We start from the raw sequence: 122893 nt of genomic DNA, 5'->3' as shown, positions 1-122893 counted from the left end.
AAATGCTAGGTGCATGTGAGTTTGCCTATTATATGTGCAAGTTCTTAAAATATGCGAGTTTTGTAAAAAAAATCTCACCTTTTCAGAACTCGCACTCTATTACATTCCACTCAGCATGTTCACTGAAGCATAAATGTAATATTCATTGATTCTGCAAATGTGCAGGTACAAGTGTCCAGTATAAAGTGTTCTGTTAAATGCTGCCTCTATTCAATTAGTGTGCTCAATTGCTCTTACTAGCTCTATGTAACTAGAAGGCATATTTCAGTATCTTATCTCTGATGTGACTTTACTGTATAAATATTACACTATTTTCATTTTTGTCTTGTTTTTTTTTATGATTATGGATAAGGAAATACGACAGTGAGAAGAGATTTGGAAAGCACTACACCCATCAAAAAAGTAATGAATTCAATATTTGTTTGTTTAACTTAATTGCGGCTTTAAATCTAATGACTATCTCACTAGAATCGTGCCGCCTCCCTCAAATCGATAGCTATTTGGCCCCATGTGGCCTGTCAAGTCTAAATTTTGCTTGTACAATTGTTATGCTGCGAGCCACTTATTGATTATGGATAGTGGGGACTACTGGTGGTGTATGTAAAGTTCCAGGTATTTGCAAACTATTTGAACTCTCTACTCATGAATTTCATGGCATTGTCTCTGATGAGTTGTTGTGGGATGCCATGTGTAGCAAAGTCTCTCTTGATTTTGGCAATAACAGTAGCACTAGTGAGATTGGGCAAGTATTCGATCTCAAACCATCCTGAATAGGAGTCCACCAAAACTAGATGTTCCTTTCCTCTCCATTCAAAGACGTCTGCAGCAGTGACAAACCAGAGAAAGTCAGGAACTTGTGTAGGTGCAGAGGCCCTTTGGCTGATGTGCTTTGAAAGCATTGCAGGGACCACATATGGAGACTTCTCTCTCAATATCGCTGAACATGGTGGACCAATATAATAATACTCTGGCCCTGCGCTTGGTAGTTTCAAGGTCTGGGTGCCCCTGGTGAAGTTGCTTTGTATAGTACTTCTGCAGGGTGTACGGTATTATGAATCTTTAACCTATCAGACAGTGTGAGCTCATCTCTCATGGCAAAAAAAGGGGAGCAAATGGAACTTGTGACAGGCAAACACCAACGCTGAAAGTTATTTTTCAGTCTGTGTGATTCAGTCTCAGGGCCTGATTCAGCAAGGGTCGCTATTCCGATCGCAGCTGCGATTACCCACTCAGACCCACTGTGAAAATATGCTAATCTTTGCAATCGCAATGCCACTGCAGCCCAACATAAAATGCACACTTCCTCTGCTTTGCAAGTCTGCGAAACAATCGGTAACATCGAGTACCATCAGAGCCTCACGCACAATTACAACAGGTCTGACCTTACTCAGAATTTGCTAACCTCGACGCACACAGTGAGAGCTCAAGCACTGACACACCTGCTTTCTTCCTACTACTCCCCTGTCATCACCCCCAAACGCTCACTTCCTGTCAATCACTCTGTGATGAGACTGCGTGGTCTCTACGATTGCAGTGCCATCGCAGTGGAGCCTTCACGCATTGCGATGCATGCGCAGTACGCAACAATTGGCCATCTGCGTGTGTAATCACAACTGCGGTTCTTGCTGAATCAGGCCCTCTGGAGTAGAAGGCAATGTGCCTGTTCTTTTGGAGGCATACTGCACCCAGACTGTGTTGCGAGGCATCTGCAGAAATCACCACCATTAATTCCTGAGGGCTTGTTAGCATTTGTTTTAAGTTTGTCACTGCAAAATGATGTTGCGCTCCAGCACCATTCTGTATCTTGATGTAGGAGCTGTATTAGTGGTCAGTTGTCTTCCTGTAGTTGGGAGGAAATTTTGACAGGTAGTTTGTCATTCTCAGGAAGTGCTGAAGAGCGAGTTCGTCCTCAGGGGATGGCATTTGCTGAATAGCCGCCTTTTTTCAGGATCTGGCTTGAATCCCTTATCAGTGAGGTGACCCAAATATGAAACTCTCGACACCTGAAACCTGCATAATGGCACATATCCTTTCTAGCGCCTGACAGATATGCCCATCATGTTCTGGCATGTTGCGCCCCCAGATGGGGTGTCATCGACAATGATTTCACACAAATATCCTGCAAACAGCTGTTCCATGCGTCATGGTTGACTTCACTGCCAATTGTCAGGCCATAAGGCATAAATAAAAAGCATATCGCCCAGTGGGTGTCATTAATGCGGTGAGCTTGGATGACTCTTTGTCCAGAGGTATCTGCCAAAATCTGCATTTAACATCTAGGGTACTGAAGAATTTTGCCTTAGACATGTCAGCAATAACTTGTTTGACCGTTCTCAATGGATGTCAAGGGCTTAACAGTGCTTTGTTGTAGTTTCCGGGGTCTATTCTGACTGACTCCTCTTTTTTTACTGCAGCTACCAGCACTTTGTCCTTCATGACAACTGGGATGCGTCGGAGTGCCTCGACTGTGGGGACGATTGACTCATCCAGTCACATGTGGTAAATGACTTGGGGGTCTATTTACTAAGCAGTGTTAGGAGACAGAGTGAAAAGTGATAAGGTGCCAGCCAATCAGCTCCTAACTGCCATTTCACAGGCTGTGTTTGAAAAATGACAGTTGGGAGCTGATTGGCTGGCACCTTATCACTTATCACTCTGTCTCCTAACACTGCTTAGTAAATAGACCCCTTGGAGTTTACCAATGGCATCACAGTCAAACAGATCTTTGAATTCCTTGCGCTCTGGAGTTTCTTGCTGTACCACATGAACTTCAGCTCCCAAGTGTATCAAGCACAGTTTAATGTAGTGGTCTGACGTTACAATTACAATCAATGATGTGAAACTGTAATGAAGCACAAGTGAACTCTAGTGTGGCTGTGCCCATGGTTTTGATGATTTGACCTCCATACGCCACAAGGTTTACAGCAGCTGTCTGGTCAATTAGTACCTGTGGGTTCTGTGCAGGAGAGTCTTTGACATGACATTGCACTTGGCACCAGTATTGATTTGCATTTTCAGTATGTCTGACACAGAGGCTAGCAAAGATTTCTTCATTTTCGGCGACCAGATTTACACTTTCACAATTTATCACATTGGCAGAGAAGTGGCTGTGCAACACTGTACAACTGCTCTCTTCACAAATTTTCCTTTGCATGTAGAATGGACTGGGTGGAAGTTTACTTTCACAGAGAGGTGTGTCATGACACAATTTGATATCTGGGAAAGCTATATTGACTCCCTTTTGGATACAATTACTTATCCATATTTTTGTAGTACTACATGGTATGAGATGTGGACATAAAGAATCCAGTGTATCCTGGGGAGAATCAATAGCCCCTTTAATCTCAGTTTCCTACCTACTGTCCCTTATTTATGCCTTTTCCTATTTCTCATTTGCCCACCCACTTTTCTTGCATGTACATTGACCTGGGTGTGGGTAATGATTGTTGACCACACCTATTGCAACTCTTTTACATGCTATGACTATTAGGGGTATATTTACTAAAGGTGGATTTTAATTGATTTAAAATCAATGTTTCTGGGGCTAAATCACACAGTTACTAATAGACAACTTTTGATTTTGTTTTTTTAAGTATTAGTAAATGTGTGATTTAGCCCCAGAAACAAAACATCGATGTTGTTCGATTTTGATTGACTTTAAATCGATTAAAATCGACATTTAGTAAATATACCCCTTTCATTTAATTTTGTGTTTTATTGTTGGTTGCCTTTTTCATTTCCTACTTGAATATTATTTATGTAAGCCAGGCTTGCCGACTTTCTGTCTGCCCCTTCCGAGAGAGAGCAGCTAGATCGGCATGACACGGGAGGGTGGCCAGCACAAGGAGGTGGTGCCGGCCAGACTACGAGTATTTGTGGGTGGGACAGGGGCGGGGCCACGTGATCGCGTCATTTTGGCCCCGCCTCTGCTACACAATGCTGATATTACAGGCATTGTGAAGCATGGGGCAGGGCCAAAATGATGCGATTCAGCGTGAATCGCTTCACCGACCCACCCGCTGCGAGGGTTTCAAAGGTAATTGCGGGGGGATAGGAGGGGTGGGTGGCAGCCGGGAGGATTGCCCGCCTTCGTGGGAGGTCGGGAGCAGCACCCGATTTTCGGGAGCCCCCCGACCAAATCGGGAGGGTAGGCAAGTATGATGTAAACACTTTGTTCATTTCATTTGCTTTTTTTGTCATTGTTATTGCAGGACTATACATTATCTGCAATATTCTGATGTACATTGTTATACATAGTTCATTGCTGTGTAACATATTTTGAAATGGGGGCACAGATGTGCAGAATATTTTGAATTGGGGGCATTACTGTATGGCATATCAACTGGGGAATTATGGGGTGGCATATAAACTGAGGCATTACTGTGTGGCATATTGTCAAATGGGGGAATTACTGTGTGTCATTCCAACTGTCGTATTACTGTGTGTCATAATATCAACTGGGGTATTGTGATGTGGCATATAATTATCAATTGAGTAATTAAGGTGTGGCATATTATCAATCATAAAGCAAATTAGTTTCCTATTTTTTATATTGCGAGGCGTTAATCCTTGCATGCCAACTGCCATGTTTAGGACAAGGAAAGAAAATGATGGTAACTCTGATTAAAATTTTCCTCTATTTCTGTAGTAATATTATGGGACTGCATATAGACTGGTGTGGTATGACTTAATGACAGTTATAAGGTCGACACTCATCAGGTCGAGATGAGAATGTCGATATGCTGGAACTGTTGACATGTCACATGTCGACATGACCAAACTATTGATAGTGACCATGTTGACATTTATTATGTCTACACAGATATGTCCAGACTATTAACTGTTGACACAAGGTCCATGCGGGCCCAGTGGTCACTTACCCTCTCCCAGCTGCAGCAGCAGCTACAGCGTCTTCTTCCGGGTCCCAGCAGCCATGTGACAGTTTCATTAGGTGTGGATCTGTGAGGCTCTAGTGTCCCAGTAAGTATTTCTCTCCCCTCTTCCAAGTGCTTAACCCTAACACCCTGCCTCCATGCGCAACCTAACCCTAACCTCCCTCCGCCGCTGCCTACCCATCTTGGCAGTGTCTATCCATCGGCATCCTCAGCATGTTGACATTTCACATAAGACAGCTTTTATGATGACATTGTGAACGTTTGTATTCTGAGAATGTCAACATTTCGTCTGTAGATAGTTTGAACCATGCAGACATTGTTATGTCAACATTATGGATGTAGACATGGGGGTCTATTCATGAAGCAGAGAAGAGCCCTGTTTTGCTGAAATCAGGGCTCTTCCCTGCTTCGTGCAATTCATGGAGCAAGTTACCGTGGAGAAGGTTATTCCTTCTCCAGCAGCACCCCTGCTCCATACAGGAATCGCATCACCATTTGTGTGTGAGTGTGAACAGTGGTTGAAATGTGCCGGTATGCAGCGCTATGACATACCGGCATTTCGATGTGCACTGACCAGGAATTTGCAAATTGTAGTTAAACTGCGTCTGTACAAAGAGCAGCTGTACAGCGGAGGAGTGGTTTGAACACTGCATGTGTGACTCACACAGTCACACACCCTGGAGCCCTATATAATGCCGCTTCCCGCCGGAAGGTCTGCTACTCTCAGGGTCAGTTCTTGGACAGCCCTTGACTACCATTGCTGCTTCTGAGTTGCGTTTACCACTGGATGGAACTCCGGTCCCTGCTCCCCTCCTCATCTCAACTACCTCTATGCTTAGCCTCCCCTCATCCTCATTTGACTGCTGCTGCTCCTGGCTCCCGCAGGGTTATGGGTTACCGATGGTCTGCTCACCACTCCCCTCCTCGTCTCTATTCCTTCTGGGACTTCCCTACACAGCTCTGAATCCCTCTTTACCTCTGCCACCCACAGATGGCATCTTAGCAAACAGCCTGCCTGCCTGGAGCATGTCTCCTTAGCGCTGCTACAGAAGCAACTGGTGAGTAATGCCATCCAGGGTGCCTATGTGAGCATTTTTTTCCTGTGGGGGCCTATGTGTGTGTGTTTTTCCTGTGTAGGCCTATGTGTTTGTTTATTTTTATTTCTTATCAGTGCCAATGTGCGTGTGTTTTTTTTCATGTGAAGCTTATGGGGTCAATCCAATTAGCCGCAAAGGGTGCGAGTTGCTGTTGCCACGGCGTTAGAACGCCGACAATTGCACCTCATCTCGCATCCCTCGCTATGTGTTTTATTTTTTAATATTCGTTTATTGAACAGAGTTGACAATACAATACAATAACAGAGTGCAAAACACTGATCTATAAAACAGCAAAATTAAATGGTTACATATAGATAGTAGCAACTATTTCTACAATACAAAACAATTGGTCGTTAGGGGAGATCAATCGTGAATGAGTTCTGGATAAGGTTACGAGAGGGGTGAGGTGGGACTGGGGGGGGGGGTAAAAAAAAAAGGGGGGGAGGGGGGGATCTAATGATAGAAAAACAGAAAATAATTTGGGGGGAGGCGAACCGGGGTGGGAGATGGTGATCATGAAAAAGAGAGAGATAAGGAAAAGAAGAAGAGGAGGGAAGAAAGGAAGAGAGATTTTAGGTGGAGCTAACCAAGACCTGGGAGAGGGGAGTTTTGATAGGAATACCAGGGACACCAAATCAAATGGAACTTCCGAACGTTGTTATCCCTTAAACTGGTAATATATTCCATTTTTGCTATGAACCAATTCTGTTCATGAGTTCCTGTCGGGGAGGGGTGCTAGGTTGTTTCCAGGTGTGGGCAATTTGATATTTTGCCGCACAGGTTATATGTAGTACCAATTTATTAGTGGTATTGGGAAAACCGTCGACCAGGGTGCACAGCAAAAAATTTGCTGGGGTGTAAGAGAGCGGGAAAGAAATAATTTGGGTTAGTAGAGTACGGACTATATTCCAGAACAGGATGATTAAAGGGCATGTCCACCAAATATGGAAGAAAGATCCCAGTTGGCCACAGCCTCTCCACCAAAGGGCCGAAGAGCTAGGGTAGATTTGCTGCACCTAGTATACACCTTGTAGGAATTTTCGCGGAGGACTATGCTAATAGAGCATTTAGAAGTAGCCAGGCTTATGCCTTCCCATGTGTCTTCTCCCAGAGATAGGCCTAGGTCTAGTTCCCAAGTCTGTTTGTGTGGTTCAAGCGGGGGAGATTCTGGTGTTAATATAGAATGGTATAGGTGCGAAAAAGTTCCCCTATCATTAGGTCTATAATCTATATATACATAATCTCTCTATTGGAGTGGGTTTGCAATGAGAGCCACTGGAGAGGGACGAGATAACAAATTGGCAAATTTGCAGGTACTGGTAATGAGGTTTATGAGAGAGTCCATGTTTAGCTTGGATATTTGCGAAAGACATTGGGGAGGAAGCCCCGACGATATGATGGAACTTGGTGATGCCTGCGGATACAGCAGCAAGTAAGAAAAAAATAAGGCTATTTGTTGAGGCACACTTAGATGAAAATTCATGAATATTAAATTAAAATATAACTTTTATTAAATACTATACATATAAAAATTGATAAGCGGTATCTATACAAAAAGGATTATACAGTATATGGCAAAAATATTTAGACAATTTCTGCATTCCACCGAACACACTTAGGAATAGGTATCAGTGACTCTATATTGGTGAAATATTCTGTAATTATTACCATAGATATTGGTATTACACCATGTGCATGCCTATATTCCACATCAGTCAGTACAGGTTTAGCCTACAGCACCTGGTCTTCCTGGAAGAGCTAAAGTAGTTTGGGGAGAATATTAATTTTTACAGCCTTAATGCGGCATACCCAGGAGAGAAAGTATGTCTGCCACTGTTGCAAGTCTCTGTGGATTGAGTTGATGAGGGGAGGGTAGTTAGTTTTATATAGGGAATCATAAGTTTTAGTAATTGATACCCCTAAATATTTGAGGGAGTCTCGTTTCCAAATAAGTTAAAATTTGATTTTAATAGAGATTTCATATTTTTGGTAAGGTGGAGGGGGGAGCTTCTTAATTGGTGTGGTTAACCTTGTATCCGGACAGCTCGCCATATATAGAAAGCTCGCAAAGTAGGTTAGGGAGGGATGTGAGTGATGGGAGGTCAGCGTGAAAAGTATATCGTCTGCGAATAGAGAGAGGGCGTATTGGAAGTGTTTGACCTTTACGCCACATATGTCAGGATTGGCCCGTACCCTCGTGGCAAGTTGTTCTATAATTAGGGCAAATATTAGGGGCGACAAAGGACATCCCTGTCGGGTCCCATTTGAAATTGAAAATGAGTTAGAAAGCAGGCCTCCTGCTGAGACTGCTACGGAAGGGTTTAAATATAGGGCTTGTATAGTTTGGAAGAATTTAACGCAGAATCCATATTGGCATAATGTGTGAAACATAGAGGACCAAAAGACCCTGTTGAAGGCTTTCTCTGCATCCAGAGCAAGCACCAGAGAGGGAAGTTTGTGAGTATTAACATAGTGAATTATATTGATTGTACGTCTATTGTTATTTAGGGTCTTTGTCGGGTTTGGGGATGACAGTGATAGCGGCTTTGGTCGTGTTTGGGTGGAAAAAAGAGCCGTCTAATATGCAGTTGAAGGCCTTGGTAAGGTGTGGTATTAGGGAAATCTGAAATGTTTTATAATATGACATCGGTAGACCATCAGGTCCAGGTGTTTTTGAAGGTTTTTGTGTCTTGAGTGCCGCTGTAATTTCCTCCTCGGAGATGAGACCATTTAAGGAACGCTATGTGTTTTATTTTTTAAGACTTGTGGGGGCCAATGTGTTTTTTCTTTCCCCATTGGGGTCAATGTGTGTGTTTTTTTCACATGAAACCTATGCGCCTGATTCAGAGCCGGACGCAATTGCCGCTCGCTCGTCCAGAAAATAGGTGTGGCTATTCAAATCAACTGTTCGCTCTTTGCGGTCTGTTCACGCCTCTAGGTCTGAACGAGCGAACAAAACTTGCGGTCGTTTTTTGAAAAAATACGCCCCCTGGCCGCTCGCATCCTACGTCATGTCCGCTATTTATTAGATTAATCGCGTACATCGACCAGCGTATGAACTGCTCGCTATTCTTGGGGTTGGTTTTAGCTACCACAATTTTGCGAGCAGTTCTGGCTATAAAATAACCCAGTGACGTGGTCAATGACGCTGCTGTATTAATTATGCACACCCATAAAACGCCCGTTTTGACCTTTAAGCACGCCTGCGTTCGGATCTCCACTCCCCGTTTTCAAGCACCTTCCCCCGTTACCACCCACATACGCCTACTCCTGTCACTCAAATTATCAGGAATTCGCTATTTTGCGAGCACATGAATTTCGACCACACTGACTGGTTCGCGCATGCGTATAACGATCCGTACGCATGCGCAGTTGGGCAAACATCGCTCGGAGCGAACGAGCGGCCGCTTACGAGCGGCTCTGAATCAGGCCCTATGCGTGGTATCCAATTAGCCCCGAACACTGTTCAGACACTAATGGATCCCCCAGACACCCGCGCACGCAGGGGGGGTTTCCGAGTCCCTTGAAACCCCCCCTGTTCGACCCGGCGAGCAGCGCTGCTTAAAACATTTTTTTTTTTTTTTTTCAGGAAGACTGTGACAATGCCTGGGCTGGCTGTAGGGGGAGCTGCAGCGCGCAAGCCCCTCCCAGCCAGTTCCCAGGCAGGCATCGTGACTCCACTCAGCGCCGCTGTGGACTGTCTGCCGCGCCTCCGTACCTGCAGAGTTCGGCGCCGGGTGGCGGCCGTAAGATGTAAGTGGCCCGGCCGCCGAATTGTTGATCCTGCGGCCAGTATGTGTCGGGGGAGCGCCGGGGATCTTGCGGGCGGGCCAGCGGCGGGGGCTGGGAGTCCGAGTATTAATCGGACTCCCAGCCCCCGCCGCCCGCCCGCTCCCCCCCCCTGGCACTGCCATATAATTACACTGCCAGACTGTCTGCTATACTGCTGCTGTGGGGGGTGGGGGGCGGGCTGGGAGTCCCAGTATTTTTTTTTTTTGTGACTGCAGCCGCTGCCAGGTGCCATCTATTGCTGGGGGGGGGGGTAGGGTAGGCACTGCCATATTCCACTGCCGGTCTGCTATACTGCTGCTGTGGGGGGGTGGGGGACGGGCTGGGAGTCCCAGTTTTTTTTTGTGACTGCAGCCAGGTGCCATATTATTCTACTGCTGGGGGGGGGGTAGGTAGGGTGACGGGGGCTGGGAGTCCCAGTATTTTTTTTTTTTTAATGCAGCCAGGTGCCATTTTATTCTACTGCTGGGGGGGGGGGGGCGGGCGGGCGATTATTTGGAAACCCCCCTTTCAAAATCCTGCGTTTGCCACTGCCCCCAGAGCTATCCAATTAGCAGCAAAATCCAACACTTATTGAGTATTTTTTTGCCCTGAAAAGAGCAGTTTTTTTTGCTAGCGCAAAGGCGAAAACACATAGGCTTGCCTGCCTTTCCGGGGGGCCGGGAGCTGCAACCGATATTTGGGAGGCTCCCAGCCAAATCGGGAGGGTAGGCAAGCCTGGCCTATGTGTTTTATTTTTTTTCCAGTGGGGGCCTATGTGTTTGTTTTTTTCATACCCCCACTTCAAAATTTACACTTTGACCACTGACTGCGATTCATAAAGGAACGGAAAGCTCTGCTTTCCCTTCCTCTCCTGCGGTACAGATTCGCCATCTCAGGATGGAGTAATCTGTACCGCAAGCCGAACAAAGCAGGCAAGTTACACACTTCCCTGCTGTCTACCCGGCACCCTTTTCTCAGCGTCCTTTGCAGCAGTTCTGATGTGACCTGATGCTCTTGAACGCCGGGGCATGCGCAGTGAGAAGCAGGCATAACGGGCTCCCGATATGTCTGTATTCTCACTGCATACGGGAATCGCAGAGGGGCCGGACAGTGCCCGAAGACGCCAGAGAGGTAAGTATACATGAATGGCTACTAAACATCACTATATATCGCATTGATGTGATGCAGCAGTTCTAGGGGGGAGAAGACACCTCCCCTGGCTGGGACTGACAGTCCGGCTTGTGATTAGCAGAAGGTCTTCCAATGTGAAGCCAGTGCCAGTGCATGACTGGGGACTTTCTAGGAGTGGTGGATTTTACTGGGGAGGCTGATAAAATATATATTTTTTTTCAATTTAGTATTTTTATTACATTTTTGTTAAGAAGAACAAAAGCATGGGTGCACAACAAGGCGTGGATAGGCATCTCAAAAATAACCGGTATGGTACCTCTCCACTGAGCATAGAGAGCATGTCGGAGCTGCAAGTATCTATAAAACATATTGTTCAGAAGACCTAAATCCTACCTAAACTGAGAAAATTAACAGAGCACATCATCCTTACACTGGCCCACAGTTCCCACTCCACAGAACAACCAGAAGGACTGACACTCAAGAGTAAAAGGTTCAGTATAAAGGTGCGTACACACGGGACCAGGGGCATTTCTAGAGAGGAGGGGGCCCATGTGCAATCTCCGACACGGGCCCCCTCCTCTCTGTCCGGCGGCCGGCAGCGTACTGAACTGTGCGTGGCCAGCACCGGAGCTATAGACTCTGGGAACTAGAGTGTGCCCAGAGTCTATAGTGTATGCACAGATCACCGGGAAAATGGACGCGGCGGACATTTTCCCTGAACTGCGCATGTGCAAATGACAGGAAAATGGCCGCGGCGGACATTTTCCAGTCGTTTTTAGAGCACCGGACCTCCGCTCCGACGTGGGACTCCGGAGAGGAAAGTATGCTATGGGTACAGCGTGTGCGGTGCGGGGCCCCCCTGGACCCAGGGGCCAATGTGCCCCGCACACCCTGCACCCATTATAGATACGCCCCTGCACGGGACGATGCTCCCTGAATGAACATCGTCCCGTGTGTCCCCGGCAGTTTGTGCTCAGTGTCATTAACGACACTGAGCACAAAACACTGAACGATTTCATGAACTAAATCATTCAATGCTGGGCTCCCTCCCTCATCCCCGAACATGTCCAATCTGACAATATTGTCAGATTGGACAGGACGTTCTAACGATGACAGAAAACAACAAACGAGAGGGCACTTTTGTGATTTTCGTTCATCGTTATACCTCTGAACTGTACGATTTTTTTAACGATTTGTCGTTAACGAGAAATCGTTCAAAAAAATTGTCCCGTGTGTACGCACCATAACAAAGTTTACCGCAGAGAGAACAGGGCTTAATAACCGAATCGTCCAAAATCCTAGCCGCTGATTGCCACACACACCCTACGAACGCGCACTAAAATAGGGGAACAATACCATAAGGAGGGTGTAGCATGTAAAAATTGAAGCGGATTAAACTGACTACCAACCCAGTGTGCATCCTCATGTTCAGAGTCAGCAACCCAGTCCTGAAGGCAGCACTTTGTCATGCGTTTCACCAGTGAGGGTTGACTGTGCTCTGAAATTTGCATTTATTTTCAAGTGACTGACATGAAAAATGTGGTATAGTAGGAATAAATATAAAAGCATTTGGTGATTACCCTCTGGGAGTGACATAAACATTTTTGTTTATGTATATATTGAGCGGTCTGAATTATGCTTTTTAGTGATGGTGAGTGAATATAGTACTGTTTATAAAATGTATTCTAATAAAGATTGTTAGAATAAAAAAAAAAAAGCTCTACGCGTCCGCACCCACTGCAGCAAAGCGTGAGGAGACCCCGCCTCCCGGACCCAGCCCATACGACCCTCCCCTCACACACCCAGCAGGCGGGAAGGCGTCAGCCAGACAGCGCCTCACACAGCCACCGACTGACCGAACGGGAGACAGCCAGCCTCGGCCAGTCACCACCGCCCAGCAGGACAGTGACACCACTGACAGCGAGGAAGAGACAGCCCTGCCGGGGACAGCGCCAGCAAATACTCTCCTTTGACAGCAAATATGGCGGCTGCGGCTGGGGCCTCGGCTAACCCCGGAGGAGGACCAGAGATGGTGCGAGGACAGGCGTTTGACGTGGGCCCGCGATATACCAACCTCTCCTACATCGGGGAGGGGGCCTATGGCATGGTGTGGTAAGTACGTGGTCCCGGATGTGCACCCACCACTCCCCGTCCCCCACCTCCTCTCCCTCAGACTCCGGGGCGAGCTGGGAAGTGTCCACACTGGGCCGGCACCCACCTCTCCCCACAGCACCCCATCCCTCCCCTACCCCTCGGGGCTGTCACCTCCCCTCCCTGAGCACACAGCGAGCCTGGCAGCGCAGCCTTGTACACGGTGCTTGCTACGTACAGCGCCGCCTCGTTATCCTGATGATCTGCCATTCTCCCAGCAGCCTGTCTCCACACGTCCCGGGCGCGCTAGTGTGCCCGCAGGCTGCTGAGTGGGAATCGTTCAGCAGGGTATGACACAGGCAGCAGCTGCCACCTTCCCCTGGTATCAGCCCAGCCCTGCTACCTTTTGACCGTCAGGAAATGTTATGTCTGTTCCCTTTACGAATTATTCTCTCTTATATATCTCGTCCATTGCAGCACGAGCAAATATTGCAGTGATTCTGGCATTATGCCAAGTTTTAATTGTTTAATGTTACTGGGGAACACTAGCACTGGGGGGGGGGTTTCAGCTAAAGCCATTTTAAAATCGAGTAAAGTAAATCACCACATAATTTACAATGAAATCTTTAAGAGTACAGTAATCACTGTGTCCAGTATGTGGGGATGTATTGTCATTTTAAAGCTGCTGTCTTTTGGCAAGTTGAAGCAACTAGGGAGAGAAGGAATGCTCAAATGTAACATTGCACAATGTCAGAGATTCTCATGATATACTGGTGAAGTGCTGTCAAGAATGTCTTATTTGTTAGCACCAGATTTTCAACTAGTGTGTTCTAAAAAGAAAAAAAAAGTGCTTGTCATAAGTATATTTAAATATGATTTTCTTCATTTGGCAAATCCTCATTTATTTATTTTCCCTACTTCAAATATAGTACACTATTTAGACTTTGGGGGGGAATTCTATTTTATGTCTTAAGGCACGTACACTCTAGATATTTTGCATGATTTTTCCCATTTCGACGCATCGGAACGACATATCCAAATTGTGAGTGTCCCCGCGGGTCGTACATCGCATCTTCAGTTCTTGCCTACAGCAGGCAAGATCTGTCAATCTCGTTAACATGATTCAGGTCGTTGGTCAGATTGTGTCAGATTGGACAGTTTATGCAAGTTATCGTTTGTCTGAGTGCGTATCCACTAGGCTATTAAAATGAGCGTGTGAATGATTACGACTTCGTCATCGTTAATAAATCTGGCACAAAAATGTTGAAAATGACCAGCGATGCACGCTCCTGCTGGTTGTTTTTTACATCTATCATCGCCTGAACATGCAGGCCGACCTGCCGATAACGACAGGTTGGGCATGTTTGGGGATGAGAGAGAATGCCTGCACTGAATGACATCGTTCAGTGTGGGCACATTATCCACCGCGCAAGATTAAGAACGATTGCTATTGTAATCGTACAGTCGTTCCACTCTCATCTAGTGGATACGCATCTTCAAAGTGCAGGGGAGTTCAGTTGAAATCGTTGACAACATCGCATCTTTTGTGAGTCGTCTAGTGTGTAGGCAGCTTTAAGCCTGCAGCGCCTGTCTAAAGTGTTGGGTGATATTCATTTGTTGGTGCCGCTGGGTGGGAGTGTTGTGGGCACCCATTACTTATCACGCATGTTGCATTTAAACTCATGCTATCAACTGGGTGCATTGCCTTCCCAGGAGGGTGGGAGCAAACTAGTCTGAGCTCTCTGCGCAGGAGGGTACGAGCAGAAATAATGGGCGTCTGCTCCCAACAATTGAATATAGCCAGTCAGTTTAGACAGGAGCTTTGGGTGTGACAATTAAATTTTTCCCCATTGAGTGAGATTTGCTAGTAAGAGTACAGTACCTGAAAATATCAGTTAGGTAATTAACATTTACAACTTTCCCTTAATTTTCGCAACATTGGGCCTGACTCAGATTTTGGAATAGAGGAAAAACTGGGTACACATTTAACAATGTGTACCCAGCCGACCTATCGTGCGACGGGAGTCCCAGCATCGGCAAGTGCGTACACACTTGCTGATGTCTGTAAGCGGCAGCGTGTGGCCATGTTACATTCGGCAGCATGGTACTCGTTGACTTTGTTGATACAGGTCCGACGGGCGATGTCGCTGACTATGCGTGGGAACGTGCATTGTCAGTTACTTTGAGGGTACACACTAGACGATGTTGCAGACATCGGACGACATATCGTCTAGTGCAGAGGTTCTCAAACACGGTCCTCAAGGCTCCCCAACAGTTCAGGTTTTAGAGATATATTCATGGTTGAGCACAGGTGACATAATTAGTATCTCAGTCAATTTGATTTAACCACCTGTGCTCAACCATGGATATCGCTAAAACCTGACCTGTTGGGGAGCCTTGAGGACTGTTTGGGAACCTCTGGTCTAGTGTGTACTTGGCATAAGAGAGAGCAAGTAACTCCATGCTACACGGCAGATGTGAAATGTGCAGAGAGATTTAGATTTTGGAGGGGTGTCTCCAAACTGAATCTGAATTGCATTGTAAAAATAAAGCTGTCCAGCATTTTTGGGCTACATGCATTAGCAGCCAGTGTATACCCCATATGGGAAAAAAAACTGTATTTGCACCCCTTGCATTGCAACATGGTTTTTCCAGGTACACAGCTACTTGCTCTGTCCGACTCTGTTCCCAAATCTGAATCGGGTCCATAGTAACTCAGTTAATCTGAGGTATTTTATTGCAAATATTGGTTGATCATTTGAGTTGGTATGAAACGTGATATGTTTTTGACTGTTGTTCAATATATATATATATATATATATATATATATATATTTTTATTTTTTTTTTCTTTGGACAGTTATGCGATAGTATCCATATTTTAATTCCGGATAGTGTCAATGGATCTATATATAAATGTAAACATAGATCTCTTTATGCCTTAAGCGATTTGCTAGTTTTTTTTTCTAGTGTAAATGATAACCCTTGGTACAGCAAAGATGCCGTTAAAACTAAAGGGCAAGTGAAGTTACTATTTGCCATTTTATATCAAAGGCTCTGTTACTTAGCTGAATAATGCATGTAACGATTGATGTGTTTTTGCTGATCACTCTTCAGGAGGTTGCCATGTTGGGAGGGAAGTGTTTGTCAAGGAGCGTTCAGGCCTGTACGTTTGCTCAGCTGAAATGCACTGTGTGGATCTGTGTATTTATGCCCAAGAACTGTTGGTTGTGTCATAGGAGCCCTTATGACTAGTCACTGCTTTTTCATCTCTATTGGGTACTATTAAGATGCTATCTTAAAGATGCAGTAGACACTTCAAAATTTAACAGCTGCAGTGGAATGCTGGGTTTTCTTTGTTCATATATGAAATGTAATTTTTTTTTTTTTTGTGCTTAGTTGTCCTTAAAGGTGTTTCAACAGCAGACAGAATTGATTTGGAAAACAAGTTACTATTGGTCAATGCAGTTTTGTTTTTGGTTGGTCATTTGTGTCATTAAGCACAATACAAGGAAAAATATTATGGTTTTGTTCAAATGTCATTCAATCAAAATGTCCCTTCTATTCCTGTACCCTTTTTTTTTTTTTTTTTTTTTTTATATATATCACAATATTAACCAATTATAAAGCCAGTTACCGCAGTTATGCAGCATATATATCTTAAAGCAGCGGTAGACAATTTCTTTTAATTCTAGTAGCCAGCTTAAACCTTTTAAGAGACAGACCAATGTCCCTTACTAAAAATATATATAAACTTTTATATGAAAAACAGAACAAGCCTAAAAACTAACCCATTTGTGCTACTTTTGTCAATGGATGTGACATGTTTAGTTGTAGCTGAAGTGCTACTTGTCTACAGACCTTTTAAGATAATTTGTAATTTTGCAGACTGGGACAAAGCTAGGCTTTCTTTCACCCAGGGCAAAAACTCACCTTGGCGCCAAACACAGTTTTGTCTACATACATGTTACTTCCTTGCGTGTTAAACAGCACTTCTAGTTGCGCCATGCCGTGGTGTGACTCTGTAGCACCGAGCGTCTTTTCGTGCTACCTTTTTACCTTCAAATGTCTTCGTAAAGCGATAAGCTAATTCTACTGATTAAAATGATTTGCTGACACTGTAACGTAGCACTTCGCATGCAGTTGCACACAGAATATAATTTTAATCAGCAGAAGCTGCTTGTGTGCCCTATTCGCATCACTTTGCAAATACGACACGTTTGAAGGTAAAAAGTTGCACAAAAAGACATATGTTTAATGCGACTTGTAGTTCACGGAGGTAAGATGTATGTGGACGCCTGTACCTCTTAACATTTGGTATTCTAATGTATAGTATGCCCCAGTGGCCAAATCATGAAAAAACTATCCTATACGATTCCGCAAATGTCATCAAACCTCACATCTAACTATACGCCAATCGGATTGCTCCACGTGCTCATCTAATTATCTGGAGGAGGGAGCTTCGCCACAGCTGGGTACACACCAGAAATATATATCTGCAGATTGACTGGATTGACTGATCTGCAGATGATGGTTGTTCATACACACCTGACCACCATCACTGCCACCTCACCATCTCATTCCACCCCCTCCCCCCAGCGGCAAGTATACGACAGGCTGTCTGATTTTAGCACTTGCCTTTCCTTCTCCGGACAAGCGTTTTTCCAGATGCCGCAAACAATCTGAAAGGGGATTAATCAGACAAAGTAACTTTACCTCAGTACTCAGCAGTCCAATCCCTGTACCTGTTGAAGAAAATCAGGCTGTCCCTGATGTTTTTCCTGGAGAGAAGTGGCTTCTTTGCTGCCCTTCTTGACACCAGGCCATCCTCCAAAAGTAGTCATCTTGTATCATGCCAGCAGTAAAGCATCCTGAGACCATTCATGGGTTGCTTCTCAGCCAAGGGAGTGGGCTCACTCACAATTTTGCCTAAGAACACAGCCATAAATAAAGAATGGTACCAAAACATCCTCCAAGAGCAATTTCTCCAGACCATCCAAGAACATTTTGGTGACTAACAATGCCTTTTCCACCATGATGGAGCACCTTGCCATAAGGCAAAAGTGATAACTAAGTGGCTCGGGGAACAAAACATCGAAATTTTGGGTCCATGGCCAGGAAACTCCCATTAGTCAGTATGTGGCCCAGAAGTTGATTGACAGCACGCCAGGGCAAATTGCAGAGGTCTTGAAAAAGAAGGGTCAACTCTGCAAATATTCACTTTTTGTATAAACTAATAACTGTAATTGTCAATAAAAGCATTTGACACATTTATGAAATGCTTGTAATGTTACTTCAGTATACCATAGTAACATATGACAAAAAGGTCTAAAAACACTGAAGCAGCAAACTTTGTGAAAAACAATACTTGTGTAATTCTCAAAAACTTTTGGCCATGGCTGTAGACAGCATGGGGAAAAAGATGTCTGTGGACAGATACCACCTGCAGAATGCAGCACCAAATCTAGAGATTAGACCGCATTGTGATGCTAACCTGCCAGTAGCTGTCACTTGGTGTCATTAATGTGAAGCTGTGGATTTCATCTGGTGGAAATGTTGGCAAATAGGAGATTGGAAAAACATACGAAAGCGGCTTCTGAAGAAAATGTTACCTTTTTTGAGTAACTTTTTATTTTAATTAAATTATATTTTACCCATAAGTAGTATTTGACTAGATGCTGCATAAGAAAATAAAGTATTTACATATATATCATTAAAAGAGACATGCTGATTTTGTTGTGGGTGTTTATAACAGGTTTTAATTGCAATGTTCATTACTTTGTATGTAAAATTATGCCAAAAGAGTTCTGATCCGTGGAATGCGCTATCATGTCTACACCAGTTTTTTCTTTCTAGATTCATTTCATGGCATGCTGTCCATCCAGTTACATACTACAGCATGGGTGGCCAACCAGTTGTAGGTAAAGAGCTCAAAAATATCTGTAGTAAAGTTAAAAGCCAACAGCATGCACGTGCCGAAGGTGCTTGTGCAAATATGGTGCCTAGCTGTTGCAAGGCCACGCCTTTGTGCGCATGTATGACATTTGCAAGAGCATGACTGTGTCACACCCTCGTTTTTAGTTGCGATAGGGGCGAGCCCAGCACATTGATGATGCAATTATTTTTTTTTACCTTTTTACTTTGCTGTAATTTTTTATTAATGGGACTTTGATAACAAGGATTGTCAAATCATTTATGAATGCCCCTTATGCAGGGCCCCCTGTAGTTGTGCCCCTTGTGCAGGGCCCCCTGTAGTTGTGCCCCTTGTGCAGGGCCCCCTGTAGTTGTGCCCCTTGTGCAGGGCCCCCTGTAGTTGTGCCCCTTGTGCAGGGCCCCTTGTAGTTGTGCCCCTTGTGCAGGGCCCCTTGTAGTTGTGCCCCTTGTGCAGGGCCCCTTGTAGTTGTGCCCCTTGTGCAGGGCCCCTTGTAGTTGTGCCCCTTGTGCAGGGCCCCTTGTAGTTGTGCCCCTTGTGCAGGGCCCCCTGTAGTTGGGCCCCTTGTGCAGGGCCCCCTGTAGTTGGGCCCCTTGTGCAGGGCCCCCTGTAGTTGGGCCCCTTGTGCAGGGCCCCCTGTAGTTGGGCCCCTTGTGCAGGGCCCCCTGTAGTTGGGCCCCTTGTGCAGGGCCCCCTGTAGTTGGGCCCCTTGTGCAGGGCCCCCTGTAGTTGGGCCCCCTGTAGTTGGGCCCCTTGTGCAGGGCCCCCTGTAGTTGGGCCCCTTGTGCAGGGCCCCCTGTAGTTGGGCCCCTTGTGCAGGGCCCCCTGTAGTTGGGCCCCTTGTGCAGGGCCCCCTGTAGTTGGGCCCCTTGTGCAGGGCCCCCTGTAGTTGGGCCCCCTAAAGTAATGCCCCCAGTACTTTTCTTATCGCATCGCTGTCAGGGCTTCCGCTGTTGCTGCCTAGATCTAAGTAGATCCAGCAGGCTCCACACATCGCGGGTGACGTCACCCGTGCACTGAATAACTGGGAACGCTTGCCTCTGAAGTGATCAGAGGCTTCTTTAGTCTCTGAATGCTTCAGAGGCCAGCGTTCACAGTTGCAGTGGGGGGTCTGTGGGGGCCGTTGTACTGCCAAACCGCATCACACCAACAACAGCCAGCATGGCCTCCGCTATACTACAGCTTTCTCTTGGAATTCTTTCAAAATAAATTAATGTTCTTTTCATAATAACAGTGTATATTCAGATATATTTACCCATGTTTGACTAGTCTTAAATTGACATGTTTTGAAACGTGCAGTATTTCTTTTCAATGTGCCATATTTTACATTGAATAGAAGCTGTTTTGTGGATAAGATTTGCCACCAAACTAGATTTAAACCCAGTGTCATGTTCCTTGTCCTAGAAAGCGCTATGGGGGTGATTCAGTTTTTTCTAGCTCACATCTAAACTGCACTGGAGTTATTTGCGGGACCAGTCCCATGCTGCTTGTGACGACCTTGTTCCTTCACAAGACTAGTCCGTCTAGCGGCTTCTCCCATGCTAAGGCACACATGACCAGCCCCTTCTTCCAGAAGAAGTTGGTCTGCATACTGAAGGTACAGATTCGGTTACAACCACCCTTTGTTCCTCCTACGGCTACATGGGATTTGGATCTCGTACTTTCTTTCTTACAGTCTCTTCTGTTCGAACTTTTGCAGTCGGTGGAGTTAAAATACCTTTCATGGAAGGGTTGTCAGAATAGAGCTCCTAGATCCGTCGTCCTCCATAATTGGTATTTCACGAGGATAAAACGGAACTCCGAACAGGAATGGACTTTCTTCCTAAGGTGTTTTCGGTATTCCACATAAACCAACCTATTGTGGTACCGGTTCTTCCACAACACTCACCTTAGTCAGGATCCTTGGATGTTGTTAGGGCTCTTCATATTTTATGTGGAAAGAACTGCAGCCATGTGTAAAACAAACTATTTGTTTTGTATGATGCTGCTTGTACGTGTCGGCCAGCTTCAATAGTCACTAGCCCACTGTATCCGTCTGACCATCAGACAGGCGTAAATGGATCCTCTGTTTTCTATTGGCGCATTCCACTCGCTTTGTGGGTTCTTCGTGGGAGGCTGCTCACAGGGTTTTCCATGGAGCTACTTTGCCGAGCGGTTATTTGGACTGGCCAGCATTCCTTTATTCCTTTTTTATAGATTTGACATGTTTGCGGCCTCTGCGGCGCAGTATGGCCATTCTTTTTGCAGGGTTCTCGGCGCTTTCCTGCCTGTAATGAGAGCTCTGGGACGTCCCCACTGTCTTTGGTCTCCAGTGTCTTAGTGGATGAAGGAGAAAACGGGATTTTGGTGCTTACAATTACATCCCTTTCTCCTTCATCTAGTGTTCACTCTAGCTCCGGCGGCAGGCAGGGTGCCGGAGCTAGAGAGGGCAACTTTGTGCGCGCGGGTTAAAAGGGGGCGTGCCTATAAGACGTGTCCCCTTTTTCATCATACTTGGGGGCGTGCCCGGCACTTACGGACATGCCGCGCAGCCCCCAAGCGCTGCAAACAGGGAGAATAGATGCCGGGCGCATGCGCCCGGCGTCTATTCTCCGGCGGTGACCGGGTCACCGCACAATTCTCCACCCGCGGGACACTGCATCCCGCGGGTGAAGACTGCACCCGCAGCCTGTGAGGGCAGGGTGCTTTTTGCCCTCCTTCTGGAGGGCAGGGTGCTTTTTGCCCTCCAGAAGGAGGGCAGGGTGCCGCACCCTGCTAAAACAGCCTAGCGGGAACGCTATTCATCCACCAGGGGACACTGGAGCCTCAGTACAATGGGGTATAGGAGTGTGTTAACCGGGAGCTGGCACCTTTAAATAAAAAACTGGTAGCTAGCTTCTCCCCCTCTATACCCCCCCCAGGCCAGTCTAAAAAATGTTCCCTGGTAGCTGGACGTAAGCCTCCTTAGGGCTCCGGAAATATACTCTACGGCATGAGGACAGACAGGCAGCCTACTGCCCCTGCCTGTCTGTGCCGAGGGAGCTGCCGGGGAGATCCTCAACGCTGCTGCATGCGGTTTGCGCTGAGGTCTCCTGCTACAGAGACCTCAGTCTCTGGGGTACCCAAAGACGCTGCATGCAGTGCACGTCGCGGGACCCAGTAGCATATGCCCGCCGCCGGCAGCACAGGCAGGGTTAAGGTTAGTGTTCCCTGGTAAGCAGAGGAGCCAGGACATGTATTTAGGCGGGCATTCACAGTGCTCTCCGCTAGCACTGAGAGCGCCATAGAGGGGGGGGGGGGGGCGAGCCTAAGTTTCCCTTCTGCTCCTGCCTCCCAGCAGCCTCAGCGCTTCCAGAAGGACGCTGGTGGCCATTTTACATGCACTACAGGGTGGAGAGAGCTGTGCAGGAGTCAGGCTAGTACTCTGTGTATCAGCACTTGCATTTTTTATTGTTATCAGCACTGTTCTGTTAGCGCTGCAAGCATTATAGTTTATCTCCCTCTGTGCCCCTTTCAGGTCTGTGTGGTGTGATTGAAAAATCTATTATTGCATTACTGTCCTTTTCTCTGTGGGGGTCTAAAGCTGCACAAAAGTCTTTTTCTCTTTCATCCACTAGGGGACACTGGAGGTTCTTACGCTGGGGTATAGAGGCGTGGATAACTGGAGCTGGCACTTTAAATAATTTAAAGCTGTGAAGCTCCTCCCCCTCTATTCCCCATCAGCCCTCAGTTTACAAAATGTGCCTCTAGGAGCTGGTCACATTATGCTGTGCTCCAGCAAAGACATTTATTTTTATTTTAAAGCATCTTTTACATTCCTATAGATGCCCTTCGCCACCTATGTAAAAGGTGGGGTCCGAGTACCTGGTGCCCTGGTGTTTTAGCAAACGCCAGGAAGGAGTGCACAGGGCTCATTACAAGAGCTCCTGACAGCTCCTTATCGCCACAGCAGGTCTTCACACAAGAAGAGAAGACTGCTGACCAGCCGAGAGAAGCCTCTACGGGGACACGCTTTGAGTAACAAGCTGCGCATCCCCCGGCTCCTGCCCCCGCTGCCCGGCGCTGACACAGCATGCTGCGCTGTTAGTGTGCATAGCGCTGTTAGACAGCGCTACAAATGTCCCGCTGTCAGCGCTGCCCTGCGCTGTGTTAGGGAAACACAGCGCTACACGCGGCTGCTTGTTTCTTCCCTCTCCCCGTTGAACACGCGGGTAGCGCGGAGGGGAGGGGGGGGATAGACATAGCAGCCATAATGGAGCCCTTAGGGCATGAGGAAGGGGGCGGGGCCTAATTAGCGCGGACTCTCTTCTATATGCGGCAAGCGGCTGTAGTAACAGCTGTTAAATGCCTGCATCTCTCCTTTATGCAGGAAGAGTGCAGCAGAACTGAAGGCTGGATTCTTTGGCTCCCCATTCCTGGCTACAGCAGCTACAAGTTAAGCAGAGGCTGTGCATAATACACTGGGGGTGCAGGGAAACTGATCTGTGGGAGGGAATTGTGTGTGTCTCCTCCTCTGTGTCCCAAGCCAGCCTTCTGTTTTTTTCTTTACTTCTGTATATACTCTGTTCCTCTGTGTGTGGTGACTGTGTGTATCCATGTCAAACAACAAAAGCGTCTCAAAAGATGTTTGTTTGTTCTAGGTGTAACAACAAACTATCCAAGCCGCATGCTGCTGGGTCCACGTTATTTGATGCTTGTATAGCAATTGATCCACCTGTGGCTAATACTGCCTCACCTGCGCCTACATGGGCCGCTGACATGGTAGGAGTAATGACGGATTTAACGTCTGAGTTAGCTGAGGCACAGAAGTCTCAGCCTCCCTGGGTTGCCGGGCTAACCAAGTCTCTTGACACCCTGGTACAGGTTATGGGTACAGCTGTGTCCGCACCCTCCACTTCCTTACAGGGACCGACACAAAAGCGTCCTTTATCGACTATTCTCCAGTCAGAAGAGTCTGACGAGGAATTCCTCGCTACGGAGGATACTGAGAAAGGGGTATTGGAGGAAGCATTACAGGACGATACCCCTCTAGAGTTAGAGTCCACCTCTCCCGGGGTGGAACCTTTAATTTTGGCAGTCAGAAAAATCCTTAACTTACCTGAGGATATTATTCCTGCACCCAGGAGTGTGAATTATTTCATGAACAACCAAAGAGCTCGGCGGTTTTTCCGTTCTCACTGCATCTTCAACAGCAGCTCTCAGTGGCCTGGAAGCAACCGGATAAACTTCCAAATTCCGCGCCGGTTTCCTTCTAGCTACCCCTTTCTATCATCCATGATGAAGTGGGAAACACCCCCTCCAGTAGATGCGTCCGTCTCCCGTCTTTCTAAAAAAACAGCACTCCCAGTACCGGGAGCTACAGTACTAAAAGATCCTTTGGATCGTAAATTGGAGACACCGCTAAGATCTATTTATACCGCAGCGGGTGCTCAACTTAGGCCCACCCTTGTTACTGCTTGGGTTAACAAGGCGGTGATTTGCTGGGCTGACCAGTTGATTACAGGTTTGGACTCTGGTACTTCTAGAGCAGAGTTACGCTTACTAGCAGAACACATCCGAGAGAGTGCAGTTTTCCTGGGAGAAACGTCAAAGGATATCAGTCAGATTAGTGCTCGTATATCTGCTTCTGCTATATGTGTCAAGAACTCGAGATCCGCAGGCAGTGGCAGTAGACGCTCTGACAGTTCCATGGAACTACGACTTGGTTTACCTCTTTCCTCCGATTCCACTTCTTCCTCGACTGCTAAAAAGGATCAAACACGAGTCAGCCTCTGTCATTCTCATGGCTCCGAACTGGCCTCGGAGGAGTTGGTTCGCGGACCTTTGGTCCCTATTGTCAGACGATCCGTGGCCCCTTCCTCTGCGCCCGGATCTGCTACAGCAAGGTCCTTTAGCACACCCCAACCTAGCACAACTGCGTTTAACTGGGTGGCTCTTGAAACCGATATCCTAAGATGCAGAGGAATCCCAGACTCTGTCATTCCCACCATGCTACGCGCCAGGAAACCAGTTTCTGCTGCGCATTATCACCGCATCTGGCGTTCTTATCTCGTGGTGTTCCAGTCGGGATCTTCCATCTAGGACTTTTCGGTTGTCCCGGTTTCTGCTTTTTCTTCAGACGGGGCTGGATTCTGGCCCTCGTCTTGGAACTTTAAAGGTGCAGGTTTCTGCCCTTTCCATTTTCTTTCAACGGAAATTGGCCCACATTCCTGAGGTGCAGACGTTTCTTCAGGGGGTCTTGCGGGTGCAGCCTCCTTTTGTACCTCAAATTGCTCCCTGGGACTTGAACTTAGTGCTTTTGTTTCTTCAGTCGTCCATGTTTGAACCTTTGGAAGAGGTTGATATTAAGTACTTGTCTTGGAAGACGGTCCTTATCTTGGCTCTAGCTTCGGCTCGTAGAGTTTCGGAATTGGGTGCTCTGTCCTATAAGCCACCTTACCTTGTGTTTCATACTGATAGGGTGGAACTCCGGACGGTAGCCGCCTTCCTTCCCAAGGTAGTGTCGGCTTTTCATATTAACCAGCCTATTGTGGTACCGTCTTTAGTGGAGGACTCTAGTGGTGGTTCTACCTTGGATGTGGTTAGAGCTCTCCGCATCTATGTTGATAGGACTGCTTCCCTCCGTAAGTCTGAGTCACTTTTTGTCCTCTATGATGCGGTTCTGAGGGGTTGGCCAGCGTCTAAGCAGACTTTGGCACATTGGATCCGACTGACTATTCATCAGGCTTATGTTGGCGCTGAACGCCGGCCTCCTTCGTCCATTTCGGCTCATTCCACACGTTCTGTGGGTGCGTCCTGGGCGGCCGGTAGGGGAGCCTCCACGTCACAATTGTGCCGTGCGGCCACTTGGTCTTCTGTGCACACGTTTGTCAAGTTTTACAAATTTGACACGTTCGTGGTTTCGGCATCCCGTTTTGGCCGTCTTGTTCTGTAGGCCCCGCAGAGCACTCCCACCCGTGGGGAAAACTTTGGGACGTCCCCAGCGTAAGCACCTCCAGTGTTCCCTAGTGGATGAAAGAGAAAATGGGATTTTGGTACCTACCGGTAAATCCATTTCTCTGATTCCACAGAGGACACTGGACGCCCACCTCTGCGCTCTTAGCCTGCCTGTTCGGTTTGTTCCATATGTTGTATGTTTTGATTATTGTGTTCTCTCCCTTTTTACTCTGCTTGTTCTCCATCTGCTCTCAGTCTTCATTTTCTAAACTGAGGGCTGATGGGGCATAGTGGCGGCTCCAGTTATCCACGCCTCTATACCCCAGCGTAAGCACCTCCAGTGTCCCCTGTGGAATCAGAGAAAAGTATTTACCGGTAGGTACCAAAATCCCATTTTCATGCAAGACTTGTGGTGAAAAATTAACACAGGGACAATCTAATGCTTCCTTACTGTGTGATAAATGTGTCTCTTTACCTCAAGATACTAATCTTGAAGTCCAGCCTAGGTGGTCTGAACAATTGACTGCAGTTATATCAAATCTGTCATCAGAGCTGGAATCAGCTTGTAAGGACAGGGAGAGGCTGAGACAAACAGCAGCTGAACCAGATTGGGCTCGCTCTCTGGCCAGATCTGTTGAGGGACTTAAATGCAATGTCCCAGGCCCCACCTGCTTCTTCTCCTGCTCAAGTCCTTGGTAAGAGATTGATTCATAATCCCTTACACTGGGATGAGTCAGATGAGTTGCAGGACACTGAAGAGGGCGAGGTTCAGGAAGAGGAAACTTACATTCCTGAAGACCCCGAACCTGCATCTCAGGGCGTGGATGCTTTAATTTCAGCAGTACGCCAGGTGTTGCATGTAGAGGATTTAGAGGTTACTGAAAAACCATCTATTTTCTGTAAAAAGTCTGTTACCTTTCCAGCATCAGAAGAGCTGGATGTGATTAATTTTTCCGCATGGAAACACCCAGACAAAAAAATTTCACATTTCTAAGAAATATCTATCGTCTTACCCTTTCCCACCTGACAGTAGGAGATTATGCAAAACTCCTCCAGCAGTGGACCCGTCAGTAGCCCGTCTTTCCAAGAAAATGGTGCTTCCGGTGCCTGGCGCGGTTTCCCTAAAGGAAACCTCGGATAGGAAGATGGAACACACATTGAAATCCTTGTATACAGTTACAGGGGTTTTGATGCGTCCAGCACTAGTTGTTGGGTAAATAAGGCCATTGAAGCCTGGGCGCTGCAGCTGGCTGAGGGGATTAAGACAGGTACGCAAACTGACGACTTAATTCAGTTAGCCGAACAGATCGCAGAGTCTGCTGCTTTCCTCGGAGAAGCGTCTAAGGACATTTGTAATCTATCTGCCAGATCTTCAGCATTAGCTATATCTGCTAGAAGGGCTCTGTGGCTGCGTCAATGGCAGGCAGATGCAGAGTCCAAGAGAGCGGTAGAGGCCCTTCCCTTTACTGGGGAGGTACTTTTCGGATCGGAATTAGATAAGTGGATCTCACAAGCTACAGGTGGGAAATCCACTTACCTACCATCTGCAGCTCCTCCTCCTACTAGAAGATCTTTGGCAGGTCCCTCCTTTCGATCCTTTTGTGCCTCTGGAAGATTTAGAGGGCGTTCCAGAGGAGGTCCGGCCTTCTCCAGAGGCCGAGGTAGAGCTTCAGCATCAGCCGCCTCTAACACTCAGCAGGACAAGGCAGCTGCCAAGCCTGCCGCATGACGTCCTTCCTTCTCATTTGGGGGATCCCAGGGTTGGGGCGCGCCTTTTACGTTTCAAGGACATTTGGATCCAGTCTTGCCAGAATGCCTGGGTCAGGGACATCATTATTCACGGCCTGAAATTGGACTTCAGGGCCCATCCTCCTTCTCGGTTTTTTCAAAACCGGTTTACCTCTGGTTGCATAAAAACGAGGAGAAATTCAAGGGGCAATACAAAAACTGTTATTGTCTCAGGTAATAGTGAATGTTCCGACCCATCAGAGCGGTCAAGGGTTTTATTCCAGCCTGTTTGTGGTGCCCAAGCCGGACGGCTCCATGAGACCCATACTCAATCTCAAGGATTTAAACCCTCATCTTCGAGTTTTCAAATTCAAGATGAAACCTCTCCAATCCGTTGTAGCGGGTCTCGACAGGAACGAGTTTCTGGTGTCCTTAGACATAAAGGACGCTTATCTCCACATCCCCATCTGGCCCCCCCATCAGGCCTTTCTTCGTTTTGCGGTCCTAGAGTCGCATTTTCAATTCCAGGCCCTACCTTTCGGACTTTCGTCAGCTCCAAGAGTCTTCACAAATGTTATGGCGGCAATGATGGCCCTACTGCATGGTCAGGGGGTCGTCATTGTTCCATACTTAGACGATCTATTGATAAAGGCCTCTTCGGAAGCTCGGCTGTTAAGGGACATTCGCTTAACTCAGAGCATCCTCCTGCAACACGGTTGGATACTAAATTTCAAAAAGTCCTCCCTGTTACCCACACAGCGTTTACTATTCCTGGGAATGATACTGGACACAGTGCAGCAAAGAGTTTTCCTGCCTCAAGACAAAGCTGCCTCTATTCAGCATATGGTGCGCCTGGTCTTACAACATCGCCGAGTGTCTGTGCATCTCTGTATCCGCCTTCTGGGGAAGATGGTGGCGGCCTTCGAGGCGATTCAGTATGCAAGATTTCATGCCCATCCTTTTCAACTGGATCTCCTCTCCCAGTGGTCAGGATCCCACCCTTTTCTCCATCAGAGAGTTCTCTTGGAGCCTCAGACTCGAACATCTCTCATTTGGTGGCTGAACCCTTTCCACCTGCTGGCGGGGAAAAGGTTTGCGGTGTGGGATTGGACCCTCCTCACCAATGACGCAAGTCTGAGGTGCTGGGGAGCAGTGACTCTGGGAAAGCACTTTCTGGGGCACTGGATGCAGCAGGAAGTCAGATTGCCCATAAATATCCTAGACTTGAGAGCAGTATTTTATGCTCTCCAGCTGGCGCATCTGCTGTTGGAGGGGCAGGCAATCGGAGTCCAGTCGGACAACGCCACTGCAGTGGCGTATATAAACAGGCAGGGCGGCACAAAAAGCAGAGCCGCCATGAGGGAGGTAACCAGGATTCTGCTTTGGGCAGAGTAATTTGCAGTAGCGATTTCTGCGATCTTCATCCCAGGAGTAGAAAACTGGGAGGCTGACTACCTCAGTCGGCAGGACGTTCATCAAGGGGAATGGTCACTCAATCCTCAGGTGTTCCAGCAACTAACTCTGAGGTGGGGCTGTCCTCAAGCCGACCTTATGGCGTCAAGCTTAAACCACCAACTACCAGTTTACTACTCCAGAACAAGGGATCCACGGGCAGCTGCAGTGGACGCACTGACGGCTCCGTGGAAGTTTCATTACATTTTACCTATTCCCTCCATTCCGCGCCTGCTTCAAAGAATCAAGCGGGAAGGGATCAAGGTGCTTCTGATAGCACCAGCTTGGCCTAGACGAGTGTGGTACTCCCAGGTACAGAATCTGTTAATAGACTAGCCGTGGCCACTGCCTCTTCAGGGCGACCTCCTTCGCCAGGGCCCATTTGTTTATCGCGACTTAAAGCTGCTTCGTTTGACGGCCTGGCTAATCAAAGGGCCGTCCTCAGAAAGAAGGGTATTCTGTCTAGTGTCATTCCCACAATGATTCGGGCTAGGAATGAAGTCACTTCTCAACATTACTACCGCATATGGAAGACATATGTGGATTGGTGTGAGAGACGTAATTCTCCTCCTTCAGTCGTAAAGGTATCACGTCTCCTTCTTTTTCTTCAGGCTGGTCTCACAGCAGGCCTTCGTCTGGGTTCATTAAAAGTACAGGTATCCGCATTGTCCATTTTCTTTCAGAGGAAATTGGCTTTGCTTCCGGATATACAGACTTTTCTCCAGAGTGTTGAGGATTCAACCCCCCTTTGTGCCTCCCACCGCACCATGGGATTTGGATTTGGTGTTGGTCTTCCTCCAGTCTGATACTTTTGAGCCATTACAGAGAGTGGAGATAAAGTACTTAACCTGGAAGGTGGTTCTGTTGTTGGCTCTCGCTTTGGCAAGGCGTGTGTCAGAACTCAGTGCTTTATCCTGCCGCCCTCATCTTATTTTCCATGAGGATAGGGCGGAGCTGCGTACTCAAAGGGCTTTTCTTCCCAAAGTGGTGACAGCTTTTCATATAAACCAGCATATCGTGGTTCCGGTGTTTAAGGATGACTCTTCCAATTCAAAATCCTTGGATGCAGTCGGAGCACTCCTGGATTTACGTTGACAGGACTGCCTCCCTCCGTAAATCGGATGCTTTGTTTATTCGGTTTGATGTGTCCTGTCCAGGTTGGTTGGCCTCCAAACAGACCATTTCTAGATGGATTCGCTTCACTATCAGGCAAGCATACGTGGTGGCTTCCAAACAACCACCGGGTCCTATTACGGCGCATTCTACACGCTCGGTAGGTCCTTCATGGGTGGCTGCTCGCGGGGTTTCCTTAAACCAGCTTTGTAGAGCAGCCACTTGGTCAGGCACGCATACCTTCCTACGATTCTATCGTTTTGATACATTTGCTGCCTCTGCTTCAGAGTTTGGCCGTGCGGTCTTGCAGCGCACTCAGCGCTCTCCCACCCGGGATGTAAGCTCTGGGACGTCCCCATTGTACTGAGGCTCCAGTGCTCCCTGGTGGATGAAGGAGAAAATAGAATTTTGGTACTTACCGATAAATCCCTTTCTCCGATTCCACAGGGGACACTGGACACCCACCCAACGCTGTTCTGCCTGCATTGTTACTGTTTTTACAGACGCTAGTTTGCGTTTAATGTTTGACTGACCTGTTCTTGTTTTCATGTATATGTGGTTTTCTTATGTATATGTGATTAATGTAGCTTTTCTGTCTCCTTCTCCTTACTTTCCAGCTCCCCTCGGGCACAGTTGTTTTTAGACTGACCTGGGGGGGTATAGATGGGGAGGAGCTAGATACCAGCAGTTTTTTATTTAAAGGTGCCAGCTCCCGGTTAACACACTCCTATACCCCATTGTACTGAGGCTCCAGTGTCCCCTGTGGAATCGGAGAAAGGGATTTATCGGTAAGTACCAAAATCCTATTTTCTCCGATTCCATAGGGGACAATAGATGCCCACCCTGCACTGTTCCTTTCTGTAAGGGTTATTGTCATGTTTAGTTTTAACTGTTCGAGAACTGTTTCTCTGGTTGTGTTACTGTTTTTTTTCAACCTTTTCATTTGTTCAGTTTCTTTTTCCCAGCTCCCCTCGGGCCCAGTTTCCTAAGACTGGGCTTGTAGGGGGGTATAGAGGGGGAGGAGCTAGTCACACATTAAAATTTAAAGTGCCTGCTCCCACTTAGCACCGTCTATACCCCACTGTCTTTGACCTCCAGTGTCCCCTATGGAATCGGAGAAAGGGATTAATCGGGAAGTACCAAAATCCTATTTTTCACAGGCTCACAAAGATGAGGTCATAAAAAGTAGGTGTTGACTGCTCACTGCAGCTCCAATCAGCAGCTTGTTTGCATGATCCGGATCACGCTATTTACACTACACGGTTACACGGGTCCGACCCTGATGGCTTCCCTGGTCGACCTAGGTTATTTTTCAAGGACCCTTGACCCGGGCCGACTGGCCAATAACTCTGGTTATTGCGGATGTGGAAAAGGTGTATTCGATTTATACTGCTTATCAGGTGTGCATATGATGTTAATGCTGATGTAGTACATAACCTTTTCTGCTCTGATGCTTTCCTCTAAAATTCAGTTTCCTATCAGCAAAATACTTTCCTTTTAAAGCTGCTGTAACATTTTCTTTTATGGAATCTTATGTTTGCAGGTTAATTATGTTTAGATTTTGCCAGTGTTTACTTGTTAAGTACATGTTCCAGTAGATAATAGAGCAAGAATGTGAGTCTTTTAACCTCTGATAACCTTGTATGATGGAGTATATAAACACACCGGACAAAATAATACGGAATGCTCACATTAGATGTTAATATGGCTTTACATCACCACCTGCTTTTAATGACAGCACGGATTTTACGAGACCTGCTTTCAATCTGACTCTGGATCACATTCATATCGTATTGTGCCCATTCATGACCTAGTAGTCCTTCAATGCAGCCAAATTCGGAGGGTGTTTTTTCTTCACAGCCTGTTCCAACAGGCTGTGAAGAACACAGTCAGTCTGGTGCTCTGCAAATCAATCCTGCATAATCCTAGCGTGATGGACAGTAGTTATCCTGAAACAGTGGATCCACGAGATGGTTTTACCATTTGTCCAGTTTCTGAAAGACGAAAACTGCATGATCCAACAATGTCATAGTACACCGCTTGCGATTGGACACTTCGACCAAGGGTCCAGCTCCAGCACTTGTAGTACACCACCCAAAACATGACACTTATACCTCATTTTTGCACAGCTTGTTGGGCAGAGTCTGGTTGGAACACTTCCCCAGCCCTCCTCATGACTCTGGAGCGGCCGTCTTTGGAATATAAGCAAAATCTGGATCCATGTGAAGCCTCTCCACTGTTCAATGGTCCAGTGACGATGCTGTTTGGCCCATGGCAGATGCTGTTCCTTTCGATGGTTGTTAACCTGGGACGCACCCGGGCTGTACTACTGAATATTTGTAACCCATGCAGTTCGCGCCAAAGTGTTGGTTCTGATACTGTTTGGCTGGGTCCGGCATTGCACTGTCGTAGCAGTTCCTCACGCGTGTGGAACAATTTGGTAGTTGCTAGGTGCCCTAAATGCCTGCGGTGCCGATTTGTCAAGAATGACTTTCGCCCACTCTTCTGCCGCTGAGATTCTTGGTGTCCATGCTTCTTCCACTGTAGATGCATGCTGCTCACTGTCTTCAAGGGCACACCAACAAACGCCGCCACCTCCAGGCTATGGCCATCTCGGCCAAAAACAATGGCTCCCTTTTGCCACTCAGTCACGTCACATGTACGACCCATGGTTCCACATGAAAAACACAAACTCAACAAATTCACATTTTATCAATACCTCAGATGTTCACAATGATCATTCAATAGTTTGTCACCATCTACATGCATGTACACGTCCCGCTTCGTTGAACTTATACCACCTCGTCTTTCTGCATTTGATATTTTGTCTGGTGTGCTTATGATGGATAACATTTTGTTTTCACTATAGCTATGAGCTATGTCTGCTACCACTTTTCCCTTTTCTCCTTCATCAACCGGGGACACTGGAGATCAATGCACTGGTTTTAGATGGGTGGATGAATGGAGCAGGCACTTTAAATTTATAAGTGTGACTCCTCCCCCTCTATCCCCCAGAAGCCCCAGTTTAAGAATTGTGCCCGAGGGAGCCGGTCACTTTGGGCTGAGCTCAGCCCACACTTTAGTAATTTTTTTTTTTTATAGCTTCCCACATGCATTGAGGACAGGCTGACAGTGAGCTTCATCTGTCAGCCTGCTACATGGACCCGCCGGCCCTCTTCTAGAGTGAGTGTCCAGGTTCCAGGCACCCTGCCACAACCTATTATAGAGGTTGTGTCCATGTCACCTTAAACAACCGCATCCTGTTGCAAGCAGCAGGTAGGTTTACCTCTTCTAATTAGCACGAGACCGAGAGAAGAATCTAGCCTGTGTTTTTTCTCTACTTTGCCCCCCCTCTACCCCTTCCCTCCTCTTCTGCAGAGAGCTTGGTGAAGAGCCCCCGGTATACATACAGTGGGTGTCACACTGCTGCAGCAGACACCACATGGACCGGGGGGTTGGCTGTTAGCTGCGCTGATCATTCTGACAGCCCTTATCAACCAGTAGGGAAGTAAGCTTCGACGTGTGTTATGAAGGGGAAGCCAGATACTGCAGCCAGCGGGGGATGAGTCTCGGCGGCAGTTCAAGTTGTGCGGAGCCTCCACAGCGCGCACCTTGGCAGTGTCAGACACAGAGGCAACGCAATAATTGGCTTCATCTGGCGGGGGAAGGCCAGAACAGACCCTCTGCTCTCTTCGACACCATCTTGCAGGATATTAGGCACTTATAGGAGAGACGACAGCCTGTTGCTAACAGCATCTTGTAAGAGGCTGTGGCAGGATTGCTCCAACAATCTCCCTGTTCAGGTTGTGAGTACACTGGGGTGAGGAGGTTTATACATAAGGGAGGGATATAGTGACTCCTCCCTCTGTAACCAGCTCCTCTCTTCCTCTGAGTTTCCTCTGCTATGCCTGTGTGCATATCTGTCCACTACATGATGACCGGTAAATGGACAACTGCAAAAGCATCTCAAAAAGCTTTTGCTTGCTCTAAGTGTACTTCAAAGCTAAGTCAGGCAAGTGCTGATGGAACTACCCTGTGTGATGCTTGTCATTGCGGGGCGACTGCTGTTGGAGGGTTCTTCTCAGATTTAGCCTCTGCGCCACCTTCTATATCTAATTTGGCGTGGGTTATATAATGTGTGTAGGTACAAAGCAGAGCCAGCAAATCCAAATAAGTCAGCAAATCCAAATACGTCAAAAATAGAAAATTTTGAAGAATTACATCCATCAGGTGCATAGGCATATGAAATGCATCATAGCAGGAAAATAGGGAGGCATTCAGCATAAAAATCGGCAGTTTAAGGCACAAAATCAATCGGAAGTAAACAAGGTACTCATCCGCCATCCCATAAGCAGCCAACCCAAGGCTGTTTTGGGGGTTAACAACCACCTTCGTCAGGAGCACGGCTAACAATGGGACTGCATCATATCTAAATACCCTTAACCCCAATGAAGCTCACCTGAAACAAATTAGCTTGACAAGCAACCTTCAGCATTACACATCCCGCACTGGGCACCGGGAGTGACGCGACTGCAACTCTGAAAAAACGAAAGTTGTCGCACGTCACCATGGATACAGAGGGCACGATTCGGCCAACGTGTGCAGACCATGTGAAACCACGGGGTTGCCGCCAATCAGCGGCAAGCCCGCGTCTCCACGGCAACCAAACACAGGAAGGTCGGAAAGGGCTGAGAATAAAGATCATAAATTAATCTGTACTCTAGAATAACGCAGCACTGGGACCAATGTTGGCATATAACTAGGAGAGAATAGTATAATCAACCCTATGATAAATCGAGCTAAATAGAAAACAGTACTGAAAAATAATAAAGACTTTAAGTTGGGTCTAGTATATCCAAACCCCAAAGTAAAAAAATAATAGAACAAAATAATGACCAATAAAGATTTAGTAGCAAAGATATAATCAAGCTATCAGACTCTCAGTTCCACAAAAAACTAATCATTTATAGAAAACAAGAGAGCTCCTCATTAAGTCCATTCGGAGCTACAGTGTTCAAATGATGTATCCAATAACATTCCTTCTGTAGGAGCAGTTCCCACGATCACCGCCCCTACTAAGTGGTGGAATATGGTCTATTGGAAAGAAACAAGTCTCTGATATGTTTGTGATACAAAATGTCTTGCAACTGGAGGAGTATTGGAATCAATAGTAGACCATGCTTTTTTTATGGATGATCGATGTAGAGCGATTCGCTCCTTTAGGGGGCGTTTGGTCTTGCCCACATACAAAATAAGCTGGCATGGACATATGACAATCCACAAATCGACTGTCACAATTTAAACGGTGCTTAATCGCATATTTAAATCCACTTTTCGGCTGTATAAAATTTAGAGCCTCTTATCAAGTATTGACAATTGATCCATCCATGGCACTTAGATATCCAATTTTGTTGGTTTCAACCAACGAGAGAAACTGATCGATCCAATATCCGATTTAGCTACCAAATCTATTATGTTACAAAAAATGTAGTAGCAAAATATTGGTTTCTCCTGAGATGATGATCCAATATTCTCATCTGATTGAATAGTGTGCCAGGGCCTCAATATCACGTCCCTGATTTGTTTGGATGCAATAGAATAAGTAGATATTAAGGTGAGTCGTTTGGACTGACTACTACGATTCCTGGCAGTTAGTGCTTGAGATTGTGTCAAATTTAGACAATGTCTTTATAGACTCATTGATTTCCTTAGGGGGATACCCCTTATCCAAAAATTTGTCGCCCATTTCCTTAAGGGCCAACGGAACCAGACGAATTATCAGAGGAATCAGATGAAATGCAGGGTTCTTCTCAAGGGTCTAGCCCGCGTGAGGAAGACCATCCGTCCACAGTGGATGTTCCTTCTTTGGTGAGGGCAGTTAAATCAATCCTAGATATTCAAGATGATGATCCAGCTCAAAGTAAGAAGGATCCAATATTTAATCACCAGCGGAAGGTGGTCAAGACAGAAACATAGAGATAAGAACCACTTGGCCCATCTAGTCTGCCCCTTAAAGAGTTTCCTGTATCTGAGTGGGAAGTAACTCCTACTGTGGATGCTCATGTAACGCATTTAATCAGAAATGCTACATTGCCTATTCCGTCAGCATCTTCTCTGAAGGATTCCACAGATAAGAAATTTGAAGCATGTCTTAAGGCAATATTTTCATCATCTGGAGCTGTTACTCATCCAGCTATGGCTGGAGCCTGGGTAGCCAAAGCTGTTGAAGAATGAATGGAGCATTGGAAAACTCTATACCAGATGCTACCAGAAAACAGAGGATGTATATCCCACATACGCCTATTTGGGAGGAGCTGCAGTAGATGCTGGAATTTAAGCTACTAAAGCATCAGCAGCTTCAATAGTGGCACGCAGGGCCCTTTGGTGAAGATCCTGGAAAGCTGATACAGGATAAAAGAGGGCGCTAGAAGTCTTACCTTTCTATGGAAAGGTACTTTTTGGAGCAGAGTTGAATAAAGTTGTAGCTACTCTGGGAGCTTCAAAATCAGCATGTCTGCCATCTTCAGCGGCTATAAAGTCTAGACAGGTTTATTTTCGGTCCTTCCATCCTCAGGGACGAGCAAGGGAACAGTCTTCCTCTAGATCGCTAGTTTTCGCAAGACAACAAGGCGACAAATTAAGACGTCTGGCCCGCCAAGACGTCCAGCTTCTAAAACTGGACAAATCTTCTGCCTGATGGGATGGGCCTCCTCCTGGGGGATCCCAGGGTGGAGGCCGGCTTCTTCAGTTTGCGGATTATTGGTATCAAACAGATGGCTGGGTTCGAGAAGTGGTCTCTCTGGGGAGAGGCATTCTCCCTAGAAGTTCTTTTGCACAGATCCTCCATCAGATGTGGTCAAGGCCTTGACCTTTCAGGAAGCAATTCACTCCCTGCTACAGGCGGGGGTAATAATCCCGATTCCTGTGTTGCAACTCGGACGGGGTGGTTATTCTAATCTATTTCTGGTTCAGAAACCGAATGGGGCTTATCGCCCTATACTAAATCTAAAAACCCTCAAGTTTATCCATATACCCAAGTTTCGGATGGAAACTCGCCGGTCAATTATTTTGGCAATGGAGCCAGGGGATTACATGGTTTCCCTTGACATTCAGGATGCATATATGCATGTTCCTATTATACCATCTCACTAACAATTTTTATGGTTTGCTGTCCTTCAGCAGCATTACCAATTTCAGGCTCTACCCTTTGACCTCTACAGCTCCCCGGTTATTTACCAAAATAATGGCAGCCATGACGACCTCTCAGGTGTCAGGGAGTCAGAATTTTGCCATATCTGGACGACCTTCTGATATTGGCGGACACCAGTTGTTTTTTACGAAGCCATCTTCAACTGACCATAGCTTGTCTACAAAAGCACTGCTGGTTAATCAATTGGAAGAAATCGTCACTTACCCCAACACAGCAGATAGATGGCACATCTGGGAGCATTGCTGGATTCTCGGGCACAAACTTTCTGCCAGAGGACAAGATTGTGGTGCTTTTATTAAGAATATGCAAGCGAAGGGTATCCATTCTGTTAGCAATGCAGGTCCTGGGATCAATTATATCCACCTTCGACATGATGGGGTATGTTCCGTTCCATTCAAGGCCTCTGCAAAAGTTGATTCTCTCCAAATGGAATGGACAGTATCCTCTAATAAGGTCTCAGAGGATCATTCTCACTCCAGAGGTTCGTCACGCCTGTGGTGGCTGAGAGAGGTTCATCTGAACAAAGGGTGCCCACTCTGGACTACAAATTGGGTGCTTCTCACCACAGACGCCAGTCTTCATAGATGGGGGACAGTGACAGGTCATCACACCTTTCACGGAAGATGGACAAATCGGGAAAGTCATCTGCCAATAAACATTATGGAACTGCGAGCAGTGTACAAGGCACTTATCATGGCACAGGACCTGCTCCAGGGCAGGCCGGTCCAGATTCAGTCTGACATTGCAACCACAGTGGCCTACCTCAATCATCAGGGAGGCACAAAAAGTTACACAGCCATGAAAGAGGTGACAAAGGTTCTGTTTTGGGCAGAACGTCACCTTCCGGCCATTTCAGCAATATTCATACCGGGAGTACTCAGTTGGTGAGCAGACTTCCTAAGTCGCCAGGACATACACGCCGTAGAGTAGTCTCTCCATCCGGGAGTGTTTCAGCTTCTGGTAAACAAATGGGGTCTACCAGAGAGATCTCACGGCGTCGTGTCACAACCACAAGGTCCTCAGTTAAAGGTCCAGAGACCCATCAGCAGCCTTCGTGGACGCACTGGCAGTAAGATGGAACTTCAAGCTGGCTTATCTCTTTCCGCCAATTTCTGTACTTCGAAGAGTTTTCTGGAAATTCAAGCAGGAAGGCTGGTGGCACCGGCTTGGCCCAGACGTCATTGGTTCACCGACCTACAGAATCTGTCCGTAGACAGTCCATATCCTCTTCTTCTATGGCAGGATCTGATGACACAGGGTCCCTACCGGCATCTGGACTTGCTTTGACGACGTGGCTCTTGAATCTTCCATCCTAAGAGCAAAAGGTTTTTCTAGTAATTCAAACGCTGCTTAGGACACGGAAACCTGCCTCTGCCCACATCTGTTACAGAGTTTTGCATTCTTTTGGTGAATGGTGTTATGGTTAAGGCAGGGTTAGACAGCGGTCTCCGTCTTGTCACTTTCAGAGTGCAGAAACTGTCAGTCTGGTTCCAGAGGAAGATTGCCTCATTACCAGGTGTTAGAATTTTTTTCCAAGGAGTTCTGCGAGTTCAGGCTCCTTTTGTTCCACTGGTAGCACTGTGGGATTTGTTTTTATGTTCTTAAGGGACTATAAGCTTTCCCATTTGAACCTCTAGACTCTGTAGATTTGAAGTGGTTGACTTCAAAGACACTCTTTCTTGCTAACTCTTCTGCTCGCAAAGTCTCTGATTTGGCAGTGCTTTCTTGTCGCTTTCCATTTTTGATTTTTTCACCAGGATAAAGCTGTTCATACAAAGGAGGGTTACCCTCCTTAGGTAGTGTCACGTTTTCATGTAAATAAATTGTAGTTCCAGCTTTTCAGGCTACAGAATCTTCTGTAGGTGAATCCTCCCTGGAAGTAGTTTGTGCTCTCCACATCGATACGGAGAGCACAAACTCTGTTAGAAAATCAGATGCTCTTTTTGTATTACATGGTTTTCACAAACAAGGATGGCCAGCTAATAAGCAGACTCTGGTGAGATGGCTACGCATGACTATCTCTCAGGTGTACACACAGGCTGATCTCCCAGTCCCAAGCACGGTGACAGCACATTCTACTCGGTCTGTAGGGCCATCGTGGGCATTTAGTTGTGGTGCCTCTGCTGAACAATTGTGCAAGGCAGTCACGTGGTCTTCATTCCACACTTTTCTATGCCTTTGATACTTTTGCCTCTCAGGATGCTTCCTTTGAGCGATGAGTTCTCCTTTCTGCTCAGGGGCATCCCTCACTCTAGGGGAACTGCTTTAGGACATCCCCATGGAACCCTATGGGCCGTGAAGAAGAATATTAGCGTTATGGTAGACTTGCCTAGATAACTCCTTTTCTTCGAGGTCCACAGGGCACCCACCCTGACACACCTGGCTGCATGGGTATTTTTTTTTTTCTTTCGGTCACAGATTCCTTCATTTTGTGTGTTTCTTATGTACGATTGCTCTTCCTTCTGCCTTGAAGCTTGTTAACTAAACTGAAGTCCTATGGCTAGGGGTGGGGTATATATGGAGGAGGACCCGAGGCATCCTGGGAGCTGAAGCTTGTAACTGTTTGGTGCCTGGATCTATCCAACCATGGTATCCCTGTGGACCCTATAGACTTCAAAGAAAAGGAGTTATCTAGGTCAATCTACCATAACTCAAGTTTTTAAAATCTGATCAATTTTGGGCTTACGTTTTAGTCATAAGGAAGTGAGGTAGGGAAATGGTTATATGATAAAAAAAATGTAGCTTGAAATGTGCTGAAAATAATTGTTCTCATCCCAGCTGTCTGAATTTTGTGAGCCGAGATTGCATCTACCCCAAATATCTGCAACCGTGAGAAATGTTATACGCCATGATACAAAAATGGCTGCCATCTTCATATGAAGGGAAGTTTAAAAAAAATGGTGGTTTCTGGCTACTAACTTACAGCACATACAAAAAAAAAATATATATATTTTTTTTTAACATGGTCAAGCAACCAGGGCTGGACCACTCCACATGGATTGACAGTTGTCCTTGGTCGATGTTTTGCAGGGACCTTTATCAAGTCCCACAACTTGCGCCACGGTCAGACATAATGTAGAAAGAACCTAACTTAACCACCTGAACAAACTTATATACCCATATAAATTAGATAAATGCCAGCCATGTGTGCTGCGACCGGAAATGTCATTGTCACACCGCGGTCAGTGTATTGCTTCATTTAGTGTGGTATAATTTCTAACATTATCAGCAGCACATCAAAAGGTATTAGCACAATACATACCATATATCAATGCGGCATAGTGGTTAAATCGTCCCCTCATGTAGTGCCCGTGGCAGCCACACCCGGAAGTAACAATCCAAGTTTCGCATACGGATAGCAGGGAAGAGTTGGAACGCATTGCCTAGCAACCAAACGCTGGCATGCTTTCCACGCTCAGAATCTAACAAATAAAGAAGCCCATCAGGGCCAATCTAAAGCAAACCTACAGTCAGGTGCATAAATATTGGGACATTGACAGAATGTTCATATTTTGGCCTCTATTCACCACCACAATGGCTTTGAAATGAAGCAAACAAGATGTGCTTTATCTGCAGACTTTTCATTTGCATTTGAGGGTAATTACATCCAAATCAGGTGAACGGTGTAGGAATTACAACGGTTTCTATATGTGCCTCCCACTTTTTATGGGGCCAAAAGTAATGGGACAAACTAAACAATCCTAAATCTAACTTTCACTTTTTAATACTTTGTTGCAAATCCTTTGCAGGCAATTACAGCCTGAAGTCTGGAACACATAGACATCACCAGACGCTGGGTTTCATCCCTGGTGATGCTCTGCCAGGCCTCTACTGCAAATGTCTTCAGTTCCTGCTTGTTCTTGGGGCATTTTCCCTTCAGTTTTGTCTTCATCAAGTGAAATGCATGCTCAATCGGATTCAGGTCAGGGGATTGACTTGGCCATTGCATAACATTCCACTTTTTAGCCTTAAAAAAAACTCTTTGGTTGCTTTTGCAGTATGCTTCGGGTAATTGTCCATCTGCACTGTGAAGCGCCGTCAAATGAGTTCTGAAGCATTTGACTGAATATGAGCATATAATATTGCCCGAAACACTTCAGAATTAATTCTGCTGCTTTTGTCAGCAGTCACATCAATAAATACAAGGGAACCGGTTTCATTGGCAGCCATACATGCCCACGCCATGACACTACCACCACCATGCTTCATTGATGAGGTGGTATGTTTTGGATCATGAGCAGTTCCTTTCCTTCTCCATACTCTTCTCTTCCCATCACTCTGGTACAAGTTGATCTTTGTCTCATCTGTCCATAGGATTTGTTCCAGAACTGTAATGGCTTTTTTCGATGTTGTTTGGCAAACTCTAATCTGGTCTTCCTGTTTTTTGTGGCTCAACAATAGTTTACATCTTGTGGTGAACCCTCTATATTCACTCTTGTGAAGTCTTCTCTTGATTGTTGACTTTGACACATATACACCTACCTCCTGGAGAATGTTCTTGATTTGGCCAACTGTTGTGAAGGAGTTTTTCTTCACCAGGGAAATAATTCTTCTGTCATCCACAACAGTTGTTTTCCATGTTCTTCCGGGTCTTTTGGTGTTGCTGAGCTCTCCGGTGCGTTCTTTCTTTTTAAGAATGTTCCAAACAGTTGATTTGGCCACACCTAATGTTTCTGCTATCTCTCTGATGGGTTTGTTTTGATTTTTCAGCCTAATGATGGCTTGCTTCACTGATAGTGACAGCTCTTTGGATCTCATATTGAGAGTCGACAGCAACTGATTCCAAATGCAAATGTCACACCTAGAATCAACTCCAGACCTTTTACCTGCTTAATTGATAATGAAATAACGAGGGAATAGCCCACACCTGTCCATGAAATAGCTTTTGAGTTGATAGTACCATTACTTTTGGCCCCTTAAAAAGTGGGAGGCACATATAGAAACCTTTGTAATTCCTACAGCGTTCACCTGATTTGGATGTAATTACCCTCAATTTAAATCTGAAAGTCTGCAGTTAAAGCACATCTTGTTTGTTTCATTTCAAAGCCATTGTGGTGGTGAATAGAGGCCAAAATCTGAAAATGTTGTCAATGTCCAAATATTTATGCACCTGACTGTATTACTTATCATAGTGGTAAAGTTAAATAGTCAGGAATAGCGATTAGAACAAACAGGTTCCTGGGATCACACCAGTATTAATGCCTCAATAAGCACATAAAATATATCATTGTGAGATATATATATATATATATATATATATATATATATATATTATACACACACACACAACAAAGTTAAACATACACCAGAAAGAAAAAAAATAGAACATTGATTTATATTGTGCCCGATCACCAGCATCTTGGAAAATTATCTAATCCAGGATCAAAAATCTTATTGCTTTTAGAGTGCCGATTATAAACACTAATGGTCATAGTTGACCGTAAGATCCTTATACAAAAATAGAAAGTGAATTCATTTCATTGAGTACTTTCGGGGCCACAGTGTCAAGGTGGTGTATCCACCATGCCTCTTTTTTTCAGTAATTTCAGGCTACGATCAGCCCCTCTCTGAAGAGGTGGTATCCAGTCAATCATACAACAAAGTGTTGAAAGCTGGCGATTTTGTTTTTAAAGAATGTGTGGCCACAGGTTTGTCGGAAGAGTCAATATTATAAGCCAAACGTATTGAAGACTTGTGTTGGTTCAGTCTCTCCTGGAAAGTGCGAATGAGATGAGACCACAAGGACAGGTGAGTAGATAAATTACATGGTCCATAAGGGAAGTCAAGCGTTACCGAAGATGAATCTTCCTTCCAGTATGTGGATGACTGAAGTTTTTACCAATTACCATTGCACAGCAAGTAGTACTTCCAAGGCATCTATAACAGCCTTTCTTTTGGGATAACCAGTTTCCCTAGATTGGTGGTGTTGGTTGCATATTGGGTCCCAATAGGGTATACTTTAGATTGGGTCCCCTTTTTGCACTTAACAAAACCTTTCTGAGAGTGGTCTCTAACCTTGTAGCTTCTTAAATGCAGAGTCACTGGTTACCGAAGGCCAATGTTTCTTAACATCCTTTATACTGTTTTCAGGCTGGTGTGTCAGCGCGTGCTCAGAATCATCCTGTAAGGTATATTGTCAGCAGGCTTCGCATCCTTTGGCCTATAGTGAATTCTCTTAGCTCTTGTGAGACAATACTTAACCACTTTAGGTTGGTATCCCCTCTCAAATTGCTGTTTGCATTCCTGTAACTGAATCCCTGCTCTAGTGTTATCAGTTAATTTCTCAATATATGAGAGAAATTGGTAAGTTAGTTAAGTGAGTCAGGGTGGTAACTCGAAGCCCGCAAAAAAACGCATTTCTGTTTGGTTTCCTATATAATTTATATTCAAGTGTCTTCCCTCTTTATTACTGTTACAGAAACAATGATTTTTTTGGACCTATCTATTGATGCTGTAACTCATATAGGACTATTTACAGTGTTCAAATGGTTGACCATAGTGTTGAATGAATCAGCATCACTCGCCCATATCAAAAAAATAGTCTCTAAATCTCCTGCAATATAGTATATTCTCAAAGTGCTTTTGCAAAATACAATATTTGTTCATATCTGTTCATGAAAATATTTGCATAAGCGACCCCATTGCTATCTCTGCAATTTGGATGTAGTACTTACCCTGTTACATAAAGTGATTGCACATCAACACCTTGGTTAAAAATTCTCAAATGAATTCAACAGGTGGACCTTCGTAGGGGCCTTGTATAAGAGCTTCCCTAACTGCTGCAATCCCGTCAATATGCGTAATTGTAGTATACAGGGATACAGCATCTATTGTGGCCAAATAACTTTTAGTAGCTTTCACAAAGGGTTGCAAATAGAAATCAAGAAATTGTGCTGTTGGTTGTAAGAGTCCTGGCAGACCCATAATCTCTGCCAGGGGTTCTATCAGCAGCTTATGTTTCTTTGGGAGGGTGTGTATCATGGGACACATTATGGTATCTACTGTCAAGAATTCAGCAATGTTCTCATCAATCCATCCCTGATTACGAGCCATATCGATGAGATCAACCTCCTTCTTGATATGGATTATTGGATTAAATTCAACTCTGCAATCAGTTGAGGTATCAGACAATAGTCTTCTAATCTCAGCATCGTACATCTCAAAATCCTGCAAGACAATGGCCCCTCCCTTGTCGGCATTCCTAATTATAACAAGTATTATTGTGCAAACATTTTAAGGCCTGTCTTTCGTCTGATGTTAAATTGTCAAAACCATTTTTGTTTTTTACAAAATCAACTTTGAAAACTTTTCTAAGAATTGTGGAGCATGATGTCAAACTAGAGTTTGTAGAAGGTGGATCAAAGGTAGTTTACTAAATGCCTTTGTAGCCCTACTATCAATTACAGTCTCGGTCTTATCAAAGAATTCTCTGCGTCTGAGTTTACGGCCTATTTTAAACAAATCAACAGACCATTGAAATTAATCAAATAAATGAGTGAGGACAAATGAACAGCCTTTAGGACTTAAAGTATGTTTGTTTAGATAAATTGAAGATGTCTTTGCCCCTTTTTTTTCCTCTGCCTCTTCCAACCCACTGTTCTTGTATGCGGTCTCTTCCGCCTAACTCTTGGCCACCCCTCTTCGACCTGGCCTAAAAAAAGAGTAACCAGTTGGGGGAAGGCCATCAGTCTTAGGCTCTGAAGATTTCTTTGCGTAATTGTCAAAAACAGTCTACTTATTAAAACTTCTAAACCTCCTATTCTGTGTGAAGCGTGTGTGTCTATGACACTAGATCAGCTTTAAATTTTATCAAGTTGTCTGTATATGTTCAAGCCAATTCTGATTTATCAGCAGTAAGTACCGGGAAGTTATCTCCCTCAAGTTCTTTGATATGAACCCTGACTTTATGCAACTCCTGGACCACTTTGTCAATCACCAATGCTATCTGATCTAGAGAACATTTATTCAAAATACCACATTACTTCACACAAAACCCAGGATTCCTACGAACGATGGTGTGGCACCCCAGCTTGTGTGACAAACCAAGCGAGTGTTACTCTGCTCCTTTTATATATAGAATATCTTCTGTTCCAGCTATTATACTAAATACATTAAAGCAAATAAAAGGTGGAAAAGGCTTATAAATGTAAGACTGGGGTACTGAAAACCCTTTTCTATCTTTGATCATGCTCCCTTGCTATCTGAGAGATTCTCAGCTCCCCACCATACTGAAGCATGTTAGTATTAACCTTTGTGGCAACAACAATCACTAGAGTTCTTGGTGTCTAAGATTTCTCTGGCTTGACAGCATGAAAATATAATTGTGACCCCCATAGTAATAGAGTTCGAACAGACGAAAGTAATTGTGATCTTGTTTGAGGCTATTATTGCCATATGTTGATGAATCTGTACTTTATGTTACAGCACTGTATCCAGAGACCTCTTCCATTTGCAAAGTTACTTTTTGTATGGTATTTAATTTACTATTTACATTCAGCTTGATCTGCCTAGATCTTTGAGAATACCCAGAACTTTTCATGCTTCATTATTTAAAAAAAATGTATGTCTGAATGTATGTATGAAAATATTTTCTAGCGCAAACAACTTCACCTCCACCAGTGGTTGTCATAAAGACCAGTGTTGAGAGGAAAAAAAATCTACATTTCTCTTTCATCCACAAGGGGACACTGAAAGCTATGACACTGGGATATAGAGGCGTGTTTAGTTAGAGCTAGCACTTTAAATAATTAAGAAGTGTGAAGCTCCTACCCCTCTATGCCCCACCAGCCCTCCGTTTAGAAAAATGTGCCATGAGAACTGGTCACTCAGGACAGAGTTCCAGCATTTTGCTTTAATTTTATTTTATCTTTAACTTTTACATAGGCAGACTGCCTACAGGGACCCTTCACCACCTATCCAAAGGTTGGAGTCCCTGGCGCCCTGACTCTCGTCAGGCGGGAGTGCACAGGGCTTCTATTAAAAGCCTCTGACAGATCCCCCTCCGCCGCTGCCCCATGAGAGCCACTGGGAGTGCACAGGGCTTCTCCTAAAAGCATCTGACAGCTCCCCTCCGCAGTTGATAAGATGCAGTGAGAAAGGTGTTCCGGTATTATGCAGTCTCTGTTTCAGACACACCAGCACTCTGGCTGTAGAAATCAGCTGGTAACATGGGATTGGAGGGTTAAGAAAGCCGTGTCTATGCAGTGAGCCTATGCTGATATAGCACTCCTATTGTAAATGTATGGCCAGAGAGCAGCCACACTTTACAGCCGCTGCTGCTCCCACAGACACGAAAGCAGTGGGAGTGTAGACCGGTAAAACATTGTACAATTATAATCAGAGCGCCAGGATGTAAAAGGATTGGGGGCGAAGCTTCATAGCGTGGACACTCCCTGCACACAGGCTTTACAAACAACGCTGCTGCTGCCCTCACTGGATCTTACTTCCTTATATGTCTTTTTCTGTTGGGAAAGATGGTGGCTGCCTTCACAGCACTACAATTCGGAGTTACAGCTGTACCTCCTAACACAGGGGTCAGGGTCTCCCCTACTCCTACATTGGATGATGCAATTGGCCTCAACAACCATGGTGTCTGTCCACCTGGTGGATCCAACCTAACAACCTCTTGGTGGGTCGAAGATTCGGGATGTGGGCTTTTAAATCGTGACGATAGACTCCTATCTAAAGTGGTAATGTGGAGGAAGATGATACAATAGGGACAGTGCAATTATTTGATGTAAATGTTACTATCTCTGTGAAAGTTGCTAAATTTAGGAATAAATCTTAATTCTATCCTGTCCAACACGCAATTAGTGCAATAGATACTTTTTTTATTATACTACATTAGAAAGTTTTCGCACACTGTGATAAAAAAATCTACATGTCGATCTAACTTAAATAATGACAAGCACTTAAGAGACTCTCCGATGATCCCCTCATCATAATAAAACCAGATGATAAGGGGGGAGGAGTTGTAGTGCAAGATACTCCAATATATATTCAGGAAGCTTATAGACAGTTGTCGGATATCCAATTTTATAAAGTCTTTGATAAAGATCCCACTATTTATCAGAGCTTAAAAATATATTGTTGGCATCTGCGGATGGTGTATTGACTAAAGAAGAATTTAATTTCCTGTACCCCCTCCACCCTATCACTCCTTTATATTATCACCTCCCTAAAATTCACAAGTCTCTTCACAATCCACCAGGGCGTCCAATTATTTCTGGGATAGGGGGGTCTCACGTCCAATCTTCCTCTTATGTTGATTTCTTTTTACAACCGCACGCTGTATCTCTCAATTCCTACATTCGTGATACTACACATATTATTGATTGATTGAAGGTTTTCACTGGAAATCCAATTATTTACTGGTTACATGTGGTGATCAATCACTGTATACTAATATTTCACATACGAAAGGTATAAAGACAGTTGATTTGTTTCTACGGGAAGATAGTGGGATTTCTGAGAGACGACTTTTATTTTGTCTTCTATTAATTTTATTCTCACTCACAACTTTTTGTTCACGTACACTATTTACAGGTCCTCGGTACCGCGATGGGGACTAGATTCGCACCGAGCTTCACAAACTTGTATACGGGCCGCCTGGAACAACAGCTCATATGGGACGGCCCATACGATGCAAATCTGGTCGCTATATCAATGACCTGTTTTTCATTTGGGAAGGGAATGATATTTCTGTCACTGAATGTGTTAGTTATTTAAACTTAAACACATTTGGGTTATCCTTCACTTGCACTCACAGCCCCTCTTACATAAATTTTTTAGATATTCAGTTGAGGTGGTACAGGAAATTATTTGCGCATCTTCCTATAAAAAACAGGTTGATGTTTGCAAGTCTAGTGTTCCCGCTAGGCTGTTTTAGCGGGGCGCGGCGCCCTGCCCTCCTTCTGGAGGGCAAAAAGCACCCTGCCCTCCAGGAGGAGGGCAAAAAGCGCCCTGCCCTAACAGCCTGCGGGAGCCGTTCTCACCCGCGGGACGCAGTGTCCCGCGGGTGGACAAACATGCGGTGACCCGGTCACCGCCGGGGAATAGACGCCGGGCGCATGCGCCCGGCGTCTATTCTCCCTTTCTGCAGCGCTTGGGGGCTGCCCGGCATGTCCGTAAGCGCCGGGCACGCCCCCAAGTATGACGAAAAGGGGGACGTGTCTCATAGACACGCCCCCTTTTCGTAACCACGCCCCTTTTCAGACGCGCGTGCACGCCAAAGGCGCGCGCACAACATTGCCCTCTCTAGCTCCGGCGCCCTGCCTGCCGCCGGAGCTAGAGGGAACACTATGCAACTATATACCTTATTGAAGTAACCACAAGAAAAAGTGGTTGAACAATGTTCCTAAAAGTCAACTACACCATATCCGCAGAAATTGCTCTTTAGATGTAACTTTTCGAACACAAGCCCTAGATATGATCACAGTTTAAAGTCAAAGATTATCCACAATCCATTCCTGATGAGGCATTAAGCTATGCATCTACTTATGAATGATGGGGATGTTACCGGGAGTGAGAACTTAGGATGTCCTTATTCATTTCCAAATCTAATGTAGTGGCTAATAAAATTGTTGACATTCTAAAAAGGAATACTAAATTGCTCATGACCCCATCTTATGCAATGCCTACAGCTGGGTACACACTGACATATATTGGCCAATCAATTGATCGGCCAATGTATCTGCTGCCCGTCGGGCAATATGTACCCACGATATGTCTGTACGTCGGCGTTCACCGACATATCGCATTGGCTGTGCTGCACAGCCGATGGATGTATATTTCTGCAGACATATCTGTCCATCGGCAGGTGTGCACGACCGCAGGTGTGCGGGACACACCCCACCTCCTCGTTTATAGATATATGATTTACAGATAGATCTGCAGATATATCTGTATAGTGTGTACCCACCTTTTAGATGAAAAACCTTTAGTCCTCTTTAGAAAAGCTCGTAATCTTAAGAATATACTAGCCACTAGCTTTTTTGTGAATTCTAGTAACCAAACTACATCTATTCAGAAAACCCTAACCGGAAAGGAAATTGTTGTTTTTTTATAAATTTAATCATAATGCACCACATGTTCACATGTGATAAACAAAACTAAATCTGTATTTTCATCTGAATTTAAGATTCAATCATTCATTAACTGTAATTCTTGTTTTATTTATTTTTTGTATTGTTCCTGTCATGTAATACGTAGGACGCACTACACGTAGCTTGAAATGTAGATATATGGAACACAGAAGGAACATCATTAACAAATGTGTTAAACAGTGTCCCTCGTCACTTTCAGGAACATCATGAAGGGGAATCCCTCTATCCTTAGTTATGGGGATTGAACATATTTCAGTTACAAGTAGAGGAGTAGACAGATTCAGAACTTTGTGCAGACAAGAAGCAGCAAGGATATTAAAACTACAATCACTTAAACCTTTGGGATTAAATGAAACGATAGATTTGGAGTTTATATATAATTTTATACAGACATATGTATGGCATATTTTTATATGCTTTGCCTCAATATAATATAATAGTGCTAAAATGCGGTTAGTACTATTGATTTAAATAGCTGTTCTTAGCAGCATTAGCATTGCTTCTGTTTTCTCATTTTGGATATTTTTTCTTTTGATATGTAAATCTGATTCTCTCTTCATTGTGCAACTCTTATTTATTTCATCAAACACCTCCCTATTAGTAGGATTCTCGTGATTGCATAGATATGGAGGTTTATTGGCCTCTATTAGAACTTAGTATTTAATTCCTGTTCTCTTTGCATTTGTATATAGATGTATTGTCTTGATATAAAAATTGTTGTTGGCATTTAGTATATCTTGTCATTTAGCAACAATGCTGGACACATCAGATTCATTTTTATACAAGCAGATTCGTTTATAGATATGATTTACTTTATTTTTGCAAACATGCACACATGCATGGATTATTTGTGTGCAGTTTTACACATACTGATGTTTTTTATACACTGTGTGTGTGTATATGTGTGTATGTGTATATATGTGTGTATATATATATATATGCGAATACAATCATTTTCTGTATAGATTATCGATCTATATTTTAAGATGTGTTAACTTGGAGTGGATGTCTTTAATTGCCGCAGAAGCATATCATTGTAGCTGTTCCAATCAATGGAGAATGGATTAAACCTGTTATCACTGATTGTTAGTCGTATTTAAACAGTCAATTAGCCCACAAGCTACCTCCCTTTTTGAGAGAGCCTCCACGTGAGGAGAAACGTGTTAAGGATACAGAAGAAATTTCTCTAAAGGCCCCCATACATCAGCAATTGATTGCAGCAATCGTGCAATTTGCAATAGCTTGTGTATAAAAATCTCTCCCTTTTTCAATCGATTGTGGCAATTCTGCAAATCGATTTGAAAAAGGAAAAGATTTTTATACACAATCAATTGCTGATGTATGGGGGCTTTAAGATAAACTCACTGGACCTGAGAATCAACCTATTTCTTATTGGACCTTGGATTTAAACCACAAAATGCGGACATTCCATTTAAGGGTGAGTATACAGATGCCAGACTTGAGACTCCGCTGCTCTGTTTGCCCCTCACCTGATTACAATTATTATGGAAGCTGGTATTAGAGGGTGCATGCTGCTTTAACTGAGAGTGAATACCCAGTCGCTGTATTAAGTACATTCTTGTTCCACTGCAATTTATTGTGAAGACTGACCCTGCTCTCATTACTTTGTTGGAGACGCTGGGCAACTGCTGGAATACGCTGGGTCTCCTGATAAACTGTGCGGCTCTATCTGGTGCATACGGATGATCTGGACACTCTCACACTCTCACATACAGCCTAATTAGTGAGGAGCTAGATCATTTCCTACATTATACTAATCCAGGATTGTGAGTATATGAAATCCACTCAGGACATTCTATAAAAAGGATCTTCTAGGAGTGTCACTAGAACTTTAATACAGTAACGTATTAATTTTCCTGCATCATTGTCTGCTACATTATAGAATCATTGTGGCTACATAAATATCAATAATTTTAAACATCGGCACCTATTTATTTAGTACTGTGTGGAATCAGGATATATAGGCTATCTTTTAGGCCCCTGCTGAGATTCATTGTACTGTTTGGATATTTAATTATGTACATGTGAATGAATGTTTTTTTTTTTTTTTTTTTTTTATAAAGGATGAGTATTTTGCATGTTTATTGTGATTAAAATTATTAATCTTTATTGCTTTGTCTGATAAGCGCCACCTCACACCATTTATTAGGGCTTTGCACTACTACTGCATTTGGCGGTCTTATGTAGGTGTCCATTTAGGGCCCTTTAAAGTGCAGATATCTGCCCTCGATTCTCTTTCAACGCAAATTGGCCCTCATACCTGAGGTGCAGATTTTTTTTCTTCTGGGAGTGTTACGGGTGTAGCCACATTTTGGTTCCACCTACAATTCCCTGGGACTTAAATTTGGTATAATATGTTCCTTCGGTCTTCCATGTTTGAACTGCTTGCTGGGGTAACTATAAAGTATTTTGTCTTGGCAGACTGTTCTCCTGGCATTGGCTTCAGCCCGTCGGGTTTTCGTAGTTGGGGGGGGCTCTGTCTTGAAAGCCCCCATACCTTCTCTTTCATGATCATAGGGCGGATTTTGAATATAGTTCTTTCTGTGTTTGAAAGCCAGATTGAAACTGATTAAAGATGATTGTTTTGTGAATGCTGCTAATGTAGTTAATTAATTCCAAGAAAATATTGACAGTATTAATTTTAAACAGGTCTGAAGTTTTAAATAAAACTTCTGTTTTCACTATGTTTGATTAGGATGACTCCAAGGGGGGAATTCAATAGTTTTTTGGAGCGCCTTAACTAATGGGCGTCTATCGGAGCAAATCAATTGTTTCTTCGATAGACGTCCATTAGTGTTTAACGCGCCCAGAAGCACCAGGTTTAGACACTCAAAACTTCTAATCCCAACTAAACTCCTGGTTTGGGCGCCCAAACTATGGACTTTGCACGCATTTTTTCTCGCACATCAGGAGGCTGTGAGAAAAATGTCTGTTGCAGCTAATGGACATCTACCAGACAAATAATTGAATTGCTCTGATAGACGCCCATTAGTTAAGACGCACAAAAAACAATTGAATTCCCCCCTAACTATTGTCCATTAATTTGAAAATTTGTCCAAATGATATAGAATGTATTAAGGAGGAGGCAGTAGGTTTAGCAATGAATATGGCACTACGGTGTGCAAATTTTATTGCAACTTGTGAATTCTACATTGATTTTGAACAGTAAAATTATCACTCAACATCTTCATTACATACTGCAAGAAATAGGCATTGGTTCATCTGTGTTGGTTTTTTTAGAATGTACTCAAGCAAGGTATCTGAATTATGTTTAGCTGTGTTTTACCAGTAAAGATTTGGCACACCAAGCAGTGTTCATTGTCTGCACTAAAAATCTGTTTTAAGGCAGCATTGTCTTTCAATGATACATTTGGGTTGCTGATGGCAAGAGGGCTCCAATAAATGACTTATAAAATGGGGCAGAATCAATTCAGTGCGCTGTTGATTGTGCCAGGAGGGAGCTCCCAAAGCTATTCAATTCAATGTGCTGTTAGGGTGACTAAATTATTTCTTCTTGCACCCTCCTAAGGATACGAGGAGAAATCTGACTAAAGTGCCGTCCGTAAGGCTGATCGCCGGTCTAGAGCTGGCTGCAAGCTAGCAAACAGCCTCGCTGCCGGCACTTTAGTCTTAGAATGGCGATTCTCGCGATTAAACACCCAAGTTAAGTTCGTGAACCGGCATTCTCCGACTTAAGTGATTTGTAGTCGGACTAAACTGCGTGGTGAATTGAATACCTCTGGGACCAACTTCCTGCCGCTGTTCACCTCGTTCCTAATTGAATCACCCAAAAATAGTGGAGAATTCCGTAGCCATTGGCATTTTACAAAAAGTCAGGGAAGATGTGCCTCCAATAAAAAATAATCCTAAAAGTCATATGCCTAAAGTCATGTTCTAGGAACATTAGCTACTGGTTTCCAAGAATTTCACCAGCCTCGTATCTGTGGAGTGTGTGAAGTAAGCTTTCCATCTCTTCCACAGCCTCTGTGGTGGTTTATGTAAAGAAGTGCAAACAAAGGCAAGATGTGTCCCCCACTCCCTAATGCTTCAGAATGGAGTATTGCAGATTTATAGAAATACTGAGGGGGTGGGGTGCACTGACATGCAGGATCGGTGTCTGGTTTCAATTTGATTTTAAAAAAGGAGAGTTAGGTCACCAAAGAAATGTTCAAGAGTAAAATAGTATGGACTGTTAGGATATGAATTTAGAAGTTTTTACAGACAAATAACTTCTGCATGATTACTAAAAACTTCAAATAGAATATAGTGGGTGGGATAGAATTCAATCAGTTGTTTTGAGCGGTGGCTCTGACTGATGGGCGCTTAACAAAGCAATTTAATTGTTCCTCCATTCAGGTGTGATGGCTACTGGCACTGACAGCCTCCTGAGGCGGCGAGCAGAAATGTGCGATGAGTCCGTGGTTTGGGTGCCCTAACCAGGACTTTAGACTAGTTTAACCATTTTACGTTGCTAACCCCAGTCTAATTGGGCACGACAAGCGCTATAAATAATTGCCCATCAAAACTGGTAAATTGCTACATTGAGCACCCATTAAGTAGCAAGGCTAAAAAAATAATTTTTAATCGCCTTCAAAGTAAATGATTGAACGATCATCGTTCTAACTCAGAAACTAAACTGTTTTTTTCAACGAACGATAACGACGTCGCTATAGTTAAACCTTTCAAAAAATCGTTACGTGTTTATGCACCTTTAGATAGAATAGGTTGCTTTGCTCTTTCTCTGTACATTGAGAAATGTCTTTATTAATTTCAGTTGGCAGTTTCATGCCACGTGTCATGGTGTGCCATGCCTTTACAGGTAAAGAATTAATTGTATTATATAAACCTTTTTTTACCCAAGTTTATTTGTAATGTAGAATATTTTACCTCTCAATGTGAAGACTTCAGTGCATCTTTATTTTTTCTCTTTAGTTCTGCATATGACAACGTGAACAAAGTGCGGGTTGCTATCAAGAAAATCAGCCCCTTTGAGCATCAAACGTACTGCCAGAGAACACTGAGGGAGATCAAAATCTTATTGCGCTTTAAACATGAGAATATTATTGGAATAAATGACATTATTCGAGCTTCAACCATCGAGCAAATGAAAGATGTGTATCCTTTGTTATAATGACTGCTGCTGCTGATTTATTTATTTTTTTTTAACCTTTTTTCCACTTTTATAAATGCACAGTGGTAACTATGGAGGCAGTTGCCTCAATTAATTATGAGGCAAGAACTATTGTGGCAGTGTTCTCCCCAGAAAATGTTAACTGCCAAGAGGCATTAACTACTTAACTGGCATGGTCGCATAGGATGCAGCCACAACCTGCCCGCTGCGTCCCCTGCCTTGTAAAGAGAAAATCCATTCTGCATATGCGGAGAACTGATATCATCTTGACCCCCCAGGCAGTGATGCAGCAGTCTGAGACTGCAGAAATCGCACACCAGAATGCTGTGCGAACGACATTCTGGAGCACATTTGCTGTGGACAAAAGTGCGAGATGGGGATCTGTAGTCCCCCCCCCCCCTCCTCCCCCACGAGCATCAGTCCCCCCTGACACACACTCTACTGTGCCCTGGAGGTGGGGAGGGGTGATACCCCATGGTAGGAGGTAGTTAAACTCCTTCGGTGGAATCCCGTGGTTGGGTTTTAAAACATTGCCTCTTGTAAAGGGGTGTGGTGTGTGGGAGGGTTCTGTTAATAGGAACTGAGACGGATGGGCAATAAGCGTCCCTCCAGCTGTTGCTGAACTACACATCCCAGCATGCCTTTCAACAGTTTTAGCATGGCTAAATATCAAAACTGTGCCCAAAGAGTTCTGGCTCATTTCCCCACATTTGCACCCCAATATAGCAATTTTGCACTTGCAATTCGCCTGCCTATATGTGGTTAACCTTTTTTGCCTTTTTTTCCATGTAAAGTTTTCGCGTGGGCGAAAAAACATCCTTGGATTGAATACGGAGAAAAGTAGAAAACGGGCAAAAAGCGCTCTCTGCAAACTTTTCTCCAAATGGCACTTTTTGTGGCTACTTGAATCCGGCCCTATGTCGGAGAATGCCATTTCTGGCGACTTGACATGGGTGAACCGGCATTCTCCAACTAAAGTGCCGTCCGCGAGACTGTTAGCCATGCCAAGCAGGAAAACGGGCGCGAGGCCAGCACTTTTGTCGAATTTCTCCTCGCACCATCAGGGGTGCGAGAAGAAATCCTTTAGTCGGACCAAACAGCGCAGTGAGTTGAATAGCTCCGGGAGCTCCCTCCCAGGGCTATTCAGCATCTCGTTGAATTGAATCGAGCCCAAAGAAGGGATCTCAGTTACTGTGTGTCACAGTAATGTAAGAGCAACTCTGATTTTGGCCATCTGACCCGTGGAGCAGGATAGTGCCGGGTAGCATGTAAAAAAAAAAATCCGACTGGAGCGCCTGTGGAATTGATCCTGGGGAGAACATTGTGTGGTGATCAGTCTCACAATATGACGATAGCTTAAAGCGTTTTAGGAAGTCTGAATATGTAAATATTAACTTAAATGAGGAATTTAAACAATAGTTGTGAAGTCAGAAAAAATGTATAGAAAGACTTCGATTTTACATTGTTACAAAACAAAATATATATTTGTATTTGACCATATAGTAAATGCAATGTCATTATACTGCAGACTCTTCTTGAAGTGCTTATTCATCAACATCACATGTAGTTCCCTAATGCTATTTAATTGTTGTGGGCGGCCAGCCCCGAGGCTACACTTATCGTAGATTTCTGCTCACATCCTCCTGAGGTGCAAGCAGAAATTCATGTAAAGTAGACCTTTGGGGCTGGTTGTGACTGCTGGGCGCACCTTAACTTGTTTCTCCTTCATCCACTAGGGGACACTGGAGCATATAAGAGTGGGGTATAGACTGGTGTGAGTGGAGCCTGGCACTTTAAATTTCTTCAGAAGTGTAGTTGGCTCCTCCCCCTCTATACCCAACCCGACTTCAGTCTATGTGCCTGAGAGGAGCGGTTGCACAGATGGCTGTCTCCAGCCCTTTCTATTTTTTACTTTATTTTTATTCTATTCTACAGGCAGACTGTATGACCACAGTCTGCCTGCAACGTGGGAAGTCGCTGGACTCTGAGGACCCGCCAAAGTTCACGCGCTCGTGTCCGTAACCCTGGCCACACACACTGGCCACTATCAGAGAGGGACCCGCCATAGCGCGCATTCTTGTGTCCGGGACCATGGGTAATAGCCTGGCCACTGGACACAATCAGAGGGGAGACACGCCACAGCGGACGCGCTAGTGTCCGGGTCTCCATTACCACCCACGCATCGGCGTCAGGACTGGTAAGTATGCCCCAGTCCCCTTGTTAGAAAGGGGGATGGGTAATGTAGCGTGGGTACCACAAGGAATTCACTACACCTGGGGCTTTACAGCACATCTGCCCGGGCTCCCGACTTATCCTGTGAACCGGGAGTCCGTCTCACAGGGAGCTGACTATAGCAGCTGACATGTGGCGCTGCTCTGTGTGGGTCCCTGTCCCAGCACATGACAGGGAGAGAGGCTGGTTTATTATTACCCGGCTAGGCAGAGTTTCACTCTGCGCAGGCACACACTTGTTGGCTGCCAGTCATCAGAAGGGAGCTTCTCCCCTGGCAGGGACACTTTGTACTTCAGAATGCTCGACTTAACTGCGTGTGCTGGGAGACCCGCCACTTGCGGTCGGTTCTGGGTCCCCGAGGTACGCCACGCTTACTCCACATAGCGTGCTACTCAGGATACATGGGGGAGTTCCCGTGCTCAGTTCCTGCTCTAGTTGCCGGCGGTAAGGTGGAGGTAAGTAGAGGTTTCCCCGTGAGGTCAGAGCGCTACAGCCCCTAAACCGGACATAGCCATACGGTGTCCATCTGAGCACCTCATTCCCCGCCAATAGCAGGTAACAGCCGCGTCTGTTAATAACATGGTGAAGGATGGCCGGGGCATGCATCAGCGCGGCAAAAGGACAGCCGTCCACGTGCTGTACATGAGAGAGGGAGACATTCCCAATGGTAGTCGCTGGTGCTCTAGTACATCCTCATATACAGAAGATGTACAGAGCATATAGCTTTATATAATTCTGAGTTCCTCAGAGCTACAAGCAGCTATTTCAGCTCAGTTTGCCTGCTGGGACTCATGTTCCTTTACAGTAAGCCGCCTTATTCTGGGGACAAGAATAACTAAGAAAATAAAGCCTGACGGGATCTGCAGTCCAACAACTGAGTACGATCTGAAAAATTCTGATTGGCCTTTTCACATCACGTAATCGGAAATTCAGGATTGAGACTTGAATGGACTAGATAATCATGTGACCATGGAGAAAGGGATTATGGGATTTTTTTTAGTCTTTTTGATGGTTTAGAAGGTGATAACAAAAAATTACTAAAATGAGTCTTAATGGCCTTTTATAAATTAACTTGATAGGACATTGAATGTATGTAGAGTACTTCCTTTCACAAAATGAGTTTTACTTCTAAATAGCATCTGAAAACAATGTTTATTAAGGGCTGAAATGGTCCAACCAGAGAAGGTGGGGGGTGGGGGGGGGGCTTAAAAATTTGACCCGACACACACTTGTTTGTGTCTTAAGGTTCATTTGAACCGAAACGCGTTGACAAGGAGGTGTTTGCCGTGTCTATCTGCAGACGGTGATTCATGTGAGGATTGTTGTGGACCATGCTAAGGTCATATATATCCTCCAAATCCTCACCATTTAGTTATACGACGATATGTGCATGTACTGTTTTTTATCTGGAATTTTTTTTATTGGGACTTTGTTTTTATTCATTAAATATTTTTTCTATTTGGATTCATATATAAGCCTCCTACATTTTATCGAAAGGATCATATATTAAAGAAACCCTGATACGCATGAACCAAGAGGAGACTAATGTAAGTACTACTCATAAATGAAGTGTATGATGGGGGATAAGAACTATTAAAGATACCTTTTACGTGCATGATGCAAGATAGCATTAATGTAAGTGGGACATTTTGAAATAAGAAGAAACGTGCTGACAAACTACATTGAAAAGATACCTTTTATGTGTAAGAAACAAGACACATTTGATGTGAGTGTGTTCCATATGGGAACCCCAGAAAAAGGAACCATTGGTTACGAGGATTACAGCTTCCCCTTTTTTATTTCTTCTGAATAACCAATATGATTGTTTGTTGTCTGGCTAATTATTGTTATACATACTCTATTCACAAATTGGTAATACATTGTAGCGTTCACATATGCTCTTCTTAAGAACCTTTTCAATTCTGATGTATTGTATAATTTACTGTAGCTGCAATTACAAACTCCGACAAAAAGTAGTTTGGTTGAAGCACAGTGGGTTTATTTACTTTTTGTTGGTTATTTGTACTTTTCAACCATGGGTTCCTTTGGTACCTCTTATGTGCTGTTCTCTGTGCTGCCACAGTTTTTCAGACAGGCAGTTATTTTACCACAAAGACGAGTGCGTGTCTGGGTGTTAGATGCAGGCTCTTTAGTGTGAATAATGTGGTTTATCCATTATTCTGGTATCTATCCCTTTTTATTTGTACCCCAATGCAATTCAAATAAATTGAATGTTTGACAGCACTGCTTTCCTTACATAAACACTTACAGGTACATTGTTCAGGACCTTATGGAGACTGACCTGTACAAACTCCTAAAGACCCAGCACCTTAGCAATGACCACATTTGTTACTTCCTCTATCAAATCCTGAGAGGACTGAAATACATTCATTCAGCCAATGTTTTACATCGTGATCTTAAACCGTCAAATTTGCTGCTTAACACTACCTGTGATCTCAAGGTATGTAGTTTTTCTTATTACTAGATTAAATGGTTTTCTCATGTTGTATAAATGAAATGTAGTTATTAGACCTGCGTCCAGGATGCCGCTGGTCTAAATCCCGACACAGGACTTAAGATATGCGTCAAAATACCAACCCGATGGCAGAATGCAGGAGGACGCCATCCCGGACAAGGTAAGTCCTCGGCGTCTTGGCAGTTAGCCGCAGGGAGGGAGGTTAGATCTAGGCACCCACCTAGGAAGGTTTAGGGTTAGGCTAGGGGAAGGGGGGGGGGGGTTGGGTGGTTAGGCGCCATTAGAGCAAGGTTAGGGTTAGGCACCCCCTGAGAGAGGGTTAGGGTGCAGGAAGGTAGAGTTAGGCAACACCAAGGGAGGGTTAGGGGAGGGAGTGGGGAGAGTTGGGATACTTGCCAGTCGGGATCTCCTCCTGTCGGGCTTCCGCAGCCAATCCCATTCCGTGTAAATGATTGATATTAATACTAACGTGAGAAACTTTTTTATTAGTGTTGTAATTTGTTGCATTTTAAATCTCCTGTGCACTTATGAGGATAAGTCATGTAAATGTAAGAAGGAATAACACCTCCCTAAGCAGATGTAGTTATGTGATTTCCATTAGATGCCCGATATACAGTAAAACAAAAAGCAACAATAGTGTGATGGTCATAATAACAAATGAAATTAATAAAGATCAACAAAAGAACAATGTGAAGATGGATTTTTCAGGATTTCAATGTGACCCTTTAGAATGACAGTTTGACACTAAAAAATTACATTGAAACCCTGAAAAATCTTCATTGAATATAATTGTATCACAGTGATGACCAGTTTCCCTAATTGGTCATTAAGGGTAGTGTCCAAGGGGTTCTGCACTAAGTTCATACAGTGTTACCTTAAAATAGAGATTTTGCACAACTTTTCACCTTTTGGCTATGGAGTATCTGCAGATGCGAAAAACTGAAGTATAATTTCGCACGATAAGACTTTTTTTTTTTTTTTGCCAAAAAGCGGCTTATCACAGTTAGAACAATTGAATTTGGCCCTTGGTAGTGACTCAGGGAGGAGGATAAAATGAGTTTTATTTTGGACAAGATGAGCTTTATGTAGCTTTGTAACATCCATGAGGAGATTGTAGTATGTTTGGTTCGAAACAAACAGACACACGTTATAAATTATACACAGACACACGCTATAAATTATACACAGACACACGCTATAAATTATACACAGACACACGCTATAAATTATACACAGACACACGCTATAAATTATACACAGACACACGCTATAAATTATACACAGACACACGCTATAAATTATACACATACACACGCTATAAATTATACACATACACACGCTATAAATTATACACATACACACGCTATAAATTATACACATACACACGCTATAAATTATACACATACACACGCTATAAATTATACACATACACACGCTATAAATTATACACATACACACGCTATAAATTATACACATACACACGCTATAAATTATACACATACACCCGTTATATAATTTATTATATGAGCCTTGGGTTCTGTGGTGTGCCTAAAAACTCCCCTGTGTACAGAGCCCAGGTGAAGCTGAGGCACCCAAGGAGGCCAGGCTAGGAAGCCAGTGTCCATACCTTTTTTTTTTTTTATTTTTTATTTTTTTTATTCTTGCTGTATTGCATTTTGCTTTCAAAAGTATTCTCAAAACTGCAAACCACATTACTTGACATTGTAGGTGTAGCACTACAACTACCCGCATGTATCACAGTAACTGACTGCCCTTTAATTGTCTTTGATTAGGTCTCAAAGTTGGGTGTGGTGCAGAATGGAGATACCTTTTGCAAACACTTTTTCTTCATCAGGAATAAACTTGGGTTTTCTTCTATTAACCCCTTCAGCTGCAAACTGTTGTTTCACTTCACAAACACTTGCTTTTGTTTGCAGCAACACTCGAACAACTTTTGTAGACCTATTTTTAACTTTCATCTGCTCCAAAGATAAAATGTTTCCACTTAACATTTGCGATTCAACACAAATTTTGCATCTCTTCTTTTTGGACATGCACTTTTCTGTTCAAACAACAATTAACTACAGGCTTTGTTTCACTAGCCAACATTCACTTGAGTCCTGTCTGCTGCTGATCTGCTATAATCTACATTTTCCTGCATAGATCTCATGTAAGCCAATTGTCCACCATTATGTGACAATTTGTTGATTAGCTCGGCAGAAGGGTCAGTGATGCGGTGTCTAGGTGCTTGATTAAGGGCAGCACACGCCATTGGAGCAGATATGAACCAAATAATATTAGTTGTTTTACTGTTGGCAGCATGCAGAATCCTAAAACAAAAAAAGCCTACCCCTCACTCAGTGCACTACCTCACTTCTTGATATCTCTCTCTCTCTCTGTCCTCACCAGAGCAAGTATCAGCAACAAATTGTTTTAATGCTTACATATCCATTCATGTGTCAGAACCTTTCCTCCTCTACACACCTTTGTCTCTCACCTATCCACGCTGCTGTGTCTCCTCCCCCACCCACACCACTTTTATCCCATCTGCAGAGTTCTATTTTCTGATTTGACCTCAGTTGCATAGATTGCATGTGTGTATTCCAATGAGCACACAATTCTGTGAATTGGCAGCTCCACCATTTTGTGACAGCAATCTCATTCTGTGAGAATGCCGAATCTGCAGTTAACTACATGGTGTGATGGCATACATATCTGTATTGCGCAAGGAACACTTCCATTAAGGCGTCAGCCTTAATGATCGTAATTTCATTGCTTTTTGAAGTTTGAGTGGCAGAAAATCAATAGGTTTTCTGAATTTTCAGATCATGTCTAAGCTGCCTTAATGGGACATGTGAAACTGTAAGGTTTTTTTGTCTATGGAATTTCATAGCTTTTTTAAAATTTATTAACTATCAGGGTTTGGATGAGCAAACCTGGCCACCTGCAGGAGAGAAGGGCAACAAAATGGTACACTAACGCCGGTGGATGAGGGGTCAGCACACAGGAGGTTGGTCAGGGAGGTGCAGAGTGCAAGACTGCTGTAGGCGTGTGGGGTAGTGGCAGCAGCAGCGGTGGTGCAGAGCAGTGGCAGATGTGCAGTGCAAAGGGGGCATCAGTGGGTGACAGTGGGCTCACTGGTAGTGCGTATGCACGTGAGAAATTCAAATCAATAAGTCACAGATGCACGAATGCAGCAGTGAGATCCATCTATGCATCTGTTTAAAAATTGAATGTGTAAAAAAATAAAAAGGCGTAGCCCCGCCCCCTAGAAGACAACCAGCACAGTACTGGTTGTGCTACATACAGGGGACAAGCGACGTAGGGGTTCCCCGTTTGAAGCACAACCAGCACAAGGCTTTTGAGAACCAGTCCTGGTTGCCAAAATATGGGGGAGCAAATGACGTAGGGGTCCCCTGTATTTAGCGCACCTAGCACTGGGCTCTGAGTCGGTCCTGGTTCTGGAAATACAGGGGGGGGAAAAATGTATAGGGTCCCCCTGTATTTCCCAGAACAAGCGCCGGACCCTTTCTAGCAGGGGGGTGATGCCACAGCCAGGGGAGCCCTTTCACTGGGCCCCCAGCCGAAACATCACCCGTGACTGCTAGTCAGCCCAGGCCGGGGATCCCAGGAGAGTTGGGGACCCCACCAATAAAGGGGCCCCTCCTCTCCAGGGCACCCCAGGCTGATGGCTCGGGGCTATCTCCAGCACCCCTGGGCGCTGGGTTGATTTGTGTTGTGTGGTGCATATGAATATTTAAATAGTCTTTTGCAGTAGTGCTATAGGTCCCAGCAGGCATCCCCCCGCATACTGTTACTTGGAGAACCACAAGTACCTTCAGGCGGGCACTAAGGGCCTACTGGTACCTATTGTACCCCTACAAAAGAAATATTAAAGTAAAACAGTCAGACACCGTTTTTTTTTATATTTTATTTAACGGGATCTTCAACTGGGGGGCAGCAGCCTTAAGCTCTTTTACATGGCTGCCGCTCCCCCAGGACTTCTATGGCGTCTTCACCTGGAGGGCGATGGCCTTTAAGCTCTTTTTCCTGGCCATCGCCCATCCAGGGCTTCCGCGGCGTCTTCGGCAGCTCTTCTCTGCTGCCTCCCTGCTGCCGACTGAGTGCATGGCAACTCGCGCTGGCAGTATTTAAGCCATTCGAGGGGGCGGGGCGTTTATGTCGTGAGCTGTGATTGGCTCACGGTGGCCATTTTATGAATTTAAAAAATGGCGCTGAGGCGCCATTTTTGAAAAGGGCACGCTCGGTTCTCACCGTTGAATTCAATGGTGAGAACCACTCATTGGGTAAGAGGCAGAAGGCTCGCCTCTCAGCCAATGAGCGCTCTGCCCCGGGATTTCTGGACTGAAACGGGTAGTAGTAGTGTCCTTAGAGGAGCCCTTAGAGGACACTACTAATGTCCGTCAGCTCGGGTAATTCGTGTTTGTTTTTTTTTGCCAAGACCCAGGATTTGCCTATTTTGGAACGAAGAGGACAGTTCCACGCATAGGAGGAGGTGAGTATGAAATTTTTTATTACAGGTACACCATTGGATTACCTACTGGAGAAGAGGACAGAATGGCTTCAGGGATGCATAGGTGAGTATGTGAGTGTGTGTGCATGCATGTTTTAATAAAATTATACTTTTCTACAGTGTGTTGTGTTTTTTTTAATATTGCTTTTGTTGTGGAACTACAGCTACCACCACGCCTGTAATGCCCCGCATGCTGATAATTGTGGTTCTCCAAGTATCCACATGCGGGGGAGACTTGCTGGGGAACACTAGTTCCACAGCAAAAGACAATATTTAAAATTTAATTGCACCATACTTTATATAATCAACCCGGCACCCACCGCCCAGGGGTGTCGGGGATAGCCCCGGGCTATCATTCTGGGCCTGGGGTGCCCTGGAGAGGGGTACCCTTTATTGGGGGGGGGTCTTCAACTCCCCAGGGAACCCCAACCTGGGCTGACTAGTGGTCAGGGGTGATGCTGCGGCTGGGGGCCGGTGCAAGGGCTCTCCCCTGGCTGTGGCATCGCCTCCCCGCTAGAAAGAGTCCGGTGCTGGTTCTGGAAAATACAGGGTGGGCCCTATGCATTTTTTGCCCCTGTATTTCCAGAACCAGAACCGGCTCAGAGCACCGTGTTGGTTGTGCTAAATACGGGTGACACCTACGTCATTTGTCCCCCATATTTTGGCAACCAGGACTGGTTCTGATAAGCCTGGTGCTGGTTGTGCTTCATAGGGGGAACCCCTACGTCGTTTGTCCCTTGTATTTAGCACAACCAATACTGGGGCTCCAAAGCTCGGGGCTGGTTGGTTTTTTGGGGAGGGGGCCACGCCATTTTTTTTTTTTTTTTTTTTATTTTTACACTTTTTTATTTTTAAACACAGAAGCACAGACTGGTCTCACTGACCCGTCCGTGCTTCTGTGTGTGTTTGTTTTTTAAACACAGATGCAGGTATCGCGGAATTTTCAGATCCAAGCCTGCATCTGTGTGCTGCTACCTCCCCCGGGTCCTAACGCCTGCACCGCTAACGCCGGCTTCCTGCCCCCCGGTCCCGGCCGCAAACGACTGCCATCTTGCTGCACCCAAGTGAAGCCACTATGACTACACCTGCTGGAGGCTCCTACTGAGGCTGCGCAGCAAGTTGAAAAGTCCTATCTGTACAATGGCGTATAATAGGTAATAGTTTAAAAACTGTAACTTTCTAATTTACCTGAACCCCAAAAGCATGTACCCTGGCACAATAGCTACCTAATAAAACAAACCCCAAGTCTAAATTCACCCCCTACCCTGAGTTATGCCTTTCCAAAAACCCCCATTGACTATATCATAAAAGTGGTCCTAACTGAGTGTCTGAAAAATGTGACAGTTGGAGCTTTAGATTACTCCCAAATCCTCATTTTTTTTTTTTTTTGTTTATGGCCTGAAATTTGGCATGCAGTGCCGTGCGACAGTTTTACCCGGCCCCACCAAATTTCAACTCTGTACCTCCTATAGCTTTCGAGGTGTAGCCCCTTAAACACGGAATTCTCTCTATGGAAAAATCCATTTTTTTTAGATGCAGCCTTAATATAAGGGCATGACTGTGCCCTTATAATATATATTCCCAGAATCCCTGGCACTCCTCACATCCTGCTGAATAGTAACTTGCACCGGTGCCATCCATGGGGTATGATCCCCCTACATAGCCAAAGAATTCCAAGGCGGCATTCAGCGTCTGGATAACAAGTGATATTCTTTATTCCAACATTTCGAGCTACACGCTCGTCATCAGGGGACGAGCATGTAGCTGATGACCCTGATGTCGAGTGTGTAGCTTGAAACGTTGGAATAAAGAATATCACTTGTTACCCAGACGCTGAGTGCCACCTTGGAATTCTTTGGCTATATGTTATATCAATGTAATAGTCTCTCTCTGCCTCTCGTGATATACCAAGTACAAATGATGGCGGCACTCAAGTCTTGTGAAAAAAATTTGTATTCGAAGTGTCACAAATAGACCGACGTTTCAGAGCTCTTAGCCCCTTTATAAAGGTGTGAACTAAGCTAAGAGCTCAAACGTCGGTCTATTTGTTACAATTTGAATACAAATTTTTTTTCACAAGAATTTTTCATTTGTTCTTGGAGTGAGTGTGTTTATATACTGGTGTGTGTATGTATGATAGATATATATATATATATCTATGTGTGTGTGTGTGTATGTGTGTGTGTATATATATATATATATATATATATGTATGTATAATTTCAGTTGAGTGATCGCCATCGTTGAACAGTTTCCACACTGCATTGCTGCATGAACTTTGCAGGCAGACCTGTTTTGCAGTGGCATCTCCATAACTCAAAGCAGCTTTGTTTTTAAATTAAGAGGCGATTGGATGGTGGTATGTTACGTTTAGAAGAAATTGAGATATTTACAGTTAAAGATAAGTTATTTGAACTTAATTGGACATGGCGCTTTTATCCACAGAAAATATCAGTAAATAGACTATGAACCTTTAAAATAACGTTGTTACAATACCTAGTTCATAATACCTTCATCCATTAAGAAGTTATTTTTTGGAAAATTGTTACATAACACCTTTATCCACTCGCCTTTTCAAAACACAGCCTGACTTATGACTGCCATGTTTGATGCCATGCCAAAGAAATAGTTTCTTCTGTAACTTTCCAAGCTGTATCCTCATTGTTAATGATTGGTAATTGGTTCCTACCTCCCAAATGTAGCACGCAGTCTTTTAATTCCAGATTACATTAGTACTGAAATTAAGGCAACCTTTTGTGTCCTATGTTATGCCTGGCAAAACACACTACAGTGTGAATATGGGTGTGATCTGTAAGGTGCCAATAATACAGGTTGTCTCCCATATTCAAAATGTTTGGGACCAGGGGTATTTTGGATATCGGAATATTCCGTATTTTGGAATATTTACATACCATAATGGGACCCATATCTAAACACAGAATGCATTTGTTTTATATACACCTTTTACACACAGCCTGAAGGTAATTTTATACAATCTTTCTTCAGGGTCCATCGGGATCTACAGGGATACCATGGGGATTTTCTGGTTGAAGACCAGGCACCAAATAGTTAAAGCTTCAGCTCCCAGTAAGCCTTGGGTGGTCCTTCATATTTACCCCACCCTTAGCCATAGGACTTCAGATGTTTGGTGTGGCAGGATCAAGACACACTATTGTAACGGGACTGCTCTGGCAGTCCTAAGCTTTTATTTTATGTTATGTTTTTTTCTGGGTTGGTAGTACCAAGCATCTGAATTAAGACTCTCATACTTCGACTCCATCTACTTCTGCCGGGCCACAACACGGGTATCCGGGCTGGTGACTTCGGCGGGTCGCGGCTAAGCTTTCTAGCCGCTATGCTGCTATCTGGACTGCAACCAGATGTATGGAGATGTCCGCTATGGCGATTCCCCGCTGAAGCCGCAGCTGTTTAAGCCCGGGATTGTCCGCGCCCTAACTACACCACCGGGGCATTATCGCCTGATGCCGGGTAGTGGCTTCTGCTGCCACGAGGCCAGTGTACACTGCTGGTTAACGCACCCTAGGTTAGGTAGGCGCTCCACCCCGACACAGACGCAGTCCCTACGAAGGGTTTTGCACGTCTGGGTTTCTCCGCCAACCCTCCACGCTGTATGAGACGCTCAGTGCGCCCTGTAGCTGTTGGTCTCAGGAGGCTTTTGGACAGTCTCCCTGTATACCTCTCCCTTGGTTAAAGTGCTCTATATCCTACCATTCATTTGTGACTGTGTAGGTGATTTACAGTCTATTGTAATTTTATTACATATGTATTATATGTGACTGTTTGCTAGCTGCTGTATTGATACTTTTATTCTGTCTGTCAATTATAACTATCACTGTTTTTTTCCAGCCTTTTGGGGTGGAGGTAGTTTTCAGAGTAAGTCACATTCATTAAGATTTTGTGAAGGCTGTCGCATAACTTATTGATTATTGCCTTTATTTTGAACATGTCAAAAGATAAATGTATACAGGAGGGGGAGCACTCTGTGCTGGTTTCATGTAAATTATGTACGGCTTAATTGTCCCCTCGGGACATTAAAGATGGTTTGAGTGTTGTCTGTCATAAAGAGCCACCTCACCCCTCCTGTTTACGTGACCCTGGACAAGAGCCTTCTTAGGTGTTCTTTGTCCCAGGTAATAAAGCGATTTGTGGATCGTATGGCTGCTCCCACAATGCCTCCTTGGATGGGGGTGTCCACAGCATGCTATGTTTGCACCTCCTATGCATCCTTCCTGGAAGGATGTTTATGGCCATTCTAGTCAGTATGACACCGTCTAATGTTGATAGCAGACTGGTAGTTACTAAGGCGTCTAAGCGCAAGTTATGTTTTTATCAGTCTGCTCTACATATGGATTCAGATGCATCATCAGAGGATTCAGATGATGCGCAAGGTTACTCTCCAGGGTCTAGCTCAGGACAAGATGACCATCCATCCACAGTGGATGTTCCTCTTTTGGGCGGTTAAATCAATCTTCGACATTCAGGATGATGATGAACCAGCTCACAGTAATAAGGCTCCAATGTTTAAACACCATCGGAAGGTGGTCAAAACTGAGTTCCCTGAATCTGAACAGGTCACTGATCTTATGGATGAGGAATGGGGTAACCCTGACAAACGTTTTTTATGTGAATAAGAGAATAACATAGTTGTATCCTTTCCCGGCTTCTGTATGTGCTAAGCGGGAGGTACCTGATACTGTGGATGCTCATGTAACGCACCTAATAAATCCTACGTTGTCTATTCCGTCGACATCTTCCCTGAAGGATTCCAAGGATAAAAAGATTGAGGCGTGTCTCAAAATGTTTTTTTTTTTTTTTTTTTCTTTCATCTGGAGCTTTTACTCTTCCAGCTTATTGCTGGAGCCTCGGTAGCCAAATCGGTTGAAGAATGGATGGGTGCATTGGAAAATTCTTTACCAAATGCTACCAGAGAACAGATGATGTATATCTCTCATATACGGGAAGTGCCTTCCTATCTGGAGAAGCTGCTGTAGATGCTGGAATTTTAGCTTCTAAAGCATCAGCAGCTTCAATAGTGGCACTCGGGGCCCTTTGATCCTGTATCTGCTTTCCAGGATCTTCAAAGAGGGCGTTAGAGGTTTTACCTTTCTATGGAAAAGTACTTTTTGGAGCAGAGTTGGATAATATAATGGCTACTCTGGCGGCTTCAAAGTCAGCAGGTCTGCTATCTACAGCAACTATATAATCTGGACAGGTTTCTTTTCGGTCCTTCAGTTCTCAGGGATGAGCAAGGGAACAGCCTTCCTCTAAGGCATCTGGTTTTTCGCAAAATTTCAAGGCGACAAACTAAGCAATCTGGGCCGGCAAGACGTCCAGTTTGTAAGCCGGATAACAAACCCTCTGCCTGATGGTACGGGCCTCCTCCTGGGGGATCCCAGGGTGGAAGGCCAACTTCTGTTTACTTATTATTGGCATCAAACAACAAAGTATGCCTGGGTCCGAGAAGTGGTCTCTCAGGGTAATGCCCTCACTTTCAAGAGGCATCCTCCAGAGTTTCAAGCTCTACCCTTTGACCTAACTACGGCTCCCCGGGTATTTTACCAAAATAAAGGCAGTCATGACTGCCTATCTCAGGCGTCAGGGAGTCAAAATTTTGCCATATCTGGACGACGACCCGATAATGGCACAGACTCCAGTTGCTTTACAAAACCATCTTCAACTGACCATAACTTGCTTACAAAAGCACGACTGGGTCATCAATTGGAAGAAAACATCACTTTCTCCAACACAGCAGATCTGGGAGTACTTCTGGATTCTCAGGCACAAATGGTGCCTGAGATAAGATTGTGGTTCTATCGTTGCGAATACGTAAGCTGCTTCGGAAGCAAATGGTATCCATTCTGATAGCAATGCAGGTCCTGGGATCAACATGGTGGTGTATGCACATTTCCATTCCAGGCCTCTGCAAAGATTGATTCTCTCCAAGTGGAACGTACAGTATCATCTAATAACATTCCAGAGGATCCTTCTTACTCCAGAGGTTCGTCCCACCCTCCTGTGGTGGCTGAGAAAGCATCATCTGAACATTCTGGATTCCAAGTGGGGTACTGCTCACCACAGATGAGTCTTGACGGATGGGGAGCAATGACAGGTCATCACAACTTTCAGGGAAGATGGACAAATCAGGAAAGCCATCTGCCAATTAACATTCTAGAACTGCGAGCAGTATACAAAGCACTTATCAGAGCACAGAACCTACTTCAGGGCAAGTCTGTCCAGATTCAGTCCGACAATGTGACAACAGTGGTCTACCTCAATCATCAGGGAGGCACAAGAAGTTACGCAGCCATGAAAGAGGTGACAAAGGTTCTGATTTGGACAGAACGTCATTTTCTGGCCATTTCGCCAATATTCATACCGGGAGTACTCAATTGGGAAGCAGACTTCCGAAGTCGTCAGGACATACACACCGGAGAGTGTTCTCTCTGGGAGTGTTTCAGCTGCTGGTAAACAAATGGGGTCTACCAGAAATAGATCTCATGGCATCACCTCACAACCACAAGGTACCCAGGTACAAGTCCAGGTCCAGAGACCCATCAGCAGCCTTTGTGGACGCAATGGCAGTAAGATGGGACTTTAAGCCGGCGTATCTCTTTCCTCAAATTTCCCTCCTCTCAAGGGTTCTCAGGAAATTCAAACAGTAAGGTGGAATAATACTGGTAGCCACGGCTTGGCCCAGACATCATTGGTTCACCGACCAACAGAATCTGTCAATAGGCAGTCTGTATCCTCTTCCTCTATGGCAGGTTCTGCTAACGCCCTGCCTACCGGCACCTGGACTTTCCTCGTCTGGCTTTGACGGCGTGGCTCTTGAATCTTCATTAAGACCAAAAAGGTTTTTCCAGTTCTGTAATTCAGACAATGCTTGGGGCACGAAAACCTGCTTCTGCCCTCATCTATTAGTGTTTGGCATTCTTTTGGTCAGTGGTGTGCCCATAGAAAGTATGATCCTAAGGTGTTCCGGATTTCCAGGATACTAGCTTTTCTCCAGGCGGATTTAGACTGTCGTCTCCGTCTGGCCACTTTGAAAGTGCTGGTTTCTGCATGGTCAGTCTGGTTCCAAAGGAAGATTGCCTCATTGCCAGATATTTAGAATTTTTTTTCAGGGCGTTCTGCGAGTTCAGCCTCCTTTTTGTTCCACCGTGGGATTTGTCATTGGTTCTTAAGGGGCTACAAGCTCCCCCATTTGAACCCTTGAACTCTGTAGATTTGAAATGGTTGACAGCAAAGACACTTTCTCCTTGTTATCTCTTCTGCATTTAGTCTCTGATTTGGCAGCGCTTTCTTGTCGCACTCCATTTGATTTTTCACCAGGATAAAGCTGTTCATCGTACCTTCCTAAGGTAGTGTCCCATTTTCATGAAAATGAAGAAATTGTAGTTACAGCTTTTCAGGCTCCAGACCTTTCTGTAGGTGAACTCTACCTGGACGTAGCGCATGATCTCCATATCTATGTGGAGGAGCGTACAAACTTAGAAAATCAGATGCTCTTTATGTATTATATGGTTTTCACAAGAGTATGGCCAGCTAATAAGCAGACTCTGGCGAGATGGCTACACATGACTATCTCTCAGGTGTACACACAGGCTATCTCACTGTCCTGAGCATAATGACAGCACATTCTACTCTGTCTGTAGGGCCATCGTGGGCATTTAGTCGTGGTGCCCCTGCTGAACAATTGTGCAATGCAGCCACGTGGTCTTCTGTCCACCCGGTTACTTAGGATTGCTTAGGATACTTTTGCCTCTCATGATGCTTCCTTTGGGCGACGAGTTTTCCTTTCTGCTCAGGAGCGTTCCCAACTCTAGGGGAACTGCTTTAGGACATCTCCATGGTATCTCCGTGGATCCCTATGGACCCTGAAGAAGAAAATTTAGAGTTATGGTAGACTTGCCTAGATAATTCCTTTTCTTTGAGGTCCACAGGGCATCCACCCTGATGCACCTGGCTGCATGGGCAAAGTTTTTCTTTCGGGCACAGATTCCCTCATTTGTGTAAGTGTTTCTGATGTACAATTGCTCTTCCTTTTCTTTCTTTCTTCTACCTTGAGGCTTGTTAACTAAACTGAAGTCCTATGGCTAGGGGCGGGGTATTTATGAAAGAGGACATAAGGCATCCTAGGAGCTGAAGCTTTAACTGTTTGCCTGGTCTCCAACCATAATATCCCCATAATATCCCTGTGGACCCTATGGACCTCAAAGAAAAGGAGTTTTCTAGGTAAGTCTACCATAACTCTTATTTTTCAATAATTTTGCGGCTCAAACAAAGTTTGTGTGCATAAATGAAATTCAAGTTTCATATACACCTTATACACAAACCCTGAAGGTAATTTTATATAATATTTTAAATAATTTGGCGTCTTAAAGTTTGTGTACATTGAACCATCAGAAAGCAAAGGTTTCACTATCTGTCACGTAAAAAAAAATCCGTATTTCGGAATATTCCGTATTTCAGAATATGTTTGGATATGGTAGACTCGATCTGTACCACTTTCAGACATACAACTTTGGAGTTTCCCTGCTCAGATCTGTGTTTTTTTTACCTCTGCAAAATCCTGGGTTTTTGCTAGATACCCCCTTTCACACTACACCTGAGACTCGGAAAATTCCCAGATCGACCCCTTTCAGACATAAGCAGGGTATTTCAGTGTTTTATAGTTTTTTCACTTTGCTGGTCCACAATAATGAGATTGTTATAAATATAATAGGCCAGATATTTGCCGCTCCACAACAGTTTTTTGTTTTTTTTTTGTTTTTTTTTAAATCAAAGTTCAGGCATGTTGAGGGCTAATCTTCCAAACTCGTTCCATATGAAGAGCGATTGAATGCTCATGTTAAGAGCTTGTGTGTGTGTATATGTGTGTGTATATATATATATATATATATATATATATATTTCTGTCTCCACTGGCACCATTTTCCTCCGCATGTCACTTCGTGTACTCTCCGGCTGCCACTGATGTCTGCAGCAGGCAGCCCTAGCTGACCAATGGGAAACTTCTAGGTGCAGCCTGGGAGTAAAATCCCGGGTTGAACCATTCAAACTTGAGCAGGGTTGTCTTCCCAGGCGTTAGGTCTTGAGAAATACCCTGGTTAAATGCAGGGGTGGCAGCGTGTTCCCGGGTTGGTGCCTTTCAGACATACGTGTGACCTGGGAATTTTGGCTGAGGCAGGCCAAAAATCTGTGAATCTCCGTATGTCTGAAAGGGGTATTGGCTTTACTTTTGATGGTAGTAAAATTAATAAACACCTCGGAAATGTTGTTTAAAAAAAAAAAATAAATAAATTCAGATTTATTTAAATATATACATATTGAGTACATTACATTTCCATCAACATATCTGTATGGCTAAAATGTAGACAGCATATCCAAGTCTACTTGCAAAGGATTTTTAATTGGTGGAAAGCTGTGAGCCAAGGAAACATTCACACCATTCCACTACCACACTGAGCCATTGACCCAACACAAGACAGGATGCGTGGTTGGGGGGGGTCGTAACTTTTTTTTTTTTTTATTCAGTTTGACTTTTGACTCCAAACCACCTCCACTGCCGCTTTAGTTGCTGCTGAATCCTGCAAATGGAGCAGATAGGAGACACACTCTCCATACTTAATTGGATGAGCCCTGTGGCCTCCGTGCGAGGTGGTCATTTAATGTAGACGGAAGTGGCAAAATGCCTCTTCTCGTGTCCCATTACATGACCCTGCTCCTAACTGGTAGCTGCATATAAAGTACAATGAGTCCCATTTTCAAATGTTAGAGAATGGTGCGCAAAACAAAAGGCATCCATTGAGTGACAGTTCTGTTGACGAAAATGCCTTGTTAGAAAGGTCAGAGGAGAATGGCCAGACTGTATGAAGCTGTCAGTAATTAAATAAACCTGTGGCATGAAGGAAAGTGTCTCTGAACGCACAGTATGTCTAACACTAAAGCCGATGGGCTTACAGCAGCAGAATACCTTCAGTGTTTCCTTGGCACACATTAGACTCTTATACCAACTGAAAATCCTTTCAATAGACAGCCTACCTGAATATTAACAATTTGCATACATTTATGGCCAGTCTACAGTCTCTTCTCATGGTGCTAATGGTCCATTGCACAAACATCACGTTATCTCAAGTTTGCTTCATGAACAAGATAATAGGTGTAGTCTACAAAAAATGGTCTCCACAGTCACCAGATCTCCATCCAGTAGAGTACCTTTTTGTAGATTAGCAGCATAAATGTGCATCCAACAAATCTGCAGCATCGGCGTGATCTTTTCATGTCAGTATTGACTGGAATCCTAAGTAATGTTTCCAGTGCCTCCCAGGGTAACAAAGTTTTTTTGTTTCGGGGGGGAAAAGGTGTGTGATGGGGAGGACTAACACAGTACTAGAAAGGTATGCCTAATATTGTACCTGAGTGTAAATTAAAATGTCTGATCTGTATGGAATCCTGGGCTACCCCTTTCCTTCAGTTTCTCTGCTTTGCATGTGGTTATCTGGGAGAGAAGCCACCAAGAAGAGAGCATCGAGCAGTATGCTGTCCTGAACTCAAGCCAGCTGCTTGCTGCCCCTTCTGTTTCTACTTGCCATGCTCTCTCCCAGAAGATGAGTAGTAGTTTGTTTTTTTAAACTAATGGTACTTGTTACATTATGTAAACATTTTTTGCTCAATAGTGCTTAGTTCTGCATGCAGCCACCAACAAGTTATTGTGTTTCCTGTAGTTTTACCAATATATTAAGTTAACAATTTAATGTAAGGTTTTTTTTTTTGGTGTTCTTTATGTAGATCTGTGATTTTGGACTGGCACGCGTTGCAGACCCAGATCATGACCATACTGGTTTTCTGACAGAATATGTTGCCACTCGCTGGTACCGGGCTCCAGAAATTATGCTAAATTCCAAGGTAGTCATTCAACAGATTTTATATTCCATGTATAATTTGTTTCAATTTGAGTGAAGTGTCATATTGTTTTAAGAGCTGTACACTTTCTGCATTTTATTTTGTGAATTTATTATCTAAAATGTATTTCTTGAGTCTGTACATTTGTGATTACACCCTTCTGAAATAACAGGTGGCGCACATTTTCCCATATTAGATTGCAGTAATTAGTATATAAAGTGAATATGCATCTGGATTGTTTTAGTTATATTAAGTATGTCTCATTACATTGTCTAGTCTTTCTTATGGTGCATATAGACGGTCAGATTTTCTGTCAGATCTGAACGATAACGATTGTAAAAATCGTTCAATTGTTCATATCTGAAAGAAAATCTGACGTGTGACTGCAACGATGAACGATGCGTATTCCCGTTTGTCAGATAACGATATCTGACATCTGATGTGTTTGCAGTCAGATTTGGACGATTCCATTAATTTTAATATTGTCTAAAATCATTCAAATTGTTAAAATCATTCAAATCGGTCATCTGACATATCTTAACCGTGTGTATGCACCATGACGACAACCTCCAGGCATCAATTTTGTTTGTCTGATTTTGAGGTTGTAGCTTCAAGCGGTGCACTACACAGCTGATGTGAGCTAGTTAAGTTGTATAAGCATCTACTTTGATATATTTTTTCCCTGTGAGAGATTTCTGTTGAGCAGTATTCACACAGATTGTGGTTAAATTGCACCTTATTGTCAGACCACCAACCAAATCATAGTTGTGTGTGTGTGTTTGACCAAATATGTAATCTCCTTTTTCACTGCTTTTAATTGTCCAATATGTTTGGTTTTTGGAGACCAAACAGAATTGTACACTTTTCACAGATGGAGCACTTCTAGAAGGGGGGTGACAATGATGATGATGACAAAAATAAACCAGAAGTAATGCAAATATTTATATTTAATAAAATTAGTAATACAAATATTTTACATTGCATATGGGTCCGCAGTGATATATATATAAACAGAAGTAGTGCAAACAAAATGTGTGTATGTATATATATATATATGTATATATATATATGTGTATATATATATATGTGTATATATATATATGTGTATATATATATATATATATATATATAAAATGTGTGTGTGTGGATATGACGAATGATACAGCGACAGGCGTCACTTAAAAAGTGCACAGTGCAATAAATATAAAGAAATTTAATCAAAAATTCATATAGACATACTAACATACATACATATAATAAAAAAGCACAATGTTACAAAGTGAATGGGCGAAAAACCGCATAATAGCTTGAAACAGCATAACAACAAATCTCAACACCACAGTGTTGGAATAAAGTGCAAATGCATAATGGTATAGATTGCACAAGCCCAATAATATATATTAAAAACAGATGAACTGAGAATATAGTTTAAAAACAGCAATGAATTCAAAGGTGCTTATCTTAATGGATTTAAAGGCAAGAGTGCAGTTTCTCCAACGCGTTTCATCCAATGGGACTTTTTCAAGGGATATTAGCTAGCATGCATGAGTCCATATTTATACCAGGTTAAAACAGAACCAATTAGTCATCTTCATTACAATTGGTGACCTCATATCCGGTCTATCGGAAGGATTAAACAAAGGAGACTTTCAAAATGCTCCTATGAATTAAGTTAATTGTTTATGACACAAATGAAATTCCAGAAACGTCCGGATCACTTTGATATAATGTGAAACTTAGCGTAATACTAAGCGGTACTTCCGCCCAAAGATCTCCACCCTCTATGACAACATCCGCCCTCTTCTGGGTCTGGACGGAGACAGATGGTTAAAGGATCGGCATCTACGTGGCTTCCGCCCTCACTCCTCGTTTCCATGGCATCCGTCCTTCAATATCCGGTAATGGTATCGCGGGTGTCCACTTGACTTCCGCCCTGACTCCAACGTTCATCATCACACAGGCATCCGCCCATACTCGACGTCATCGACATCCCACTCAGGTTAAACGTTTCTTGCTCCTGTCGTATTCCGGAAATAGACACTGCCATAAGTCTACGGAAGCAGAAAAATTCAGTAGTGTTTGGAAACTTTGAGAGCGCCATTTTAGAAGAGGGTAACTCTGCCCAAAGTGTTAACTTTAGTAGACACGCAACTTAAATCAGCATAGAATAATATCATTTATGTGACAATGAGCCAAGATATGGCAGCATAGTTCTTTTAAAAAGCATAATTTACATAAAGACACAACATCAAGTTTCAAATAGCATAATATATTAATTAAAGAATTAGTATAAAATATGATGAAAATATCAATGGGGCACAACCAGTTAAGGAAAATATATAATAATAAATAAGTAAAAGGTATATGTAAGAGAGCACTGGCTAGTTTAGTGGTAGGCACGTCAGAGTCTCCATAGAGATCTTCAAAATTATCCTAAAAAATAACTTATTTAAAAATGCAAGAATTAGTTAGAAGTAGAAGAGGGGGTTGATTGATATAATTCGTGGGTAACCATGGAACAATCAACCCCCTCTTCTACTTCTAACTAATTAATTCTTGGAGCGGCAGACACACTGGTCCACAAAGGGGAGAAACGGTGAGGAGTATAGAGTAGTTGGTTAGGATGAGAGCTAGAAGGCTTTAATAAAGAAGTTTGTTTTGAGAGCTCATTTAAAGCTTTGGAGAATAGAGTTCCAGAGACGGAGCTGCATGGACAAAATGTTGGAGGCATGAGTGGGTGGAGGAAATCAGTTGGGCGAGGCAGCAATCGGAGCGAAGTGGGCGGGAATTTGATGGGACAGGTGAAATGTATGGTGAGGTGAGCATTGGGTGAGGGCTTTATATGCAAGGAGGAGTTTGAATTGTGTTCTGAAGGGGAAAGGAGCCAGAACCTGGTGGAGAGGGGGGAGGCAGGTGCACTATGTTTGGACAGGAAGCTGAGATGAGCAGCAGCATTGAGGACAAATTGGAGTGGAGAGAGGCAGAAGTCAGGGAGTCCAGATAAGGGGAGGTTCTAGTAGTGCACAGGTTCTCAAACTCTGTCCTCAGGACCCCAAACAGTGCATGGTTCTACTTCAGGGTCCATAGGGTATCCACAGGATACCTTGCGGTATAGGTGCATGACGTCAGACATCGGGCACCACAAAGTTAAAGTTTTCAGCCTCCCAGGGTGCACTGGGGTCCCCTCCTATACCCAGCCCCCGAGCCAAGGCAAACCAGTTTCGTAGGTGTCCGGCTCGGAGTCGGATCACCATTTAACAGAGGGGGGCGGTAATGGCCCCTGAAGTTCTTTAAGGCAGCTGTGACTGCACAAGATGAGCTGCACAGCATAGACAGTCAGTTCTGATGTCTATGCTGTCGCTCCTCCACCCCGTTGGACCAAAATGCCGGTACTGACCCGGGGATGCCGGTGGGTGTCTGGGGTCACAGCTAGCGGTGACCCCCGGACTATGGCCGGATTCAAGGAGGCAAATAAGCGGTGGGGTCCCGCGGAGGCTACCCCCCAGGTCTCGCAGGAGCCTGCATGGGTGAATTCATTGTCCAATACGGTGCAACACCTGTCGGACGTTTTACAGGGGGAGTTATCATTGCGGCCTCCTAAGCGGCTTTCAGTGTCAGACAGCTCAGTATGATTAGGATGATAGGTCGTCTGACTGAGACTTTTGACTTTTCAGACCAGGAGCCCCTCTGTACTAAGGAGGCGGAGTCTAAAGTAGTCTGTGCGGCCTTGGTTATTGAGGATGGCATAATCCCCCCCTCCCCTCCCCTTCCCCGTGGCTAAATTATTATTATTATCGTTTATTTATATGGCGCCACAAGTGTTCCGCAGCACCTTACAAAGTACAAAAACAAATTGTATACAAGTGACTTACAGAACAATACAATACAGGACATGGATAATATATATTGCTACATTAGCGACCATATCACCCAGATAAGCAACAGAGCATAAGCAACCAAGTGTTAGGTGCCCTAGTGGTGAGTAAGAAGTAAATGACACTATAGTAAGGAGAAGCACAAGTGGGTAGATGGCCCTGCTCGTGAGAGCTTACATCCCTCCCCTCCCCTTCCCCGTGGCTAAATCCAAATAAGCCGCCTTTAAGGATATTAAGGGAGATGCCACTGTATTTCCTCTATCTGGTCAGTTCGTGGATCATTTAGAGGAGGCCTGGAAAAATCCGGGTAAGCTGTAACAGCCTCAAAAACATCTGGCTTTTGCATACCCCTTTGCGGATAATTATTTTTCCAAGTGGGAAACTCTTTCTGCAAGTGGATTCTCATGTAACACGCATAGTGAGGAGTGCTACATTGCCCATGCCCTCCACGATCCGTAGGATGCTACGGATCACAAGGTTGAAATATGCCTGAAATCCATTTATTCCCTTGCTGGGGGGACGTCCAGACCGGCTATGGCCATGTGCTAGGTAGCCAGGGCCGTGGAAAGTTGGGCTAATAGCTTGGAGGCATCTCTGGACACATCTGAGCTGGTGGAGTTAGTGGGTAATCTCAGAGACTCAGCCACGTACATAAATGAGGCAGCCTTGGATATAGGTCTCCTCACTTTCAGAACTCCTCAGCAGCGGTGGCGGCTCGTATGGTTGCGCTCTTGGAAAGCGGACGCGGATTCCAAAAAGGGTTTGGAATGCTTGCCTTTTAATGGACAGGTCCTGTTTGGACCTGATCTGGACAAAATAGTGGCTGCGTGTCTGCCATCGGCTACAGTCCCTTCAGGGTTGAGATCTTCGTCCTTTCAGCCCTATAGGGCCAGGGTGTCCAAAGTACAGTCCTTTCCGAGACAGTCAGGGGCCAAGAAATCTGCCAAGCCTAAGAAGCAGGCTTGGAGTACAAGACATCCTGCTCCCAAGTCGGACGATAAGTCTTCCGCCTGACGGGACGGGCTTCTCTTTTGGCAGACCCCAAAGTGGGAGGCCGGCTTCTTCAGTTCGCCCAGTGCTGGTGTCTCACCACCACAGACACTTTGGTAAGAAGTGGTCTCTCGGGGGTATGATTTTTCACCACCGGCCATCAGTCTGATCAAGACAAGGCCCTGGAATTCCGGAAGGTGTTACACACTCTGCTCCAGGCTGTAGTTATAGTGCCTATTCCGTTGTCCCAGAGGGGATCGGGGTATTACTCCAATCTTTTTCTGGTACAGAAACCCAATGGGTCTTACCGGCCCATCCTCAACCTCAAATCCCTCAACAAATTCTTGAGGGTACCTCTGTTCCGGATGGAGACCCTGCGTTCCATCATTTTAGCGATGGAGCCTGGGGATTTTATGGTGTCGCTAGATATTCAGGACGCTTACCTGCATGTCCCCATTGTTTCAGCACACAGTTTCCTCAGGATTGCAGTTGTCGACCAACACTTCCAGTTTCAGGCGCTGCCCTTTGGTCTGGCCACGGCACCTCGAGTGTTTACCAAAGTCATGGCAGTTATGCCAGCCCACTTGCGGATGCATGAGGTCTGCTTGTTGCCCTATCTGGACGACCTCTGTTGGCAGGGTCTCCAGAGATACTTCAGTGCCATCTGCAACTGACAGTCTCTGTGTTGCAGACTCACGGCTGGCTGGTAAACTGGAATAAGTCCTCCCTGGTTCCCTCACAGAGGATGCTCCATCTCTGAGCCCTGTTGCACTCTCACCAACAGAGGATCTTTGTGACGCAGGAGAAGATCTCTGCATTACAGGCAAAAGTATGCAGTTGCCTGCAGAGTCGCCGAGTGTCTATTCACTCGGTGATGAGGTTAATGGGATCCATGGTGTCGATGTTCGACATGGTGCAGTACGCCCAGTTTCACTCCAGACCTCTGCAGAAGTTGATCCTCTGCAGATGGAATGGGTTGCACCATCGGATAAAGTCACAGACAATGGTGCTTTCCCCGGAGGTACGTCTGTCTGACCTGGTGGCTACACATTGCTCACCTGAACAAGGGGCGCCCCTCTTGGATTGCATACTGGATCCTTCTGACAATGGACGCCAGTCTCCGAGGCTGGGGAGCGGTGACGGGTCCGCACTTCTTCCAGGGAAGGTGGACGCCAGCAGTATCTGCGCTTCCGATTAAACATCTTCGAACTTCGGGCAGTATTCAATGCTCTCCAGCAAGCAAGACATGTCCTGCACGGAAAACCTGTGCAGGTGCAGTCAGACAATGCCATCACAGTGGCTTACTTAAACTACCAAGGAGGGACCCGCAGTCAGGCGGCCCTGACGGAGGTGTTCCGTATTCTAGCTTGGATGGAAGGCAATTTCCCTGCCATATCGGCAATGTTCATATCAGGAGTCCTCAACTGGGAGGCAGACTATCTCAGCCGCCAAGACGTGCATCCAGGAGAATGGTCTCTTCACCAGGAGGTGCTTCCAGACCTCATCGCCTCACAACACCACAACAAGGTACCTGTGTATGGGTCAAGAACAAGAGATGCGGAGGCACTTCTGGTAGATGCTCTGTCGGTCTGGTGGACCTTCCAGTTTGCGTACCTCTTCCCTCCGTTCTCCCTTCTTCCTCGAGTGATTCGCAAATTCAAGCAAGAAGACGGCACGCTTCTGCTGTTGGCTCCAGTGTGGCCCAGACGGTACTGGTACTCCGATCTTCGGAGTCTCTCCGTAGACACTCCGATGCTGTTGCCTCTACGTCCGAACTTGTCTCAAGGTCCTTGCCATTACCTGGACCTGAGTAGTCTGTCTTTGACGGCGTGGCTGTTGAGACTGCCCTCTTAAGGTCCATTGGGTTTTCCAGCTCTGTAGTTAACACCATGCTCAGAGCTTGGAAATCTGCGTCTGCAAGAATTTACCATCGAGTTTGGCTTACTTTCTTTGAATGATGTCGCCCTAGAGGCTATGATCCTCAGGTGTTCCGGATTTCCAGGGTGTTGGCTTTCCTGCAGGCGGGCATAGATCACAGTCTTCGTCTTGCTTCTCTGAAGGTGTAGGTTTCTGCCCTGTCAGTGTGGTTTCAGCGTAGGATTGCTACTCTTCCTGATGTCCGCACCTTTCTGCAATGTGTCCTTCGTATTCAGCCGCCCTTTGTTCCTTCAGTGGCTCCATGGGATCTGGCTGTGGTCCTGAGGGCTTTCCAAGGACCGCCATTTGAACTACTGGGCTCAATGGATTTGAAATTGCTTACAGCTAAAACTGTATTTCTTCTGGCCATTGCTTCAGCCAGAAGGGTGTCAGAATTGGGGGCTTTCTCATTTTTCATAGGGACAGGGCGGTGCTTCGCACTCGCCCTAGTTTTCTCCTGAAAATTGTATCTAGTTTTCACATTAACTGAAATCATAGTGCAGGCCTTTATGTCTCCAGACCTCTCGGTTGGTGAGGCCACCTTAGATGTGGTACGGGCTCTAAGGATTTATGTTGACAGTACCAATTCTTTTAGGAAATCGGAGTCCTTGTTTGTCCTCTGTCTTCCGTAAGAAGGGTTGGCCTGCCACTAAGCAAACTTTTTTCAGGATGGATTCACATGGCTATTTCTGAGGTTTATATTCATGAATTACTTCCTGTTCCATCCTCTGTTAGGGCTCATTCCACTAGGTCTGTGGGTTCTTTGTGGGCAGCTTGACGTGGTGCCTCTGCTGTTCAGCTTTGCAAGGCAGCCACGTGGTCTTCTGTCCATACCTTTGTAAGGTATTATGCATTCGATACATTCGCCTCTCAGGATGCTTCCTTCGGGCGACAGGATCGTCCCCACCCTTAAAGGATACTGCTTTGGGACATCACCAAGGTATCCTGTGGATACCCTATGGACCCTGAAGTAGAAAATGAGATATGGTAAGAACTTACCCTTATCTCTTTCTACTAAGTCCATAGGGTTCCACAGGACTCCCGCCCTGTCGCACCTGCACTGCAGATGGGCTTGGTTCTGGTCACCGGTTTTTCCGTCTCCTTCTGGTGAGAATGTGATTCTTGTGTGTTCCAGACTTTTTTCTTTCTTCTCCTCCGGCCTATGGCTTGTTATGTAACTGGTTTGCCTTGGTTCGGGGGTGGGTTATAGGAGGGGGACCCCAGTGCATCCTGGGAGGCTGAAAACTTGAAGTTAAATAATTAGCTCCACCTGTGGATCTTTTAAAATGTGTCTGAGCAGTGAATACATTTGTGCACCTGCTGGGTGACCTGTGTCGGGTCCTGATGACCGAGTTTGAGAACCACTGTAGTAGTCCAATCTACAGATGACCAGTGATAGAATGAGGGTGTTTGTTGCCTCCAGATGCTCTGATCCTTGAGATATTTCAGTGGTGGAAGCAACAATACTGGGAGAGAGACTGAGGAGTAGATGTACTAAGCTCTGGAAAGTGATAAACTGCCAGCCACTCAGCTCCTAATTGTCATGTTAGTCTGGTTGAAAAATGACAGAAGCTGATTGGTTGGTTTATCACTCTTCAATTTATCACTTTCCCGAGCTTAACTGCCCCTGATGACTCTGGTATTTGAAGGAGAGCGTAGAGTCATGGATTGCTCCCAAGACAGTGGACTTGCAGGATAGAAGAGTTCACAATATCAATGGATAGTAAAATTGAGGTATTTGAGGGCACTCGGGAGGGTGGAAAGATGGTTAGCTCAGCTCGGACATGAGATAATATTGGATGCCAAAATGAGCTCATGTGACGAGAAATTATAAAGAGAATAGAAGGGGACCAAGAACGTTACATTTGTAGAAACCAAGTGTAGTGTAAGGCACACATCCACCAAAAGACAGCAAAACGACTACACGATTAGGACATTGTAATCGTGCAGTCATTTGTCAGTCGTTCAGTGTAGGCACATAACGTCAGGTTCAGCATGTTAGGAGATTATTTATCGTCAGGTTGTCCAGCATGTTTGCCCGATGATAGATGTCTAAACGACCAGGGGGAGCGTGCATCGCTGGTCGTTTTTAGACATTTTTCTAAATGGTTTGCAAACTATTTGCGAACGATATAGTTATCGTTCATTCGCTCAATTTAATAGTCTAGTGGATGTGTGCCTTGAGAGGGAGAAGTTGAGCCAGAGAAAGAGGTAAGGGCAGTGTCACGCAGACCAATGATGTGAAGGATTTGCAGGAGAGGGTTGTCAATGGTGTCAAAAGCCTGTCATAAAATAAAAATACTTAACATGCACAGTATAATAAAAATAAGAGCCTTTTTGTTACCTGCAGTTACGTCATGCCTTGGGTGCCTATTTCGGGGACTCCCCTCCCACCATTCTTGATTTTCCTGTTAGAAAATTACTGCTCTCTGTGGATGCCTGTAGAGTGGTGTCTGCTATTTACTCTACTTTAAATGCACATTCTTCTAATGGCCTTGAGCAGTCTCTAAGACCTAGATGGGAATCTTTCAGATGAACAGTGGACACTTATGCTTTGTCGTACTCTGAATGCTACTGCCTGTGTACGCTACCAGCAGATAAAATTTTTTATTTTTCACAGAATATACTTTACTCTGTTTAGTATCTTTAATATGGGGAATCGTGCAGATTCCAGATGTTGTAGATGTGGGTCAGCTGAGGTGACTTTTTGGCACCTCCTTTGGGAGTGCCGGACTGTGCTCCTTTTTTGGAACCAGGTATGGGACTGCGTCCGTACTACTCCATCTGCTTTGCCCCACCTTGACCCACTTATGTCTTTTTTTGGTTTCTCCCTTGAAATGTTTAATGGTATAACCTAGAAGTATGTTTTCTTCTTCGGTGTCCATAGGGAACCACAGGGATACCATGGGGATATTATGGTTGGAAGACCAGGCACCAAACAGTTAAAGCTTCTGCTCCCAGAATGCCCCGGGTTGTCGTCCATATATACCCCGACCCTAGCCATAGGACTTCAGTTGTTCATTTGGGCGGCAGGATCAAGATGCACCTTTGTAACGGGACTGCTCAGAGCAGTCCAAAGCTTTTATTTTGTTTTGAATTGACTGTACCAAGCCTCTGAATTAAGACGCACGTACTGCGACTCCATCTACATCCGCCGGGCCGCAACATCAGTAATTGTACTGTTGATTTTGGTGGGTCGCAGCTGAGCTTAGCTAGCAGCAATGCTGCAATCTGGACTGCAACGGATGCTCAGATATCAGGTAAACGCGGTTCCTCGCTTACGAGGAATCACGCGCGGCAGTCCTTGCTTTTGGTGTCTGTGCATCAGCCGCTGCTGTCAGGGCCCGGGATTGTGCTGGCGCCTTAACGTCTGACGCCGGGGAACGGCAGCAGACGCTATCTGCTGGTTAATGCAGCTTAGGGGGAGGTAGGCGCTTCCCCGGCAGCTCCTCCCTCATCTCAGACGTAGTCCCTACAAAGGGTTTTACGCATCTGGGTTGCTCCGCCTACCTTCCACGTGTATATGAGACGCTCACTGTCCACGCTCAGTGTGCCCTGTAGCTGTTGGTCTCAGGAGGGTCTGGGTCAGTCTCCCTGTGTACCTCTCCCTTGGTTAAGGTATGCGGTGCTCTATATCCTACCATTCCTTTGCGTTGTTGTAGTTGATTTAGAGCCAATTGTAATTACATTACATATGCTTTGTATGTGACTTTGCTAGCTGCTGTATTGACACTCTCTTTAATTTCTGTCTGTCAATTGTAACTATCACTGTTTTCGTTATCGTTCAGTCGTCCACTTTATCGTCCATTTTTAACCCCAAAAAGATGAACGATAACGACGACGCGCGTTCCCGCGGGTCGTTCGTCGTTATCGTTCATCGGGCTGACATGCAGGCCAACCTGACGATCTCGTCAGGTTGCTGCATGTCAGGGAATGGGGGAGAGAGCCCGGCGCTGAACGATATCGTTAATGATATCGTTCAGTGGCTGTGCTCAATGTCATGAACGACATTGAGCACAGCCTGCCGGGGACAACACTACACGATATCGCTCAGGGAGCATATTGTGTAGTGTGTACCCACCATTAGAGAGTACTTTAGATTTATTTTTATCTGTGAAAAGGGTCACATTGCGTTGTTAACCCTACACTGGTTGTAGGTTACTTGCAAGTATTTCCCATGTCTCAGGACAAGGGTAAACTGGAGTCCCAGTGCTGGTTTCATGTAAATCCTGTGCAGTTGGCCCCTCAGGATTTCATACAGGATGGACTGTGTTTTGATTGTTATACACCACAACAGTCCATCTCGCCAGCTCCTGTTCAGGGGTCACCTTGAATGTCCTCCTGGTCTCAGGTTATGATGCAGTTGAAAACTTAGCCCCTACACTGCCTCCCACTTTGTAGTACCCACAGTGATTACAGCCTGCTATGCTTCCTTTTCCCATACATCCTTTCTGGATGGAGGGTTATGTCCACTCAATTAGTTCAGAATCTGCCTTTTAGCATCTATCTGCAAATGTTACAGGCGAATAAGGCATCAGATTCTGTCCAACCAGCCAACTAGTTGATTGGTTGGAATGAAAATCTGTTAACGTATGGGAGTAAATGATCAGCAATTTGCTCCTAAATGCCAGAAAACAGATGAAAATGGTCGTTCAGACAAGTTTGTTAAATGATTGAAACATTTTGTAGTTTTTGTCCATTTTCTTGTGTTTGGGATCAAATTGCTTATTGTCATTTGCTTTCATACCTTACCAGATTTTCATTCCAACCAATCAACTAGTTGGCTGGTTGGACAGAATCTTTAGATTTGTGGCCAGCTTAACCATATAGGCCAGCTTAACCATATAGGGCGGAATTCAATTGATTTCTGCCCCCATCGCGCCCGATGGAGCTATTCAATTCTTGCTCCTGTCGGGCACGATCAGCTGACAGCGCTACATTTCAGCTCGCAGCACCAGGGGGGTGAGAGCTGAAATGTGCGAAAAGTGACATGTTTGGGCGCCCAAACATCACTTTTCGCGATCGCGCCCAGCTCTTTGGTCGGCTTTAGCTGCTTTACGCGGGTAAACCCGACCACTTTGGGCGCGATCAGCATGAAAATCTGGAACAATTGCATAGCGGCCCACAAACTCCTGTCACTTTAGACCGGAGATGTGGGCCGCGAAAACAATTGAATTCCGCCCATAGATGGACTGCACCATCCTCCCAGTCCACCCTGCTTTCAGTTTCTGATATATCATCTGAGAAGGCAGAGGTTACACAGGTTTCTCCCTCCGGGTCTATCTCGGATGGGAGGAGCGTCATTCATCAGTGGATGTTCCTCTCTAGCAGGGGCGGTTAATTCAGTCCTCATTATAGAAGGTGAAGTACCGGAGCCTAATAAACCTGGTGTTGAGACACCAGAAGGTGATTTAGGCTGGATTCTCTCAATCTGAACAGCTCACTGAGCTTATGGGGGAAGCATGAACACTCTAGGTAAACTGTTCCAGATTCCAAAAAGACTAGCATCTTTTTACTCCCTCCCACAGGGAGAGCGCATTTGGTGGGAAATCCCCCTCCCTACTAGAGGGATTCTGACGTGATACCTTCCCAAAGGGTTACTCCCCAGAAGGTTGTTTGCAGAGCTTCCCCATCAGATCCAATCAAGGCCATTCATGCACTGCTAAATTCTCAGGGGTGATACCCGGTAATCCCGGATTCCTTTAGCTAACAAGGAAGGAGTTATTACTCAGATTTGTTTTTGAATCAGAAGCTAAATGGATCTCATCGCTCTATTCTGAATCTGAAATCTCTACAGGTTCATCCATGTGCCCAAGTTCCGTATGAAGACCCCTACGGTCAATTATGCTGGCAATAGAACCTGGGGATTTCATGGTTCCCTGGACATACAGGATGCATATCTGCATGTACAAGATGGCACTATTCCACCAAGGGTTTCTGAGTTGCCCTTTGGTCTGTACAGCCCCTCGGGAGTTTACAAAGATAATGGTGTTTACTCATCTCAGGAGGAGTCTGGATACTGCCACACTTGGGCGACCTCCTGATATTGGCAGTCTACGGAGGTTTTACAACATAATCTCCAGCTGACCACTGCCTGTCTACAGGAGCAGGGCTGGATAATAAATTGGAAAAAGTCTTCCCTTTCTCCAACATAGCAGATGGTACATCTGGAGGTGCTACTGGATTCCCTGGCACAAAGGTTCTTTCTACCAGTGGACAAATTTTTGGCTGTACAATTGCGGGTGCGCAAATTTCTCTTCAATCAGAGTGTATCCATTCACTCAGCAATGCAGGTCCCATGGTCCATGGTATCCATCTTCAACATAGTGGAATATGCCCAGTTCCATTTAGGCCTCTACAAAAATTGATTCTCTAAGTGGAACGGACAGCATCATCTTATAAGGTCTCAAAGGATCCTTCTCACTCCAGAGGGTCGTCACTCCCTCCTGTGGTGGCTGAGAAAGTATCATCTAAACCAGGGGTCAGGGAACTTTTTTACCTTTTAGCCCAAAATATATTTAGATATGCCGACATTACCCACTTGATTTGAATTGAAAGAAATCATATAGTAGTGCCCCTGTAGTTCTGCCCCCGTATAATGCCCATGTAGTAGTGCCGCTTGTATAAAAAAAACTTACCTTGATCCCCGCTCCTGCATCCGCCGCCGTCCTGTCCGTCCCACCTGCTACTCTGAACTATGGGAGAGACGTCATGACATCTCTCCCATAGTGTGCATGGAGAGAGGCGGAAGCTGGAGTTCAGAAGAGAACTCCAGCCTCCGGCTAGCGCGGCGCTGCAGGGAAGGAGCCGGGCGCCTGCTGGTATAACATCTCAGCGGATGTCCGGCTTAGAGCCTCCCTACGGCACAGCCGGGCATGCATATGAATCATTCTATATTTATAGAATGATTCATATGCATGCCTGGCTGTTTGTCCATTACCCCCAGGAATTAATTTATTACCCCATGTGGGGTAATTTACTCCTGTTCCCCGACCACTGATAAAAGAGCGCACGTTCTGGATTCCAAGAGAGGTGCTTCTCACCATGGACGCCAGCCTTTGCGGATCGGGGGATAGTGACAGGTCATCACACCTTCCAGGGAAGATGGACAAATCGAGAAAGTCATCTGTCAATAAACATTCTGGAACTGCGAGCAGTATAGAGCACTGATCATGGCATAGAACCTGCTCCAGCGCAGGCCGGTCCTGATCCAGTCCGACAATGCGACTACAGTGGCCTACCTCAATCATCAGAGAGGCACAAGAAGTTATATGCAGCCATGAAAGTAGTGACAAAGGTTCTGATTTGGGCAGAATGTCATCTTCCGGCCATCTCAGCAATATACTGGGAGTGCTAAGTTAGGGAGCAGACTTCCTAATGGTGCATACACACGATCAGATTTTTTCTTCAGATATGGACGATAACGATTTAAAAATCGTTCAGTCGTTCATATCTGAAGGAAAATCGTTCATATCTGACATGCCTGAACGATGGACGATCAACGATGCGCGTTCCCGTTTGTCAGATAACGATATCTGACATCTGATGGGTTTGCAGTCAGACTTGGACGATTCCATTCATTTTAATGCAGTCAAAAATCGTTAAATCGTTCAAATCGTTCAAAACTTTGGCCAAATCGTCCAAATCGTTCACATCGTTTAATCGTTCAGTCGTTCATCTGACAAGTCTGACAAATCTGACCGTGTGTACGCTCCATTAGTCGCCTGGACATACACGCCGGAGAGGGGTCTCTCCTTCCGGGAGTGTTTCAGCTCTTGGTGAACAAATGGGGTCTACTGGAGTTAGATCTCATGGCATCACGCCACAACCAAGTACGGGTCCAGATCCAGAGACCCATCAGCAGCATTCGTGGATGCACTGGCAGTAAGATAGGACTTCAAGCTGGCATATTGCCTCCAATTTCTCTACTCCCAAGAGCTCTCAGAAAATTCAAGCAGGAAGGCGGGACAGTAATACTGGTGGCTCCGGCTTGGCCCAGACATCATTGGTTCACCGACATATAGAATCTGTCCATAGACAGCCCTTATCCTCTTCCTCTATGGCAGGATCTGCTAACTCAGGGTCCTTGCCGACATTCATACCTCGTCTTGCTTTGATGGCACGGCTCTTGAATCTTCCATCCTAAGAGCAAAAGGTTTTTCCAGTTTTGTAATTCAAACGATGCTTAGGGCACGGATGCCTGCCTCTGCCCGCATCTATTACAGAGTTTGGGATTCCTTAGGATCAAACTTCCTATGGGAATACCATTGACCAAAGATATTCAGGATTTCCAGGGTACTGGCTTTTCTTCAGGCAGGATTAAACAAAGGTCTCCGTCTGGCAACTTTGGGAGTGCAGAAACGTGCACTATCCGTCTGGTTCCAGAAGATGATTGTTTCAATACCAGATGTTGAGAATTTTTTTTCCAAGGAGTCCTGCGAGTTCAGCCTCCTTTTTGTTCAATCAGTAGCACCGTGGGATTTGTCTTTAGTTCTTAAGGGGCTACAGGCTCCCCCAGTTGAACATTTGGACTCTGCTGTTAACCACTTCAAATTCACAAAGACACTTTCTGCTTGCTATTTCTTCTGCTCACAGAGTCTCTGATTTGGCAGCGCTATCTTGTCGCTCTCCATTTTTAATTTTTCACCAAGATAAGGCTGTTCTTTGTAAAAGGGAGGGTTCCCTTCCTAAGGTAGTATCCCATTTTCATGTGAATGAAGAAATTGTTGTTTCAGCCTTTCAGGCTCCAGATCTTTCTGTAGCTGAAGCCTCCCTGGATGTAGTTCGTGCTCTCCGTATCTATGTGGAGCTTACAAACTGTTAGAAAATCAGATGTTTTATTTGTTTATATGGTTATTGCAAACGAGGATGGCCAGCTAACAAGCAGACCCTGGCTCCATGGTTACATACGACTATCTCTCAGGTGTACACGCAAGCTGATCTCCCTGTCCCAAACACTGTGACAGCACATTCTACTCGGCCTGTAGGAGCATCGTGGGCATTCAATCGTAGTGCCTCTGCTGAGCAATTGTGCAAGGCAGCCACGTGGTCTTCTGTCCACACCTTTCTTAGGTTTTATGCCTTTGATACTTTTGCCCCTCAGGATGCTTCCTTTTGGGTGACGAGTTCTCCTCCTTTCTGCTCAGGAGCGTCCCCCATCCTAGGGTAACTGCTTTGGGAAATACCCATGGTATCCCTGTGGGTCCCTATGGACCCAGAAGAAGAAAATTAGTTATGGTAGACTTATCTAGATAACTCCTTTTCTTCTAGGTCCACAGGGCACCCACCCTGAGGCACCTGGCTTCATTGGGTTATTTTGTTTCGGTCACAGAGTCCCTCATCTTATGTAAGAGTCTCTGATATACGATTGTTCTTCCTTCTCTTTTCTTCTCCTGCCTTGAGGCTTGTTAACTAAACTGAAGTCCTATGGCTAGGGGCGGGGTATATATGGAGGAGGACCCGGGGCATTAACTGTTTTGGTGCCTGGTGTTCCAACCATAACATCCTCAGGGTATCCCTGTGGACCCAAAGAAAAGGAGTTATCTAGGTAAGTCTACCATAACTCTATTTTTTAAGTTATCCCTGGCCAAGGTGGTTATAGCATGGGCATGGTTCGGGGTTGATCTTCCTCTTTTTCACAGCTGGTTCTCCTTAGTTAATGATACTGTTAAACACGAAAGATTTCTGTATATAGCTATGGTATGGTATGGTACACATCTCACTATGGTTGAAGGAGTAGCACCTTCTCCCTGCCTGACACTGGTTGATTTGGGGGGCTGCAAGCACTTGCTATTAACTGTTGTTTGCTGCCACACTATTTTAATATATCTTTTAATACTATGTTCTGCACATATATATATGCTGCATAACCGCATGTTAATGTGATTCTTTTTATTGTTTATTCTGTGACCGTTTGAACAATACTCTTTGTACTGCTGTTTTGTTTTCTATAGTTTAGTTTTTTGTTTTGTTGAAAATCAATAAAATATACATAATTAAAAAAAATTAAAGCGCCTCGCTCTACTGTTCAGCATATTTATGGTCAAATATCCAGGACGTAGCAGATCTCTATAGCTCCATAGATAGTTACTGCAGAGCTCTAGTTCATTATAAGAAATTCATCTTTGGCAATTCAACCATACAATGAGTTGTGCTCTGCATTGTGTACCCCAAGGTGGAATATGATATAGTGAGAAATATTATCAAATATATTTAAACTAATCTTTTTGATCTGTTCCTCAACAAACAATATTTCAGAGTAGTGAGAACCACTTTCTTTGTTGGAGAATGTTGGCACTTTCGGAACAAACATAAAGCATTTATAACCGTATTTTGTTTTCCTTTTTAATAGGGTTATACCAAATCAATTGATATTTGGTCTGTCGGCTGCATTCTTGCAGAGATGCTTTCTAACAGACCCATATTTCCTGGAAAGCATTACCTTGATCAACTTAATCATATCCTTGGTAAGGGCAAACGTAAAGTCCTTAAGTATTTGTAACACATTTTGTTCTTTAGTATTAAATGTTGTCCTGTTTTCTCCCTATGCAGGCATCCTTGGATCACCTTCTCAAGAGGATCTGAACTGTATAATAAATTTGAAAGCTAGAAACTACTTGCTTTCTCTCCCACACAAAAATAAGGTGCCCTGGAACAGACTCTTCCCAAACGCAGATCCTAAAGGTAATGTTTCATGTTCTGTACAGTGGCAGTGTTTTATAAAATTTTAAAATATTGCCGTGCAGATCTTATTGCTACATTTATTTTTTGTAATGATGGGTACACACTGGGTGATTAAAGTGGACGACTGAACGATATCGTTATCGTTCAGTCATCCACTTTATCGTCCATTTTTATCACAAAAACGATGAACGATAACGCGCGTTCCCGCGGGTCGTTCGTCATCGTCGTTCATCGTCTTAACATGCAGTCCAACCTGACGATGTCAGGTTGCTGCATGTTGGGGAATGGGGGAAGAGAGCCCGGTGCTGAACGATATCATTAATGATATTGTTCAGCGGGTGTGCTCAATGTCATGAACGACATTGAGCACACCCTGCCGGGGACACACTAGATGATATCGCTCAGGGAGCATATCGTCTAGTGTGTACGCACCATAAGACTTCTTTCTTATTTTATTTTTTTTCTATTTATAAACACCAAGAACAATAGTACAAATACTTTTCAACGTAAATATTACTAGGAAATTGACTGGTGACTAAAAGGCAACACCTCTTTAAATGATACTCTTGAAAATAAAACCCTTCCTAATTAGGATATGCTGTACATTTCTGTTAGACTAATTTGCTATTTAAGTTGTAATGATCCACTTGCAATGTTTACAAGACTGGACAAAATGCCAGGTATTCACTACTGATACCAAATGTCTTGCCCAATTATGGACCAATATCATAAATTTAGTTAAGTATAATTCCCGCATTTGTCCTCTTGGGAGGGGGGGTTATTTACGAAGCATCTGGTTGTAAAACCCGGCAGTTCTGATTGTTTGTCCGATATTTAAATGGGCTATGCTTTTATTGGCCGTGTCTTGCTAGTAAAGGAACTGCCCTTTTAAATATCTGGCATGAACACAATCAGAAGTGCTGGGTTTTACAACCCGATGCTCCGTAATTAAACCCTGTAGTTTCCTAAAGGCGCCCACACACAGCGAAATTTTACCCAATTTGGACGATTCCGACGCATTGGATCGACAGATCGTGTAAAATATGCCAAAATCGTGAGTCCCCGCTGTTCGCACATCGCATCGTCAGATCTGCCGTGCTGTAGGGCAGATCTGACAATCTAGGATACAATACACAGTGAAAAGTCTGCATGCAGGAGAGATCGTTTGAAGATTGGACACCAAATTGTGTGCAGAGCTGCCGGGGAGAGTTTCAAGGGAAATCGTACATAAATCGTACACATCAGCTGATCGTGAGCACATCGGTATGTGTGTGCACCTTAGTCAATGCCTTTCTTTTTTTTTTTTTTTTTTTTTTTTTTAAATATTAAAGTAATTTCATGCTTAGAAATAGACCTTGGAGGGTAGCAGCCCTACCTGAATTGGTAACTACCTAGTAAATTAAGTAAAAAGGAAAAGTAACTCTGAAATTTATATTTAATATAGAGTGGCTCATTGCTCCCCTGGTGTCTTGTTTTTTTTTTTAGGTGATTTCCCAGTGTGAGTAGTCAGTTACTAGTTTGTTCTTTTTCTCATTTTATGGACTTGCCTTTTTGTCGGTGGATTTTGGATGGTCCCAGCAACACTTTCCAGAATTCACTCATGGTCGAGGGTACTAATTACTAAAACTTGGAGCAAGCACAAGGCCAGACTACTTTGGATGGTGCCTTGTGGTTAAAGATTTTGGCGTATACCTTATTTTCAGGTCATAGCATGTATAGGCTGGCTGTGAGACTTATTATTATCCTTTATATGGTGCCACAAGTGTTCCGCAGCGCCTTACATAGAACTAATAAGTGAACAAAAAACTAACTTGCAGTACAGTGAAGGACATTATATACATTGCTGCAATAGTGATTAAAACACTCACAATAAGTAGCAGGGGGTTGGCAGAGACATGTTAGGTGCCCTTATGAGGAGTAAGGAATAGAAGAAAGTGTAAGGAGAAGCACATGAGGGAAGAGGTCCCTGCTCGTGAGAGCTTACATTCTATATTACTGCATGGAAAACCTTGAAGCTGCTTTCTGCTGGACAGACTGTGGAATCCTGCTTTTAGGAAGAGCACTGATGCTTTCTATATTTCTCTTTTAGTTTCTTCTTTTTTTTTTTTTTTTCATCAATGCTCTCAGAGCGTAGAAGGAAAGAAAAGCTAGTCTTATTGCATTTGTGTAGTCTGTCAAAAGCTTATGACTGAGGAATGTGAGGGGGCTTTCTGTGCATAATGTATTTCTCTGACCAAATGAGACACTGCTCAGCCTACCAAACAGTTTGCTCAGTTAGTTTCATGGATGATGAGATTAATATAGGACAGTTGTTATGCAACTATGAGCGCTAGATCATAGTGTGGATCTAGATTGTGATATGGTTCTTCTGCATGGGAGTCCTCGTAGAGTAAGGGAGATCCCAGATCAGACAGTCCTGACCTTGTGGATTTCCTTCTCAAATTTTTTTTTTAGAAAACCATGCAGATTAAAGACACGCCAACTATTCATCTCTAGGATTCCTTTTTGAGGCATGACAGCGGAAAGGCAGAATGCTTCTAGTGAATTGGATTATTAAAGGTCTCATTAATAAAGAATGCGATCAGCTGGAGAGGCTTCAACTGAACCTTAAGAGACTTGATCAAAATGTATGCTTTTAGAATCATGAGGCTTCTAATTTGTGGTCAGTGCTTAAAATGCTGCCAGTTTCTCAGCCATGACCTCTATTTCGTTGTAAAGTTTGAACTCCCTCAAAAAGATCTAATGGTCCACAACCAGCGACTCTAAAGTAGCACAGTTCGACTTCCGACATTAATTGCTCTGGAACTTCCAGCTGGACTATGTGTTTATTTTCATAGCACTACAGCAAGTCACGAAAGCAGTGGAGTAATCCTTCTATTTTGGCCTAGCCTAATAACTTGCAGAATGTTTCTTGGAATAGTCTGTGTCTGACTCTTAACAGATCTTTTGTACCACTGTGTTCTTTAGCCAAATGCAGTCTCCTTCTCTTTAATGTCGTGGAAATGCAGGGGAGTCTGACAAGATAATTGATGTACTGCTTCAATCTAGGTAACAACTCCTGTTTGTTATAGGAATTGTAATGCTGTGATGCAAATCAAGACTGGATGATCCTTCCAGTGCTAGCGTTCTATATATTCTTGACTATCTTTAGGATGGCTTATACAGGGGCCTTGCTCCCACTACTCTGGGGTTAGACGTCTGCATTTAGTCTTTTTGGACACCAGACTTGGCACCATTTTTACCTTGCTGGTCTTCAAGTAGTAAAGAATCTGTCCTTATATTAAGGGAGCGATTACATTGTTTTTACACGGCTATATTTTTTTTTGGCACCTGATAGAGATTCAATTGTTGCTCCATTCGAGCATGAATAGCTGCGGGAGCACACATTTCTGCTCGCAGCCTCCCGTGGTGGCCAGCACAAATGTGCAATGAGTCAGAACTGTGGGCACCCAAAGAATACTTTAGATGGGTTTAAATCCGTGCTTCTGGGTGGGAACAATTGAGTTGCTCTGATAGTCACCCATTACTTTTGGGCACCTTGGGGTCACAATTTCTGAACATCTTAATGGCTGATATTTTTGAGCCTTTACAATGTCTCTTGTACAACTATGTAGGCAGCTTCCTACCTAACGTAGTTTCCTCTTTTTTTCATATAAATCTGAAGGTATTTCCATTTTTCTGTCCGTTGCCCTCTTTAGGCTTAAAAAAGAGGGGAGGAGCAGGTGATTTTTTTTTTTTTTTTTTTTGAGTCCTTTTGCGGAAAATGAGTGGGACTTGTCTTTCAGCATATACCGGTAAACTGCAGCCAACCAGTCTTATTAGTTGTCCACAGCTTAGGGCTTAAATAAACCATTACACAATGCATTAGATCAGCGTTTTTCAACCACTGTGCCATGGCACACTAGTGTGCCGCGGCGGTCAGCTCAGTGCACTTGAACTGTAGTGTGTTTAATTCCCAAGGTGGCCAATGTATGTGTGTTTTGTTTATGTGGGAGTCAATGTGTATGTTTTTTCATTGGTCACGCACGTCGCATTGCCGCATAGTGTGCCTTGGCAATTTTGTGTAGTGTGCCTTGAGTTGAAAATCACTGCATTAAGATTATACAGCCTTTGGTAATTTATGGAAAGCGTTCATATAGTTATATGAAAGGAAAATTTGTTCTAGTAATGTCAAAGTAAGTAAATACAAGCCAGTAAGCTCACAAGTTTAATTTTGTATTTTTCCAGCTCTTGATTTGTTGGACAAGATGTTGACTTTCAACCCTCACAAACGAATTGAAGTAGAGGCAGCTTTGGCTCACCCTTACCTGGAACAGTATTATGACCCAAGTGATGAGGTAATCTTGTGTATATATAAAAGCATTTTATTTACCCTACAGAAATGTTTTTGTTTGTTTTTGTTTTTTTACTTAAGGATTTAAAATCCTGTCACTATAAAATGTTCAGTTACAATTTGAAGAGTTTGTTTTTTCTCTTGTCATACAAGGAACACTGCCACCATTTGCCACAGCGCTCTGGTATATGTAACTAGCAAAAAGTAATCATCCAGGTTTCGAGACCTATTTGGAGGAATACATTTTGTGGCATTTATGACTGTTAATAAAGTGTAGAGGGTACTTTTTGTTCCTAGTAAAGGTGTTTGTCCATTTTAATTCAATGCATGGTGCCACATATGTGGGGGGAAAACGAAGGCCTGTAGTACCCTGTGCAGCAGGGGAGCAGGCAGTGAGGGTGGCTGAGTTCTGATGAACAATTCCAACAAAATTTGCAAACACACAACTTCTGTTTTAAGCCAGGTTCACTTATGTTACTGGGATCACTCCAGCGCAAAGATTAGAAAAACATAAATGGGCTTTGTTCCATGAGCATTTACAGGAGCTGCAGTGAGTTTTGCAAGTAGTCATGATGTGAAAACTATAAATTCTGTATGAAATTTTGTGAAGCATCCATTAATTTTGTCACAAAATTATAGCACAAAACCTGTTATCTGAAGGTGTCTTAGTACTTGTGCTGCTTGTTAGGAGGGTGTCTACAGTGGCACAGGCATAGAGTATTGTGGTGTAGCAGCATCTTACTGCTCCCACAAAGGGCTGTACTTGGCTGGCTGGATAGATTAGATGTATCCTTTTTCTCATTTGCATGTTGTAGATTTTTAAGCTAGCCTCCTAATTGGCTGTAACACCCCCCATGTGTTGGCATTCAGGAAAATGTGTTTTTTTTTTTTTTTAAGTTTTGCAAAATAGCAGTATAATGTACATTTATGCTTATGGGCTTTCAGGATCTTGTACCTGTTGAGGTTAAAAGGGGAAAAAGTGCTTTTAGTATAGTTTTTTTTTTTTTTTATAACTTTCATATTGGTATGTAAATAAAGCTGCCTGAATATGTGCAGATTTGGTTGCACAATTTAGTCTGCAGCTGGAATAGCAGGCGGTCGGCTGACCACTCATCCACAGCCAGATGCTCATATATAATAAATATATATATATATATATATATATATATATATATATGCTGTCTGCTGTGCCTCAGAGCAGATGCGAAATGTCTGTAAACAACGTTGTTCAGACATATCTGAGGTACACACCAGTCGACACATTCGATATACGAACCGCCAATATATCGCACAGTGTGTACCTAGTTTAAGTCGATAAGTGATGCGACTAGGACGCACCACCTGACTGATGATTAATTTGATAAGCAATATCTAGTGTTCCCACTAGATTGTTTTATAGGGGCATCGCTCCCTGCCCGATTTTAAAAGCCGCAAAATGCGCCCTGTCCTTTTAGCAGCGCTCTGCTAAAACTGCTTGCCCTGAGCCTTCCCCACCTGCAGGCCGCAGTGTCCCGCAGGTGGGAAAAGTTGCGGTAAACTATCACCGCTGAGTGAATAGATGCCGTGGACATGCGCACGTCATCTATTCACCATGAGGGTAAGCCTAGCACCTCTAAGTGTTGGGCGCGCCCCCAAGTGTGACAAACTGGAGGAGTGTCAAGGCCACGCCCCCTTTACAGGAGCGCACGACCCTTCATCGTGCGCACAAGCTCCCTGCCGGCACCCCCAGCACCCTGCCCACAGTGTAGTGGGAATGCTATATATCTGTGTGCACCTGAGTCTGTATATGAATCACAACGGAAGTTGTACATTGTAGCACTTCATCTACCGATTCAGCGACTCGGCCACACACATATATAGTGTCGCATTTCAAATTAATCTGCATAAGAAAAGACAATTTGGGCAGTGTTACCCGCCGGCACTTAATATTGCCCTAATTATTTTCTTGTTGTACACTTAGGGTGTGGGAATGCCTTTAGGGGTGATTGATCTGGTGGCTGCTTCAGCACACTATAGGTTGCTGAATATATTTTTTTGTACACACATTAATCAGCAAAGTCTGCTGGTACACCCTAGTCGAATCGCATTGCAACTTAGGCCCGTATTCAATTTGAGGCGAAAAGTCCGTATCAGCAATACTTTTTTGCCGATGACGTCATTTTCGCCTGTTTTGCTTTTACTCCGTATTCAGTTTGAAAGACTTTTCGCCTAGGCGGAAAGTCAGTGCAATGTACTAGGCGAAAAAGTTTCGCCTATGAATAGCAGGTGGAAAAAAGTGCAGAATTGGGGTTTTGGGGTACAACGTTGCGGGAACCCCCCTGCAGCCTTCAGACAGTCCCACAAAGGTAAACTGTGTCAAAAACATTTTCAAAAACACTTGACACCCCAAAAAAATGACTTTGAAAAAGGGGGCGAAAAAAAAAATTGGGGTACAAAGTTAAAAACTAGCGAACTTGACTCTGTGGGGTTCCCAAGTATGCCCCAAGTGTGTTTTTTTTTTTTTTTTTGATTGCAGGTGCTTGTGGCAGGTGGATTTTTCACGATTTTTTTCAATTTCACTTTAGCAACTTTTAAATATGCTGACCCCCAGTTTCAAGTACCCCAAATTTGATGGGATAAGTTATTTTCTGGAATAAATACTCCTGAATACTATCTTCAGCAAGCCAAATCGGGGGGTACCATAGGGAACGCCCATGTCAGAGCATCTTTTGGGGGTGTCAGGCTGATTTCCCCAAATCTCACAGTACTTTCCGCCTGTTCAAATTTTGCCGGGTCTTGTTTTCGCGTACTTTGAAATTGAATACGGGGTAAAGCGGGCACGCGCGTGATACTTTTCCACCTACAAAACAGGCAAAAAGTCCAGGCCACGAAAAAAGTATCGTGGCTTGGCTCAAATTGAATACGGCAATTAGATGCATTTTCGGCAAAATAGACACCTGGTGCTTGCTGAGTCTCACGGACCTGGCACGCCAAGAGAGGTTCTTCAGCGCGTCTGCAGCAAAAATGTGTAAGGACACTTCTGTATCTAAAGGTCAGGTTGGGTACATCACAGCTGGATTTCCTTGGGGGGGATCCCCCACTAAAGATGGAAAGGTTTTTTTTTTTTTTTTTTCAGAAATCTTGTGGATAATTGCAGGTTTTGTTGCTGCTACAAACAATTTAATAAGAAAAAATATATCTAAAGCATTGTCAACTTAGCATGGAGCTGGCAGGTATCATCTGGACGCGCCGAAGGCTTCTCCCAAGCTCTCTTCATAGTGAATAGATGCCGTGCACATGAGCATTCACCGCAACTTTTCCCACTCACAGGACCCTGCAGCCTGCGGGTGGGGAAGGCTCAGGGCATGTTTTAGTGGGGCGCTGTAAAAATGGCAGGGAGCATATTGCCCTTTTAAAATCTGGCAGGGCGCGGCGCCCCACTAAAACACCTTAGTGGGAACTTTTCATCTTGTGTGGTGCTACAGTGCGTGTCAGCTGAGCCACATACTAGAAGATGAGTCAAACCCCCTAAATGTAATGCTGAGTGCATGGTAATAGACCTAGGGCCGTATTCAATTAGAAGCGAATAGCTGAGATCTGCAAATAATATTGCCGATTGCGACTTTTGGAAACTTATCTCCGTGTTCAATTTCATCCGCTTTTCGCGTACGCGGAGAGTCAATGCAATGTAATAGGCGAGAAAGATTCACCTCTGAATAGGAGAAAAGTGGTGCATATTTTTTATTTTGGGGTGCAAAGGTGGAGAAACCACTTGGAACCCTTGCAACAGCCTCCCAAAGGAGAACTGCGTCAAATTCCCGGAGAAACCGTACCCCAAAAAAGTACTTTGAATTTGGGGGCGAAAAAGCACAAAGTGGGTGGACAAGATCGCAAACTAGCCAAATAAGATTCTGAGGGTGCTCTAAGAAGGGGTCAAGTGTTTTTGGGATTGTAGGTGCTTTTATGAGGTAGAAATTTCACTTTTATTAAAACTACTTTAGAGACCTTAAAAGATGCTAGCACCCATTTTCAGGTACCCCAAATTTGACAGGACTACTTATTTTTTCCCAAAAATACTGCTTTATGCCATTCTTCACCACCTGTGCAAAGACGCTAATTAGAGGCAATTGTGCGAACTTAAGTACCCCAAACAGTTTTATTAGGATTAATTGGGCACTACTACATTGATCCCCAATATTTCTGCATCTTTTTTTTTGGGGGGGGTTCAGACTGATTTCCCAGTTTCTGACACCACTATTCGCCTTTTCTGACTTTGGGTGTCGCCGTTTTCGCGTGTTTTGGAATTGAATAAAGCGGATAGCGGGTACATGCACGATAAGTTTCCGTGGCCAAAATCTGCGATAAAGGCAAAGTCCGGCATGTGAAGCTTTATCGCGGGTGCAAAACTTATTGAATACCGCCCTTAGTGTGAGGTTGGAATTATTTATTTCTATATACTTATAAAACTACAGAAGGTTTTAGTTTGTGGTTTTCACATTGGTTCTTTCATTGCTGGCGTCAACACGTGCTGTTGCGAATATTAAATTTTTACATTTCTGTTTGTAAATTACATTTGATTTCTAATACAATGAAACTGCAGACTCATCCATGATACTGCATCAACTTGCCTATGTGCTAAACTATCTAATCTGTTATTAAGCCTGTAGCTGAAGCACCCTTTAAGTTTGAAATGGAGCTGGATGACTTGCCCAAGGAGACGCTGAAGGAGTTAATTTTTGAAGAAACTGCCAGATTCCAGCCTGGGTACTGACTGTAATACCACAACAGGTAATTATTGCATAGATAAGTGCGTTTTTGTTTTTTATTCTGTCAGTGTCACTTTCTGAAATGTTATTAAAGTTCTATATTTTTTGTCTTAAGAAGTTGCCACGATTAGTCTTTAATATATAATCATTGGCGTCTGCAACGCTGTTAACACATTGTGGTATATCTGAAAGCCAGAACAAGAAATACTCTAATGCACAACTGTGGCCCAGGTCGCTGCAACAAAATGCTCTCAAAGCCATAGCAGCGAAACAGGCTCTAAACTTGTTTCCTCATATTGGGGGAATGTATTTATTATTATTTATTACCAGTTATTTATATAGCGCACTCATATTCCGCAGCTCTTTACAGAGAATATTTGGCCATTCACATCAGTCCCTGCCCCAGTGGAGCTTACACTCTATATTGCCCATCACATGGGCACACACATACACACTAGGGTTAATTTGTGTTGGGAGCCAATCAACCTACCAGTATATTTTTGGAGTGTGGGAGGAAACCAGAGTACCAGGAGAAAACCCACGCAAGCACAGGGAGAATATACAAACTCCATACAGGTAGGGCCAAGGTGGGAATCGAACCCACGACCTCAATGTATCAAACCTTCTAAAGATTCGAGCTGTTGCCCGTAGCAGCCAATTGGCAATGCACTTGATAAAAGCTAGCTGGAAACTGGTCGCTATGGGAAGCTTCTCTCCCTTTGATACTATTTAAAAAAAAAAAAAAGCTCGACACCTAGACCTAATTGGTACCCATATGTGTAGTTGAGCTATACACACTTAGTGCAATCTACTTTCTTTTATTTATGCGTCAGTTGTTTTGATTTGAACACCCCTAAGATTCAGATATCCTTAAAACCTTGACTTTTATGGGTGGCTTGAGGACTCTCTGAGAACTGTGCTAATCAAATGATTAGGTGTGAACCAGAACTAAAAATGCAACTTTTAAAAGCACAAGTCAGTCTTCCAAAACAGCTGAAGACTAAACGCTAGTGGTAAGAGATTGGACTAAGAATAAAATGGTTGGGATTTGTGAAGTTAAAATTGTTTCTTGCTTGCCAATTGTTGAGGATTGTTCTTTGGCACCATTAGAAACAATGTGTAGGATTATGAAATTCAGTGACAGTATGAGCCATGTGTGGGTAGCATATTCATATAATTATTGGCAGTAGCATTTTGTCCCATGTTTGTTCTACATTTTGAGCACAAATATACATTCACATATATAGATATTCTACTCTATATCGGTAGAATAACCATGAAAACCATAGTCTAGAGGGCATATTCAATTGGGCTGCTAATAAGTGTACCTCACAACCTATTTTGGATTACCGCTGGTATGCGGGCTCCCGATACCTGCAGTATCCAATTTTAAAAATTGGTCGCAGGGTTTTTTGCGGGCAAAATCCTGTAGGAGGGGCTTTTTTTTTTTTTTTTTTAAACTCTGCCTGCGGACAGCTGTTGGTGCTGTGTACGGGAGCGGGTGCACGGTTAGCATCGGTAGTGTGTGCGGGTTGTGTGTGGGTGCAGGGTTAGCAGCGGTAGTGTGTGCGGGGAGGGGATGCAAGGTTAGGGGATAGTACTTGCCCGGTCGGTACATAGAAGCTGTTTGCGACGCTGGAAGAAGAGAACCGGAGTACAGCGTTGCAAAAGATGATTAAGGACTAATTGAGCTAATGGGAAACTTCCAAATTCTTAATTGGTCATGGGGGTGTCCAAAGGATTCCAGAGCAAGTGGTGAGAATTTTCCTTTAAAATATGGATTTTAGGAAAAATTGGACGTGCAATGGGCAGCGCCCTAAAAAAAATTAAGCGCTGAAAAAATAAAAAAAAGCTTGCACTTGATTGAATACCAAATCTCGCACCTGTGGGGAAAAACCCTGCAGGTGCAAGATTTTTGGTAAACTTGCACCTAAATGAATATGCCCCTTGGTGATATAAAGATTTCGTAAGTCCCTATAGAAAATTATGATCTTCTACCCTTACTCTTCTAATTTTATAGAAAGGCATCCTCTAGCAACTAGGACCTTTCATTGAATGGTGGATATTAGCAAATGCATTAAATTGACCTCATCATACTGACCCCATACTAGGGCACGAGGGACTTATTCCATGAAGTGATTGGAAGCTCATATGGTCTTTGCACAGATCCAGGGGGTGTGCAACTACTTACTGCTTGCCTAGTCTTGTTGGAGGGGCCTGGGTAATGAGTACTCGTCCCCCGCAGCAAAGCGGTTAAGAAAAAGCTCAAAAGTTATTTCATTCAAGTATTTTGTTTTTCAATAGTAAAAGTAAATCATGAATTGATTTCACCGTATACATACTGTACAGTGTTACTAGTTTCAGAATATGTCCCGAGGATGAGTGGGGCCAGTTCCTGGAGCAGTGACATCAGTGTGCATGCTCACCAACATCACTTTCTTCTTTTTAACTTTAATATATTGCCAGAGATGGGGGTGGGCTTTAATTCTGTGTTCCCAACCCTCACACCTAGAGTGATGGGGGAATCCTTGTCTGAAAGATGGGAGTCCCCTCTTTCAGACAGTGCCGCCATAGAGATAGAGATTATTGCCTGGTAATCGGTGTGATCACCAGGGAAAACCCCCATGCACTACAGAAAAATAATGGAGTATAGGATGGATAAAGGTCCATTCCCCCCCTTACATCTATGAAATTGGGTGCACCCATTTTCGAAAGAGGGTGGGTCAAATGTTGGGTATCCTTAGTACTTATTGTCAGGTGATCACGTTGATCTGAATTCGGTAGGTTTAGTTTTTAAACCAGTAGGGTGTCCTTTAAAATTGTAGTATTTCTTTTAGTTCCCTTACTTGAAATGTCAAACATTTTTTTGGGCCATGTGGGGTAAAAAAAATTTTTTGACGTGTTTAAGTAAGTAAAATACTCATTGTATTTTCTGAAAATACAAAGTCTTCTGAAAAAATAAAATATATAATTTCTGTGGCTACCACCTGAAAAAAGTCAGTGGTATTTATGTTTGAATGTGACCAGTGTGCAAAAGGGTCTCAGCACAAGGGTGAGAACCCTCAGCAGCAAAGGGGTTAATAGCAAATATTTAATTGCTGGTTTTCACCTGCCCATTTTCACTGTGTAATGTTGAAATCTCTAAAACCATGAAGTCTAGTTAAATGCTTTATTAATCTGATTGTGTGTAAATCCTAACTCATGTTATTGGTTAAGCAAGGTTCTGCCTTGAGATTAAAGTGATTACTTTCATGTTGTGCTTGTTTTAAAGGGAAAGGCTGTGAAGGACTTCGCACTCCGACATCTGTGTTCTTGATAGTTCTTCCTACTTGGCCATTTCCTGTGACCCATCTCAGCTTGTCCAGTCTAACTCCTTTGAGCCATTAAGGAGGGTGGTTCCTGGTAGTTGTGGCTTTTTTATGCTTCTGATGAAATCTTTCAGTCTGGAGAAGTGTTTTTGACACTCCTTTCGTAAAGCCCTGTCGCAGTGTGGTGCAGCAAACCATTGCTGAAACCTTAATTAACTGCTTGTATATTATGTTTTTTTAAACAGTTGTTTATTTCCAGTTATGTGGACAAACACTGTCCTGACTTTCACGGGCTTTACATATTGTGTCGTATCCCAGGTTACTGATGACTCTGGTAAATGGCATTTATTTTTATTTGTTTTGTGTACATTTTATTTTTATTTTTTTTTGGAAACTAATTTCGCTGGGCACTTTAAATCAATGGAAAGCCCCTATTACACATATCTTAAAATGTTGCAGTGAACAGCTTTGAAAACCTGATGGAAATTATTGTATATTATAGTTTATGGTTTTCTTTAGCACTTAATTGAGATGTGTGAGCAATTTTAAACATTTATGTGCTTAAGGGACCTTGTAGTTTGAAATCCTATCCATTTATAAAACTTTGCTTACTTGTACATCAAATTCAAATGAAAGCATTGAAAGGCTGCTGCAATATACCATATATTATACACACACATCTATAACATGGGGTCTTCGTGCCATCCATTGGCCTTCTGATGTCTGCATTTTTCATATATGGATCTTTTAGAGGAAGGCGAGTTTTCATAGGGCTGAGGTTATAGTAAGCAAGTGAAACCAAAATCCCGTAACTATTGTTTTTTATTTTGGGGTTGGCATGAGGCTTCATATTTCACAATTGAAATAGCATGCTAGTGCTGGTTCCACTGGTGCCATGTTCATTGAATGTTTAGGCACTTGTGTTAGTACCCCCACCCCACAACCTCTTTTTAGTATACATGAAAAAGAGTGCTACATTTCATCTTTATAAAATGACTGGTATATTTCCCTTGTTGTTGGGGATGGCTATTTTATGATTGATCAAAATTTTTTTTTTTTTTTTTTCCCCTCCTGAAGATTAAAACACTTTTTTTTTTTTTTTTTTTTTTTTCCGTGTATACAAAGCTGCTTTTTTTTTTTTTTCCTGCCTCAAGCAAGAGCAGCAATTAATTTAGCACTAAACTTTTAAATTGTATCCAATTACGTTCTCCCCTTTTTCTGCAAGTATTTGTTCCTGGAGTTGTATTCCGTGGAGTTTATTAGATGTTATGTCCCTGTGCAGTGCTGCCTCCTCTTTCCTCACTGCTCACTGGTAAAAAATTTGCCTTGTTTAAAATGACTGTGCCCTCGCATGACTGTTAAGCTTTTCTGTGCAAAGATTGTCTAAGTGCCACACGCCTATGATTGATTGAAGCAAGATCTTACCTCTAAATTGTGGTGTTATGAGATGTTATCTTGTACCCTTCATAAGGATGAAACTGCTCCTATACGATTTTAAATTAAACCCTTTTGGTTTTCTCATGTTGTCTTTCCTCTTCTAGCAAAAAAATATTTCGACTTGTCTCAACCGCCTAGGAACATGAGCAAAAATTGCACTTGTAATTCAAAATAAATTGGAAACATTAACAATCTTTTTTATATATATTTTCCTTATATTTGACGTTTGTTTAATTGTTCAGTTTCTGTAATGTGGGTTATGTAATCTTTTTACAGTAATTTGGTGAATGGGTTTACCAGGTAATTTTGTGTTGCATATCAGTTTATCAGATTATTACTTGTTAGATCAGATGCTAATGTTTTATTAAACAGTTGTGCACAATCACTCTTCTGTAAACACTTCTGCTACGTCCGTAGTCTGCTTTATTGGGAGGTGCTGAAGAGCTGAACCTGACATGTTTGCTTTTCATGATGATAAAAAGGGATGGTTTTGCTGTGATGATAGGTCGGCATCACTAACCTTTTCGTTTTTACTTTTTCAGTGTTTGAGGGAACCATTAGCCATACTTCACTGCAGATGATAACCAGTATAATTCCTTTCACCCCAGATATCTATCTGCAGTCGCTGTTGCATCTATTTGTCACCTGGATCTTAAAATTAACCTCTTGCTTTATGGAATTAGATTTTCAGTTTGACAGGTTTTCGTTATTAAGCCTTGCATCCATTTCTTGCACATACCCTTCATTCCCCTCCAAGTCCAATTATGACACCAGATGCTTTAAGAAGCTTATAGCCAACTGTTCGCCTTGCATAAACAGCATTAAACAGGGAAATAAATATATAAAATATCTATGCACTGACATTTTTCACACTTCTCCCCTTCATGAGCGTACTGCATGGACCATTTAGTCATACAAATTGCATCAGGGAAAGATGAAGCCATATTAAATCTGAAGAGGCATGTAAAGAATCGTCTTAAATTTCTGTCACATCTAAAACAAGTTGCTGAGGTTGTGGTTTATCAATCTCATTGTCTGTTAAAATGTCATAATCTATTATGCCAGTAAACTAGATGATATTAAAACAGGATTACTTAGTGATTTCAAGCCCGCCCTTGCATGGAGTTTGAAGAGCAACTGATTTTCTAGAAGCTGGGATCACCATGCATGTCTCTCATTGGCTCTGGAGAAATGTGAGTTCCAGTCTAAATATTGCATTGTTTGTGTGATACATTTAACAGGAGCATCTGAACATCCAAAACCGCCTGCTGCTTTTCCCCTTGGAGGTTTCTCACTACTAAATGCACTTCACCTACTGCCTTCAGATCTGCTCTTGTTCCCAAGAAAAACATGTCTGAAATAATAGTACACCAGTGTTTTCTTTCTGGTTGCTCACCATCTATGACCATTATTACTAGTTGGTTCCTGGTTTTGTGAAAGAGGCATTTGCTCCAAATGTTGAAACTCAAATTAATTAAATAACAGAATAAAAAGCAACCAATGGTTAGGGCTGGTGACTTTCTCCCCTTCCCTCATTGCCTTTTGTGTTGTCATATACAAGCACTCTTAACAGATTACTAAAAGAGCTTTGTACTTGCTTTGTACTGTTGGTGCCTTTTTAGTCTTGTATTCAAAATGTGTCTAGCTGATTTAAGTAGGTTGTAAAGTTCGATGCTTCACTGCTTAGATGGACTGCGATTCAATTCCCATTGCGTAAAGAATGTGAAAATAAGGTGATCCATCAAGCAGTGAATAATTGAGAGAGAAAACTATTTTATAACAAATTCCTGTATGTTCCTTTAAACTGTAATGTAACAACATGTATTTTATTGTGAAAGGTATGTAACCTGGTTAATCAATTAAAAAAATTGTATGAGGTTTATAAAAAGAAAAAATTTTGTTAATTCTATTGATGTATTTAACTTTTTTTTCCTCAATTGGTTGGATGTTCTATATTTCTGGCTTAAAACTGTAAAAACAAAGAATAAAACAAATCTTGTAAGACACCACAAAAAGCAGATTAAATCATTAAAATTGTATTCCTGTATTACCAAACCGTATTATTCAATTTACCTTTTTGTTCTGTTTAAATGTCCTTTAAAAATTGGCTCAAACTGACACAAAAACAAAAAATCAAAAAAGTATTTTATGAGGTTTATGCGCTCTGTTGTATATTCGTCTTGTTAGACGGGAGTTACCTTCAGAGGTGAAGCATTTCTCTACGACGTGATCCTACTGCTGTAACCAAAAGAACGCAGTTGTCTGTCTGCAAATCTCCACTCAGCACACCCTATTTGCCAAATACAGTATATTAAAAGGTGCTACACTAGTGTTACTGAAAGTGTAATTACACAATCAAATAAAACAGGCGCACACTTTAAGCACTAAGACAGTATACAAATGCCTGTAAAACACTTCAATAATATAGACTTATAGAATAAATATGAACCTTTTAGAATGTATGTTTGTGTGTATGTATATATAATATATATGTGTATATAATATTTTTCATTATTATAGTGTGCGTGTGATAGAGGACACTCACCAAAGTTGTTTTTGGAAGTAGTCAGTTTTTGTCCCTTAAGACCTTTTTCACTATCACATCAAAAAAAATATGTAGGACACATTGTGTTGAGGGTATATGGTGCAATAGTACAAAATCCTAAATAACAAGCACAAGTTCTGACCGTTTTAGATGAGGTTTTTTTTTTTTAGTGTCTAAACCAATGGAGTGTTTGCCCCAAACATCTTAGCTTTTATTTTAAGGTTTTGAGTGCAATCTATCAAGCTTATATTGCGCAGAACTCTGCAATATGCAAAACCGCTAAATCAATTACTCTGCTGTAAATTGAAGTTTTTACCAATAACAATAAAATGGCTATTGACCATATTTAATAAAAAATTGTCTTTGTAGAATATACTGGAATGAAAACTTGTTTAACATAGTGCTGCCTTCACAAATCAAACAACGTATACATCTATGGGTAGGATTCAATTAACTGGTGCTTACTGCGGGCTTGTAGCTCATGTAGCATTAATGCCTGGCGCTATTCAATTACAAGCCCATTTGCTGGCACTGTAAAGCTGGGGTACACACTGGGCTGACCTGACGACCTATCTAGCAATTGGTAAATGTATATACTTACCAATCGTTTGGTGATGTCAAAACTGGGCGGGCTTTTAAATTCTCCTTCCCTGTAGTACACAAATCTGGCGCTCAGGTTGACCCAATTGCAGTCAAACCACAAACCTATGAATCCAATTCCTGGAAAACATGTGAATGTGTGGTTCTGTCTCATACCATTTCATTCACTAATATGTAATCAAGTCCAATGACCTTTGCTCTCAAATCAATAGGTTTCTTCCAGATGGTATTACAATATATGTAATACCATCAATGCATTAACTGCCCAAATGTGCACACACTGAGGAACAATGAAAATGCTGTATATAGTAAACCAAAAGGTTGCACTACTGAATGTAGAGGAAATCGCCTACACCATATCCCCTTGGGTGATATGCTTACAGAAAAAGGCTTGTTACAAGAGTATAACAAAATCATTGGGGGGAGTTCAATTCAGCGCGATGGTGAATAGCCGCAGGAGGTAGCTCCCGCAGCTATTCAATTCAATGTGCTGTGTGCCTTGTCGGGAAGCAGGTAAGTCAGAGAATGCCGGTTCTCGTGACTTAACCTGGGTGTTAAGGCATGCGGTAACCGGCATTCTCTGACTAAAGTGCCGGGCGCGCGGCTGTTAGCGCCGCGCTAAGCCGGAAACAGCTGTGTGCCCGGCACTTTTTGTCGGATTTCTCCTTGCATCCCCAGGGGGGTGCAAGAAGAAATCCTTTGCCTGCCCGAACAGCGAGTTGAATTGAATAGCTGCGGGGAGCTCCCTCCCGCTGCTATTCACCATCACGCTGACTTGAATTCCCCCCATTGACTTCAAAGATCACCAACACCATATCCCCTTTGATGATCTGCTTGCAAAATGGAAGTTTGATATGTAGCATGTCAAAAATACCTTATCCACGTGGCTAGGTATACTGTATGTGGATAAGTCTCCAACAGGAAGCATGTGTAGAAAAAAAACTTAATGTAATCTGTACACAGTTTTAATATACAGGTTGAGTATCCCATATCCAAATATTCCGAAATACGGAATATTTTCAGCATGACTAAGATAGTGAAACCTTTGCTTTTTGATGGTTCAATGTATACAAACTTTGTTTAAGGAACACAATTATTAAAAAGTATAAAATGACCTATAGGCTTTGTGTATATGAAACATAAATTAATTTCATGTATGTATACAAACTTTGTTTGAACCATAAAATTATTGAAAATATTGTATAAAATTACTATCAGGCTGTGTGTATAAGGTGTATATGAATCAAATGCATTCTGTGTTTAGATTTGTGCCCTATTCCTAAGACATTTCAATATGGTATACAAATATTCCAAAATACGGAATATTCCGATAACCAAAATGACCTTGGTCCCAAGCATTTTGGATATGGGAGACTCAACCTGTACCAACATTTGAAATGCAAAATTACAACATGAGTGATAAAATGGCAAGAGTCTCTTCATACTGACTATAGCTGGAACAAGGCACATCTAGGAAATTCCAGTCGCACATAGTTCCCGGGCATGTTGAGTCATTTACACTAGGAGATTTCCTTTACATTCTGTAGTGTAACGTTTGCGATTACTATACACAGCATTTATGTTGTTCCGCTGTATGTGTACATTGTTTTTTCTTGCTGCTTTTTCAAGTGCCATTTAGGAACAACCTATTGATTTGAGAGCAAAGGTCATTGAACTTTATTACATACTAGTGAATACAATGGTATGACCTAAAGAACCATATAGTCACATGTTTTCTAGTAATTGTATTTGTATGTTTCTGCTTTGACTGCACTTGGGACAATCTGAGTGCTATATTGGTGTACTACTTTTTTGTTGTATATTTCATTTTGAGAGTTAAGAGACTATTTGTAGTCTTGTACATATTCGGGCTGCTAGAGTAAAGCCGCACATCCACTAGGCAATATTAACGTGCTATTGCACGATTACGACATCTTAATCGTGCAGTCGCTCATTAATTGTGCACAAATCATGCACTGTAATGTCGGAAACGACCAGGAATGCGCGCTCCCACTGGTCGTTTACGACATCAATCATTGCTCGAACATGCCGTTCAATCTGCCGATAACAGATTGGCAATGTTCAGGGATGTTGGAGGGTGCCTACACTGAACGGCTAATCGTTCAGTGTCTGCACTGCAGGGGATGGGGAACGACATTACGATGTTGTAATTGCACATGTCTTTCCCTAGTCTCCTGGTGAATGTGTGGCTTAAGGTTGCGCAATTGGAAATAGGTCTAATTGAATTTTGTGCCTGCGGCGGCCGTGGTAAGGGCAGAAAGTCCTAAGGATTTCTGTTAGTGGCTCAGAAAGATGCGAACATAAAATCTCAAAGGAACACTACACTCCACAATTGAAATGTTCTGACTTGGCATATGGGAGGTAAAATACGTTGTTCAATGTTACCCTGCTGTATAAAACACAGCATATGCTATATATTACACATTAAATCCATGATTTAATATTAATTTCAGAAAAATCAGTCCAAAGAGTTCTGCAATGTAACATCTTCAGGTAAATTTTGCATGTATAATGTTTCTAAAGTAAGTTTTTTTTTTTTTTTATTTCATTGATTTTTTTTTTTTTTTTTTTTCATGCTAATGATTCAAAAAGTGCAAACCAAATCTATTAAAAGCTATTACTATTAGATCCTTGTCTCTGCTGATTGTTATCCCTAGCTGCCAACCTGGAGAAAATTTTTAGTTACACCACTGGTATTTACTGTTACTATGGAATGGGTATGAAGTCCTGTCGGCTGAATAGGTTCATATCCTCACGCGGCAGCCCAAAGGGAGAAAATCCTGGCAGGGCAGGCAAGTACTCTATTCCTACCCCTCTTACCCCCCCCCCTTACCACACCCTAAACCTAACCTCCAATGCGGCTAACGCTAAGGGTGCCCGGACTTGCCTCGTTCGTTCCGGCATCAAGATTAAGATAGGCTTTGGTATTTCGATGCCTATCTTGAATACCTTGTTGGGATTCGCATGCTGGTATTGAGATAACTACATCCTGTTAATATGCAGAAGCACTTTTACATTGGTTTTAAATGTTGGGTGAGATTTATGAAGATTGAAGGTCATAAACAGTTTTGTTTTATTGGACTGTTTTCTGAACTTGACAGCTGATATGTTAGATTTAATATTAAGCCTCATTTTGCCTTGGCGTCAACTAAACTAATGTCTAGAAAAGTAAAAAAAAAAAAAAAATCTCACAGGATTGACTCTTTCCAAACGTGTGTGCAATAGCTTGCAACCTCAGTCTCTCTGGTCGTGTAAGCAAGCTGTTTTATTTTGCACCTTATTACATATGAATTCATTGGTTATGACCATTCAAAATAACGAATTTGTGGACAAACTATACCCAGCAAGTCGGACATGGATGTTCAACATTGTTTTACCATCTCTTAAACCACAAACCTGATAATCTTTTGCAAACCAATTGCACTTTTTGATTGTATTAATCATTAGTGAGAGCTGAACAGAAATTATATGCAGTTTGTCGAGATTCTGCTATTCAGTTCTTCCCAGCAAAGTTGATGTATTGCCAAGGTAAATTGTATCGTAAAAATTCTTGCCCAAACACGTTCCCGATAATGTAGTCTGATGGAACAAATTTGGTTATATAACCATATATATATATTTTTTTAATAATTTTTCACCAATGTTCTACATCTTCTTTGAACAATTAAAATTGAATTGTGAGTCTTTCACATTTGTCTTCATTCTGTGAATCAGTAACTAAGGGCTTCAAGAATTGACACATGGATGTATTTCCCCTTGGTCTTGTACATGATCTTCATACAGCACACAAAGATCCGATTTAGAAAATCCAGTTTACCTTTGAACAATCCGCAATATGCATTCGCGCTGATGCGTTCACCATTTTCTCCTGCGGCAGCCCGAAGGGAGAAGGTCCTGACAGAGAAAAAAACCTAACCACGCTACGCTCCCTCCCCCGGAGCTAATGCTAAGGGCTCCCCGGACTTACCTCGTTTGGGCTAGCGTTCCGGCATCGGGATTAAGATAGGCGTCAGGCATTGAAAAACTTTAAGTTCCTTGTCGGGATTGAGACCAGCGGCATCGTGACCACCAGTCTCATAACTGCATCCCAGTGTATCAAATGGGAAATGTATCCTGGTGAGTAACCCCTAAATGGTGATCAATCACTTGTATTTAGGTTTAACATTTAACTTACTGCCTGTTGCAGTATGATCACTGCGATAACCATTCAATTCAATGTTTATTTAAATAAAGATATTGGTGTATAGTGCTTCTAAAATGACCATACAACTTCTACCTGCTCATAGATTTGGGCACACACTACAATTATCGGGGCAATCAGCCAACAATTGTATGATCAGGCTGATAATTATATAATGTGTATGCAGGAGCGTTAGCCGATAAACTGCTTCAAATGCTCCTGATTCGGAAATTGCTATCCTGCTTGGTAATCCCACATGTCACCCTCCCTAGCATGGTGTCAAAATCCCTGACAGTCTTCATAGACTATATTATACATTGTTTTCCCACATTTGATTTGGCTAAAGCATAGCGCACATGTTCCCAAACGCGGTCCTCAAGGCTCCCAACAGTTCAGGTTTTAGAGATATCCATGGTTGAGCACAGGTGGTTAAATCAATCTGACTAAGATGCCTGTGGTCAACCATGGATATCTCTAAAACTTGAACTGTTGGGGAGCCTTGAGGACCGCATTTGGGAACCTCTGGCATAGCGCTTAGAAGTTACCTAGGCTGTCAAGCTTTTTTTTTAAGGCACCTAAAACACTGAAGGTGTGACTATGTCATTCCTTTCTTTCTCTGCAGCTCATCTTTCCTACAGCTATGGCCAAAAGTATTGAGTGAGTGATCACACTCCCTTGGCTGAGAAGCAGCCCCACACATGAATGGTCTCAGGATGCTTTACTGTTGGCATGACACAGGACTGATGGTAGCGCTCCCATTTCCAGAAGTTGATTGACAGCATGCCAGGGCAAATTGCAGAAGTCTTGGAAAAAGAATGGTCAACACTGCAAATATTGTATAAACTTAATGTAATTGTGAATAAAAGCCTTTGACACTTATGAAATGCTTGTAATTTGACTTCAGTATACCATAGTGACATCTGACAAAAAGGTCTAAAGACACAAGCAGCAAACTTTGAAAACCAATACTTGTCATTCTCTAAACTTTTGGCCATGGCTGTATATGTCAGCAAGTAGCTGCTTAACACTGAATCTTCTCCATGTTTATAATGTACTGGGAGTGTAGTGCCTTGCTATGCTGTCATATGATGGGTGCATTTTAAAATGTTATTAATGGGCTTACTGTAAGTGTGACTGATGTGTGCAAGCTGCTTAGTGGGCATTGCTCCTAATTGAATTGTCCCCATGGAGCTCTGCATCTGCACTGATCTATGGCAAAGTTGATAAGGAGCGTCACAATACAGGAAAATACAAACTTCATTTATTTGAGACAAAACCCATGATGCTGTTTTGGACAAGTATGATTAAAGGGAACTAGTACTTATGGAGCCCTAAAGTATGGTATTTTTTTTAACCCACTTGTAAATGCTGTAAAAAAAAAAAAACCATGGTATATATTACATATATTTACATTTGTACTAGATAGGGGAAGAACATATGCATAAGGCTAAGTGGATATTGTAAGGCACCACGTTATACTTCGAATAGAAAAATTAAAAATAAAATCTCTGGAACACAATGGATTTGCAGTTTTCTGAATTACACCAAATAATGTTTCTACTTTCAACAAATGATTTGCTGGCATGGCAACAAGCTGCATAGAGAGAAAAAATAAAAACTCTCATGAGAAAAAGAAAAGCAGCTTCGCAGTCTACTGTAGATGGATTAACACACTCTTCACTGGATATGCTTGTTGATGGTACAAAATAATGCCATGGAAGCTTTCCCAGAGTTGATTGGGTTAAATGTCTTTGTTGCTAGAGGCTGTAGCACAGAACTTGTTGCTGTGGTAACATCATGTCCTTGGATACAACAGCTGCATCAGGGAATTGTGTAAAATCATAAGTGGTTCTCGCCCCTTTACTCCGCGTTTTGTTTTGTGCAAAAAAAAAAAAAGTGCAAGGAGCAGAGATTAAAGTGACATTTCATGTAATGGAACATGAACCTGAATACTGCTTGTTTTAATGTTAAAATACGGGAAGATAAAGCATTGACAGTGCTAGAAGCACTTGAGTATACAAAGGAGGAATGAAACAGGTTTGCAACAGATTGACTTGACAAAAACAAAAAAACAGCAGTGGGAATCAAAGCTGTTCATAGATAAACCATTATTATACATCACAATGAACTTAAAGTGATGCTTTCTGATTTATTTTGGGAATAATTACTCCTGCCACTAAAACTAGCTTATTGGTTGTATAGTTTGATGGAAATTGTCATATACTCAAGAAATTATATAATGACCTGGTGGGTGATCGTGCTTAATTTGACCTAAACACTTATATTTAACATATTTTGCATAAACTCCACTACTTTAATTTCTCTGAACACTACATAAACAGTAAAATGGTTGATTTTAAATGGATCATGAATAAGTTGGCATATTCTGTGAAATATGTTCAAGCTGCCATACGAGCTGCCAGATTTATGTAAATAAAAATAGGTTTCATTTGAATATATTATCAGCTGATCAGATTTTATACCTGCAAATTACACTGATTTCTCATGTTTTTCCAGGGGTTATGCATTTCAAATATTGTTTTTCAAAGAGCTTTTGAAAAAGAAAAAAAAAAAAAAAGAAAAGTCTGAGGTTTAAGTGCTGAAAGCAGTGGTAACTAAACAAGATAACCATTCAATAGAGATGTGAGCAGTGCTAAAATGTGAGCATATCTAATGAAAACTGATGTTTGGGATCTTTGATATGTGGATATTACCCTGCAATTTATAGGTGAATTTTTATCATTAAACAATATCATCCACATTAACTAGATGGCTCTTGTTGGTTTCATTGCTACCAAGTAGAAATGAGTGTACTCTTGGCTGCTGCATAACATAATAGTGTCATACAAATGTTTTTTCATTCATTAGGGGGGGGGGGGGGGGGGATATGTTTGCAAAGGAACACCATCTATATATTGAAATCCAAGGCCTTATCTTTGATTTTTTTTTTTATTATTTTTGGATATTATTCCCACAACCCATGAATCATTGTCAAGTCCATTAATAGTCAAATAAGTCTGCTCGTGAATTATACCTCCAAAAGTACAGGTAATGTGTGCAGGAAGATAACATACTGCCACCACCAGGCTCCTTCACATTCACTTGGAATTGTTTGTCACACTAGGCTCCTATACTGGCACCTAGGACTGCTGTGGTCATGCTGCTGCACCACCTCCAGTTTGGTGTCTGCTAATTCCCCACTGGCCACTTACCATGGTCCACTGGTACGCTTTGTATAGGGCAGAAGGCGGAGTTATGAAAAACGTCTCACCTGCCAGAGAGCCGGTTAACTGAATAGTGTATTGCGCTATTTTGGTGGCCACAGGTTACAAGCAGATGGTGGAATCTTGGAAAATATGTTTTCCTTCAGGGTCTATAGGGCTTCACAGGGAGACATTGGGGTGTAGGTGGGACCTGGAGGACCGGACATCAACCGCAAAGGTTTTCAATCCCTGGATGATTCGGTGCTTCCCCGTATACCCCGCCCACAGCCTGAGGGCGCTTTAGCTTTGTTTGTGTCCGGCAGGAGCTAGATCACCATCATAACAGAGCTGCATTAAGCAGCCCAAGCTTTTATTCTTTGGGGTCCAAGGGTCCACAGAAATGTGGCTGGTGTGATCCAGGCACTAAACAGTTAACAAGCTTCAGCTCTCAGGATGCACTGGGTCCTCCTCCATATATACACCGCCCCTGGCCACAGGCAGTTAGTTTGTTATTAAGCCCAAGCAGGAGAACGAAAAAAAAGATGAGAAGGAAGGACCCTTGTACTCCAGAAACACTCTCTTTAAGAAGAGGGAATCATAGAAAATACAACAGTAAAAAGATTACCCAATAACACAGGTGCGTTAGAGTGAGTGCTCTGTGGACCCTATGGACCTCAAAGAAAAAGTTAAGAGTTATGGTGTAACATACCTTTGTTATTTCACTATAATGGGCGAGCAGCACCAGACTGCCCTCCGGACCTCTGTTTTGTTGCCCCATCAACCCTCCGAGGCACCGTGACACCAAGCCTGTGCTAGGTACTACCGGTGGGGGTCCGAGGAAGACTAGCTAGCAGGCTCCCCGGACCCCAGACTGCAGCCCAGAATTCAGGGGACAGGTAAGGCGGAATCCCGTTCGCGGTGGCCCGCTTTTTTTGCGCAGTCTTATCTCCGGTCCCAGTAGACAGACCGGAGGTGCTGATGTGGACACTGGTGCGCCCACGACTCCACTAGACCACCGGGGTGTGTAATACACTGGCGCAGGGCATATGTAGAGGCCAGGGGACACGGTGGTTATCGTCAGCAAGGGGAGAAAGCGCTCTCGTCCTGCAGCCCCTCCCCCCAGTCCAGGGCGCCATTCCACTGTGGTCCTGGTGTTCCCTGGGCTGCTGCTCCCTCACCCTCTGCTCCTTCAGAGACATGCGGCAGCCATTTTATGCAAGCAAGTCTCCGGGAATGCTGTGTCCAGTCTCCCTGTATACCTCTTCCACGCGCCAGGTCATACAGCGCTATATCCTACCAGCCACTGCGGTCTGTGTAGTTGATGTTAGTGCCCATTGCAGACGTAATGTTTTTCTGCATTTGTATGTGACTTGTGATAGCGTTAATCTCTACTTTCTATACTGTCAGCTTATACCTTTCCCTTTATTCTACTATACCCTGACATACTAAGGTATAGGGGGTTCATTATACCTCACATCTCTCTAATTGTGAGGGCTATAACATACTATATAGCACGGTTGCATACTACACTGCCACATAATACTGCAGGGTGTTCACTGCACTGTATCATACTGTGTATTTTATTGTGGCTATGTCTGGCAGAGGAAAGAATAACAAGCAGGCAATGCTACTGCTACTCTGGTGTCTTTTTTTTTTTTTTTATTCAATAATTTTTTATTTTCAGACAAAAAATAAAAAATACATTACAATAACCATTATATGTGTGGTCTCTTTCATAAATTACATCCGATTATATAAACAAGATAGGACAGAATATATTGTAATTCGTACTAAAGCTATACAGTTTGGGTATACATTACATATCGTACAGTTGAAACAAAAATAACAGCAATGTACTAAAGTGAAGCGTTTACATAACATCTGTACATACATATATAACACCTATCACAATAAAAAAAATATTCCTAAAGATATTACCTTGGCTTTAACATACAGAATACAGAAATGCTAATTGTTTCGCATAGCTCTATCCCCAGGAATTACCCGCACCTGATCTCATATGTGCAGAGACGAGGAAACATATCTGGAGTATATCCATCTACCCCAAACAAGATGACATTTTTTCTCAGCCTTCCTGGCTAGAGAAACAAATTTCTCATATGCCATAGTCCCATTCACCAATGCTACCCACGCTTCCATCGTTGGACCTTCAGGGGCCAGCCATGTTCTAGCTATGCAAACCTTAGCAAGCATACAGAAATTAACAACATATTGTGTAAAATATTTAATGTATCCTCTTCAATTAAAGCTAGAGTACACACCATAGGCAAAATAAGAATAAAGATGACTCATATAAGTGCCTTGGATTGATAGAGAATGTCAAATGGTAGAATATGGAAATTGTGGTATAAAAGTTAATGTAGGAAGTACCACTCCCAATGCGTATATAGAAATTAGAGAGAAAAGCAACATAGCATATGCCAAAATGCAATCCTACCAGATGAGGTGTGAGACAAGCAGGGCATCAATCAAGCAGTGGTTTCAAATAAACCCGGATATACCACCAGCCGGCATGTTTGGTCCTTTGTTTATGCGTCACAAGTCAGTTGTAATGTTCCCCTTTATCAACATGTTTCGACCATCCTGTGGCCTTTATCAAGGTATAGGGGAATTCTGAATTGACTAGTATTTATACCAGTGTTAATCACATAGTTTTCACATGACATTCATTAACACTGCAGTGTAGAAATACATTATAATATAAAAATTCATTGTGATATAAAAACATCCAACAATATTTGTGTATCAATAAAAACAAGTGGGATGCACAGAGATGACATTTGAAATGATTCCGCATTATCCTCAAATGATCTAGCTGTCAATCAGTATCAGCATCTGCTCCCTCATCATAGGCTGCTAGAGCTGTCAGTCTGACTTGAACGAAATTAAGAAACACCCATTTCAATATATAACCCAGTTCAAAAGAGAAACAATAAGTAAAGTGGAGCGCTCAAACAGACACAGTTGATGAGTCTATATTGCTCTTTTATTAGATAAAAATTAATATGTATTGCACATATCATAAGCATATAATTAATAAAAACCAGTCTCCGTCTTTAAATATAATTAGATGATGCTTGGTAAACAGCTATATCATATTCTCTGTATGCATATAGAAATCAAGCAGTATAGCAGTCAATAACGACATGTATAGTGGTAGCCAAAATTGCGGACACCTTTTGAAACTTAAATGTTTTTCAACTTCGAATGCTTATAAAAACTGTCACACTTCATGCACTGCAATGATTCATATATAAAATTAAAGGAAATTTAATGCTGAATTCAACACAATAAACAGAGGTCAAAATATTTGCATTACAAGGGAAGTTATGCAGTGAAAACAACACTTGTGATGTTACTGTCCTATCAGTATTTCGTTGGGTATCCTTTATTTTTCAAGACAGCAGCACTGCGCCGTGGCATTGAGCCAACCAATGTTTGGAACTCTTCCTTCTTTATTATGTGGTGCCATGAGACATTTATAGCCTCGATTAATTGTCTTTTATTGGATGGACGCCTCAGATGTACCAGTTTTTTCAAACGGAACCACAAATGTTCTATGGGGTACAGGTCTGGGTTGTTTCCTGGCCATCCCAGAACCTGTATGTCATTCTCCATGAACCACTGTTTGCATATCCATGCAGTGTGGCAGGGAGCTGAATCCTGCTGGAAAAAAAATGGGGCATTATCTGGAAAAAGATCCCTGATAGAAGGTAGAAGTTTTGGTTGTAGGATGGTGTCAATGTACTTTCTGCTGTTCAGTGTGCAATCCATGACATAAAGGTGGCCTACAGCATCTGCTGTCATACATGCCCAGATCATAACACTTGTAGGATTCTTTGTTGTCGCTTGAATGCAATCTGGATGTACCTCTTCCCCGATGCGATGTCTCACACATTTTCTCCCATCACTACCAAATATCGATATCTTAGTTTCGTCACTCCATATCACTTGTTTCCACTGACCTTCTGTCCATGCAATGTGATTTTTTGCCCACTGTATTTGTTTCTGCTGCTACTTTTTATTCATCAATGGCTTTTTTCGGGGAATCCTACCTTTTAGACCAACCTCCGTTAGTCTCCGTACCATTCTTGCACTGACAAAAACACAAGTTGCACTCAGTTCACTGCTAATGGCCGCAGATGACATCCATCTGTCCCTGACACCAATTTGTTTTATTCTCCTATCATCAACAGCTATTGTGCACTTTTTCCGGCCTTTTCCTTCTTTGTTTTGTATAGATTGTGTTACCTAATTGTGTAAACAAAACTTTCATACTCCTGATGTTGTCACATTCCCACCAATTTCTCTCGCAATTGCTGCATACAAAAGACCATTTTCACATAACACCACAATCCTGGATCTCTTCCTGGCTGACCAGTCACCACTTTGCCTGGACGACATTGTTGTATTTATTTTTTACACCGTCAATAGCACTAAACAATACACAGAAACATCCAACCGTAATTGTACTTCAGTAACCAACTTTATTCTGCAAAATGAAACAGCCAAACTGACCTTTCCCACCTATGAACATGACCTTGCACCTGGTCATAAACGATAGCTGATTGGTCCTCAGAACGACGATTCCGATTGGCTGGTAGTAGCTGTTACTACAATCCGCTTCTTGAATCTCATGCATCTGTGCATCTTTGTCTAACTGAAAGTAGCATAACTTCCCTTGTAAAGCAAATATTTGACCTCTGCTGAATTCAGCATTAAATTTCCTTTCATTTGATATATGAATCATTGCACTGCATGAAGTGAAACAGTTTTTATAAGCATTCAAAGTTGAAAAACATTCAAATTTCAAAATGTGTCAGCAATTTTGGCCACCAGTGTATATACAATCAATTAGTAGAGAAGATTGTGATATTCTCTTTGGTCCGTTGGTAATGAAAGGATTCCTTATAGTGAATAATAAATGTAATGGCTCAAGAATAATGACAATGTCTCGGTATTAATATTAGCCAGTACAGATAAGAATACTCCTAGAGTGCTGGTTCCATAGAAAATACCTGTCCAAAAGGAGATCCGGGGCGTAACTTTCATCATCCCCGTGTCCTCACTGCTTCCGGTGCTTGCATATATATTAGCCCCACGGACCCTGAATGGATTGTTCTGCCACACCATATTCCGTTCCCATAATATACATATTCATGGGACAATGGGAACAGAATATGGTGTGGCAGAACAATCTATTCAGGGTGAACCTAGTGTCCTGGAGATGTTATATAGATGACATTTTCCTCATTTGGAGAGGGAACAGAGAAAGTTTGGAAAATTACATTATATTCCTCAATAACAATTATTGGAATATAAAACTCACTTCTACAATAAGTGAGTCAAATATTGATTTTTTTGGGATATTCTAATCTATATAGAAGGGGGTCAAATACAAATGAGAAGTTATGTGAAACCCACTGATTCCAGGACATATATAAATACTATGAGCTGCCACCACGATAATTGGCTTAACTCAATAACAAGTGGCCAATTCAAATGTTTAAAAAGAAATTGTACAAATTATTATTATTATCCTTTATTTATATGGCGCCACAAATGTTCCGCAGCGCCTTACATAATACATAGAACTAATAAGTGAACAAGAAACAAAGGACACGATTTATATACATTGCTGCAATAGCGATTAAAGCACTCACAATAAGCAGCCGGGAGTTGGCAGTCACGTGTTAGGTGACCTTATGGGGAGTAAAGAGTAGAATAAAATGTAAAAAGAAGCACATGAGGGAAGAGGTCCCTGCTCGTGAGAGCTTACATTCTAAAGGGGAGGGGCAGACAGACAGGCATGACACAGAAGGGGAAGATAGGGAGGAAAGAGCATGAGGTGGGTTAGGATGAGTGCTGGAAGGCCTTGATGAAGTAGTGGGTTTTGAGAGCCCGTTTAAAGATTTGCCGAGAGGTGGAGAGTCTTAGGGAGAGGGAGAGCATTCCAAAGGTAGGGAGCAGCACGGGCAAAATCTTGGATGCGGGAGTGGGAGGAAGTAATCAGTTGGCAAGAGAGGCGGCATGTGTGAGGGGAGAGAAGGTCTGAAATGTATGCAGGAGAGGATTTGGTGAGGGCTTATAGGCGAGTGTAAGAACATTGAATTGGCATCTGAAGGGGAAGGGGAGCCCATGTAGGGCTTTAAGTAGAGGGGAAGCAGATGTAGAATGTCTGGAGAGGAAGATGAGCTGAGCAGCAGCATTGAGAACCGATTGTAGCAGAGAGGTGAGAGACTGGTAGTCCAATCTGGAGATGACCAGTGAGTGGATG

At 43.5% G+C, this 122893-nt stretch overlaps 1 protein-coding gene across 2 annotated transcripts; it reads left to right on the top strand.

Annotated features, from left to right (window-relative positions):
- The first annotated feature begins 12657 nt into the window (after positions 1-12657).
- On the top strand, positions 12658-116229 carry MAPK1 (mitogen-activated protein kinase 1). 2 transcript variants are annotated; one of them, XM_088477827.1, is made up of 9 exons: positions 12658-13006; positions 54392-54574; positions 59094-59283; positions 74645-74761; positions 91892-92006; positions 92092-92223; positions 96451-96560; positions 101196-101323; positions 114015-116229. In XM_088477827.1, exons 1-8 carry the CDS (start codon positions 12876-12878, stop codon positions 101304-101306), a joined length of 1089 nt encoding a protein of 362 aa, XP_088333953.1. In that variant the 5' UTR covers positions 12658-12875; the 3' UTR covers positions 101307-101323; positions 114015-116229. The 2 variants fall into 2 exon arrangements, with proteins under 2 accessions (XP_088333953.1, XP_088333952.1); XM_088477826.1 differs by lacking the exon at positions 114015-116229 and adding an exon at positions 104573-108868.
- The last annotated feature ends 6664 nt before the right edge of the window (positions 116230-122893 follow it).

This window comes from Taudactylus pleione, unplaced genomic scaffold (assembly GCF_031769625.1).
Source record: "Taudactylus pleione unplaced genomic scaffold, aTauple2 ptg000205l, whole genome shotgun sequence".
Classification (NCBI taxonomy): domain Eukaryota; kingdom Metazoa; phylum Chordata; class Amphibia; order Anura; family Myobatrachidae; genus Taudactylus; species Taudactylus pleione.
The sequence above is the reverse complement of the archived record's forward strand: the minus strand, read 5'-3'. Positions and strand labels throughout refer to the sequence as shown.

Coding starts and splice junctions, on each gene's coding strand:
- MAPK1 (XM_088477827.1), top strand. CDS start 12,876: ATGGCGGCTGCGGCTGGGGCCTCGGCTAACCCCGGAGGAGGACCAGAG. Junction 13,007..54,391: donor GGGGCCTATGGCATGGTGTG/GTAAGTACGTGG, acceptor TTTTCTCTTTAG/TTCTGCATATGACAACGTGA. Junction 59,284..74,644: donor ACACTACCTGTGATCTCAAG/GTATGTAGTTTT, acceptor TTCTTTATGTAG/ATCTGTGATTTTGGACTGGC.